Source organism: Somniosus microcephalus, chromosome 14, assembly GCF_052327205.1.
Source record: "Somniosus microcephalus isolate GS21.2 chromosome 14, FLI_Smic_1.0, whole genome shotgun sequence".
In the NCBI taxonomy this organism is placed as follows: domain Eukaryota; kingdom Metazoa; phylum Chordata; class Chondrichthyes; order Squaliformes; family Somniosidae; genus Somniosus; species Somniosus microcephalus.
Window position 1 is genome coordinate 28,882,251 of NC_141000.1, and position 144,179 is coordinate 29,026,429.

A 144,179-nucleotide genomic window follows, 5' to 3' on the forward strand; every position below is an offset into this window, starting at 1 on the left:
TCGTCAGCGTACATGTGGAAACTGACACTGTGTTTTCAGATGATGTCGCCAAGGGGCAGCATGTAGATGAGAAATAGGAGGGGGCCAAGGATAGATCCTTGTGGGACCCCAGAGGTAATGATGCGAGAGTGGGAAGAGAAGCGATTGCAGGTGATTTTCTGGCTACGAATAGATAGACAAGAATGGAACCAGGCGAGTGCAGTCCCACCCAACTGGACGACGGTGGCGAGGCGGTGGAGGAGGATAGGAGTGGTCAACTGTGTCAAAGGCTGCAGACAAGTTGAGAAGGATGAGGAGGGATAGTTTACCCGTAACAGTATATATGATTGATAGTTATAGATGTGATTAATGTTGGTATAAAAAGCCAACAAATCTTAGATTTGCTTAACAGAAGCAGATCACAACAGAATTTTCTCCTGTAGTGATTGCACAACAAAACTTAGCCATCAAAACTAAGCTCTTGTAAGTTGCGTGACATTACAATGAAAGCATACAAGATCTTTAATGTGTTGACTAATTGACTTGCATTTAGATAGCGCCTTTCACAGCCTCAGGATGTCCCAAAGCGCTTTACAGCCAATGAAGTACTTTTGAAGTGTAGTCACTGTTGTAATTTTTTTTTTTTTTTTTTTAATTCATTGATGGGATGTGGGCGTCGCTGGCTGGCTGGGCCTGCATTTAGTGCCCATCCCTAATTGCCCATGAGAAGATGGTGGTGAGCCCCCTTCTTGAACCGCTGCAGTCCATATGGTGTAGGTACACCCACAATGCTGTTAGGGAGTTCCAGGATTTTGGCCCAGCGACAGTGAAGGAACGGCGATACAGGTCCAAGTCAGGATGGTGTGTGGCTTGGAGGGGAACTTGTAGGTGGTGATGTTCCCATGTGTCTGCTGCCCTTGTCCTTCTAAGTGGTAGAGGTCGCGAGTTTGGAAGGTGCTGTTGAAGGAGCTTTGGAGAGTTGCTGCAGGAAATGATGTGTGTAATCTAATTGGGTAAAGTTCCATCTTGTTTTGATGGCAACAAGAAATTTGATCTGCCCGTTTGTTTATTTAATGTGTTGCTACGAGTGTCTCAATAATTAAAAATGAAGTTGCTGGTTGCTATGCTGCAGTCTAATCTCTGCACCTGGCAAATGTTACACATCAAGTCTTACTGCTTTCCTCTGAAGAATCTGGCTTTTGTTTTCTCCAGAAATTAATACAGGTGGGTGATTGATTTCAAGATGGAAGAAATAAAAATTGCACTAAATGCAGAAAAGCATACTACAAATGGAGAATGAATAAAAGGCCTTTTTCATCAATTTAAATTCCTTGTTTCAGGGATATCAAGCCTGCCCTGGTAATCTGGACTGCAAAGTCCAGGCAACTCGGTCCTATTCCCTTATACTGCTTTGGTTTGTCCTGTATAATTTTGCAGGTTTGGAAAGGATTGTTTTTAGTGCTAGTGCCTCACTGGTGGATAAATCTTAAATTAAATCACCGAGATCTGTTAGCATCAGCAACTTGAGATATAAACAGATTAATTGGAATGAGGATTTAATCTTTATACGGCTCCATGGTACATGTCTATGTGGCTCACAAAGACAAAAGATTGGATGCCTCTGTCTTAAATCTGAACAATTTGCTCACCAGGCCATGTGGTCACTTGGAATCAACAACAGCTTTACTTTCTGGCTGTTACAGAATTGGTGCTAATCTTTATCATCTGTCCTGTTGAAGAAACAAAGTTTCATGGCAACATAAGAATGGAACAAACATTACCAAAGTAGATTATCTGGTCATTTATCTCATTTGTTTGTGGGACCTCTGTGTGTGCAAATTGGCCGCTGCGTTTCCTACAACAGTGACTACACTTCAAACAGAACGTAATTGGCTGTAAAGCGCTTTGGGACATCCTGAGGTAGTGAAAGATGCTGCAGCACTGCAATTCTTTTCTTTTATTATCTCACATATCATTCAAATAAAAAATTATTAATGTAGTTTGATAATGTTAAATGGATTTGTTAGCCCCCCCTTTGGTTTTTGGAATGTTGAGTTGTACTTGAATTAACCAGTATTGCACGAGAGAAATTTAAGATTTTTTTTTGGAGCAGGAGAAAGCTATTTGTCTCAACAAGTCCATCTGTTTTCGATTGACCTACAGCTTTTAAAAAGTTCAGTTGCCATACAGAAAATAGTTTCTTGACACATGACTGATGAGAATGAGAGTTTGGCCTTCTATTTAATTGTTTCATTATAACCTCTTTAAATTGCAGATTATAGCTTTGGTAAAAATGTTCTATCATCACATAAATCGCCACTAAGATAATCAATGCCATCTATCCATATATTAACATAAATCTTGTGGCTGCAACTTATTTCCAGTCTAACTTCTTGTTGTCATGATTTTTGGTTGTGTTTTTAAATCAACGTTTAACACTGAGATTGCTAATGTAATCATTTAGAATGGAAATCCTGCCTGCAACGCTGTAGTTGCAGGGCCTGGCCAGTCAGTGGTGCTGTGGAGCAAGGCATTGAAGTCTTTTCCAACTTGGTCACAAAATCATCAACTGCCCGTGAGCAATTCACTGGTAATTTGAATACCTCCAGCAGTACTTACCATGAATTAGACTTGCCCTTATAGACAACTCGTTAAATAGATTCTGTAGTCTGATACTTTATTGTAGATTTTAACAATTGGGCAGCTGGCTGGTCCATTTTGATATACCTCCAGCTCTGGGCCAGTGTAATATCGGGTGGCCCAGGGGCCAAGCCGGCTGGAAGGTCGGTCGTAGCCCACATCATTCCTGTGGAGCCCTGAGGAACGTCCTGCCTTACAAAGGATTGACCGAGCAGAGCGTCCACGGCGTGCAGTCCACCCAGTAGTCCGTTAAAATCACATCAGGATCCTATGTATGTCATAGGATCTCGCTTTGCATAGATTAAAAGGCTCCTGCCCGATTCAGGCTGGTGCCTGGGCCACCCAGAGGAAGGCCCCAGGAAAGATGGTGATGGAGCGGGGCGGTACGTCGACCACCTCGAATCTAACTCTGCCACCAGCCCGTTTCCGCTGGGCAGAGGTAGTTAAAATTTCTCTTATATACCTTGGCATTTAAAAGCCCCAGAATATCTGCATTCCCAGTTTGCTATCGTACTGCTTATTGCTAATGCACTAAAGCTCGCAACTTCCAATAACAAATACAGCTTCCAGTATGGAACAGGATAGGATGGTGGTAAACTTGGAGCAATCATTTCTGTCTGTGAGATTTCTGATTCAGTGATCCGGCTATCTTTCTCATTTCCTCAACAAGACTCTCCCTTCTTTGCAAAGATAATTTTTCTTCTTCAAGATGTTGCAGGTTTTGATGTAGTTCTGTTAAAGGAGAAAAAAAACAGGAGTGAGGCTTTTGTTAAAGAAGAAAAGAAAGATGTATTTATATAGCACCTTTAATTACCTTGGGACTCCCCAAAGTGCTTTACAACCAATAAAATACTTTTGAAGTGTAGTCACTGTTGGAATGTAGAAAATGCGGCAACTAATTATGCACAGCAAGCTCCCACAAACAGCAATGTGATAATGACCAGACCATCTGTTTTTAGATGTTGGTTGAAAGATAAATATTGGCCTACTAATTCTGTTTCTCTCTCCACATTTGTTGCCTGACCTGCTTAGTGTTTCCATCATTTTCTGTTTTAATTTCAGATTCCCAGCAGCCACAGTATTTTGCTTTTGTACAAAGTAATCCTTACCAGATTGGAATTCTGACATGATGTCTTGAAATGAATCCATAGTTAGAAGTATTGCCCACGCAGTGTCATAGTCTGAAAGAAAAGTGTTACAACAAAGTAAAAATAAAATCAAGTGATGGATTTAAACTTCCTGAACTGCAGCTTAAAGATCCAGATAATCCTGCTGTGTTGTCGACTTTGAATCACGTAACAGGCAATTACTTGCACTGTACTGGTTAGTGAAAATTGCAACACTTATTTAGTTTTACCCCCGCTCTCCACCCTGGATTCGTTTCAATTTAACTTCAATTTAAAAAAAAATACGCAGCAAATTAAATGCGCTGCTGGATGTGGTACTGGGCCATTCGGACTAAAGGTCCCAGGGTCAACCCCTGACCTGTGCTCAATCAGCGGGCCTGAAGGTCCCGGGGTCAATCCCTGACCTGTGCTCAGTCAGAGGGCTAAAGGTTCCGGGGTCAATCCCCTGCCTGTGCTCAGTCAGCGGGCAAAAGGTCCCGGGGTCAATCCCTGACCTGTGCTCAGTCAGCAGGCTAAAGGTCCCGGGGTCAATCCTTGGCCTGTGCTCAGTCAGCGGGCCTGAAGGTCCTGGGGTCAACCCCTGACCTGTGCTCAGTTAGCTAATCTCAGCCAGGTAGCAGTTGGTGCGCTAGAATTAATTTCAGTGCTCCGAGTTAGAGAGTGGGGAACGGCCAGGTGCTTGCCTCCAGATCATCATCAATTGACTGGTACTGGGTGGGGACAGATCAGATTTGGCTGTGATGTTCTCCGTGATAAAATAGCCCGCTGGCAATCACTATCTAGGTTTGGAGCTGCAAAAAAAGTGCAGCATAAACGTTTACGAATATTAAAGTTGCTTATTTCACTGTAGACATGTCATAACTATAGTTCATTATAAATACATCCTGTATATATTGTAATGTGACATAAAGAGAGAGAAGAAAAAAAGGACTTGCATTTCCATAGTGCCTTTCCCGACCTCAGGACCTCTCAAAGAGCTTTACAGTCAATTAGATACTTTTGAAGTGGAGTCACTGTTGTAATGTAGGAAACGTGACAGGCAATTTGCACACAGCAAGGTCCCACAAACAGCAATGAAATAAATGATCAGATCATCCATTCTAGGCACTGGTTGAGGGATAAATGTTGGCCAGGACATCAGGAGAAATTTCCTGCTCAAGGGCAGACTGCGGATCAGTTTAACATCTCATGGCACCTCTGACAGGACGGCACCTCCGACAGGGCAGCACTCCCTCAGTACTGCACTGGAGCATCACCCTACATAATGTGCTCAAGCCTCTGGCGAGGGAGTTGAACCCTCAACCTTCGGATTCAGAGGCAAGAGTTCTACCACTGAGCCATGGCTGACACCTGGAGATGTGTTGGACCTAATGGCCTTCTACTGTTTTTTGTAGCAAATCGAATTGTTACAGTTTGGGTTTCTCCCCAATACTTTTGTCTCGTGTTCGTGGTAAAGGCAGTTTCCATGAGCAGATTGCATCTGCATGAACCAAAACCACTGTGCATGTGTTAATGTGTCCAGGGTTCAATTAACCCCTATTTTTATATCTATCGCTGGACAATGCTTGCTACGTTTACCAGGTTCTCCTGCCAGACCACTGTGTAAGTCTAGGTTGTCAGACTTACTGACAATTGAGTAATACACAGAAGCCAAAACATACAGATAGATACAGAAGCAGCAACATGATATTTTTAAAACAAGAAAACTGGAACCAGTCCACAAGGGGTTAATATATTCTTTTCAAATGTGTTTCTTTCAGGATCTGATAATGTAACAGAATTTTTGAACGTGACATATTTTTCTCTTGGTGGGCTTTCAAGCTTTACACGGACGGCATGCATTCCAGCTGATCCATGGAGTTTGGCTCTCTTCCCAGAACTAAAAACTACAGGAGAATCCCAAAGCTTTAATTTAGATTTATGGATATCTGAAGACACTACTGTCAATCACCTGATCAAAAACACAGTAAGTAGGAACTACTGCATAGAATATTAATGAAGAATTTATCACATATTATTCAAGTCTTAAATAGCTGAAGTCTTGACAATGTACAATTTTCTTTTGCACATAAGACGCAGTGTTTCAATCTTTAATTTCCAGATTAACCAATTTTGCACAGTTGCTGTGGACATCCCATCTCCGATCCTCCACTTTGAAACCTAGTCAGAGGCCAGTTTCTATTTTAACTATTTAACTAGCTATTTTAAAATGCTGCATGAAATAAAGACAGAAATTTCCCTATTGTCGCATGCATGAACACATGCACTCCTGGCCGCCCTCCCACGTTCTACCCTACGTAAACTTGAGGTCATCCAAAACTCGGCTGCCCGTGTCCTAACTTGCACCAAGTCCCGTTCACCCATCACCCGTGCTCGCTGACCTGCATTGGCTCCTGGTTAAGCAACGCCTCGATTCCAAAATTCTCATCCTTATTTTCAAATCCCTCCATGGTCTCACCCCTCCCTATCTCTGTAATCTCCTCCAGCTTCACAACTCCCCGAGATATCTGCGCTCCTCTAATTCTGCCCTCTTGAGCATCTCTGATTATAATCACTCAACCATCGGTGGTCGTGCCTTCTGTTGCCTTGGCCCGAAGCTCTGGAATTCCCTGCCTAAACCTCTCCGCCTCGCTACCTCTCTTTCCTCCTTTAAGACGCTCCTGAAAACCTACCTCTTTGATCAAGCTTTTGGTCACCTGCCCTAATTTCTCCTTATGTGTCTCGGTGTCAAATTCTTTGTCTTATGCTTCCGTGAAGCACCTTGGGACGTTTTACTGCATTAAAGGCGCTATATAAATACAAGTTGTTGTTGTTGTATGCACCTGCTGCAAAGATCAGATACATTCTGGACTGGAACAATCCACAATGACTGCAGACTTTCACAAAAAAATAAGTCTGTGGGCCTCACTTAATTTAATGGCAGATTTCTGTGTTGGTGACAAAATGGATGATTCCGCTGTGGAAGACAGCTGGACAGAGCCACGTACCACGTACTATCATTTGTAAGGTTAGATTAACATCATGCAGTTTCATTTGATTAACATTTGGGGCTGGGGAGAATTTTCTTGGGATTTTTTCCCCGATAGTTCTGTGCACGGGTTGGGTGGAGGCGGTGGTAGGGTAACTTGTTCACGCTTTGTAAAGGGAATGGGTTTGATGGGCTGAATGGTCTTTTCTTGCTGCAAGCTTATTATAGCTAAAATAATGAATTCCAAAGTTCACTCCCTCCCGTCCCTTCCCCCAGCACCCCTCCCCTCCCCACCCCACCCCATGACGTGTGCTTGCTCTTTCTGGCCCCTTCCTCCAAAGGCACTTCTTGTCATGGTGTGGAGATGCCGGAGTTGGACTGGGGTGGACAAATGTAAGAAATCACACAACACCAGGTTATAGTCCAACAGCTTTATTTGAAATCACAAGCTTTCGGAGCGCTGCTCCTTCTTCAGGTGAAGTGGAGAAATGCATAAAGACACAGCTTATATAGTCAGAGAATCATGTCAGATGTTTACAGGTAACCTTTCCAACCGCCATTTATCACACCTCGGCAGAGAGATAATCACAGCAGTCAAAGGTGTGAATGGTGTCCAAACAGGTCAGTCAGGGAAACATTACATCAAAGAACAATGAGGTGGGGTCACAAGGGGTCAAATATTGCAGATGCTGGGGTCTGTATGAAAAACAAAAAAAGACAAAAAACATTTTTGTGTAGATGCGGCCGGACCTGCTGTGATTTCCAGCCAAAAAAAATGTTTTTTGTCTGTTTTTTTGTTTTTCATACAGACCCCAGCATCTGCAATATTTGACCCCTTGTGACCCCACCTCATTGTTCTTTGATGTAATGTTTCCCTGACTGACCTGTTTGGACACCATTCACACCTTTGACTGCTGTGATTATCTCTCTGCCGAGGTGTGATAAATGGCGGTTGGAAAGGTTACCTGTAAACATCTGACATGATTCTCTGACTATATAAGCTGTGTCTTTATGCATTTCTCCACTTCACCTGAAGAATGAGCAGCGCTCCGAAAGCTTGTGATTTCAAATAAAGCTGTTGGACTATAACCTGGTGTTGTGTGATTTCTTACTTCTTGTCAGACCTATTTGTTTAGCCAATTTTAAGCTGTACTTTCTGGTTTTTGTTATAAGCTGAGTAATTGGGAGGACTGAAAGAAAATCCTGAGTATATGTTGGGGAAATAAGAACCAGTGTCTGGTGTTGGGCTGCGGCAGCTGATTGGCATGGGGAAGTGGGAACTGGTTGCAGTAGAGGGGTCCTGGGGAGAACAAGTGTTGCTGTCTGGAGATGATGTTCAGGAATGATACTCAATGCTTTAAATAACTAGCTCCCTTTCATTCCAAACTGTTAAATTAGTTTATGGGACTTTCAGCAAAAACTTAAGTCTGACCTGGGTACATTTTAGCTTGTCAAGTAATTAGCATTCCCACCCGGAATGGACAACGGAGAGGAATTGCCCCTCCGGAATTACAGCAGTGCTGACATACTGACAGCGACATACTGATGAAGGATGTTGACCCTGTCATTATGTGCCATTGACTAAACCAGCATAATGTGAATCTTGCTATGGTATGGGTGCCAATTAGTGCTACTACCTATAAGTACAGGTTGAAATGTTGTGTGGTGTCTAGGAATTGAATTAACAGCCATCTGGAAATAGCAGAGATCCTGGAGATTTGAAGAAGGCTGTTGTTCTAGAAAAAGAGGTTAATGTAGTTACTAAAAACTAACTTTGTAAGCCTGTAGATAGGAGGAAGTGGGAGATCATGGTCTCTTTCTTACACTTTTCTGTGATGTTCTGTATCTGTCACCAACGTTCCCGCTAATGTGGGTGGCCGCGCAGTGGTCTGGAGGACCCGCGCAGGCCGCTCACTGGCTTTTACATGGAAAAACCGCGCATGCACAAAAATTTGAATGGGTCGCGCAGCCAGTTAAAGGGACTGTGCACAAATAAAAAAATTAGAGGGAACATTGCCTATCACCATGCACAAGAGCACTTACTATAGCACAGTGCTAATATAGAGTAATTAGTTATTATAGCACAGTGCTATAAAAAACATGGTGTCATCTGTTTAAACAAAAAATGCAACTAAAATAACCTCTTGCACATTTCACTGTATTTTTTTCTTTACAAACATCAGTTTAAGAGCGTTTATTCAGATTTAGTAGAAAAAGAAGTCCACATCCAACTGGAGCCACTACTCAGTCAATGTAAACATACCTTTATTTGTGGCATCATCATTAACTATATTTTGCTGTATGGAATTCAGATCTTTCTGGATTTTCTTAAAGATCTTCTCCACACATTGAGCTTCCTTACATTTCTTCCAGAATGTCTTTGCTTGTCCTGTAGCTGTTCAAACACAATTGGGAACGAATGTTAACTGCACAGTAAACTCCATATTCGAGCAGTTCAAGCCATGTATCTGGCTCCCTGCAAAGCACCTTCTTACCAAGAGTCTTAATTCCTACTTCTGTGACTTGTTCCCAACACTAAGACATGTGTATCGGATAGTGGAAGTGGGAAAAGGCACGAAAGGGTTATGACAGAGAGAGAAGTTGGAAGCTGAAGTTAAGACAAAGGTCAACTAACAAAGAACAAGCATTTTTGTGTATTCTGGCCAGTGCCCAAATCTTGAACAGACTTGAGCTTTATACAAAGTTAAGAGTTGCTGAAAAGAAACCTACCAGTTTTAGTTTCTCTAGTTCTATTTAAAATCAGAGGAGATAAGCCAAGGATCTTAATAGATTCAGACTATAGGGCAAGGTAGCTGAGCGTTTATGGCACTGAACTAGCAACTCAGAGGTCACCAGGGAAAGCCAGATAAACACATGAGGGAGAAAGGAATAGAAGGTTATGCTAATTAGAGTTTGATGAAGAGGGGTGTGAGGAAGCTTGTGTGGAGCATAAACACGGGCATAGACCAGATGGGCCGAATGGTCTGTTTTTGTAAATTCTACGCAGTTCAAATCCCACTATAATAAATTGTGAAAATGAATTCAATAAAGCTGGTAAATTTGTGGGCCGGCAGCAGAAATTACCATGCCAGCTTGTAATTAAAAACCCAACTGGTTTACTCAGGGAAGGAAACCTGCCACCTCTACCCGATCTGGCCTACTTTATGTGGTTGACTCAACACCCTCAGGGCAACTAGGAACGCCAGTGCCGCACACACCCCAAAATTAAATAAAAGCCACATCCAAGAACAAACAAAAAGAGTGGAGCCATGAAATTAGGAGCACTGGTTGCTGTTGGATCGACCCACCTTAGTTTCAGAAAGACCTTGTCACATCCAATTGTTTCTTAAATGATTTCAGGGTTTTCACCTCTGCTATTCTATCTGGATGTCTATTCCATGTACTGATCACTTTTTTTTTTGAAGAAGAGGAGAATTTCTGGTTATCAGTCCTAAATGCCGCAATCAGGGATGTTGTCATATCTCAAACAGTTATTGTGAGTTGCAGTGTGTTCGGCACATGTATGAGATGGAAATCTCACATCTACCAAATTCCACTGGAAGGCAACATTACCTGAATCATCACAGCTTACACTTGTCATCAGACAAGGATGTGACAGTACACTGATATGGGATTAATAATACGAAAGTTGGCAAAAGTGTATTCCGAAACCAGAACACCCGATTGAGACGATAGCAAAATACTACGGATGCTGGAAATCCGAAATAACAACAGAAGACGCTGTAAAAACTCAGCAGGCCAGGCAACATCCATGGAGAGAGAAATAGAGTCCACGTTTCAGGTCAAAACCCTTCTTCAGAACTGAGAAAAAGAGGCAGGACATGAAACAGATTAAAAGGCAGTTTGGGGGCTGGGAAATGAGGGAGGGGATGAAAGAAGAAACAGCTCACCTTGAATATTTCTTAATGTCTCTTCTTTCGTCCCCTCCCCCATTTCCCAGCCCCCAAACTACCTTTTAATCTGTTTCATTTCCTGCCTTTTTCTCTCAGTTCTGAAGAAGGGTTTCGGCCTGAAATGTTGACTCTATTTCTCTCTCTCCACGGATGTTGCCTGGCCTGCTGAGTTTTCCCAGCATCTGCTGTTACTACACCCTATTGAGAGTTGCTTATCATGATAACAGTGAGGATCTTTACAATACTTGGAGGAAACTCTTTGAACAGCACAACTTCCTTCCTACAGATTTATCAGCATATAACTAGCACCAAGCAGCAACCATGGAGTTTGAATATTAAAACAACACGCAATACTTATATCAAGACAAAAAATAGCAGGAGCAGTTCCTCAAGTAGTTGTGCCACCTGACTGAATTAAGAACTGAGTAGAGCAACTTGATTTCTTGAATATAGAGCAGTTTGTTTTTTATTACTTGATGGTTCATGCGGTTCACTGCTTGTGGTTGGGGTCTCTTCTATAGTCTGCATTTCGACTTCCTGTTGTATGTCTTCAATCTCCTCTTGGACTTCCTGCTGTAAAAAAACAACACAATTCTAAGTAAATGGATTCTTGGCTCCACAGGTCTATGTCAATTCTGCTAATAATATACTGTGTCCCAAATAACATTTTGGGATACAGTACATGAGTAATTTGAGACATCTTACAGAGTAAGTGTAGCGTGCTTGGGACTTTGGACCTATGGTTCCCAAAGCTCTCCACCACTGGGGGTATTCCTCGCCTCATGTCTGGGTCTGTTGTAGACTAACTGATAGAGATTGATTGCTCTGAGCAGTCAACAACTCCATTATTGTTGTATCATGTGACTACCAGGATGGTAGAAGGTGAACGAGATGGACTTTGGTCTTTTTCATCTAGCGGTTCTTAGGTTCCCATGAGTGCTTGGCTGGCTCTGGAGCTCACTCACTGATCTCCCCTATTTTCCTATGGAGTAGTGTCTGGCCTCTACCAAGGGATATTGTTAACTCAGACAGGATCAGCACTTTCAAAGGTTGCCTGAACATGCCACATGTTGCCTAGGTACCAATATCAGCCAACAAGTTGTGACGCACTTGTCCCTTTATCAGAGATTTGTGAAAAATTCTGGTTACAAACCATACTAACCTGCAAAACCAGAACTGCATTGCCATTAACCCCATTTTCTCCCTTTTTCAACTTCGGAAGGCATTGATTCCGCAGGTGTTAGGTGATTTCTGGCTCTCCTAGCCAAGTGGCCATTCTTCATTTGCAAGTGTAGATAGCGATAGCAAGCTATTTGGTCATTGTGGCATCACATTCAAGCCTGATCCTATCCTCGCTCAACATTTACACATCCACATACTTCGGCATGAGTCACTAGATAGTAATTAGGAGTGGGCTCGCTGGCTGACTTTCCTGCTTCTAGATTCCAAGACCAATTGTACTACCCCTGCTGTCACTTCAGCTGAGATCAGCTAGCTCGACACAGAGCAGCAGTCAGAGTAGGGGGCATGATTAAGAAGTTTGCAGATGATACAAAAATTGGGCGTGTGGTTGATAGTGAGGAAGAAAGCTGTAGACTACAGGAAGATATCAATGGACTGGTCAGGTGGGCAGAAAAGTAGCAAATGGAATTCAATCTAGAGAAGTGTGAGGAAATGCATTTGGGGAGGGTTAACAAGGCAAGGGAATACACAATAAATGGTAGGATACTGCGAAATGTAGGGGAACAGAGGGACCTTATTGTGCATGTCCACAGTTTCCTGAAGATAGCAGGACAGGTAGATAAGGTGGTTAAGAAGGCATACGGGATGCTTTCCTTTATTAGCCGAAGCACAGAATATAAGAGCAGGGAGATTATGTTAGAACTGTATAAAGCACTAGTTAGACCACAGCTAGAGTACTGTGTACCATTCTGGTCACCACATTATAGGAAGGATGTGATTGCACTAGAGGGGGTACAGAGGAGATTTACGAGGATGTTGCCAGGATTGGAGAATTTTATCTACAGTATGAGGAAAGATTGGATAGGCTGGGCGATAGCAAAATACAGCGGATGCTGAAAATCCGAAATAACAACAGAAAACGCTGGAAAAACTCAGCAGGCCAGGCAGCATCCGTGGAGTGAGAAACAGAGTTACCGTTTCAGGTCGAAGTCCCTTCGTCAGAACTGGAAAAAAGCAGGAAATGGAAAGCAAGTTTAGGGGCTGGGAAAAGGGGGAGGGGATGAAAGAACAAAAGGGAAGGTCAGTGATAGGATAGAAATCAGGATATAAATCAGGAGAGATTAAGAGACATTGAGAGATATTCAAGGCAAGAGGAGGTGGTAATGGGACAGGTTAAGGAACAAAGGATGGCTCTAGATGAGGTGTGAATTGCGCTGGCAGAATGAAGGATCATAACCTCGGCCCCTATCACATTTTTATCCACACTTTTTGTTTGGCCCTTTTTTTCTTCCCTCCCACATGGCAGCTGTCCTTCATTCTGCCAGCGCAATTCACACCTCATCTAGAGCCATCCTTTGTTCCTTAACCTGTCCCATTACCACCTCCTCTTGCCTTGACTATCTCTTAATGTCTCTTAATCTCTCCTGCTTTCTATCCTATCACTGCCCTTCCCTTTTGTTCTTTCATCCCCTCCCCCTTTTCCCAGCCCCTAAACTTGCTTTCTATTTCCTGCTTTTTTCCAGTTCTGACAAAAGGTCTTCGACCTGAAACGTTAACTCTGTTTCTCTCTCCACGGATGCTGCCTGGCCTGCTGAGTTTTTTCAGTGTTTTCTGTTGTTATTTTGGATAGGCTGGGGTTGTTTTCTTTGGAACAGAGGCCGAGATGAGATTTGATTGAGGTCTATAAAATTATATGAGGGGCCTAGACAGAGTGGATATTTCCCTTAACAGAGAGGTCAATAACCAGGGGGCATAAATTTAAAGTAATTGGTAGAAGGATTTAGAGGGGATTTGAGGAGAAATGTTTTCATCCAGAGGGTGGTGGGGGTCTGGAACTCACTGCCTGAAAGGGTGGTAGAGGCAGAAACCCTCATCACATTTTAAAAGTACTTGGATATGCACCTGCAGGGCCATAACCTACAGGGCTACAGACCAAGTGTTGGAAAGTGGGATTAGGCCGGATTCCTATTTTTCGGCCAGCACAGACACGATGGGCTGAATGGCCTCCTTCTGTGCTGTAAATTTCTATGATTATATGATTCAAACCAGGGCCTTCCGGCTCTGTGGCTCAGTGGTGTGGTGCCTTACCAACAGAGCTACTGAGGATGCCCTATCCATTAAACCTTTAACAGTAGATGGGTGTGTAAAGTGTAATCTCCTGATTCACCTGAAAACCATCAATTTGTGGTTGCGTTTGGTACGTTAAAATGCAAAATTCTTCCAAAAAAAAACGCAGAAACTTGCATTATATCCTTCTTAGGCAGTCCCTCGGAACCGAGGATGACTTGCTTCCACATTAAAAATGAGTTCGCAGGTGACTGATGAGTCCAATGCGGGACCTACAGTCTCTGTCACAGGTGGGGCAGACGGTGGTTGAAGGGGCGGGTGGGTGGGGTGCTTGGGTTGACGTGCGCTCCTTGCGCTTAGCTTCCGCTTGCTCCCGGCGAAGAGACTCGAGGTGTTCGGCGCCTTCCCGGATGCTTCTCCTCCACTTTGTGCGGTCTTGGGCCAGGGATTCCCAGATGTCGGTGGGGATGTTACACTTTTTCAAGGAGGCTTTGAGGGTGTCCTTGAAGCGTTTCCTCTGCCCACCTGGGGCTCTCTTGCCGTGCCGGAGCTCCAAGTAGAGCACTTGTTTTGGGAGTCTCGTATCGGGCATGCGGACAGTGTGACCCGTCCATCAGAGCTGATTGAGCGTGGTCAGAACTTCGATGCTGGGGATGTTGACCTGAGCAAGAACACTGACGTTGGTGCGCCTATCCTGCCAATGGATTTGCAGGATCTTGCGGAGGCAGCGTTGGTGGTACCTCTCCAGTGCTTTGAGGTGCCTGCTGTACATGGTCCATGTCTCTGAGGCATACAGCAGGGCAGGTATCACTGCTGCCCTGTAGACCATGAGCTTAGTGCCGGGTTTGAGGTCCTGGTCTTCAAACACTCTCTTTCTCAGGCGACCGAAGGCTGCACTGGCACAATGAAGGCGGTGTTGGACTTCGTCATCGACATCTGCTTTTGTTGACAGTAGGCTCCCGAGGTATGGAAAGTGGTCCACGTTGTCCAAGGCCTTGTCGTGGATTTTGATAATTGGGGGGGCAGCACTGTGTGGCGGGGGCAGGTTGGTAGAGGATTCTTGTCTTACGGATGTTTAGTGTAAGGCCCATGCTCTCGTATGCTTCGGTGAAGGTGTTTACGATGGTTTGGAGTTCGACCTCCGAGTGAGCGCAGACGCAAGCATTGTCTGCATACTGTAATTCGATGACAGAGGATGGGACAACCTTGGATCGGGACTGGAGGCGACGGAGGTTGAACAGTTTCCCGTTTGTTCTGTAAATTAGCTCCACTCCAGTGGGGAGCTTACTGAGGGTGAGATGGAGCATTGCAGCAAGGAAGATTGAGAAGAGTGTTGGTGCGATGACACAGCCTTGCTTGACCCCGGTTTGTACGTGAATTGGGTCTGTGGTAGAACCGCTGGTCAGGATCACGGCTTGCATGTCGTCGTGAAGCAGGCGGAGGATAGTGACAAACTTTTGAGGGCAGCCGAACTTGAGGAGGACACTCCATAATCCCTCATGGTTGACAAGTGTCAAAGGCCTTTGTGAGATCAAAGAAGGCCATGTACAGTGGTTGGTGCTGTTCCCTGCATTTCTCTTGTAATTGACGTGCGGTGAAGATCATGTCCATTGTGCCCCTTAGTGGGCGGAATCCGCATTGCGACTCTGGGAGGAGCTCTTCGGCCACTGGGAGAAGGCGATTGAGGAGGATTCTTGCGATGACTTTCCCTGTGGCAGATAGCAGGGAAACTCCTCTGTAATTACCGCAATCGGACATGTCACCTTTCTTGAAGATGGTCACAACTACGGCGTCTGAGATCCCCTGGCATGCTCTCCTCCTTCCAGATAAGAGAAATAAGTTCATGAATTCGCGCCAGTACTGCTTCTCCGCCATGCTTTAGTGCCTCGGCGGGGATTCCATCTGCTCCTGAGGCCTTGTTGTTCTTCAGTTGTCGGATGGCCTTTTCAACCTCATGCTGGGCTGGGGTTGTGCTGAGATGGTGGCGGGTAGCATGCTGTGGGATAGAGTTCAGGACACTCGTGTCGAAGACAGAGTCATGGTTAAGGAGATCTTCGAAGTGCTCCTACCAGCGGGCACTGACTGCTTCCCTGTCCTTGATGAGTACCTCTCCGTTCTTGGCCCGCAGTGGGGAAGGGCTTTGGGTGCTTGGGCCGTAGATGGTCTTGACTGCGCTAAAGAATCCACGCACGTCGTGGTTGTCGGCTAGCTGCTGGATCTCCTGCGCTTTCGCCACCCACCATCTGTTCTTTAGGTCGCGAGTTTTTTGTTGGACCTCGGCCTTCAGGCGCCTGTAGAGCTGCTTTCTTGCTCTCGAGTTGTGTTGTTTCCAGATCAGGAATGCCTTGCGCTTGTGGCTTATTAGCTCCTGGATCTCCTGGTCGTTCTCGTCGAACCAGTCTTGGTGTTTCCTGGTCGAGTGACCGAGCGTCTCTTCACAGGTGCTGATTATGGAGGCCTTGAGTGCAGACCAGACGCTGTGGGAACTCTGTGTCTCTGAATCACTGGGAGTCGTCAGGTTGTTTGAGAGGCGCAGGCTGAATAGGGCTTTCTTAACGGGGTCTTTTGAGTGCTCCAGCGTTAATTTTCCTGCGGCATTGTTTCTGTTTTGGGGCTACATTGATGGAGATGACAGAGGGGAATAGGTGGTGGTCTGTCCAGCAGTCGTCAGCTCCTGTCATGGCGTGGGTGATGCGGACGTCCTTGCGGTCCCTCATTCGGACGATGCCGTAGTCCAGCAGATGTCAGTGCTTGGAACGAGGGTGTTGCCATGAAGCCTTGTACTTGTCTCTCTGACGGAGCAAGGTGTTGGTTATGACGAGGCCATGTTCTAAGCATTTCGACAGGAGGAGGGTACCGTTGGAGTTGGCTTTCCCTACCCCCTCTCTGCCGATCACACCTCCCCAGAGGTCTGTGTCCTTTCCAACTCTGGTGTTGAAGTCGCCAGGGCGGATCAGCTTGTCGCCCGTTGGGACTCGGGACAGGGACTGTTCGAGGCTGGAGTAGAATTCCTCTTTGGTCTCGTCTGTGGCTTCCAGTGTTGGGGCGTACGCACTGATGACCGTAGCGCACTGGTTTCGGGCTAGGGTGAGTCGAAGAGTCATGAGGCGCTCGTTTATACCACTAGGGGAGTCTCTGCATTATATAGCACCTTTACCATAGTCTACATCCCAAGTCACTTCACAGAGACATGAGAAAAACAAATGCCGAATCAGAGGAGGAGATACTAGGAGGGGTGACCAAAAGCTTGGTCAAAGAGCATGGTTTTAAGGAGGGTGGTAAAGGAGGCATGTGTGGTGGAGAGAGATGGGGGTTTAGGGAGGGAATTCAGAGAGTGGGATGTAAGCAGCTGAAGGCATGAACACCAATGGTGGGATGGAGGTGGGAGGTTGGTATACAAGAGGCTGGAATCAGAGGAATAAAGAGTTCAGGCAGGGGTAAAGTGTTGGAGATTACAGAGATCAGGAAGGACAAGGGTAAGGAATTAAACACAAGAATAAGATTTTTAAATTTGAAAAGTTTGGGAACAAATGTAAAACAACAAAAAATTAACTTTTGATAGAAAAAGTTCAAATGTTTTACCAGAAGATGGATCCACAATTTTTTTTGTCACAATAAATATTGACATGGTTAATTCCATTTGGTTAGGCAACTAGAGTAGAGGAATACTTGAATTCAGAACTCCTGGTTAGGAGTCAAGTCTGAGAGCTGCTCATTATTTACCTATTCCAGTTACTGCATAGACCAGTTAGAGTCAATGAGCAAAGCAATTCAAAAGAACTCTTGGCTGTTTTCTGCAGATGTATTGGATGAGTTCTCACTTTTAGAACACCAGATGGAGTACCCCTATGAGAGTGAGGTGTTCCATCTTTGAGGGTGAAAAAACATTCACCTCTCATCACTGAACTGAGCTTCTTACCACTCGAGCAGAGTAGCAATGTTGATTCTTTTGGAAAGAGCCAGACCATAGACATGGAGAAAATGTTTCCGCTTGTGGGGGAATCCAAAACTAGAGGTCATAAATATAGGATAGTCGCTAATAAACCCAATAAGGAATTCAGGAGAAACTTATTTTCCCTGAGAGTGGTTAGAACGTGGAGCTTGCTACCACCAGGAGTAGTTGAGGCGAATAGCATAGATAGATTTAAGGGGAAGCTCGATAAACACGAGGGAGAAAGGAACAGAAAGATATTCTGATAGGATTAGATGAAGGTGGGTGGGAGGAGGCTCGTGTGGAGCATTAACACCGGCAAAAGCCAGTTGGGCCAAATGGCCTGTTTCTGTGCTGTAATTTCTATGTAATTCTATGTAATCCTGATTTCTCATGTGGAGGAAGAAGCACAGTGACAAGAGGCCTTAAATACGGTAATGATGTCTGCCCAAACCATGCTTAGCTTGAAGTATTTATGAGAATATGTGATGGAATAAGCTCCACTTTAGAACTGAAAAAGTTAAACTAATTAAAACACTTGGCCACCGTTGTATCCTTTAATCATCCAGGTACCTATTAGCATTGTAGCTCAATGTGGAAATCATAATTCTAGTTTCATTCAGCTCTAGTATCTTGTAGGTTTATATTTAAATAATTGTAACCGGTGAACTACAGGCTGCTCTGTAACGGCACACATTAGAGATACCAGAAACCCAAGATCAAATCCCTGATTGTCGCATTCGGGGCTTCCACACACAATGAGGTGTTGATCTCAGTTGGGTTCTCAGGTGCAACACCAAGAGGAAGGAAGTGGGATTCCACCTCAAGTTGTGTCCCAGCCCCCCACCATCTGGTATGGTAGGAATGTGGGAGATCACGATTTCAATATAATTACAAAATATTTAACCTTATCAAACGTACTTGGTCTATGTTCGTGCTTGTATCACTGCAGTTTCCATTGTTTGCCTCAGTATCCTCTGTAGAAAGAAGTATCAATTTGTGTGAGGCTCTTGAACGTTCAATAATTCGTTCTTTGAATTTTACACAACAGTTCAGAAATTATTTTTTTTATTCATGAGACCTCCGCGAATCAAACGATCTTTCTAAAAGCCTGCTATATAAACAACTGTGAACACCACCATACTGACCATGACACACCGTAAAGATTAAGAGGCGGGGATAGTTGTTTAGTGGAAGTTGTATGGTTTTAGATGGAAATATCTTCAGGATATTTCCTTCATGATTTCATCTGTTAATTTCCCTGACATATCTTTGATATGTTAAGGATAAGGAATGACAAAAGAATGTTGCTATCAATGAAGATTTATTCTGGTACTATTAAAAATGTTTTAAAATAACAGGCTGGCCTAGTCTCACTCCAGCTCCTAACAGTGGTTTGCAGATTCAAGCTTATACTTACATAGCAGTGATTTTCCCAAAATAGTCAGGTGAATGTCTCACCAGGTCCTCATCTCAGAGGAAGGGGTAAAACTGACCTAATCAGCTCATCCTGCAGCAAAGCACAGCTCCTTACTGACTGATCTCTAAGGGACATTGCTAGTGCTGTCTGTCGCCTAGACTACCCCATCTCTCAATTGAAGGATGCAGTAGAATGGTTTCTGTGGATGAAACATGGGGTGAAGTAACACAATGTAGCACCATAATAGAAAATTAATTTTTATCTAGCATTAAACAAACCACATTAGTGAGAATCCTGTCTCCAATGTAAGATCAAGGAGAGTTTTATTTGTGTATTTTGAGGCTATATTACCCACCAAGACCATGTATCCTCTCTTTACCCTGTTTTTCTCCCCATATAGGTGAAAAAAGACAACAGATGAGAGGGCAGGGCGGCCTGCTTGCACCCAATCCCTCCTGCCAGCGTTGCTCCCAGCCAATAGCCAGAATGCATGTGCCTGCCGCATTACGGAGATGCCCCTTTCAATTCTCCCTGCCCCTGGCACAGTGAAACACGTGGCTCATGCTTGGGCCTTCTCCATACTGAAACCGGGAGCTCAGCAGACTGAGATCAGAATACACTGTCATGGCACAACAGATCTCCAACATGGGCTGTCATCTCACTGGCCAAGTCATCACTTTACCTAAACAAGTATTTAATTGAGTGAACAGATAAATAAATAGGAACATTGGCATTGCTGACTTTGGACCCATGGTTCACAAAACTCTCCACCACTGGGGTTTTCCTCGAGTCTGTTGTAGACTAATTGATGGAGATGGATTGTTATGATTAGGAAACAACTCCATTTTCATTGCATCATGCGACTACCAGGATGGTAGAAAGCGAACTAGATGGACGTTGGTCGATTTCCGTCTAGTAATTCCTGTTCTATGCCACCTTTTCCATTCACATTACAAAAAACACATAGTGGCTGAGGTTTTCTGCCCTCCCCTGCGGTCCGAAGTTTACCAGTTACATTGAACAATCACTGCTGGATCTTGCAATGGGCAATGAGCCAGAACAGATAGGAGAAGTAAGAGTAGGGGAGCATCTTGGTAGTAGTGATCACAACATTGTAAGGTTCAAGATTAGGATGAAGAGTGACATAAGTAGAACAAAGACTAGTTGGGCCGAATGGTCTGTTCCTGTGCTATATATTTGATGTAATTCCATGTAATCCAATAGGAAGAAGGATGTGCCACACTATTCACAACTGAATGATTAATTGCCAAGACACTGAAGCTCATATTGATGCCGCGTTTGGATTTACTATTTGCATTTCAGCTCAGCTAATACAAAATAAAATGATCATACCTGGAATGGGAGGAGAATCTGGACCTACATTCTCGGTATTAACAACAGCCTGTAAAGAAAAAAGTGTTGCTTTTAAGTTTGAGCAGAAAAACGTGTAGATTAACATATTACCTCGACACAAAATCTACTTAATTACACTACAATGGTAATTAAATTAAATTAGATAAAATCTACTTAATTACTGGTTGGTAACCAGCGGACACAGATTTAAGGTAGCTGGCAAAAGAACCAGAAGGAAGCATTTATTTTACACAGTGAGTTGTTATGATCTGGAATGCACTGCCTGAAAGGGCAGTGGAAGCAGATTCAATAGTAACTTTCAAAAAGGAAATTGGATATATACTTGAAAAGGAAAAATTGGCAAGGCTATGGGGAAAGAGCAGGGGAGTGGGATTAATTGGATAGCTCTACCAAAGAGCCAGCACAGGCACAATGGGTTGAATGGCCCTCTTCTGTGCTGGATTCTCAGTTCGAACTCTGGGAATCATCCAGCACCAGATGCAGAGAGACTGAACCCCAGCAGGTGATTCCTTGGCCAAAGTGGCAGAATCACCTTACCTAAGGAAGGATATACTTGCCATAGGGGGAGTGCAACGAAGGTTCACCAGACTGATTCCTGGGATGGGGGGATTGTCCTATGAGGACAGATTGGGTAGACTCGGCCTATATTCTCTAGATTTTAGAAGAATGAGAGGTGATCTCATTGAAACATACAAAGTTCTTACAGGGCTAGACAGGGTAGATGCCGGGAGGATGGTCCCCCTGGCTGGGGAGTCCAGAACCAGGGGTCACAGTCTCAGAATAAGGGGTCGGCCATTTAGGACTGAGATGAGGAGAAATTTCTTCACTCAGAGGGTGGTGAATCTTTGGAATTCTCTACCCCAGAGGGCTGTGGAGGCTCAGTCATTGAGTATATTCAAGACAGAGGTCAATAGATTTTTGAATATTAAGGGAATCAAAGGATATGGGGATAGTTCAGGAAAGTGTAGATGAGGTAGAAGATTAGCCATGATCTTATTGAATGGCGGAGCAGGCTTGAAGGGCCAAATGACCTACTCCTGCTCCTATATCTTATGTTCCTTATGTTCTTATCATGTGGAAATAAAGCTGTGTTTATGCGCTCAGCATCGAACAGAAACTACCTGCCAGTGAAGCCCACAGGTGTGATGGAATCGGAGTGCTGGTTGACATCTTTCTTGGGTGCAAAACGGGAACAAGCAGGTTGTTGCCTGGGCTTGTTTTACACTTTTTAAAGAAATAAGTGGATTCTAATTCCCGCGCTCTGGGGGGAGTCGCACTGACTATCGGGCAGATACCTGGAGCACGGGAATATTAAATCTATCGATTTAACTGGAGTGCAAAAGCAGATCAGGCTGACAACAAGTCTGCCCTCTTCCTGAGGAAGACGAAGGCACCTTCTCAGGGGGAAGTAGTAAGAACTACCATGATGCTCCCCACTAGTCTGCAGTAATTATGTTTTGATTGCTTTTTATTTTTATATGCATGAGCATTGGGTACGATAGTGTGGTGGTTATGTTACTGGACCAGTAAACCAGGGAATGAGAGTTCAAATCCCACCATGACAGTTTCAGAATTTGAATTCAGTTTTTTTTTTTAATCTTGAAATTAAAAAACTGCCATCAGTAAAAGTGACCGTAAAGCTGTCGGACAGGTGTAAAAACTCAACTGGTTCTCCAATGCCTTTCCTCCAGTCCCATAGTACAGGAAACTCTTATTTTATCCGGCACCAACGGGACCGGCGTGGTGCCGGTTGATCAAAAAGTCCGAATTACAGAGAGGTATACTTACTAAGGTACGAGAGCCCCGTACACGGCCATAGGTGCAGGAGCCCCGGTTACACGGCACTTGTGCAGGTGTTCCGGTTACACGGCCACAGATCCAGGAGTCCCTGTTGCACAGCAACAGGTGCAGGAACCCCGGTTACACGGCCACAGATCCAGGAACCCCGGTTACACAGCCACAAATCCAGGAGCCCCTGTTGCACGGCAACAGGTGCAGGAACCCCAGTTACACGGCCACAGATCCAGGAACCCCGGTTACACGGCCACTAATATAAAGTAAAACTTACCTGAACCTACTCCTGAATTTTGCCGGTTAAGAGAGGTTTCTGGTTATTTAGGTGCCGGTTAAAAGAGAGTTTCCTGTATGTGGTTGACCCTTACAGCCCTGAAGGTTTGAATGGATGGGCAACACATACTGCCTTGCCAGTGCTGACCACAACCCAAGAACAAAAAACAAAACGACTAGTAGATCTCCCGGGTCATCGCTCGTGGCAAGGCAGAGGTTATGCTGTTCAAAACAAGTTTAGTGTCTTTTAAAACCTTTTTGCAGGTCATTTATTCCATTAACTGCCTCATTGTGACAAGAGTCTGTATTCCTGAACTCTTAGCATTCTCTCCCCCACCCTCATTGATTTTGTTCAGCCCCAGTTTCCAGTTCTGGTAAAGGGTCCGCACTCAAATGTCAATCTGTCTTCTCTTTGCAGCTACTGTTTGTTAAGGAGAGGGGCATTACACCAGTTATTACAGAATGCATTACCCTGCTGGTAAGGTAGGACTGCGTCCCTTTAGGTCCTAAAGGTCTCAGGTGACACACAGGTGAATCACCTGCTCCAGAAACACTACCAAGTGTTACAATTAGGGACAATGCAACCTACAGGTGGATTTAAGCATCAAACACTTGGATTCAATTTACAGAGAGGTGTTTGCCGTTAAATACTTTTAACGATACAAAAGTCACAACGCAAACCCTCCTCAGACAGTGCTCTGCCTCATGCTACCCCCTTGTTGCTGTCAGACTGTCCAACTTGCAGAGATCGCCGTGGATGGCATGTCTGCCTCTACTTGGTCAATCATTCAAGGAGTAATAAGTGAGGGCATCCTTCCTCACACTGATTTTGCTCCCTCCTCAGTGATACTCAAACGCACCTCTTTCAACTGGGCTTCAACTTGACTGTCTCGAAGAGTGTTTCCACTGAGCAAGGAGGGTGACCATTCTGCTTACAGGAAAGAGAGAAAGAATAATTAAAAATGAAGAGCATACAAATAAGATTCTCCGTATAATCAAACTTAAGAATGTCACATGGGAATTGCAAAAACAAAAATCACTAAATAGCCATTTACCTCTCAGAGAATGGTTTAAAACTAGAAATAAAAGAACATTTCAAACCAGAGGCAGTTTTAATATCCAACAGGTTGACAGCATTGGCTCAGTGGTAGCACTCTCGCCTCTGAATCAGAAGGTCGTGGGTTCAAGTTCCACTCCCGAGACTTGAGCACGTAATCAAGACTGGCACTTCAGTGCAGTGCTGAGGGAGTGCTGAACTGTAGGAGGTGCCGTCCTTCAGCTGAAAGAGTTCTCATCTGCCTTCTCAGATGGGTGTAATAGATTCCATGGCACTATTCGAAGAAGAGCAGGGGAGTTTCTCCCAGTGTCCTGGGAATTTATTCCTCAACTAGCATTACCAAAAGAACAGTGATCTGGTTATTATCACATTGCTGTTCGTGGAACCTTGCTGTGCGCAAATTGGCTGCCATGTTTCCTACATTACAACAGTGACTACACTTCAAAAGTACTTAATTGGCGGTGAAGCACTTTGGATGTTCTGAGGTCCTGAAAGGTGCTGTTTAACGCCAAGTTCATTCTTAACATTCAAAATTGTTAGGGTAGCAGAACTGTATTTACATGGTTAAAAAGTAGAAAGGTGGAAATGAACACAGAAAAAGCTAAAGTGTTTGTGGGGCTTGAACAGCCCAATCTAACTCGAAGGGTAGTTGGCAAGGGAAATGTTCTTGCCACCCTGGGGTACTTTTGTTGGATTAGAGGTGGACACATTCTTGGAACAGTGTAGAAGGAGCTCTGAACTGAACCCATGAATCTGGCTAAGAGTGGACGAAGTCCTGACGAAGGGTTTCGACCTGAAATGTTGACTATTTCTCTCTCCACCGATGTTGCCTGGCCTGCTGAGTTTTTCCAGCATTTTCTGTTGTTATTTAAGAGTGCACAATGCTGTTTGTAGGTGTAAATGAGCAAAGTAATCCATTGCCCAGCGCGCCCCTACTTGATGACGAGCACATGAAGGATTTCACAAAATGACTTGTACTAAGGTACACTATGGTGAAAGAACATAAGAATTAGGAGCAGGAGTAGGCCATACGTCCCCTGAGCCTGTTCCACCATTCAATAAGATCATAGAATGGTTACAGCACAGAAGGAGGCCATTCAGCCCATCAAGCCTGTGCCAGATCATGGCTGATCTTTGACCTCAACTCCACTTCCCTACCTAATCCCCATATCCCTTGTTTACCTAGAGTCCAAAAATCTATCTATCTCAGCCTTGGATATACTCAACAAAGTAAACATTTCTGCTCCTGATCAGCTAACTGAAACAGTAACACGACCCATTAAATGAGCACAGAATGTTTTACCAACTACCATGGACACCGAAGCAAAACAAAAGCTGGCCCCAGCTCAAACAGAAGGGCTGTTTGGCTTTCAGCCTGGGTCAACAGTTCCCACAGCAACCTGTCATTTTCGCTGATTTGACTTGCGTTTCATCAGATCTTAGTCAAGTTACTACTTGGCACATCTGTTGTAGTTGATGCCTACCCATCATTTAAAGAAGAAAACAAAGTTAACCTCCTTGAACTCTCTGATCTGCAGCGCACAGATTTTCTACCCGCACGTGGCACCAAGCCTCAATATCAGCCCTCCATTTTTCCAGACATATCATGTGATATAACATCCTTAAGCTGGACTCCTCCAAAACCAACAGGAACATTGCTTGGGGGAGAAGGAAACCCTCAGCCAAAGTAGAATGGTCCAGTCCTGGAAAGACCTATGTCTAAATGACTGTGGCAAGTCAACTCAAGTGGCAGGTAGCGCCAGTGACGATCTGCTTCGGAGGCACTGAATGCATCTACAAGGCTGCCTGACTGCAACAAGTGCCAAGTATAATTGCTGTGACAATGTATCGCTTACGATCATAAAATGAACAAGCTTTTATCTGTACTGCCATTACCTCTGAATTTCTTTCAGTTCATTCAATAACTGTATCACCCGTGTAATTAAGACCTTGTGTCGTTTTCATTTAAACCTATGACAGTTAAACGTACCCTCTGAAGAGCCGGTCATATTTTCTGCAAAATGATTGGAGCTGGAAGTACAGAATTCCTGAAATAAAAAAATACACACGTTGATGTGGAGAGCAAAGTAGGGAGTGGGCAATGAGTGACGTTACTCTGCTCAGACCAGGCGGTTATGTAGGTAAACATGGCAGCTAATCAGCACCTGTAATGCCCTAAAAGCAGCCAAGAGATGAATGCCCAGCGAATTATTTATTTGGTGGTACTGGTCAAGGTAGGAATTTTTTTATGCCAGTTAAGACTCAATCATTGCTAAATTGGAACTTTCACAATTCCCATTATCCATTACAAAACAACTATGGAGCAAAGTCAACAAATTCAAAGATTAAACTACTTGACTTGAGGTAAAGTTTGCATGGTTATGTTACCTACCTTGCTGTGCTTTCCATCATCATCATTTTCAAGCTTCCTTTGTTTTGATTCCTGTTCTGTATGTAATGCAATGCAAACAGTGACAGTTAGCCGTTACATTTCTTGATGAATTTAATTGTGCCAACACCATTTTATTTAAAAGTTTCTGCTTCCACATATCCTACTGAATTTGCCATTATGCAAACTCACTGTAATGTTTTAAATACAATCTGAATTTCCTAAACAAACAGAACTATTCACTTGTTGAAGGGTCATTAAAAGAGAGCGCTTTTGGGAAACCATATTCCAGCAACAGCTTGTTGTGAATGCAGGCTGGAGAGTACATAGAACACATGCTAATGACCAGATTTGTGTGTATGTTGTTGGTACTGGGGCTAGTAGTGGCAGCCCCAGCTGCACAAAACAAAGGTGCTATGAATTTGAATCAGAAGTTAATGCTGTCAAAGAAACAAAAAATTCCACATTAATTTAAATGTATTGTTGATGTACAGGAAACTTAAGTGACATTTCACATTCTATGTATGGTAAACAATGGCATCATATCTATGGTGACCATACTGCCAATACTACGCCAAAGCTTCATGGAACCAAAATTTGAATAATGTTGGTAGCACATCAGGCATAAGAAAGAACAAATAAACGCATTTATATGCAGGAAACTCTCGTTTAAACGGCACTTAAATATCTGGAATTCTCTATTAACCGGAAAAACTCATACTCCAAAAACAACACCTCAATAACCAGAAATGTTGCCGAGTCCGAGTCTCCCGCGGTGGCCGAGTTAGTCAGTGGGGGTAGTTCTCCAAACTGCCACTACTCGGCTTCTTGGCGCTGTCGGAAGTCCAAACACCTCAATAACAGGAGTCTGACTCTCCCGCGCTGTATAAGTTTTGTTTTACTGTTAAGTAATTAAAGAGTTATGGATTACCCTCAACTGGCAGTACTGTACTTAATCAAGCATCTTCCACCATCCATTTAACACAACATTCTGTAGGTGAGTATCCAATTACTGCATACTGCACATTTCTTGATTTTTTTATTTTTGTTTGTTAAAAATAGCCTCGGTAGATAGCCCTCTCCGTCATCCGGAATTTTTAATCAACCGGCACCATCCCCGTCCCGTCGGTGCCGGATACCAAAGAGTTTCCTGTAAGTGCTTTTCATGTCTTCAGGATATCCCAAGCACTTCACAGCCTATTAAATCGTTTTGAAGTGTAGTCATATGGCAGCCAATCTGCACACGGCAAGATCCCGCAAGCAGCAATGAGATAAATGGCATAATAATCCGTTTTAATGATGTTGGTTGAAGGGCAAATGTTTGAAAGTTTGATGGCAAATCAAATGCTGGCTCCACAGTGGAGCCAGAGTTCAATTTACCATCAAACTTTCAAACATGGCTGTCAAAGTCGAGCAAAAGCTCCATTGCTAGGTACAACCAGATCATGTGATTCTACTAGCATTGACCAATACTGTGAGGTCACAGTAACACTTCCCTTCCTTGTGTGAGCAGCAAGTCTGCACAAAAATTTTATGAACAAATGTTAATGCAAATCATATGTTACTCACGAGATTTAACGGTGGTTTGTATACAGGTGCCAGTAAATATTGGCAAGTCGTCACTTTCATCTGTGTCAGAACTGTTTGCCCTTAAGTAAGAAAGCATATTTTAATTATGAGTGCAGTGTTACAACAGTAACATTGGGGTAGATTTTGACTTTGTGAGATAGTGTAAAACGAGTGACATCGAGTCGGCAGTCCGTTTTACATCTCTCCCGATTGAAGTCAATGGAAAGAAAAATCGGGAGCGATGTAAAACGGACTGCCGACTTGCTATCACCCATTTACACTATCACACAAGGTCAAAACCTACCCATTGAGATGACAGATTACCCATCTTCCACATTCTTTGAAAGAGGTTTAATCTCTAAATATAACAACAACAACAACTTGTATTTATATAGCGCCTTTAACGTAGTTCAACATCCCAAGGTGCTTCACAGGATACAATAAAAAATTGCCATTAATCCATAGGGTGAAACATTCACTGCCTAAAAGAGGCAGCGGTGAGGTCGAAGGAACCAGCATGGCCACTGAAGCATTACAGCAAACAATAAAATTAGCAATGAGAACTGCTTACACTCAGGACAGTGAAATGGCTCTGTAAGCAATGCCACTTGCGAAAAGATGAAGCAGCCGGCTGGAAGGGAGTAAAAGTTCAACTTCTTTCAAAGCATAACAAAGATTCTGGCCTTGAATTTCCATGGAGTTTGCCCCAATCTCCCGCTGTAACTTTGGTGGGGGATTGGCGAAAACTCTGGAGAAACAGCATGAAACAGCTGATTGCCTGCTGAAGTTACAAGAGAAATCCTGCAGAAATTCAGGGCCCCTATCTACTGTTCAGCATCCACCATTCTAACTCGTTCAGTCTACATTCAATAAGGAGACTACACAGTAGGAGAAAAACTGATGGACGGCTGCTGAGGACCGAAATGGACATTCATACCACTGTGTCAGCCAATAAGTTGGAAGCGGGGTGGAATATGTGGTTTTAATTTACTCATAAACTACAACAGAGTCTATTTACTCAGCAAACAGAGCCTCTACAGCAAATTCATGAACTACAGATATTCATTCTCGGGATCTGGGCGTCACTGGCAAGGCCAGCATTTATTGTCCATCTCTAGTTTCCCGGAGAAGGTGGTGGTGGGTCTTCTTCTTAAACCGCTGTAGTCCTTTTTTGTAGCAGCTTGATAAAAGAGTGGCTTGCTGGGCCACTTCAGAGGGCAATTAAGAGTCCACCACGTTGGTGTGAGACTGGAGTCACATATAGGGCAGACTGGCTAAGGACAGCGAGTTTCCTTCCCTAAAAAGGACATTAGTGAACTAGTTGGGTTTTTACTAAATCCTACAGCTCTAACACAGAGATATCTCCTTGAGGAAAATTATAGTGAGCCAGATGGGATTGCACTGGGTGAGATGCAGAGCACAAGCATGCAAGGGGAGCTGGACGTGGAACCTAAGGAGGAAGACACTTCTGGCTGTAGGGTCAAGTAGCTTCTCCCTTGGCTTGTCAAGAGCCAATGAATTCAGATCTCTCAGGGTCTGCTTTTAAAGAGACTTTTGTTTACACGTCATCAAACGTATAAGCAGCCACTAAAGATGGCAAATGACAGCGCCGCAGAAAGTGCGTTATTTGGAGGAGTCCGGTGCCTCTACTGTAACATAATGGATGACTTCACAGCACTGCTGTCCACCGTGGAGTGTGTGACAGCTCCAGGGACATCTGAAGCGGATCCCAACACCAGAGGCTCCAAGGGTAGTCTGCATTGCGTCCATGGTCTAGACTGATGTCGTGAAGACATGAGATGCCAGGTTGGAGAGAGTTATGTCTTCTGACCGCCAAACAATTGGGGTAAGCTACAGGCAAGTTTCTCACAGGGCTTCACTGAACTCCTTGGTATCATTGGGTCTGGAGATCAGTAGGCATGCAGAGCCAGATGCCTGGTACTTGTGCCATGGTAGGAACGCATTCAAATGATGGCTCATTCTCACACATTCATGCCCTGCCACCTCACCCTCTGAGGCCTACATACATGGCAGAACAGAAGGAAGTCCAGGTTGCCCAGCCAGCAACAGAAGCGATGCAGCCTGCAGCAAGTCAGGACTTGGCTGCTATGAGTTAAGGGCCAATTCACTTCCAGTGACGCACAGCAGCGAGCCACCTCACGCCATCCTGCCACTCAGATAGCATCTATGAGGAGCGTTAAATTAGGGTCAAGAGTTGACACTTCACACACTGGCACCAAGGAGAAGCACTGAGGTAAGAAGCACCAGACATGCATACACTATGGGTTTTCATTTTAAAAACAATCTGCACATTGCAGTTGTTGTGTCTGCAGATATAGTCTTTGGCATGGTTTGGGTTGACTTTCATAGATGGCATGGTTTGGGTTGACTTTCATAGATGGTATAAAAGGGAGCTATGTGAGTTGTGTGCACAAAGAAGGGTCTGTAGATGATGACATATCTGTGGAGATATGGAAGTCATGAGAATGCATCTTTATTTATGCTGAAGCAAAAAAATAAAATACTTCCATCCAAATAACACCTTTTACAGTAAAACTGGTTTTGTGAATGAATTGCTTTTTACCACGTGGAAGTGCAATGATTGCTGTAGAAAACTGTGGTAACCATTCTGCACCAACCATGTACTATGGTGGTTAGATGAAAGACCAGTTAATCTGTTTTAATGTTTGATGGAGGAACATTGGCTAGGACACAAGGAGAACTACCTGCTCCGAGAATAGTGGCAGAGAATTTTCCATATCCATCTGAACCATCAGAACAGTCCTGGTTTAGCGTCTCTTCCAAACGATGGCACCGCCAAAATGCATGATTTTGTCCCTCAATACTGGTCTGGAGTATTTGCCTAATCTTCTCCAGCCCTGGTACGTTAAACCCACAACACTCAGACGACAGCATTACCAAACAAGCCAAGCTAACACTTGTAAAGAATTATTTTTAAAAGACAATTTATCGTGAAGTAACATCACTTACCTCTTTCTTGTGGTACTTGCTCTCTGATTAACACTTTCCTTGTAGAATTGGAAACAAAAAAATTAAAATTGGACAATGCCATGAAAATCAAGGTTATAAAAGATAAGCAAACTAACTGTATTGCTTTCTGCATCTTAAATGGAAAAAGTAATATTAAATTATACATAACATAACAACATAAGAAGTAGGAGCAGGAGTAGGCCATACGGCCCCTCGGGCCTACTCCACCATTCAATAGGATCATGGCTGATCCGAACCTAGACTCACGTCCACATCCCTGCCCGCTCCCCATATCAGCTAGGAAACTGTCTATCTCCGTTTTAAATTTATTTAATGTTGCAGCTTCCACAGCTCTCTGAGGTAGCAAATTCCATAGATTTACTACCCTCTGAGTGAAGAAGTTTCTCCTCATCTCAGTTTTGAAACGGCAGCCCCTTATTCTAAGATTATGCCCCCTAGTTCTAGTTGATGTGCCTCAATAATTCCGAGACTCGATGTTAGCGAAACAAAACAAGGCGTTTATTAACTTAGAAAGTAACACGTAAGAGAGAGAGGTATCTTCCTTCTGGAGACTGAGGCCAGACTGAGCTAGCTTACAAAAGGGGCCAGGTATGGGCGGAGCCCTACACACACAGCACATTCCAGCACATTCCAATAAACAATACAATGAGGACTGGGGGAAGGGAAATGACACTGAAACCGACCACAGTCACAGGCAGTGATGAATGGAATATTTCATCACATTCACCCCTTCTATAGATTTAGTCTGTTCGGGGGTTTGATAGTCCTCTGCGACCGACGTGGCTGTTGTGGTGCCGCGGGTGTCGGCTGGGTGCCCCCGGTAGTCTCCTGGGTCTCTGCCGGGGGTGCCGCCAGGGTTGTTGAAGGGGTAGTTGGTGGGGGTGCCGTTGGTCGATGTTCTTCCGGGGGTGATGAAAGAGTAGTGGGTGGGTAAGAGTTGCTGTGATCGTTGTTGCTGCTATTGCCGTGGTTGTCGATGCCGGCTGGGGCGACGTCTTTTGTGGACACGGTGTCCTCCCTTCCGTCGGCGTGCCGGACATATGCGTATTGGGGGTTGGCGTGGAGTAGGTGTACTGGCTCCACGAGAGGGTCCGTCTTGTGGCCCCTCACATGCCTTCGCACGAGTACCGGACCTGGGGTGGAGAGCCATGACGGCATGGATACGCCCGAGGTGGATTTCCGGGGAAAGACAAACATTCGTTCATGAGGCGTGGCATTAGTGGCCGTACACAATAGCGACCGTATCGAATGGAGCACATCCGAGAGGACTTCCTGCCAGCGGGAGATAGGGAGGCCCTTGGTCCTTAGAGCTAGAGTGACTGCTTTCCATACTGTCCCGTTCTCTCGCTCCACTTGGCCGTTACCCCGGGGGTTGTAGCTGGTGGTACGGCTCGTGGCGATCCCCTTGGACAGCATGTACTGGCGTAGCTCTTCACTCATGAAGGACGCCCCCCTATCCGTATGGATGTAGCTCGGCATACCGAACAGGCAGAACAGGCTGTTGAGGCATTTAATGACCGTGGCGCTGGTCATGTCTGGGCAGGGGAAGGCGAATGGGAACCGGGAGTATTCGTCCACAATGTTCAGGAAGTAAACATTGCGGTCGACGGACGGGAGGGGGCCCTTGAAATCTAAGCTGAGCCGCTCAAAGGGCCGTGTAGCTTTGATTAAGTGGGCTCTATCTGGGCGGTAGAACCGAGGCTTGCACTCAGCGCAAGTGCGGCAGTTCCTGGTCAGAGACCGAACTTCCTCAATCGAGTAGGGTAAGTTACGGGACTTTATGAAGTGGAACACCCACGTGACCCCTGGGTGGCAGAGGTCGTTGTGGAGGGTCTGTAGCCGATCCCCGGTGGCGCTGGCACACATCCCTCGTGAGAGGGCGTCAGGGGATTCGTTAAGGGCCCCTGGCCGGTAAATGATGTCGTACTCGAAGGTGGAGAGCTCGATCCGCCACCTAAGAATCTTATCATTTTTAATCTTCCCCCTCTGTTTATTACTGAACATAAACGCTACCGACCGCTGGTCGGTAAGTAGGGTGAAGCGTTTGCCGGCTAGGTAGTGGCGCCAGTGGCGCACTGCCTCCACGATGGCTTGGGCCTCCTTTTCCACGGAGGAGTGTCTGATCTCGGGCCCTTGGAGGGTCCTCGAGAAGAAAGCTACGGGCCGCCCCGCCTGGTTGAGGGTGGCCGCCAAGGCGAAGTCAGACGCATCACTTTCCACTTGAAATGGAGTGTTCTCGTCCACTGCCTGTAGCGTGGCCCGCTCAATATCCTGCTTAATGCTTTTGAAGGCGGCGTGGGCCTCAGCAGAGAGCGGAAAAGAGGATGCTTTCAAGAGGGGGCGGGCTTTGTCGGAGTAGTTGGGGACCCATTGGGAATAATAAGAAAATAACCCCAGGCACCTTTTCAGGGCTTTGGGAGTGTTGGGCAGGGGCAGCTCCCGTAGGGGGCGCAATCGGTCGGGGTCTGGTCCGATTTCCCCATTCTCCACCACGCTGCCTAGTATGCAGAGGCACGTGGTGTTGAAAACGCACTTGTCCTCGTTGTAGGTGAGGTTGAGTTTTTGTGCGGTTTCCAGGAACCTCTCGAGGTTCGAGTCGTGATCCTGCTGATTGTGGCCGCAGATGGTGACGTTGTCGAGGTAGGGGAAGGTTGCCTGCAAGTGGTGGTCATCGACCATGCGGTCCATCTCCCTCTGAAAAACCGAGACCCCATTCGTCACCCCAAAGGGGACTCTGAGGAATTGGTAGAGGCGTCCGTTCGCCTCGAAGGCGGTGTACGGGCGGTCCTCTGGTCTGATAGGGAGCTGGTGGTACGCTGACTTGAGGTCGATGGTGGAGAACACCCGGTATTGGGCGATTTGGTTCACCATTTCTGATATGCGGGGTAGCGGGTAGGCGTCTAGTTGGGTGTACCTGTTGATCGTTTGACTATAGTCGATCACCATCCGTTTCTTCTCGCTACCCCTTACCACTACCACTTGGGCGCGCCACGGGCTGTTGCTGCGTTCAATAATGCGCTCTTTCAGGAGCCTGTCTACCTCGGTCGCGATAAATCGCCTGTCCTCCCAGCTGTACCTCCTGCTTTTGGTCGCTAATGGCCAGCAGTTAGGGGTAAGGTTCGCGAATAGCGAAGGCGGCTTTACCTTCAGGGTAGCCAGACCGCACACTGTGAGGGGCGGCTGGGACCCACCGTACTTGAGTGTGATGCTTTGGTGGTTGCACTGGAAATCCAGGCCCAAGATCACACTCGCACATAGGTTCTTCATGATTAATACTTTAAAATTATCGTATACAGTCCCGTTAACGCCCAATTGTACCGTGCAGTAACCCAGAATGGTCGATGTCTGGGTTTTATCAGCCATAGAGATGGTACCCTGAGCAGGGACCACCTTTAGGGAGAGTTGCTGTGCCAGTTCAGGGTGGATAAAACTCCCCGTGCTTCCACTGTCAATTAAACATTTAACCCGGCACCCGTTTACCTCGATGTCCACCATTGATTTGGATAGCGGGTGCGGCCTGGTCTGGTCCACTGTGACCGATGCCACTATAGGGCCCTGATCGATACAAGATGGCGTCCACGCTGTCTGCTCATAAGATGGCGGACCCCACGAGGTCGGGCAAGATGGCGTCCAAGATGGCCGCTCCCACGGCGCACACGCGGCGGTGGCGGGTTTTCCGGCGGTTGGTTTTCCGGCGGGGTTCCCTCTGCACACCTTCCCGAAGTGCCCCTTCTTACCGCACTTAAAGCAGGTGGTGCCTTTCGCCGGGCACAGGTTTCTGGTGTGTTTTGGCTGCCCGCAGAAGTAGCAGTTGGGTCCCTGACGCGTCGCGGCTGTCGTAGGGCTTCTGGGGGGAGAGCGGGGCCCCGCCGGTGTCGGGCTGCCAGGCGGGGAAGGTGCCTTCCAAGATGGCGGCGCCCTCGGTGCACACGTGGCTGCGTGGACGGCGCGGGCTGAAGAGTAGGCGTCTGAGTTTCTCTGGGCCACATCCAGGGATCGCGCGGTGTCCGCAGCCTGTTTCAGGTCCAACCCCGTTTTTTCCAGCAGTCTTTGCCGGATGTAAGTGGAGCTGAGGCCTGTGATAAAGGCATCGCGAACAAGCTCGTCAGTGTACACTGCGGCTTTTACATCTCGGCACTTGCAGTCTTTGCCAAGCATTTTCAGGGAGCTTAGGAACTCCTCCACCGATTCCCCAGGTCGCTGTGCGCGAGTAGCGAGCAGATGCCTAGCATACACCTCATTCGTAGGCTGCTGGTAATGTGCCTTTAAGATGTCGCAGGCGGCCAGGTACGTATCGGCGTCTTGGATGAGGGGGTAAACCCGGTGGCTTACCCAATTCCGCAGAATTCCGAGTCTCATCCTCGCAGCGTCCGTAGCGTCTTTGACGGCTGCGGAATTGTCCAGGAAGAATTCCATACACTCAAACCAGTGTCCGAAGCGTGCTGATGCGTCCGGAGCATGTTGATCCAAATCCAAACGTTCGGGTTTCAGGAGTTGATCCATAGTGTTGAAAAATAAGTTAATAAAATTGATGTGCCTCAATAATTCCGAGACTCGATGTTAGCGAAACAAAACTAGGCTTTTATTAACTTAGAAAGTAACACGTAAGAGAGAGAGGTATCTTCCTTCTGGAGACTGAGGCCAGACTGAGCTAGCTTACAAAAGGGGCCAGGTATGGGCGGAGCCCTACACACAGCACATTCCAGCACATTCCAATAAACAATACAATGAGGACTGGGGGAAGGGAAATGACACTGAAACCGACCACAGTCACAGGCAGTGATGAATGGAATATTTCATCACACTAGTCTCACCCATCAGTGGAAACATCCTCCCCGCATCCACCCGATCAAGCCCTCTCACAATCTTATATGTTTCGTAAGATCGCCTCTCATTCTTCTGAATTCCAATGAGTAGAGGCCCAACCTACTCAACCTTTCCTCATAAGTCAACCCCCTCAACTCCAGAATCAACTGAGTGAACCTTCTCTGAACCGCCTCGAGAGCAAGTATATCTTTTCTTAAATATGGAAACCAAAACTGTATGCAATATTCCAGGTGTGGCCTCACCAGTACCCTGTATAACTGAAGCAAGACTTCCCTGCTTTTATACTCCATCCCCCTTGCAATAAAAGCCAAGATTCCATTGGCCTTCCTGATCACCTGCTGTACCTGCATACCAACCTTCTGTGTTTCATGCACCAGTACCCCCAGATCCCTTTGTACTGTAGCACTTTGCAGTTTCTTTCCATTTAGATAATAACTTGCTCTTTGATTTTTTCTGCCAAAGTGCATAACCTCACACTTTCCAACATTATATTCCATCTGCCAAATTTCTGCCCACTCACTTAGCCTGTCTATGTCCTTTTGCAGGTTTTTTTATGTCGTCCTCACTCACTGCTTTCCCTCCCATCTTTGTATCGTCGGCAAACTTGGATACGTTGCACTTGGTCCCCTCCTCCAAATCGTTAATATAGATTGTAAAGAGTTGGGGTCCCAGCACTGACCCCTGACCAGTTACTGATTGCCAACCCGAGAATGAACCATTTATCTCAACTCTCTGTTTTCTGTTAGATAGCCAATCTTCCACCCATGCCAGTATATTACCCCCAATCCCGTGATTTTTTATCTTGTGCAGTAATCTTTTGTGTGGCACCTTGTCAAATGCCTTTTGGAAGTCCAAATACACTACATCCACTGGTTCCCCTTTATCCACCCTGTTTGTTACGTCCTCAAAGAATTCGAGCAAATTTGTCAAGCATGATTTCCCCTTCATAAAACCATGCTGACTCTGTCCGATTAAATTATGCTTATCCAAATGTCCTGTTACTGCTTCCTTAATAATAGACTCCAACATTTTACCAACCACAGATGTTAGGCTAACTGGTCTATAGTTTCCAGCCTTTTGTCTACCTCCCTTTTTAAATAAGGGCGTTACATTAGCAGTTTTCCAATCTGCTGGGACCTTTCCTGAATCCAGGGAGTTTTGGAAAATTACCACCAATGCATCCACAATCCCTACCGCTACTTCTCTCAAGACCCTAGGACGTAAGCCATCAGGTCCAGGGGATTTATCCGCCTTAAGTCCCATTATCTTACCGAGTACCATCTCCTTAATGATTTTAATCGTGTTTAGCTCCTCCCCCCCATAGCCCCCTGTTTGTCCAGTGTTGGGATATTTTTAGTGTCCTCTACTGTAAAGACTGATACAAAATATTTGTTCAGTGTATTTGCCATCTCCATGTTCCCCACCACTAATTTCCCGGTCTCGTCCTCTAAGGGACCAACATTCACTTTAGCCACCCTTTTTCTTTTTATATAACTGTAGGAACTCTTGCTATCTGTTTTTATATTTTTTGCTAGTTTACTTTCATAATAATCTATCTTCCCTTTCTTAATTAATCTTTTAGTTATTCTTTGCTGGCTTTTAAATGCTTCCCAATCTTCTATCCTCCCACTAGATTTGGCTACTTTATATGCCCTTGTTTTCAGTCGGATACTATCCTTTATTACTTTACTTAGCCACGGATGGCTGTCTTTTCTTTTACGCCCCTTTTTTCCTCAGTGGAATATATTTTTCTTGAAAGTTGTGAAATATCTCCTTGAATGTACACCACTGCTCCTGTACCGTCTTACACCTTAATCTATTTTCCCAGTCCACTTTAGTCAACTCTGCTCTCATACCTTCATAGTCTCCTTTATTTAAGCTTAGTACGCTGGTTTGAGATCCAACTCTCTCACCCTCCAACTGAATCTGGAATTCAACCATGTTATGGTCACTCATACCAAGGGGATCCTTTACTAGGACATTTTTTATTAATCCTTGCCATTATCTCATACATTGAGAATTGTAATTCAAATCTTAAGAAACAAATATGCTGAAAAATGACAGATTTTTAAATACTCAGATCTTTATAAACTTGAGTACTCATGAGAAGTGCAACGTCAGATTGCAGGAAGGTGCTAAGTGGAGAGCACTGGGGGTCAGTGTTTGGATCCCTGTTGTTTCTAATCTAAATACATGACCTGGAGAGCTGTTCAATGCAGTAGTGGATGTCACAGTGACTGACTGACCCCTGTGATACTCTCTGCAGGTGCCTGGAAGGTCCATGTGGCATTAAAGTTGAAGGCAATTGTAATCTTCAATGCCACTGGTGGTGCAGGGTTGTCCCTGTAGATCTTCATGGACCAGGCAGGACACCCCAGACACAGCCTCCAGGTTCACTCTAAATCTCATCATGCTACTGCTCCTCCACCATGTCCAGGTAGCTGGGTCTGGAACTTGGTGTTTGTTCTACAAATTGTGCACCGCCTTTGTGCTCCTGGGCTGCCCTCTCCAGCTCCCGCTGCACTAGCAGATAGCAGGCAATGACCACAAAAACTGTTCTGTGGGGTTGAAAAATTCTCTGTGCTATTAACTACCAGCAGTGTTGTGCTGATATTCCAAATACTGTCCTTCCTTCATAGAAGTTTACAGCACAGCCCTGGCTCTTCACTACAGCAATCCAAAACTAATTCCACCACCCCGCTCTGTCCCCATAACATTGTATCTACCTCTTCTTCCAATATTGATCCAACTTTCGCTTAAAAGATGCAATGATCTCGGTTTCAACCACTCCTGTAACAAAGCGTTTCATGCTTCAACAACGCTCTATGTAAATAAATTTCCCCTAGCCTCCTTGCTCATTCTCTTAGTGACAATTTTAAATTGATGACCTCTCCCATTAGGAATGGGAGTTCATTTTTATCTCCCCCTGCGCAATTCTGCATGCGTTTCTCAGGATGGTGCTTTAATAAGGTCTTTACAATCCTTAACAAGCAAAATATTGTTTTTTGGTTAACTTTCTTAGTCATTTTCAGCTCAGAGCAACAGTAATAATAAGCGGCGTTCTATCAATCTTACGTAGCAATTTACTAACATTTGCCTTTTCATTCAAATCAACTCACAAGGAAAAGTACTAATTACTGTGCTTAATAAACTCAGAATTTTTACCAGTTCACAGAGGACGAATACAAGAAGGCGTAAATATTGTATGTCTACTTACTGAAGGTTTTGATTGAGATCTCTTGGGATGGGAGACTTCAGGATGATTATCATTCTCCTCTACCTCCGCAGTGCCATCACCTGTATGACTGCCAGCATTTTTGCCTTGTAAGTGTGATCAGGTTGGTTAGAAAGGGTCAGAATTCAGTCTACTCCTGATAATTCAAAGTCACGATCCAGTAACTCAAATTACCCATGTAATTAAAATGAATGCCAAAAAATTTGATTTATCCGGTATTTCAAATTAACCAACTTTGAATTAAGAGTAGACTGTGATGTAATAAAACTCACTACGCACTTGGTTCGAGTATAAAGCAAGGCTTCAATCAACTTGTTTCAAAACATGGAGGTCTAGTTATCTTTCACTAGTTCCTGTTTACACAATGTCCTGGGAAAGTTGGGCCCACGCCTAAGTATTTATACTCCTTGGATGGCGCCACCAGCTGGCCATCCAGTGTTATTTCATGAGTCTTTTTTCATGGATCATAAGATTCATAACAGACTGTACCTTCGAATTAAGAGTAGATATTAGCCTTGGTAGCACTATTGCCTCTGAGTCAGAAGGTTGTGGGTTCAAGCCTCACTTGAAAGACTTGAACACAAAATCTAGACTGACATTTCAGAGCAGTACCGAGGGAGTGCTGCACTGTTGGAGGTGCCATCCTTCAGATGAGACGTTAAACTGAGGCCCTGTCTGCCCTCCCAGGTGGACGTAAACAATCTCATGGCACTTTTCCAAAGAGCAGTGGAGTTCTCCCCAGTGTCCTGGACAATATTTATCCCTCAACCAACATCACTAAAACAGATTATCTGGTCGTTATCACATTGCTGTTTGTGGGAGTTTGCTGTGTGCAAATTGGCTGCAGGGTTTCCTACATTACAACAGTGACTACACTTCAAAAATACTTCATTGGCTTTAAAGCAATTTGGGACATCCTGAGGTCGTGAAAGGCGCTATATAAATGCAAGTTCTTTCTTTACTTGGGTAGTAATGAACTATGTACTTATCATGGATTTTAACACACCACTCCCTCCTTTGACATGAGGTGCATTACCAAAGCAAACACTAATGTGCTAAAATCTACATAAAATGCGTACCTTTATGTTGAATTTTTTTAGGCTATAATTTTACCCAGTATACATTGCATTTTCACATTTACTTCAGTATTTTTATTTACTTTTTTTCCCGAGTTTAATTACATTCAATAAAGGAAGAACAAAATATAAATGGCGAAAAGTGGGCCCAGAATCAAAACGCGCAGCATCAAATTGTAAATTTAACAAAAGGCAAACTTCAGACTGATGTCAGAAAGCGCTTCACATAAAGTGATCAACACATGTAGGCAAGTGGAGGCAAAACCCCGGAACCAGTTCATAAACTGCTAGATGCTGAAATGGAGAGATACGCCACACTTTGAAGGTGGCAGCACCATTTAATAAAGCTGTTAAAAGAGCAAATTTATTCAATGATTTTATAAACAGAGGCAGAGAGTACAAAAGCAAGGAAGTTATGCTAAACATTTATAAATCACTAGCTAAACATCAGATGAAGTGTTGCATAAAATTCTCCACACTTTAGGAAAGATAGTAAGGCCTTAGAGAGGGTGCAGAGGAGATTTACTAGAATGATAACAGAGATGAGGGACTTCCATTATGTGGAGACACTAGGGAAGCTGGGATTGTTCTCCTTAGAGCAGAGAAGGTTAAGGGGAGATTTAATAGAGGTGTTCAAAATTATGTAGTGTTTTGATAGAGCAAGTAAGGAGAAACTGTTGGTAACCAGAGGACACAGATTTAAGATAATTGGCAAAAGAACCAAGGGGAGATGAGGAGAAATTATTTTATGCAGCGAGTTATGATGATCTGGAATGCACTGCCTGAAAGGACAGAGGAAGCAGATTCAATAGTAGCTTTCAAAAGGCTATTGGATATATACTTGAAATGGAAAAAATTGTAAGGTTATGGTATGGGGAAAGAGCAGGGGAGTGGGACTAATTGGATAGCTCTTTCAAAGAGCCGGCACAGACACGATGGGCTGAAGTACCTTCTTCTGTGCTGTAAGATTCTATGATTCGATGAAATAAAATGGGCCAAATGCCTTCCTCATCAATAATTATCTTGCCATCTTGTAAAATACGAGGATACAGATTCTTATGCAAAGTTATACACGCTAAATGTCACCTGCAACATGTATCTGATTAGATTCTGAATAAGTATTTTATAATGATTTGATATTTCTTTCTTAATGATTTAATGTTTCTTTTCCTTCTCCTCTGCCTTTAGAAGGAGACATCTGGTGCCCTTATTCTTAGGACAGGGGAAATCATCCACCCTAGGTGAGAGGGGAGGGAGAACAGGCCAATAGAGGCTGAAATGTTATCCATTCCAGCAGCTTCCTCAGACATCACTTCAGGACCTAGGTATGCTTTTCATGAATACAACTGCTTCTCATATGACGGTCCAACCACACAGACATTTCATCCAAAGGTCTTACAGGGAATGTCATGTATTTCACTGAATGCGGAGAACATGATTATGCCATTCACGTTTTGGGTTCCTCTCTGAAACGCAGGGCAGTGAATTTACAAGACAGTCCGAGGTTTATTTACTTGCCATATACCTTTGGTAATCAAGTATTTCCAGGGTTTTAATTGCCAAATCAAGTATTTCCAGGGTTTTAATTGCCAAATCCTATGAGGCATGCTATAAGAATTATTTGTGAAAATCTGTCCCAGCATGAACCAGTCTCTAAAGGGTCCCTCAGGTGTCAATGTTTCCTCAGACTCCTGGACAGTAAGTGTTAACAGCCTAGCATGGTCTTGTCCTCACCCAGCATTTGTACATGTGCACTTCCAGTGTGGACTGCAGGATAGCGACCAAGGAGGGGGAATCCTGGCTGATTTTCCCCTTTTTAGCCAAGGTGATTTTTGTTAACCAAAGGTATTCAGGGACTGCAGCGAGGATGAGCAAACTGACCACAGCACCATGGTTCAGGGGGCCATTCAAGTTGGGGGAGCAAAAAGAAATGTAGTAGTGGTAGGGGACAGTAAAGTTAGGGTGATGGATACTGTTCCCTGCAGCCAAGAGCGCGAGTCCCGAAGGCTGTGTTGCCAGGGTTAAGGACATCTCCTCGGGGCTGGAGAGAAACTTGAAGTGGGAGGGGGAGGAGCCAATTGTCGTGGTCCATGTAGGAACCAATGACATAGGTAGGACTAAGAAAGAGGTTCTGCTGAGTGAGTTTGAGGAGCTAGGATCCAAATTGAAAAGCAGAACTACAAAGGTAATAATCTCTGGATTACTAACTGAGCCACGAGCAAATTGGCGTAGGGTCAATAAGATGAGAGAGTTGAATGCATGGCTCAAAGACTGGTGTGGGAGAAATGGGTTTTGATTCATGGGGCACTGGCACCAGTACTGGGGAAAGAGGGAGCTGTTCCGTTGGGACAGCCTTCACTTGAACCATGCTGGGACCAGTGCCTGGCGAATCGAATAACTAGGGTTGTAGATAGGGCTTTAAACTAAATAGTGGGGGGGGAGGGTTCAGGTGAAGGGGAATTTAGAAAGTCAAAGAGAAAGGAGAAGGCAATAGTGCAGGGTAGCGATAGGGGTAATGAGAACCAGAGTGTGACAGGAAGAGACAGAGCGTACAAACTTAACAGTGCACCAGCAAACAGAGTCAGAGTAGAGAAAAATGGTAAAAAGACAAAATTAAAGGCTCTTTACCTGAATGCACGCAGCATTCGTAACAAGATAGATGAGTTGATGGCACAAATAGAAATAAATGGGTATGATCTGATTGCCATTACAGAGATGTGGTTGCAAGGTGACCAAGGTTGAGAACTGAATATTCAGGGGTATTTGACATTTCGGAAAGATAGGCAGAAAGGAAAAGGAGGTGGGGTAGCTCTGTTAACAAAGGATGAGGTCCATGCAGTGGTGAGAAATGATATTGGCTCAGAAGATCAAGATGTAGAATCAGTTTGGGTGGAGATAAGAAATAGTATGGGAAAGAAGTCACTGGTGGGAGTAGTCTATAGACCCCCTAACAGTAGCTACACTGTAGGACAGAGTATAAATCAAGAAATAATGGTGGCTTGTAAGAAAGGTACTGCAATAATCATGGGCGATTTTAATCTTCATATACATTGGACAAATCAAATTGGCAAGGGTAGCCTTGAGGACGAGTTCCTAGAATGTATTCGGGATGGTTTCTTAGAACAATACATTGTGGAACCAACCAGGGAGCAGGCTATTTTAGATCTGGTAATGAGGCAGGATTAATTAATGATCTCATTGTAAAGGATCCTCTAGGGAGGAGGGATCATAGCATGATTGAATTTCAAATTCAGTTTGAGGGTGAGAAATTTTTAGAAACCAGCAAAGGATGACTAAAAAAATAATAAAGAGGGAGAAGATAGATTATGAGAGTAAACTAGCAAAAAATATCAAAACAGACAGTAAGAGCTTCTACAAGTATATAAAAAGGAAGAGAGTAGCTAAAGTAAATGTTGGTCCCTTAGAGGATGAGACTGTGGAATTTTTTAAAATTCATTTATGAGATCAGGGCGTTGCTGGCAATGCCAGCATTTATTGCCCATCCCTAGTTGCTCTTGAGAAGGTGGTGGTGAGCTGCCGCCTTGAACCGCTGCAGTCCGTGTGGTGATGATACTCCCACAGTACTGTTAGGTAGGGAGTTCCAGGATTTTGACCCAGCGACGACGACGGATCGGCGATATACTTCTAAGTCAGGACGGTGTGTGACTTGGAGGTGGTGGTGTTCCCATGCGCCTGCTGCCCTTGTCCTTCTAGGTGGAAGAGGTCGCGGGTTTCAGAGGTGCTGCCGGAGAAGCCTTGGCGAGTTGCTGCAGTGTATCTTGTAGATGGTACACACTGCAGCCACGGTACGCCGGTGGTGGAGGGAGTGAATGTTTAAGGTGGTGGATGGGGTGCCAATCAAGCGGGCTGCTTTGTCCTGGATGGTGTCGAGCTTCGAGTGTTGTTGGAGCTGCACTCATCCATGCAAGTGGAGAGTATTCCATCACACTCCTTACTTGTGCCTTGTAGGTGGTGGAAAGACTTTGGGGAGTCAGGAGGTGAGACACTCGCCGCAGAATACCTAGCCTCTGACCTGCTCTTGTTGCCACAGTATTTATGTGGCTGGTCCAGTTAAGTTTTTGGTTAATGGTGACCCCCAGGAAGTTGATAGTGGGGAATCGGCGATGGTAATGCCATTGAATGTCAAGGGGAGGTGGTTAGACTCTTGCTTGTTGGAGATAGTCATTGCCTGGCACTGCTGTGGCGCGAATGTTACCTGCCACTTACAGCCCAAGCCTGAACGTCGTCCAGGTCTTGTTGCATGCGGGCATGGACTGCTTCATTATCTGTGGAGTTGCGAATGGCGCTGAACACTGTGCAGTCATCAGTGAACATCCCCATTTCTGACCTTATGTTGGAGGGAAGGTCATTGATGAAGCAGCTGAAGATGGATGGGCCTAGCACACTGCCCTGAGGAACTCCTGCAGCGATGTCCTGGGGCTGTGATGATTCACCTTCAACCACCACATTAATAATAGGAAACAGGGAAACGGCAGAGACTTTGAACAAATATTCTGTATCGGTCTTCACGGTAGAAGACACTAAAAGTATCCCAGTAATAATGGATAATCAAGGGGCTATCGGGAGAGAGGAACTTAAAACAATCACTATCACTAGAGAAAAAGTACTAGGCAAACTAATGGGACTAAAGGCTGACAAGTCCCCATGACCCGATGACCTGCATCATAGAAACATAGAAAAATAGGAGCAGTCGGCCATTCGGCCCTTGGAGCCTGCTCCGCCATTTAATATGATCATGGCTGATCCTCTATCTCAATACCATATTCCTGTTCTCTCCCCATACCCCTTGATGCCTTTTATGTCTAGAAATCTATCTATCTCCTTCTTAAATTTATTCAGTGACTTAGCCTCCACAGCCTTCTGTGGTAGAGAATTCCACAGGTTCACCACCCTCGGTGAAGAAATTTCTCATCACAGTCCTAAATGTCCTACCCCATATCCTGAGACTGTGACCCCTCGTTCTAGACCCTCTAACCAGGGGAAATATCCTCCCTGCATCCAGTCTGTCTAGCCCTGTCAGAATTTTACACATTTCAATGAGATCCCCTCTCATTCTTCTGAACTCTAGTGAGTGCAGGCCTAGTTGACCCAATCTCTCCTCATACGACAGTCCTGCCATCCCAGGAATCAGTCTGGTGAACCTTCGCTACACTCCCTCTGTGGCAAGTATATCCTTTCTTAGGTAAGGAGACCAAGACTGCACACAGTACTCCAGGTGTGGTCTCACCAAGACCCTGTATAACTGTAGTAAGACATCCTTGCTCCTGTACTCATCCTCTTGCAATGAAGGCCAACATTCCATTTGCCTTCCTAACTGCTTGCTGCACTTGCATGTTTGCTTTCAGTGACTGGTGTACAGGGACACCCAGGTCCCTTTGCACATCAACATTTCCCAATCTATCACCATTTAAATAATACTCTGCCTTTCTGTTTTTCCTACCGAAGTGGATAACTTCACATTTATCCACGTTATACTGCATCTGCCATGTATTTGCCCACTCACTCAACTTGTATAAATCGCCTTGAAGCCTCTTTGCATCCTCCTCACAACTCACAATCCCACCTAGTTTCGTGTCGTCAGCAAACTTGGAAATATTACATTTGGTTCCTTCATCCAAATCATTGATATATATTGTGAATAGCTGGGGCCCAAGCACTGATCCCTGCAGTACCCCACTAGTCTCCGCCTGCCACCCCAAAAAAGACCCATTTATTCCTACTCTCTGTTTCCTGTCTGTTAACCAATTTTCAATCCATGCCAGTATATTACCCGCCAATCCCATGTGCTTTAATTTTGCACACGAACCTCTTATGTGGGACTTTAAAAGGCCTTCTGAAAATCCAAATACACCACATCCACTGGTTCTCCCTGATCTATTCTACCAGTTACATGCTCAAAAAACTCCAGTAGGTTTGTCAAACACGATTTCCCTTTCATAAATCCATGTTGACTTTGTCTAATCCCGTTGATATTTTCTAAGTGTCCTGTTATCACAATCTTTATAATAGACTCTAGCATTTTCCCTACAACTGATGTTAGGCTAACCGGTCTGTAGTTCCCCGTTTTCTCTCTCCCTCCTTTTTTAAATAGTGGGGTTACATTTGCCACCCTCCAATCTGCAGGAACTGTTCCATAATCTATAGAATTTTGGAAGATGACAACCAATGCATCCACTATTTCCATGGCTACCTCTTTTAGTACTCTGGGATGCAGATTATCAGGCCCTGGGGATTTATCAGCTTTCAGTCCCATTCATTTCTCCAGCGCTATTTCTTTTACTATACTAACTTCCTTTAATTCCTCCTTCTCACTGGACCCTTGGTTCCCTAGCATTTCTGGGAAGTCATTTGTGTCTGATGCGCCATCAATTACTCAAAAGACTGAGGTTAAGCAAGTAACAACCAGGCTTTTATTAACTAAAGAATGAAGGTCTTGTCTCGAGTGGTCGACCCGTCCAGAATACTAAGGGACTGGGAGGTAGTCACTTATATCCCTGGAATAGTGGGAGGAGTCAGCCGAGGCATGTCCAGACCTGTACCTAGTGGAATACACATACAGATACAGACAGGTATACAGTGGTTTACCACAGTGTCCTCTTCCATGAAGACAGAACCAAAGTATTTGTTTAATTGCTTGCCATTTCCTTGTTCCCCATTATAAATTATCCCATTTCTGACTGTAAGGGACCTACATTTGTCTTTACTAATCTTTTTCTTTTTATATACTTGTAGAAGCTTTTGCAGTCCACTTTTATGTTCCTTGCAAGTTTACTCTCATACTCTATTTTTACTCTCGGTCCTTTTTTTGCTGAACTCTAAAATGCTCCCAATCCTCAGGCTTGCTACTTTTTCTGGCAACTTTATATGACTCCTCTTTCGATCTAATACTATCCTTAATTTCTTTTGTTAGCCATGGTTGGGCCGCTTTTCCTTTTGTGTTTTTGCGTCAGAAAGGAATGTATAACTGTTGCAAATTCATGCATTAGTTCCTTAAATGTTAGCCATTGCCTATCTACCTTCATGCCTTTTAATGAAGCTCCCCAATCTATCATAGCCAACTCACTCCTCATACCATCGTAGTTTCCTTTGTTTAGATTTAGGACCCTAGTTTCCGATTGGACATCTTCACTTTCCATCTTAATGAAGAATTTTATCATGTTATGGTCACTCTTCCCTAAAGGACCCCGCACAAGATTATTACTCCTTCTCATTGCACAATACCCAATCTAGGATAGCCTGTTCCCTAGTTGGCTCCTCAACGTACTGGTCTAAAAAACCATCTCATACACACTCCAGGAATTCATCCTCCACAGTATTATTGCTAATTTGGTTTGGCCAGTCTTTTTGTAGATTAAAGTCACCCATGATTACTGTAGTACCCTTGTTACATGCATCTCTAATTTCCTGTTTGATGCCATCCCCTACATTACTACTACTGTTTGGAGGCCTATAGACAACTCCCACCAATGTTTTCTGCCCTTTGGTTCTTCTTAGCTCCACCCAAACCGATTCTACATCTTTATTTTCTGAGCCAATATCCTTTCTCACTATTGCTCTCATTTCATCCTTTACTAACAATGCCACCCCACCTCCTTTTCCTTTTTGCCTGTCCTTCCTAAATATCGAATATCCTTGGATATTCAGCTCCCAACCTTGGTCACCCTGCAGCCATGTCTCCGTAATCGCAATTACATCGTATCTGTTTACATCTATTTATATCTGTTAATTAGTCTACCTTATTACGAATGCTTCGTACATTCAGATATAGTGCCTTCAGATTTGTCTTTTTAACATTTTTAGACATCGTAACATTTTTTACTATGGCCCTATTTGTCTTATTACCTCGGGTTTTAAAAGAAGTGGCTGCAGAGCTAGTGGATGCGTTGGTTGTAATCTACCAAAATTCCCTGGATTCTGGAGAGGTCCCAGCGGACTGGAAAACCGCAAACGTAACTCCCCTATTTAAGAAAGGAGGGAGACAGAAAGCAGGAAACTATAGGCCAGTTAGCCTAACATCTGTCATTGGGAAAATGCTGGAATCCATTATTAAGGAAGTAGCAGCAGGACATTTAGAAAATCATAATAAAACCATGTTGACTCTGCTTGATTGTATGAAAGGGAAATCGTGTTTGACAAATGTACTAGAGTTCTTTGAGGATGTAACAAGCAGGGTGGATAAATGGGAACCAGTAGATGTCGTGTATTTGGATTTCCAGAAGGCATTCGATAAGGTGCTGCATAAAAGGTTACAGCACACTTTAAGAGCTCACGGTGTTGAGGGTAATATATTAGCATGGATAGAGGATTGGCTAACTAACAGAAAACAGAGAGTTGGAATAAATGGGTCATTTTCAGGTTGGCAAACTGTAACTAGTGGGGTGCCACAGGGATCAGTGCTGGGGCCTCAACTATTTACAATCTATAAAAATTACTTGGATGAAGGGACGGAGTGTACTGTTGCAAATTTGCTGACTGTACAAAGATAGGTGGAAAAGCAAGTTGTGGGGAGCACACAAAGAGTCTGCAAAGGGATATAGGTTAAGTGAGTGTGCAAAAAATTGGCAGATGGAGTATAATGTGGGAAAATGTGAGGTTATCCACTTTGGTAGGAAGAATGAAAAAGCAAAATATTATTTAAATGGAGAAAGACCACAGAATGCTGCGGTACAGAGGTATCTGGGTGTCCTCATACATGAAATGCAAAAAGTTAACATGCAGGTACAGCAAGTAATTAGGAAGGCAAATGGAATGTTGGCGTTTATTGCAAAGGGAATGGAGTATTAAAGTAGGGAAGTCTTGCTACAACTGTACAGTTTTGGTCTCCTTATTTAAGGAAGGATATACTTGCATTGGAGGCAGTTCAGAGAAGATTCATGAGGTTGATTCCTGAGTTGAAGGGGTTATCTTATGAAGAAAGGTTGAGCAGGTTGGGCCTATACTCATTGGAGTTTAGAAGAATGAGAGGTGATCTTATTGAAACATATAAGATTCTGAGGGGGCTTGACAGGGTCGATGCAGGGAGGATGTTTCCCCTCGTGGGGGAATCTAGAACTAGGGGGCACAGTTTCAGAATAAGGGGTTGCCCATTTAAAACGGAGATGAGGAGGAATTTCTTCTCTCAGAGGGTCGTGAATCTTTGGAATTCTCTACCCCAGACAGCTGTGGAGGCTGGGTCATTGAATATATTCAAAGCGGAGATAGACAGATATTTGAGCTACAAGGGAGTCAAGGGTTATGGGGAGCGGGCAGGAAAGTGCAGTTGAGGCCAAGATTAGATCAGCCATGATCTTATTGAATGGCGGAACAAGTTCGAGGGGCCAAATGGCCTACTCCTGCTCCTATTTCTTATGTTCTTATGGGGCAAAGGCGGGTACATGGAGTTAGGTCGCAGATCAGCCATGATCTCATTGAATGGCGGAACAGGTTCAAGGGGCGCAATCCTGTTCCTATGTTTCTATGCTTATAGAGGCCAATTATAGCATTCTTATCACCACCCTGGCTGAGATCAGCTAACTCACCACAGATCAGGGTTAGAACCTGGGACCTTTCTGGTGAATGACTCAGCTATCCACTGTCTTAAGAAGCTGAGCCATTAGGAAGCATGTCATTGTGATTCCTTTAGGTAAGATAAGATTTACAAAAAGCTAGGCAGTCATTTGATTCTTTTGATGTCAATACATAAGGACATGCCATCAATAAACAAGTTACAAAATTGGGTGGTGTAGTATATAATCTTGTGGTATTCTCAGTCATGGTAAGATGTACCAGATGGAGTTCACATGACTTAGAGTGATAATCTCTTGGACCAATGTGACGACCTCTCTGAATCATCTGCAAGGCAGCGATTTGGATTGGCATGGATTTTTTCACCAAGTACTACCACCTTAATTCAGCAGCTCAGGACAATCAGCTGCTTAGCACCACAGTGTTTAATCTGGCCTGAAATCCAAGCCCAACCCACGAACCAAGCCCACCCCACGACCCGAGCCCACCCAGAGACCCGAGCCCATCCACACCGACCCCCGATCTTCTTGATTGCCAGGGTACCGTCTCCAGCGGTCCCCGGCTGCTGCCTTGTGCCACAGGCTTTCCTGCTCAGCAGCCAGCCAGCTTTCAATCTAACTGGCTACCGGGCAGGAAATGGAGTAAGTGAGGGCCTGCTGTTAAATTCGGCAAGACCTCCGCGTTCCCAGCCGCTCCATCCCTGCAAATATCTGGTCTAAAAGTCTAAATGGAGTAGAAGTGCAAAGAGATCTTGGGGTACAGATACACAAATCATTAAAAGCAGCAATACAGGTTAATAAGGCCACAAAAAGTGCAAAAAAGCACTGGGGTTCATTTCTAGAGGGATAGAATTCAAAAACAGGGACGTTATGTTAAACTTATATAGAACCTTGGTTAGACCACACGTGGAGTACTGTGTACAGATCTGGTATCCATATTACAAAAAGGATATAGAGGCACTGGAGAAGACACAAAAAAGATTTCCAAGGATGATACTAGAACTGAGAGGGTACAACGTTGAAGAAAGACTGAACAGGCTGGGTTACTTTTCTCTAAGAAAGAGAAGACTGAGAGGTGACCTGATAGTGGTATTTTAAATTATGAAAGGGTTAAATAGGGTAAACAGAGGATGTTTCCACTTGTGAGGGAGTCCAAAACTAGGGGCCATAAATATAAGATAGTCACTAATAAATCCAATAAGGAATTCAGGAGAAACTTCTTTGCTCAGAGAATGGTGAGAATGTGGAACTCGCTACCACCTTGAGAAATTTGAGGCAAATAGCATAGAAGCATTTAAGGGGAAGCTGGATAAGCACATGATGGAGCAAGGAATAGAAGGATATATCAATCGGGTGAGATGAAGTAAATAGAGTAGGAGACTCGTGTGGAGTATAAACACCAGGATATACTGAAATAACAACAGGAAGTGCTGGAAACACTCAGCATCGAGGAGAGGAGATGCTGCCTGACCTGCTGAGTGTTTCTGTTGTCATTTCAGATTTCCAGCATTCGCAGTATTTTGCTATTGTACCAGGATATACTGGTTGGGCCAAATAGCCTGTTTTTATGCTGTAAATTCTATGCAATTCTATGGTTCACCAGGGACTACACATTCTGTGGATCATTATGGTTGCTACCTAAAGGAGATTAAGCAAGAAGAATATGCGACAGGACTTGGGTTTTACCGGCTCAATGCCGCTTCACGATCAGCTGAAAGGAAGTCTAATTCAAGTTTATCCTTTCTGGAGATATATACTGTACCAAGGAATAGGAGTGAATACTAACCACATCGAACCAGCTGCATTGGCAAGTAGCAGGGAAGCAAACACTGTATATACTGGTACAAAGCTGTCTTGATACTTTTAAAAGTTCTGCCTCTTCACCGAGAGTGAAAAAGGGGGATGCTACTGAAAGTAAATATGTAACACATCGACTTACTGTGGGATGTTTCGTTGGGTGTTGGCTTTTCACCATCATTTTTATGGATTTTGCAAAAAACTCTAAACCAAAAACAGACAAAGAACATAACAGGAGTCATGGTGAAAGAAAATTGGAAGAAGTAGCAACCAGGTTAATAAACTACAGAGCAACTGAATCTTAATTCTCAACAGTAAATCGTCATGCATGATTAACAAAGAGCTCTATTAGTGTGGGGTTGGGGCTCCAGTGTATTGGGCCACAGAGTCGGTGAACCGATTGGTCATTTCCAATCTCAACCAGGCTATCAGTGAGGGAGAGGGAAGTCCTAAACAGAGGCAAACCTCTCCTGCACAGGAGAGGATATCATCCCAAGCCAGCTTTGTAGGCCTCCTAATGGCTATTTAGAGCAGGGGCCATGGCGGCAAAGGGTAGACAATCTAATAAGGTGCAGAGATGAAAGAGACCAACCCAGGTCTCATTTCCAGGTCTTGGTCGACATGGAAGTAAAATATGATGGGCAGGGTCGAGACATGTTTGTGGGTAGATGAGAGTCTTAGGTTGTGGAGTTCTGGAGATGGGAGTGATGGCATTTGGTGGAACTTTGGGAGTACGGCTGTGAAGCAGGAAGTTACATTCTACAGTGGGGAAAATGGAGAGTGAATGCTGCAAGATAGGATCAAGTTAAAACTCCTATGTTTGAGGATTCTTATAAACACAGGAACTGATTATGTTTTAAGGTGTTGCCATGGAAAAGCCAGGCTAGGATAAACAAGTGAAGGAGGAAACAATAATAAAAAACAACTTAGGTTTGGGATTGTTTAGGACATTGGATCATTCCCCCTTGGCAACATTCCTGACTGATAAACATTTAAACTGGGTCAAATACTGGGGGAGGCTTTCGACCACAATTAGCCAAAGCAGAAACCTTCCACACCCCATATCTTGGGTACAATCCCTGCATCTGAATGGTGTGGTCCGAGAGGCACCTGACATTGGGCCTCCGGCTTCATTTCCAACAAGCCGGCGAGCTGTGGAGAGTAAGATGCCGCTTGCCGGCGAAGCGCGTTTGAAGATCAAGCCGCTGCAACGCTAGCAGCGGTCCTCAGGTTAGTGATGAAGGGGGGCGACCAGGTCGGGAGGTAGTGGTTGCCGGGGGGCGTGGCGGTCCATGTTCTTTTAATGTGGGATCGGTTGGCGCACTCCTGCTCTTACGTTCAGGTAAGTATCATTTTAAAACCTTGCTTGTTGGTTGCGGCTTGATTTTCCTGAAGGCAGCTGGTACCAGCTTCCTCAGGGCAAACCAATCTTGCTTTGGTGGCCTCAAGCAGCATTAGGACCCTTATTTGCATATGCAAAGTGCCCAACACCTGCACGCTGATTTTTGGGCCTTTATCAATATGACGGACGGTGCACCTCTGGCTCGTAATGAGTGTGCGCTTCCTGCCCACCTTATTGTAGGCTTAAGAGTTTGTTTAGCACGGGTGCTGCGTAGCAAAACTTCTAGGCCCTTAAGGATGATCTCAGTAGTCAATACAGGTTATCCTGATCCAAACCATTAGTACGGAGATTCTCCATTACAACAAGATAAATCAAAACTGAAACCATTGGCAAAAGAGATGAGGAAGGAAGTTCTCCAAACTTGATGAAGAAGTGATTGACATGTCAAATCACCTGAACGTTGCTTATATTGGTGATACAAGAAAGACCGTTTTTCTTTATTCTATCAAAGTAAGAGAGGCAGATCGGTTTCATGAGAGAGGAGAAAGGAAATGGGTGTTAGTTTGGAAAAATTTAAAGAGAATTCAGTTCAGTTCAGAGATAAGTTTAGCAGTTACGACCAGTTAACTCAATAACAAAGTTTTCAAAGTACAAGCAACAGAAAGGTAAATTTGCCAATCCTGCCCTTGCCATAGGAAGCTGCGCTCGAAGGGGGTTTGGGTTGGAGAATTGGTGCTATAGTGTTGGAGCCCTGACTTTGACTCACACTCCTCTGAGCTCAGGATTGCTGGGTATATCCTATAGAGTAACAGTTAACTATAACAGAGAAGACAACCTGATGAACTAGAAATTAAGGACAGTTGTGAAGAATTCACAAAAACAAGTCCTAAATGCTACAACAATGTCAAAATGTGAAAGGGAGAGGGAGAGAATGAGAATGAGATAGAGATAAAGAGAATGAATGCGAGAGAATGTGAGAGAAATAGAATGAGAACCAGAAGAGTGGCAACTTGGATACAACATTGCAACTACCTCCTGGGTACCGAGGCTGCAAGCTTATTTTTTACTAAATCCATACTTAAATAGAAAGCATACAACACTACCTCTCTGCAGCTATACAACTGATAGATTACACATTGTGTAATTCTTAAAACCAAATGCTGAAATAAGATTATGTTAAACTGAAACCAGCTAAGGCTTTACTAATGTAAGGAGAAAGGTGTCAGCCTTGCCTCAGTGGTAGCACTCTTGGCTCTGAGTCAGAAGGTTGTGGGTTCAAGTCCCACTCCATAGAGTTGAGCACAAAATCCAGGCTGACACTTCAGCGCAGTATGGAGGGTGTCTTGCACTGCCCGAGGTGCTGTCTTTTGGATGAGACATTAAACCAAGGGCTCGAATGCCCTCTCATGTGGATGCAAAAGAACCTGTGGCACTATTTCTAAGAAGAATAGGAGCGTTCTCCCCGGTGTCCTGGCCAATATTTATCCCTCAACCAACATCATTAAAACAGAGTATCTGGTTATTATCTCAGTGCTGCTTGTGCACAAATTGGCTACCATGTTTCCTACATTCCAAAAGTGACTGCACTTTAAAAAAAAAGTACTTCATTGGCTGTAAAGGTTTTGGGGACGTCCTGAGGTCGTGAAAGGTGCTATATAAATGCAAGTTCTTTCTTTCTTTAACTGAGTTACGTCACATCAAATTGAACCCAATCACTCCTGTAGAGAAGATGTTTCCACTTGTGGGGGAGACCGGAAGCAGGGGCCATAAATACAAGATAGTCACTAATAAATCCAATAGGGAATTCAGGAGAAACTTCTTTACCCAGAGAGTGGTTAGAATGTGGAACTCGCTACCACAGGGAGCAGTTGAGGCGAATAGCGTAGATACATTTAAGGGGAGCTAGATAAACACATGAGGGAGCAAAGAATAGGATATGTTGGTGAGGTTAGATGAAGTGTGAGGGGAGGGGAGGCTCGTGTGGAGCATAAACACCAGCATACAGCTGTTGGGCCAAATGGCCTTTTCCTGTCCTGTAAATACTAAATAATACTAAATAATACTAAATAATACCATGTAATACTCTGTAATACTAAATAATACCATGTAATACTAAATAATACCATGTAATACTCTGTAATACTAAATAATACCATGTAATACTAAATAATACTATGTAATGATGTGAATCTCAGCAAGGTTACTGTAACTGTCATGATTAATTTGACAATCATGTTTTCTTTGCATGTGTCCTAGTAGTGAATGAAGTAATATTGGAGCTACAACTCTGTGTTAGCATCAATATCGCTAGTAAGCCAATAAGTAAATGGCTTCAGCTTCATTCAGGTTATTGGAAGAATATCTCAAAAGGTGTTATTTGGGTTAGTTTGATGTCCAACAACTTGAATTGAGCTAAATATGCCATCATATATCAATCTCGAGGTAAAATGCAGTTGATGTATTTGCTGCATTAATTGTGGACATTGTTTTCCAGTTTATCATCCCCATGTTGGTGGCTGCTTGACTCCAGGATCTGAATTTCCCAGTCTTAGTGCTGGCTTGGCTCCAAGATACACATTAATCATGGATGTACTATCCTAAGTGAAAGCTTTTTCAGAGTTATATAGAGTACTTCTGTGTTTGTGCAATGTTGCAGAACATGAATAGTTGCTTGTTGCTGTGTTGTGTTGCGACTGAATAATGCCTTTGTCTGAAGTTTATTTCCTCCATGTGGACAAGTTTGTCCAGCCTGGCGCCCAAGCTTCTATTGAAAGAGACAGGTCTATAGAACATGCAGAAGGTGGCATCCTTGATCTTCTGTATTGGCTTCAACACATTTACTTCAAAATCCACAACCTAATCGACAAATGCTACATGGCCTACATGCAAATAATAGGGTAATAGTAATGGGGGATTTCAACTTCCCCAATATTAACTGGGATAGTCAGAGTGTGAAAGGCACAGAGGGTGTAGAATTCTTAAAGTGCATCCAGGAGAGCTTTTTGAGCCAGCATGTAGAAGGTCCTACAAGAGAGGGGGCGGTACTGGACCTAATTCTAGGGGATGTGGCCGGCCAAGTGGAAGAAGTGCTAGTAGGTGAGCACTTTGGTGACAGTGACCATAATATGGTGAGATTTAAGATGGTCATGGAAAAGGACAGGGATGGGCCGGAAATAAAGGTTCTAAATTGGGGGAAGGCCGATTTTAATAGGATAAGGCAGGATCTGGCCAAAATGGACTGGGATCAGCTACTTGTAGGAAAATCCGCATCGGAGCAATGGGAGGCTTTCAGAAGGGAGATTGAGATCATACAATGGCAACATGTTCCCGTAAAGGTCAAGGGTGGTTCCAAAAACCACAGGGAACCTTGGATGTCAGGGGATATACGAGAATGGATTAAAAAAAAGTGGGCTTTTGGCAGATACAAAAGGCTAAAGACGGAGGAAGCCCTAGAGGAGTACAAAAAGTGCAGGGGGATACTTAAAGAAATTAGGAGATCAAGGAGGGGCCATGAAATAACACTGGCGAGCAAAATAAAGGAAAATCCTAAGATGTTTTATAAGTATATTAAGGGTAAGAGGATAACTAGGGAAAAAATAGGGCCCATTAGGGACAAAAGTGGAAATCTGTGTGTGGAGCCGGAAGATGTAGGAGGGGTTCTAAATGAATTTTTTGCATCTGTTTTCACTATGGAGAGGGACGATGTAGACATAGAAATAGGGTGGGGGGACTGTGATATGCTCGAACATATTAACATCGAGAGGGAGGAGGTATTGGCGGTTTTAGCAGGCCTAAAAATGGATAAATCCCCAGGCCCGGACGAAATGTATCCCAGGCTGCTGTGTGAGGCAAAGGAAGAGATTGCGGGGGCTCTAACACACATATTCAGAACCTCTCTGGCCACAGGGGATGTGCCAGAGGACCGGAGAACCGCTAATGTAGTTCCATTATTCAAGAAGGGGAGTAGGGAAAAACCGGGGAACTACAGGCCAGTGTGCCTAACATCAGTGGTGGGAAAATTATTGGAAAAAATTCTGAGGGACAAAATTAGTCTCCACTTGGAGAGGCAAGGATTAATCAGGGATAGTCAACATGGCTTTGTCAAGGGAAGATCATGTCTGACTAATTTGATTGAATTTTTTGAGGGGGTGACTAGGTGTGTGGATGAGGGTATACATGGATTTCAGTGAGGCCTTCGATAAAGTCCCACACAGGAGATTGGTCAAGAAGGTAAGAGCCCATGGAATCCAGGGTGCCTTGGCACATTGGATACAAAACTGGCTTAGTGGCAGAAGGTGATGGTCAAAGGTTGTTTTTGTGACTGGAAGCCTGTGGCCAGTGGGGTACCACAGGGATCGGTGCTGGGTCCCTTGCTGTTTGTGGTCTACATTAATGACTTGGATATGAATGTAAAAGGTATGGTCAGTAAGTTCGCGGATGATACAAAAATTGGTAGGGTGGTAAATAGCGAGGAGGGTAGTCTCAGTCTGCAGGACGATATAGATGGGTTGGTCAGATGGGCGGAACAGTGGCAAATGGAATTTAACCCGGAAAAGTGCGAGGTGATGCACTTTGGGGGGACTAACAAGGCAAGGGAATACACAATGAATGGTAAGACCCTAGGCAAGACGGAGGGTCAGAGGGATCTGGGTGTGCAAGTACACAGATCCCTGAAGGCGGCGGAACAGGTGGATAAGGTGGTAAAAAAGGCATATGGGATACTTGCCTTCATTAGCCGAGGCATAGAATATAAGAGCAAGGAGGTTATGATGGAGCTGTATAAAACACTGGTTAGGCCACAGCTGGAATACTGTGTGCAGTTCTGGTCGCCACACTACAGGAAGGATGTGATAGCTTTGGAGGGGGTGCAGAGGAGATTCACCAGGATGCTACCAGGGCTGGAGCGCTTCAGCTATGAAGAGAGACTGGGCAGATTGGGCTGGTTTTCCTTGGAGCAGAGGAGGCTGAGGGGGGACATGATTGAGGTGTACAAAATTATGAGGGGCATAGATAGGATGGATACTAAGGAGCTTTTTCCCTTAGTAGAAGGGTCAATAACTAGGGGGCATAGATTCAAGGTGAAGGGCGGGAGGTTTAGAGGGGATTTGAGAAAGAACTTTTTCACCCAGAGGGTGGTTGAAGTCTGGAACTCACTGCCTGAAAGGGTTGTGGAGGCTGGAACCCTCAACATTTAAGAAGCATTTGGATGAGCACTTGAAATGCCATAGCATACAAGGCTACGGACCAAATGCTGGAATATGGGATTAGACAGGGCGTGATGGCCGGCGCGGACACGATGGGCCGAAGGGCCTCTATCCGTGCTGTATAACTCTATGACTCTATGGCGTACTCCACGATACCTTTACAACTTCCTCTGGACCCATGTTGCAGCTCACAGCCTCTGCTCGTCTCACTCTGGTATACCATGTGTTCACCCCCATCCCCTTTCCATCCCACCATTGGTTCCACAGCCTTCAGCCATCATGGCCCTGCTGGCTGCAATTCTCTGCCAAAACCCCTCGGTCTTGCTTCATCTGTCCTCACCTTTTGAAGACTCAAGAACCTAATTCTTTGTCTTTGCCTTCTATCACCTCCCCCAATCCTTTTCCCAATCTCTGTTCATTGTTTTGAATTCCTTCTTACCCTGTGAATTGGCTTGGGATGTTTTTCTTCGTTAAATGTGCTTTATAAATGCAAGTTGTTTCGGCAGCATTGGTGTGATGCTAACTTTACGCAAAGTTACTTCTCAGTCACAGCACAACACCAAGCAACTATTCACCTTCAGCCACAGTGATTAAATCTGGTAGTACAGCTTTGGAGAACTCAGCAGGAATCCATCTGGTGCTCAGCTTTCCTGCATTACTTGACATTTGGATTTGGCCGTGTCTAACGCCGACAACGTTGTCAATAGTGGTTTCCGCTGTTGACAACAGGATAGCACTGGCAGATCAGCTATTGACAACACATGGGCACCGAGTGCTCAGTTACTGACACTGTATTGTGCGTCTCTGCCCCGGAATCACAAAATGTCAATATTGTGATGCAGGGCTGGCTGTGGTGTCAACAGCCATTGTGACACCATTGATGATGTAGGTCAACCACGCTGTCAATATCAGTCCTCCCTCTGAAAGCTTTAATGCATCTGTTCTCTCCAAAGATACTGAATGACCTGCTGAGTGTTTGCAAGTTAAGAAAGACCACGGTTTATACAAGTCTTCTGAGAGAGAACACTGGGGTTTGGACAAGGTTATTACAGATATTATTTTATTTCCCATTGGGGTAGAGAAAAGTCAGGGATAGCAAGGTTTTTAAAGAGAGGAGTAAAAGCGTGCACATTCTTTTACTGAGTTTGGCAGGGTCAGGGGAGAACTTATCCTCCACTTACGTAATCAATATCACTGTTTTACGAGGTAATGGTGCAAAGTGTGCAGGAGGTGTCTTGTATCCTATGTCTGTGGGTAAAATTACTGACTCATTACAGGACTTCAGTAATGCAATTGGACCAATGAGAGTTTAGAAATTTAGAAAGCAAGTTGCTATGGGATACTGCACTATTGCAATTTAACATTTTATAACAACGCTTGGCTCAAGGACCGATCTGAAAACAAACTGATTTGCATCTCACTGATTTCTGGTCCAATTCATGTTCCCTTAAAGAATAGTAACACCATTTTCCGATGTTACTAAAAAAAAATTGAGGAATAGCAACCTGTAAATACCCCTGACTTCATTTTCAATCGTTCCTGCATTGTCCTCTATGGCACATGGATAGTGATAGCACCTTCTGCAGCTTTTCACTTCACATCCAACAGTAGCCCTCTTCTTCCTACATAAAGAGCATTTCTGAAAGAATAGAAATAAAACAGAAATTGGAGTTTGATGAGTAATGATCAAAGCAAAAGAAAGAACTTGCATTTATATAGCGCATTTCAAGACTTCAGTCCATTCCAAAGCACTTTACAGCCAATGAAGTACTTCTGAAGCGCAGTCAGTTATAATGTAGGAAACATGGCAGCCAATTTACACACAGCAAGGCATCACAATGAGCAATGTGACAATAACCAGATAATCTGTTTTAATGATGTTGATTGAGGGATAAATTTTGGCCAGGTAAAGTACTTTGGACATGTTGAGATGCAAAATAGTGCAATTTGTTTTTCCTTCTTGCCCTCACAGTAAAGTAGCCCTGGGCCTTCACTCCACTCCAGTGCAGTTCTGAGGGAGTGCTGGTCCGTCGGAGGTGCCATCTTTTGGATGAAATGCTAAACCGAGGCCCAGTCTGCTCGCTCAGGTAAACGTAAAAGATCCTGTGACACAATTTCGAAGAGGAGCAGGGGAGTTTTCCACAGTGTCCCGGCCAATATTTATCCCCCAACCAATATCAGTAAAAAACAGATTGTCTAGTCATTATCACATTGCTGTTTGTGGGACCTTGCTGTGCGCAAATTGGCTGTCGCAGTTCCTACACTACAACAGTGACTACACTTCAAAAGTACTTCACTGGCTGTAAAGTGCTTTGGGACAAGAGGTGTGTACAAGAGAGTCCTGTATTGCACAAATCCTTGGAAAACAAGCAGAAAGCGAAAGCATTACTGCAGAAACAGTGGAAATGGAAAGTCAAAGGCAGCAAAATCCAACTTTCAGAAAAACAGTCAGTGGCAGCTTTAAGACTGGGTGTTTGAGGAAAAACAGCATGAAAGCTGGCAAGACACCTGTTTTAAACAGGTGAGCAGCACTGAAGGAATCTGGGACTGATTTAAACATTGAAGGAATCTGGGATTGAGTTAATCAGTAAGGAGGCTAACAGGCCTAACCACAGATGGTTATCATACAACAGAACGGACGGTTATCAGACAATAACTGCGTTCACAAGAGAGAACCTTTTTTTTTATTCGTTCCTGGGATGTGGGCGTCGCTGGCAAGGCCAGCATTTATTGCCCATCCCTAATTGAGAGAAGGTGGTGGTGAGCTGCTTTCTTGAGCCGCTGCAGTCCATGTGGTGAAGGTACTCCCACAGTGCTGTTAGGTAGGGAGTTCCAGGAATTTGACCCAGCAACAATGAAGGAACGGCGATATATTTCCAAGTCAGGATGGTGTGTGACTTGGAGGGGAACTTGCAGGTGATGGTGCCCTTGCTGCCCTTGTCCTTCTAGGTGGTGGAGTGTCGTGGGTTTGGGAGGTGCTGCAGTGCATCTTGTAGATGGTACACACTGCAGCCACGGTACGCCGGTGGTGGAGGGAGTGAATGCTTAAGGTGGTGGATGGGGTGCCAATCAAGCGGACTGCTTTGTCCTGGATGGTGTCGAGCTTCTTGAGTGTTGTTGGAGCTGCACTCATCCAGGCAAGTGGAGAGTATTCCATCACACTCCTGACTTGTGCTTTGTAGATGGTGGAAAGGCTTTGGGGAGGCAGGAGGTGACACTTGTTGAGAACTGAGTGAGCAGAGTAAAGGCTGTGGTGGAACAAGCAACTGGCAGTTAGCTCAACTTCAGCAGATTGGACAGGACAATTATCCACAAAGTTCTGGCCTACCCTCTTTGAACTAGGGGTCGTGCTGCACACATGAAAAGATTTTCAGACGATCCCTTTCTAACTAAGGTGTGTGGTATACAAGTGAAAGGGAGATAAGGATTACTAAGGATCGGGTGCAATCGAGGATAGAGAGAGTGACGAACGATGCGTCGACCACCTCCCAAGACGAGGACCTAATCACCCCGAGGTTTTGAGCTCTACTCCCCGGACGAGGTTGTATGAATGCACTGCTGGTAAATGTTCATTGACATGCACAAATAAAGTCAGTTTGATAATAATCTCACTTGTCTATGACTTATTACTAACCATCGGGTCGAATCAAAGATATAGCTGTAAGATCCTACAACACACAAAGAGTGAAGAGCGTAGAATACATGGGGAATCTGTCATGGGACCAACTTTAATCAAGTTACATTAAATTCGGGGCGATACGGAGGCCCAAGCACACTGGCTACTCACGACGTTCACCATCGCTGATTATACAGCACTGCTCCACTGGCACCTAGGCTTATCTACCCAATTCCGTGACATCCACGGGCTGGGTCTGCTCCCTATGTTTCAAAAGGAAAAGAGCCCAACATTTATCCCTTCCACTGGTGACTTTCTCTGTCCTAATATGAAGCATTACTGAATGAAGAGACTAAACACAATGTTTTAAATGCTTGCGTAGCAATGAATATAAAAGCCTTCCTTTTCACTCAAGATACTCTCTACTCCTTTTCTATTTTCAGATTTCAAAGATCAGATCATGACTATCACCACAGATCACAAGTTCTGAAATATACCAGTAATGCATTTATCACAGATGGCTTTGGGGTTCCAATATAATAGTTTCATTTATAAAAGCATGTATAACTACTGAAATCTTACCAACTTGCTTCCTCTTCTAATTTCTCTTTCGATATCTTTGATAAGAAATCCACCAAAATCATCAAAATCTTGGGAATTCTGATTGACAAGATTTGAAGAAAAAAGCTGAAAAAGGAGAAAAAGGTCAAAATCTCAGATACTCTAGCTTTTGCCTCAGTTTTCTCATCTCTTCTAAAGCTGGAGTATAGTTCCATGGTGCCGGTTACTCTCTGGCACCTCACTCCAGTGGTCATTCTTCATCGGCAAATAAAGACGGTGAATGTCTGTAGGCTATTCAACCATGCAGTGCAATACAGTGAAGCCCGATCCTGTCATTACCAACAGCCACACATGCAGGAATCAGTGGATAGCAACCGGGGGTAAGAACCTGGGACGATTTCACCCTCCATCACTCAGGAGAGCTGAGGCCATTGGTAGTGACCCCATTGCTGTCCTGCTGAAATCAGCTAACAACATAGATTGGGCAGCAAACTTAGAATAAAAAAAGGAAGGGATGAAAAATGTGCAGCAATCCGATGTAAACACATTCCTTTTGAATGTGTGTATGACGTTTCAATACATAGCAGTCAGTCTAACATTTCCTCGCCATAGGGAGTTAAAGCAAGGCCTTCTAAACAGCATGAGAATTATTTTGAAAGCTATTTGTTTGAATAGATGGAGGAAATTTCAGAAACAAATGCTATCTGGGAAAAATTATGTTTTTAAATTGGTGCTCGAAATAGAGGTACAATTCACAGGCCAGTAACAAAATCTTTTATCAATCTGACAGACATTTGAACTAAGCAAAAAGCTATGCTTACTAAAGGTAATGAACCCATTGCAGACATTCTGAATGCATTCAGAGGTAATTGTGCAGGGGCGGGGGGGAGACAAGTAGAGGTGGATCCACGTGTGGAAGATCATCCAGAGGTGGAGCACAGGGAAGAGGCAATGCAAAAGGATGGAATGGTTGATGAAGACCAGCAGCAATAATGTGCCACTGCTGCAGGCAGACAGGAACTCATTAGCGACTATTACTGAGTGGATCAGGGTGATGCACCTGGGGCTGTGCAGATTGTAGGGATTTGAAAAGGGAGCACTGAAAGAAGCACTGAGCTGGATTGCAACAACACGTTCAAGGACCTCAGAGGAAAGGGAGATAAGAAATGGGGTGATGGTTGAAATAGATGGAGGGGTCAATGTTTTTTTTTGCAAAGTGGCCCAATGACTGTAGTTTTGAAGGCGAGGGGAGTGGTGCACGAGCAAATGGAGCCACTTATGATCTCAGCAAATATTGGAGTGAGGAGCGTTACAAGTATTGGAGTGAGGAGAATTAGCTGAGTATTCAGAAGTTGGGTGGGGAGGTGATTCAGGGAGCAGGAAGTGACCCTAGCAAGGTGTGTGTGTGTGTGTGTGTGTGTGTGTGTGTGTGTGTGTGTGTGTGTGGGGGGGGCGCGGGGGGGAAAAGAGAATTTGCATATCAATACTGGATGGGGAGAGGCTGGATGGAAAGTGGAGATTGCCTTAATCTTTGAGACCATCTTCCTGGTCACCCCAGCCCTCCGGCCTTACCTGACATTCTGACCTCGTCTACTACTGCTTTGGAGGTGACCTCTAGAAGGAAACCCCAATCACACTGTGGAACTCGTAGGATGGAAACAGAGACCTTGCAAACTATAACTCCAGTGTAATCATTGAGGGTCCTTGAGGGGAGAGAGACACTCAACTGGCCACGATTTTAGTGCCGGCCCTGACAGAAACAAAATCAAGTTATTTAGAATAGAATATTAAAAGGTGACTGTTTATGTATACAGGATCTCTACAAGTGGGGTTGGGTGTATAAGAGAGAGAAAGGTTGAGAGCTTTATCAGAGAATTTTCTGCAGCATGGCATGTTTTGTGTGTGTGTATATATACATGCGTGTGTGTTCATAACATGCTGGTGTCAACGCTTTGGTGTCTCCACTGAATTTAAGCTGCCACTCTCAAAATGCATCAAACTGGCTTTGCCAATCAACAAATGCAAAATCTACTCACAAAATAAACAGGATTAAGGAGTAGGGTTGAGGTGTTAACTTCATTCTATATTTAAGAAGGGAGATAGAACATGTCCAGGGAACTATAGACCAGGCAGCTTAACATCAGTGGCTGAAAAATAATGGAATCCCTACTAAAGGAGAAAACAGAACATCGAGAAGCCAAAAATATAATAATGAATAGTCAGCATGGATTTCAAAAGGGAAAGTCTTGCTTGCCTAACCTCATTGAATTTTTTGAAGAGGTAACAGAGAGAGTAGACAAGGGTAATGCAGTAGATGTAATGTATCTACATTTTCAAAAGGCCTTCAATAAGGTACCACATAATAGACTAAGAACATAAGAAATAGGAGCAGGAGTAGGCCATTTGGCCCTTCGAGCCTGTTCCACCATTCAATTAGATCATGGCTGATCTGATCTTGGCCTCAGCTCCACTTTCCTGCCCGCTCCCCATAACCCTCGATTCCCTTGTTTTTCAAAAATTTATGTCCGCCTTGAATATATTCAACGACTCCACCTCCACAACTCTCTGGGGTAGAGAATTCCAAAGATTCACGACCCTCAGAAAAGAAATTCCTCCTCATCTCCATTTTAAATGGGCGACCCCTTATTCTGAAACTATGCAGAGTTGTGCAGAGGACTCAAAGAATCTGCAAAGGGATATAGACAGGCTAAGTGAGTGAGCAAACATTTGGCAGATGGAGTATAATGTGGGAAAGTGCGAGGTTATCCACTTTGGCAGGAAAAATAAAAAAGCAAATTATTATTTAAATGGAAAGATTACAAAATGCTACAGTTCAGAGGGACCTGGGGGTCCTTGTGCATGAAACACAAAAAGTTAGCATGCAGGTACAGTAAGTAATCAAAAAGGCAAATGGAATGTTGGCCTTTATTTCAAGGAGGTTGGAGTATTAAAGCAGGGAAGTCCTGCTACAACTGTACAGGGTATTGGTGAGACCAGACCTTGAGTACTGCGTACAGTTTTGGTCTCCTTATTTAAGGAAGGATATACTTGCATTGGAGGCAGTTCAGAGACGATTCACTAGGTTAATTCCAGAGATGAGGTGGTTGACTTATGAGGAAAGTTTGAGTAGGTTGGGCCAATACTCATTGGAATTTAGAAGAATGAGAGGTGATCTTATTGAAACATGTAAGATACTGAGGGAGCTCGACAAGGTAGATGCAGAGAGGATGTTTCCCCTCGTGGGGAAATCTAGAACTTGGTGGCATAGTTTCAGAATAAAGGGTCGCCCTTTTAGAACTGAGATGAGAAGAAATTTCTTCTGAGGGTCGTAAATCTGTGGTATTCTCTGTCGCAGAGAGCTGTGGAGGCTGGGTCATTAAATACATTTAAGGTGGAGATAGATAGATTTTTGCAAGGTAAGGGAGTGAAGGGTTACAGGGAACGGGCAGGGAAGTGGCTTTGAGCCCAAGATCAGCCATGATCTTATTGAATGGCGGAGCAGGCTCGAGGGGCCAAGTGGCCTATTCCTGCTCCTATTTCTTATGTTCTTATGTAATCCATTTTGTAACATAACAGAAACAGATTATCTGGTCATTATCACATTGCTGTTTGCGAGAGCTTGCTGTGCGCAAATCAGCTACTGTGTTTCCTAAATTACATCAGTGACTACACTTCAAAAATACTCATTCACTGTGAAACGCCCGAGGTCGTGAAAGGCAATATAAATGCAAGTCTTTCTTTAAGTGTCTAACTATGTATAACTGTATAGAACCCTCACAGTGTGTGTGACCCTATTTTTCAGGAGCTGAGAAAGCAGATCTTGTAGAGCTTAGAGACCAAGTTAAAATAAAGTTATGAGAAAAATAAATTGGTTGGAAGACGAAGAAAAAATCGCGGACACAAAAAATCCCTTACTGAGCAAAATACAGCGCAGACAAATTAAGTTCTTTCACAAGAAAAGCATGCAAGAATGCCCGTTGTTGTTGTCCGAAATGTCGCTACCTACCAGGCAGTTCTGATGTACAGCCAGTCTGCTATTGCTGAATAGTTTCCCAGTCTCTTTGGTTTCTCCTGACGTTAGACACAGCCCACATTCGCTCATATTCGCCCAACTCCTGTCGATCCGACACTGGACACCCACTCCAGGCGGCACCCCTGCAAGAAAATGGTTGCCTTCCACTGGCATCAAATCTCTCTCGGTGTGACTCATTTTGTTTTTTTTTAATGAGAATGCAGAGAAACCCCACCCCCTCCCGGGGGATGTTTCCTTTTTGAACGGGACAGTTTCGGTTTCACCAGAGGAAGATCTGTGCGGAGAAAAGGAGGAAACAAATATACTTCGGCACTCATTGTCTCACTTGTCTTGCTGGACAAACAAAATCAACGTTGTTCAACCAGCAATGTTGACGTTCAGTCGGTTAAAGGAAAACAATATTCCTTGCCCTATTTGCATTACATTACCACTTCCTCTTGCTGCTCTCTCATTCTGCACATTCGACCTTTAAAAAACAAACACATCCCCCCACCTACCACCTTTACACTGCTGGAAATTTTTATCCGTATGCAACAAGACCTGGACGTTCAGGCTTGGGCTGATAAGTGGCAGGTAACATTCACGCCACAGAAGTGCCAGGCAATGACTATATCCAACAAGCGAGAGTCTAACCACCACCCCTTGACATTCAATGGCATTACCATCGCCGAATCCCCCAACATCAACATCCTGGGGGTCACCACTGACCAGAAACTTAACTGGACCAGCCACATAAATACTGTGGCAACAAGAGCAGGTCAGAGGCTAGGTATTCTGCAGCGACTGTCTCACTTCCCGACTCCCCAAAGCCTTTCCACCATCTACAAGGCACAAGTAAGGAGTGTGGTGTATGTAACCTGTTCCACCTTAAGAGAACTTAAGCCTGTTCCACCTTAAGAGATGTACTACTTTCTCTGGCTGCTGTATACGTAATACCGGTGGTGACCACACCGGTATGTAAGCACTGTGTAGTAATATTGTATTCAGTATAGTCCCTACCTCCAACCAGTAAAGACCTGTTGAATTTACTCTTGTAGTCTGTGTAGTAATTATCACTATAACACACAGACTTAACAAGGAGTGTGATGGAATACTCTCCACTTGCCTGGACGAGTGCAGCTCCAACATCAGTCGAAGCTCGACACCATCCAGGACAAAGCAGCCCGCTTGATTGGCACCCCATCCACCACCTTAAACATTCACTCCCTCCGCCACTGGCGTACCATGGCTACAGTGTGTACCATCTATAAGATGCACTGCAGCAGACAGCAGGGAAACTCCTCTGTAATTACCGGAATCGGACTTGTCATCTTTCTTGAAGATAGTCACCTGGCATGCTCTTCTTCCAGATAAGAGAAATGAGTTCATGAATTCACGGCAGTAGTGCTTCTCCGCTATGCTTTAGTGCCTCAGCAGGGATTACATCTTCTCCTGAGGCCTTGTTGTACTTCATTTGTCAGATGGCCTTTTCAACCTCTTGCTGGGCTGGGGTTGTGCTGAGGTGGTGGCGGGTAGAATACTGCGGGATGGAGTTGAGGACACTTGCATCAAAGACAGAGTCTCGGTTAAGGAGATCTTCGAAGTGTTCCTTCCAGTGGGCACTGACTGCCTCCTCGTCATCGCAAGAATCCTCCTCAACTAGCCTTCTCCCAGTGGCTGAAGAGCTCCTCCCAGAGTCGCAATGTGGATTCCGCCCACTAAGGGGCACAATGGACATGATCTTGACTGCGCGTCATTTACAAGAGAAATGCAGGGAACAGCACCAACCGTTGTACATGGCCTTCTTTGACCTCACAAAGGGCTTCAACACTGTCAACTGAGGGATTATGGAGTGTCCTCCCCAAATTCGGCTGCCCTCAAAAGTTTGTCACCATCCTCCGCCTGCTTCACGACAACATGCAAGCCGTGATCCTGACCAACGGATCCACCACAGACCCAATTCACGTACGGACCAAGGTCAAGCAAGGCTGTGTCATCGCACCAACGCTCTTCTCGATCTTCCTTGCTACAATGCTTCATCTCACCCTCAGTAAGTTCCCCGCTGGAGTGGAGCTGATTTACAAAACAAACGGGAAACTGTTCAACCTCTGGCACCTCCAGTCCAGATCCAAGGTCGTCTCATCCTCTGTCGTCAAAGTCCAAACCATCGTCAACACCTTCACCGAAGCGTACAAGAGTATGGGCCTTACATTAAACATCTGTAAGACAATGGTCCTCTACCAACCTGCCTCCACCACACAGTACTGCCCCCCGATTATCAAAATTCACGACAAGGCCTTGGACAATGTGGATCACTTTCCATACCTCGGAAGCCTACTGTCAACAAGGGCAAACGTCGATCACAAAGTCCAACACTGCCTTCAGTGTGCCAGTGCAGCCTTCGGTCGCCTGAGGAAGAGAGTGTTTGAAGACCAGGACCTCAAACCTGGCACCAAGCTCATGGTCTACAGAGCAGTAGTGATACCCGCCTTCCTGTATGCCTCAGAGACATGGACCATGTACAGCAGGCACCTCAAAGCACTGGAGAGGTACCACCAACACTACCTCCGTAAGATCCTGCAAATCCATTAGCAGGATAGGCGCACCAACATCAGTGTTCTCGCTCAGGCCAGCATCTAAGCTTTGACCACGCTCGATCAGCTCCGATGGACGGGTCACATCGTCTGCATACTCGATACGAGACTCCCTAAACAAGCGCTCTACTCGGAGCTCCAACACGACAAGAGAGCCCCAGGTGGGCAGAGGAAACGCTTCAAGGACACCTTCAAAGCCTCCTTGAAAAAATGCAACATCCCCACCGACAGCTGGGAATCCCTGGCCCAAGACCGCACAAAGTGGAGGAGAAGCATCCGGGAAGGCGCCAAACGCCTCGAGTCTGTTTGCCGGGGGCAAGCGGAAGCCAAGCACAAGCAGCGCACGTCAACCCAAGCACCCCACCCGCCCGCTCCTTCAACCACCGTCTGCCGCACCTGTGACAGAGACTGTAGGTCCCGCATTGGACTCATCAGTCACCTGAGGACTCATTTTAATGTGGAAGCAAGTCATCATCAGTTCTGAGGGACTGCCTAAGAAAAACAAGAAGCACTGCAGCGACTCGCCAACGCTTCTTCGGCAGTACCTCTCAAACCCGCGACCTCTTCCACCTAGAAGGACAAAGGCAGCAGGCACATGGGAGCACCACCACCTTCAAGTTCCCCTCCAAGTCACACACCATACCAACTTAGAAGTATATTGCCGATCCTTCATCGTTACTGGGCCAAAACCCTGGAACTCCCTACCTAACAGCACTGTGGGAGTACCTTCATCACAGGGACTGCAGCAGTTCAAGAAGGCGGCTTACCACCACCTTCTCAAGAGCAATTATGGATGGGCAAAAATGCTGGCCTTGCCAGCGACGCCCACATCCCATAAACAAATAAAAAAACCTGCAAGTTTAGCATTGATGTAAAGCAGTTTGGACTTGCTTGGCTCTAATTCCACTTCACTGCAAAAAGATTAAAACCAGACTCCAGATTCAGGTTGCACTTACATCACAAATGCAGCGTCAGTCAAACAACAACAACTACTTGCATTTATATATAGAATCATTAACGTAGTAAAATGTCCCAAGGCGCTTCATCAGAGAGTTATCAAACAAAATTTGACACCAAGACACATAAGGAGATATATGGGCAGATGACCAAATGTTTGATCAAAGAGATAGGTTTTAAGGAGCATCTTAAAGGAGAATAGAGAGGCGGAGAGGTTTAGGAAGGGAATTCCAGAGCTTAGGACCGAGGCAGCTGAAGGTATGGCCACCAATGGTGGAGCATTTAAAATTGGGGATGCGCAAGAGGCCGGAACTGACGGAGCCCTGAGATCTCAGGGGGTTGTAATGCTTGAGGAGATTACAGAGATAGGGAGGGGTGAGGCCATGAGGGATTTGAAAACAAAGATGAGAATGTTAAAATCGAAACGTTGCTTAACCGGGAGCCAATGTGGATCAATGAGTACAGGGGAACATGGGTGAGCGTGTCTTGGTGCGAGCTAGGACATGGGCAGCAAAGTTTTGGATGTCCTCAAGTTTATGGAATGTGGAACATGGGAGGCCGGCCAGGACTGCATTGGAATAGTCAAGTCTAGAAGTAACAAAGGCATTGATGAGGGTTTCAGCAGCAGATAAGCTGAAGCAAGGGCAGAGACGGGCGATGTTATGGAGTTGGAAATAGGCGGTCTTAGTGATGGCGTGGATATGTGGTCGGAAGCACATCTCGGGGATCAAATATAACACCAAGGTTGCTAACGGTCTGGTTCAGCCTCAGACAGTTGCCAGGGAGAGGGATGGAGTCAATGGCTAGGGAACAGAGTTTTTGGCGGGGATCGAAGACAATGGCTTCAGTCTTCCCCATATTTAGCTGGAGGAAATTTCTGCTCATCCAGTACTGGATGTCGGACAAGCAATCTGACAGTTTAGAGACAGTGGAGGGGTCGAGAGAGGTGGAAGTGAGATAGAACTGGGTATCGTCAGCGTACATGTGGAAACTGACGCTGTGTTGTCGCATGATGTCGCTGAGGGACAGCATGTAGATGAGAAATAGAAGGGGCCAAGGATAGATCCTTGGAGGACACCTGAGATAATAGTGTGGGAGTGGGAAGGGAAGCCATTGCAGGTGATTCTCTGGCTATGACTGTATAGATAAGAATGGAACCAGGCGAGTGCAGTCCCACCCAGCCGGACAGCGGTGGTGAGGCGTTGGAGCAGAATTGTGTGGTCAACTGTGTCAAAGGCTGCAGACAGGTCGAGAAGGATGAGGAGGGATAGTTTATCTTTGTCACAGTCAACTAAAATGTAATTTGTGACTTTGGTAAGAGCCATTTCGGTACTGTGGCCGGGGCGGAAACCTGATTGGAAGGATTCAAACATGGAGTTCCAGGAAAGATAGGCACAGATTTGGGAGGTGGCAACACATTCAAGGACTTGAAAGGAAAGGGAGGTTGGAGATGGGGTGGTAGTTTGCAAGGATGGAGAGGTCAAGTGTCAGGTTTTTTTTTTTTGAGAGGGGTAATAATGGCAGATTTGAAGGAGAGGGGGACAGTACCTGAGGAGAGAGTCCACAGTGAAAACTACTTCACACCAATGTAGGATTTTTTTGACCAATTTTTCCGCAGAAAGGATTTGGATGAAGTTACTTGTAATGTTGAGGTTTTTTTTGTTATAAAGCATAGTGTATTTACACAAGTTTTTTTTAATAAAAGCTGAGACAATAGGTAAAGATCTAGTGTTGATGTGGTTTCATTAGCTGTAAATAATAAACAATTTATTGTACTGTCTCAGCAATTGAAAAATACCTTACACTGTACATTGTACTCAATTATTATTTTTCCTGTTTTCCTTGTTCCTGGTGGTGCAACATCTGAACAAGAATGTCCATGGTGGCATAGTAACAGGAGATAGCAATTGGACCCTCACATGTAATGCATTAGGTGGAATAGGCAATTGCATCCTTATTAATATTTTTCCCTTGAGCAATGCATGGGGAAGCAAAACACACTACAAGTAGATACACCAAGAAGTTGAAATGCGGCTTTGCACCTGCACTCTACCATATTGCTAATCTCAGCTGCACTGCTATAGGGAGACCCTACCTGGAGCCCAGGGGTTCTTCCACCGGGATAAGGTAAAATTGAAGGGTCGATGGTCACTAGTTATTATATTTGTAGAATTGTCACTGATTTACCACCCAAATACCCTTGATGCCCAACTGGACAATTGCATTCACTATCTTAAGCAGACCAGTGGGTCGGATGAGGACAGCTTGCTTCACACCAAAGCTCACGCTCTACAGTAACAGAGAGTTTTAGACAGGTCAGACAAGATTTCAACCATCGTAACAAAAAGAGTTGCTAGCATTTAAGCTAGTCTTCCATGTGTGTGTTGGGAACACAATGGGTTGCAACTGTATACAAATCCAAAAATTCTGCATGGAGTAACCGGAGTGAAAATTCACATGCTTCTATCTGTGGAATTCTCCTACACAGTGTCCTTTTGTGGAATGTTATGCCCTGTATTGCAGAAGTTCAAGTGCAGAGTTAATAATCACTTGCTGGATGAGGGATGTTAGACTATGCATTAGCCTTTGTGAAATCAAGAATTCTTTGTACCCTAATATATCTCCACTGCATTTTCAGCAGTGACAATATATTGTGTTAATTGTATTCAAGTGGTGTATAGCAATTGGGTGTTAATTATATTCTGGTGGTGGGTATTAACTGGGGACTCTCTTGTGCACATATATGGGAGTAGGCTGGGGAAGGGCTGCAAGCCTATCTTGGGGGTGCACAGTATGTAATGTGTGCCTCTGTAAATAAAGGCTTGTAAGTAACAAAAGACGAGGCTCTAGTCTTCTATCCTTCACCAACTGGCTGTCCAGCTTTTACATATTTCAGCTAATTAGTTATCATTGGTAAATTATAATCACTACTAAATTCTGCTTTATAAAACTGTGGTTGTCAGATCATCAAATCAATTCCATTAACTCAATACTCATCTCTCCAATTCCTTTTTTATATCAATGACCCCCTCCATTTATCTAACCCTATCAATCTTTGCCGATTTCACTCTACATTCATCAACTTCCTTCATTATAAACCCAGTGCGCACAACCTCCACTGCTCTTACAGTGTGACAGAAGTGTCAACTACATTTTCATCTCCTTGGTGTCCATCAATGAGCCAATGCAAACCCGTTATTTTTCAATTCTTCAAAAACAATTTATTGATGTCTCAAGTGTACCCAACAGCTATCACCTCTTAATTCTCATGACTTCAGCCTTAGTCTTCATTTATCAATATTCTTGGCTTCTCCATCTCCTCACACAAATTGAATTCCCACATCTCCACCACCTCTAAAACTGCCTCAAGGACGCTCAGTTTCCTCTTATTCTTTGAACAATTTTCAACTCTGCCTGAAGCAAGTCCACCCAACACACGAATACTGTCCTGTCCCTCGCTGTATCTAGGGAGATGTTGCTAATACCTTTCCCATACTCCTTGTGGTAAACCACTGTTGTTAGTATTGTTGTTCACCACTGTTGTTAGTACTGTTGTTCACTGTTAGTACTGTTGTTCACTCTTGCATATTGTTGTACTTGTCTGTGCATGCCTCAGCTGACTCCGCCCCTGGCTCCACCCTCATGGCTGGGTATAAAGGTCGCTGCTCGGCAGCCTCTGGCCCTTTTGGATACCAGGCAACCACAAGAGGCATGCTCTGTTCTTTGGTAATAAAAGCCTGTTTATTACTTTCTCAATCTCCAGTCTTTTGTAGCAATTGATAGTGCATCACTCCTCTACAAGATACAAGCTTGTTGCCCGATCAGCCATCCCTCTCTCATCGCTAGCCTTAAACTTCTTTTTCCATCACCTTTCTTCTGTCTTGCTTTTTAATTTGAAACTACTACAAGTCAGTACTACTCCAAACATAATAGCAAAATACTGCGGATGCTGGAAATCTGAAATAACAACAGAAAATGCTGGAAATACTCAGCAGGCCAGGCAGCATCTGTGGAGAGAGAAACAGGGTTAACGTTTCAGGTCTGGGACCTGTAACATTTGCATATTGAATTATCATTGGCCCGCAGGCATCTGTAAGGAATACCTATTATATTCACGTGATCACATGCTGAGTTGTCATTGGCCTGCAGGCATCTGTAAGGACTTCTATTGTTTTGAAGACCCAGGCTAGGGGTCCTAACTCCATCTTTTCCCCATGGAGCTGTTTGAGTAAGATCATTCAGACCTAATGCTTATTAAAAGAGTTAAATTGTAATACTCCGTTGTCCTGCAATTTATTAGTTTTATACAAAGTGTGTAAAACAAGACAGGACCCTTCATCAGAACTGGAAAAAGCTGGAAATGTAACAGATATTAGGCAGGTGCAGAGACGGGGGGGGGTGGTTTAGGAGGGGAGGAAGGAATTGAAAGAACATGCTGTGAAAATGTTGCAAATGGGAATGGCAAAATCATACTGCATGAAAAATGGGGACAGGGATTATTATCTGAAATTGTTGAACTCTATGTTGAGTCCGGCAGGCTGTAAAGTGCCTAATCGAAAGATGAGGTGCTGTTCCTCGAGCTTACGTTGAGCTTCATTAGAACAATGTAATAGGCCGAGGACAGAGAGATCAGAGTGGGAGTGAAGTGGAGAATTAAAGTGACAGGCGACCGGAAGCGCAGGGTCACCCTTACGGACTGAATGGAGGTGGTCCGCAAAGCGGTCGCCCAATCTACGTTTGGTCTCCCCAATGTAGAGGAGACCGCATCGTGAGCAGCGAATATATATTAAATTGCAAGAAGTACAAGTAAATTGCTGTTTCACCTGGAAGGGGTGTTTGGGGCCCTGGACAGTGGGAAGGGAGGAGGTAAAAGGGCATGTGTTGCATTTCCTGCGCTTGCACGGGAAGGTGCCAGGTGAAGGAGAAGGGCTGTTGGGGGTGATTGAGGAGTGGACCAGGGTGTCGTGGAGGGAGCGGTCCCTTCGGAATGCTGAAAGGGGAGGTGAGGGGAAGATGTGTTTAGTGGTGGGATCACGTTGGAGGTGGCGGAAATGGCGGAGGATGATCCGTTGAATGTGGAGGCTGGTGAGGACAAGGGGAACCCTATTATGGTTCTGGGAGGGAGGGGAAGGGGTGAGAGCAGAAGTGCGGGAAATAGAACGGACACGGTCAAGGGCCGTGTCAACTACAGTAGAGGGGAATCCTCGGTTGAGGAAAAAGGAATACATGTCGAAAGCACTGGTATGGAAGGTGGCATCGTCAGAACAGACACGGCGGAGACGGGGAAACTGGGAGAATGGAATAGAGTCCTTACAGGAAGCGGGGTGGGAAGAAGTGTAGTCCAGGTAGCTGTGGGAGTCCGTGGGCTTGTAGTGGATGTTTGTCGAAAGCCGATCGCCAGAAATGGAGACGGAGAAGTCAAGGAAGGGAAGAGTCGGAGATGGACCTTGTGAAGGTGAGGGAAGGGTGGAAATTGGAAGTAAAGTGAATGAACTTATCTAGTTCAGGGCGAGAGCAGAAAATGGCACCGATACAGTCATCGATGTACCGGAAAAAGAGGTGAGGGAGGGGACCTGAGTAGGACTGGAACAAAGAATGTTCCACATATCCCATGAACAGGCAGGCATAGCTAGGGCCCATGCGGGTTCCCATAGCAACACCTTTAATTTGGAGGAAGTGAGTGGAGTCAAAGAAGAAGTTGTTCAATGTGAGAACAAGTTCAGCCAGGCGGAGGAGGGTGGTGGTGGATGGGGACTGGTTGGGCCTCTGTTCAAGGAAGAAACGGAGCGCTCGAAGGCCGTCCTGGTGGGGGATGGAGGTGTAGAGGGATTGGACATCTATAGTGAAAAGGAGACGGTTGGGGCCAGGAAACTGTTAAAGTGATGGAGGGCGTCGGAAGAGTCGCGAATGTAGGTGGGAAGAGACTGGACAAGGGGAGAAAAAAAAGTGTCGAGATAAGTTCCGTGGGGCAAGAACAGGCTGAAACGATGGGTCTACCAGGGCAGTCCTGTTTGTAGATCTTGGGAAGGAGGTAGAAGCGGGCTGTGCGGGGTTGGGGGACTATGAGGTTGGCGGCCATGAAGGGAAGATCTCCAGAGGAGATGAGGTCAGTGACACACTTGGAAACAATGGCTTGATGTTTGCTAGTGGGGTCATGGTCCAGGCGGAGGTAGGAGGAGGTGTTGGAGAGTTGGCGTTCAGCTTCCGCACGGTAGAGGTCGGTTCGCCAAACAACAACAGCACCACCCTTATCAACAGGTTTAATGATAATGTTAGGGTTGGATCGGAGAGAACGGAGTGCTGCAAGTTCAGAGGGAGGTAGGTTGGAGTGAGAGAGGGGAGCAGAGAAATGGAGACGGCCGATGTCACGTCGGCAGTTAGCAATGAAAAGATCTAGAGAGGGCAAGAGGCCAGAGAGAGGAGTCCAAGTAGAACGAGAATTTAGAAAGCGGGAGAAAGGATCAGCAGTGCGGGGGGGAAGACTCCTGGCCAGAGAAGTGGGCACGAAGACGAAGGCGGCGGAAGAAGAGCTCAGCATCGTGCCGAGCTCGAAATTCATTCAGATGGGGGCGTAAGGGGATGAAGCTCAGGCCTTTGCTGAGGACTGATCGTTCGGGGTCATAAGAAGCAAATATGCAACCATACGTGCTTTTCCTACTTATTACATCCTCACTGCGTTGAAATCTATTATTTTCAAGGATCTCAAAACTGGAGCACAACCTTCCTCCTAGAATCTTAAAGCTTTAAAAATCTAAGCTTGGTGTCACTATCACAAATTGCTGTCTTACCCCATCTTACAACAAGACGAGTCAGGGAAGAGAAAAAACCATTCAGCCTACTGAAAGTCATCTCCCTAGTATATTAACTTGCCCGGTTATAAATTTACTCTTCACTAACTTATGTTCTCTGTTCCTACTTTTTTGGTGTACATCACATTTCTGACTATGCTTATATGGGAGGATCTTTCTATAATTTATGTTAAGAAATGCTACTATTAAGCTAAATGTAGCTCTCAATGGGTTAAATTCACAGAACAGCAGAGGTGGGAATTATGGTTCAGGATTTAGATGAAGTGTCATTTTCCGATACAACAACGGTGACTACACTTCAAAAGTACTTAATTGTCGGTAAAGTGTTTTGGGACATCGGAGGTCGTAAAAGGCACTTTTGTAAATTCAAATTCTATTCTACTTTTCAACATAAACATTCCCTACAAAGTACTGATTCAAAAAAAATGAAACTGAAAATATAAAGATTAAAATTAACACTAAAAAGGCACTGAAATAATAAAAATGTAACAGAAATACTACACACAGGAGGGGTTAAGTCCAATGGTTATAATATAGCTCACCTTTCACTTCTCCACAGTTTACTGAATATACTAGCATCCTCAGAACAGAAAGCGCAATAGAAAATAGTCGATAAAATTAGTAACTTCAAGGAATAAGTATTAATGTACACAGTGCTGTAACTTCCAGAAAGATTGCAGTAACCATGTTTTGGACAGTATGGCAATCGAGTTTCATTGTGAACTCAGAAATTATAATTTACCAGGTTTAAAAAGACTTACATTTATATAGCACCTGTCACGACCTCAGAACCTTCCAAAGCACTTTACCACCAATACAGTACTTTTTTTTTTTTTTTTTAAGTGTAGTCACTGCTGTAATGTAGGAAAGATATACTAATGGTAAATCTGGGCCAGCGACAGGTGGCGAGAGAATCAACACGAGGGAAAAACCTACTTGACCTCGTCCTCACCAATCTACCTGTCGCAGATTTGTTCATGACAGTATTGGTAACAGTGACCACCGCACAGACATTGTGGAGATGAAGTTCAGTCTTCACACTGAAGACACCCTCCATCGTGTTGTGTGGCACTACCACCGTGCTAAATGGGATAGATTCACAACAGATCTAGCAGCTCAAAAACTGGGCATCCATGAGGCACTGTGGGCCATCAGCAGCAGCAGAATTGTATTCCACCACAATCTGTAACCTCATGAACCCGGCATATCCCTCACGCTACCATTACCATCAAGCCAGGGGATCAACCCTGGTTCAATAAGGAGTGTAGAAGAGCATGCCAGGAGCAGCACCAGGTGTACCTAAAAATCAGGTGCCAACCTGGGGAAGCTGCAACACAGGACAACATGCATGCTAAAAAGCACAAGCAGTATGCTATAGACAGGGCTAAGCGATCCCACAATCAACGGATCAGATCAAAGCTCTGCAGTCCTGCCACATCCAGTCGTGAATGATGGTGGACCATTAAACAATTAACAGGAGGAGGCGGCTCCATGAATATCCCCATCCTCAATGATGGTGGAGCACAGCACGTGAGTGCAAAAGACAAGGTTGAAGCATTTGCAACCGTCTTCAGCCAGAAGTGCCGAGTGGATCATCCATATCGTCCTACTCCCGAGGTCCCCACCATCACAGAAGCCAGTCTTCAGCCAATTCGATTCACTCCACGTGATATCAAGAAACGGCTGAGCGCACTGGATACAGCAAAGGCTATGGGCCCCGAAAACATTCCGGCTATCGTGCTGAAGACTTGTGCTCCAGAACTAGTTGCGCCTCTAGCCAAGCTGTTCCAGTACAGCTACAACACTGGCATCTGTCCGACAATGTGTAAAACTGCCCAGGTATGTCCTGGCCACAAAAAGCAGGACCAATCCAATCCGGCCAATTACCGTCCCATCAGTCTACTCTCAATCATCAGCAAAATGATGAAAGGTGTCATCGACAGTGCAATCAAGCGGCACTTGCTCACCATTAACCTGCTCACGGATGCCCAGTTTGGGTTCTGCCAAGACCACTCAGCTCCTGACCTCATTACAGCCTTGGTCCAAACATGGACAAAGGAGCTGAATTTCAAAGGTGAGGTGAGAGTAGACATCAAGGCAGCATTTGACCGAGTGTGGCATTAAGGAGCCAGAGTAAAACTGAAGTCAATGGGAATCGGGGTGCGGCGGAACTCTCCACTGGCTGGAGCACAAAGGAAGATGGCTGTGGTGGTTGAAGGTCAATCATCACAGCCCCAGGACATCACTGCAGGAGTTCCTCAGGGCAGTGTCCTAGGCCCAACCATCTTCAGCTGCTTCATCAATGACCTTCCCTCCAACATAAGGTCAGAAATGGGGATGTTCGCTGATGACTGCACAGTGTTCAGCGCCTTTCACAACTCCTCAGATAATGAAGCAGTCCATGCCCGCATGCAACAAGACCTGGACGATGTTCAGGCTTGGGCTGATAAGTGGCAGGTAACATCGCGCCACAGAAGTGCCAAGCAATGACTATCTCCAACAAGCGAGAGTCTAACCACTCTCCCTTGACATTCAACGGCATTACCATCACCAAATCCCCCACCATCAACACCCTGGGGGGTCACCATTGACCAGAAAATTAACCGGACCAGCCACATAAATACTGTGGCAACAAGAGCCGGTTAGAGGCGAGATATTCTGCGGCGAGTGTCTCATCTCCTGACTCCCCAAAGCCTTTCCACCATCTACAAGGCACAAGTAAGGAGTGTGATGGAATACTCTCCACTTGCCTGGATGAGTGCAGCTCCAACAACACTCAAGAAGCTCGACACCATCCAGGACAAAGCAGCCCGCTTGATTGGCACCCCATCCATCACATTAAACATTCACTCCCCCCATCACTAGTGTACCGTGGCTGCAGTGTAACAAGATGCACTGCAGCAACTCGCCAAGGCTTCTTCGGCAGCACTTCCCAAACCCGCGACCTCTTCCACCTAGAAGGACAAGGGCAGCAGTCACATGGGAACACCACCACCTCCAAGCTCCCTTCCAAGTCACACACCATCCTGACTTAGAAGTATATCGCCGATCCTTCATCGTCGCTGGGTCAAAATCCTGGAACTCCCTCCCTAACAGCCCTGTGGGAGTACCTTCACCACACAGACTGCAGCGGTTCAAGAAGGTGGCTCACCACCACCTTCTCGAGGGCAATTAGGGATGGGCAATAAACGCTGGCCTTGCCAGCGATGCCCACATCCCATAAAATTCATTTTTAAAAATGTGTAATGCTTGCAAGCAGAAGTTCTAATACAAAAAACTGTACACCCATAACACACCATAACTGGGATCTTTTTTTTTTTTTTAAGATGTTATATTACAAACCGACACTTAATTTGCACTCCAAAAACAAGAATTAGCAAACAATTTTGAAATAAAATAGAAACTTATTTATATAAATCAAATGCAAAGTATCAAATAAAAAAATAGAAACACAATTAGACGTATCTTTAAGAATCAACCTGTAGACATTATAACTGAAGTGAAATACAACTGTACATTTTATACCAAGTGCTTAGTAAAACAAGATATCCTGGTTGATCTGGTTAATGAAAACTAGCAGCAGAAATGAGCCTTCTACGAACTTTACAGTTACATGTTTACATTTTTAATTGGTGAGGCCTTCTTTGATGAGTTTACATATAGAACGCTCAAAAAGACATATTGCAATTATGTAGATACACATTTCAACTGTCATTTAGACTGGTCTCAGTCCATGACCAGAATCTTGGCCAAATGCATACCAGTAGTTTAATTGATTTTACACAATCAATACTGAAGCAATTAGTCCCCACAATCATGGCAATCACCATTTCCAAGCCTCCGTTACTTCAAGACTGGGCTTTGTAGATTTTTCTCCTTTTTGTTTTGCAGGCTGCCGACTCAAAACCAAAAGGAAGTGGTAAACAAACGGAAAATAGTGCAGCGGCAGTGTAACAGCAGTGACACCACCAAAGCAACTGCAGAAGACAATTGTTGATGTTGGACGGACGAGAACAGTGTTTCTCTGGAACCTGCAACCTCCATGGATGGTGCGTTACAGCATTGTGCCAGCAGTGCAAGGTAAAACACAGTTTGGATTTGATTTCGTGTTATTACATTTCTTCATCTACCCATCTTCTCTCCTCCTCGCCTGAATGGTTGGGTACTGATCCACGTGTACGAGAAGCATTCTCGTAACTCACCCAAATGGCTTTGAAAATCGAGACAGTGATTGTCGCTAGGTTATTCGACTGTAGGCCGGGGGGGGGGGGGGGGGGGGGGGGAGGCGGGGTGGGTGGGAGAGAATGATCCTGTCCTCATCCCACCTTCACACACATGCACTTTCCAACATGGGTCATTAATTAACACTCAGGAGTGGAAACACCGCCTGAGTTTTTCTCTCCCCAGCCTAGGAGGTAAAGGTCAATTGTGATGCCCCAACAGCTGAGATCAGGTAGCTTGTCACAAACCAGGAACCAGACCTGGGACCTTCTGCTGTGGACGGCTTAGTACAACAACCCAGCAGTGCCTTTAGTCCCACATAAAAATTCTAATTTTCTGTGCACTACCTTTAAAGTCAGAAATCTCTCATGGTAATGACAGATCTGTTAATTCAATTAATTTCAACATTAAAATTGCAAAAAAAAATGTTCCTGGTGCAAGGTAATAAAGTTTATAACTTGGTAAAAAAAAAAGTACAGAACTGTTATTTTTTGTCCAACAAAACTTTAAGAAGCTCAAAATGTGGGGTTTGCAGAACTATATTAATTTAGACCTGACATAGGAGCATCTATTCTCATTTTGGTTCCCAGTAAGTGCAGATACCTTTGCTGGTGGGATTTAGAGCATCACATCTGCACTTCTCAACCCTACAACGATGATTTTTGAAACCTGATAAAAGTATCACACTATACTGTCCCTGCAATTGACAGACCCACAAAGACATGGAATTTCTTCTTCAGGCATGCTTCCTGTTGAATATCTGTAGTCCCACGTCAACTCTGATCCTGCTTTGATATACCTAATAAAAGCAAACACACACACAATGAGTCTCTCAATTAAGGAACAGCTTGGACTTCCTTGTTAAGGCAGGCTTCAATCCATTGTGAATTTACATAACATTATATATTGAGGTGATCGAACACATGGTTAAATATGGTACAAATACCTCTTTGCATTATCCTTACTAAACTTGTCCAGTTCACTATCAAGAAGGTATCCTAGTTAATGAATTAGGCTGTATTCCAGTATTCTCTAAGGTAAATAATCAACCCACTTGTATATTTAAAGGCGTGGTTCTCGGCTAGTCTCTTTTAATGTCTGATGGGGGTGGGGGGGGGGGCGGGGGACGGAACAACTTAATGTGCAATATTGCAACAGTATATGTGCAATATCACACATGAAACACACTTAGGGTTAGACAGTAAGTGCTAGTATATGCAAAATTTTTAATATATGACCAGTAGATTTCCCTTGGCATTGCTCACAGTAAGTTGGAGAATATGCTGTTTTATCTATCTATCTATATCGGTGCGTGTGTGGGCGGGCCTTATCCTTCTGAACCGAGGTGAGTGGCCGCCATCTTGATTTTTCACAATTTTTTCCCCCACACTTTCTCTGTGTTAGGGAACTAAGGTAAATATTTTAATGATGTGTTAGGGAATTAAATAACAATTTAATGGGGGGGGGGGGGGGAGAGCCTCGGGAAATCGCGGGGGGGGGGGGGGAGCCTCGGGAAATCGCGGGGGGGGGGTGGGGGGAGAGCCTCGGGAAATCGCGGGGGGGGGGGGGAGCCTCGGGAAATCGCGGGGGCGCGCGAGCCTCTGGAAATCGCGGGGCGCTCGCGCCGGCCGCACTGACCGCGCATGCGCCGGCCGCACTGACCGGGCATGCGCCGGCCGCCGCTCAGCATTCCCGCTCTGGCAACGGCACCGGACCTCAGGTAGGCAGGGGGAGGGGCCGGAGAGAGGGACAGAGGGGAGCGGGGGAGGGAGGGACACAGACAGGGGAGGGGGTGGGGGTGGGCGACGGGAGGGGAGGAGGGGAGCGGGGGGAGGGAGGGGAGCGGGGGTGGGGAGGGGAGCGGGTGGGCGACGGGAGGGAGGGAGGGCGACAGGGGAGGGAGGGATAGGACAGGGAGAGGACATGACAGGGAGAGGGGGGACACACAGGGGCAGGGAGACCAAGCGCCCCAAAATTGCCCTCGCGCCCCAAAATTGCCCTCGCAACGCGGGGCTCCCCAGCTAGTATATATATAAAAGGATACTTCTGTCTGTCATTCTGTCTGTCTGTCTGTCTGGAATAAACTCGAAAGTTATAGAGCGTACCTACACGTGCGTTACGTCGAAAGAAAGCTGACGATTCCAGAACCATCATAAGCGTATTTACTTTTCGGTCGGACTAAAATTGTTCGCGCGTTATGCAAAAAACCTTCAAAATTAAACTCATTATCTGCTAATAGCATTGATTGACTGACGTCAAGGTCGACCAATCCTGTGCCGTCACGATTGACCAATCCTACAGTTCAGTCGCCTGATGGTTGGCCAATCACTGCGTCTGTGGGTGGGACTAATGCTTTTCAACTCCGGCATCGGGCAGCCATTGCTTCACTACTTCCAGCTCAAAATCTGCTAATCCAGCTTCGAAAAAGTTAGTATCTCTTTTAAAAATAACATCACATTTACCAAAAATGTTTTATAAGTACTTTCACTTTCATCTTTGAAGCGATTAAAAAAGGTAGAAATGTTGCCCGGCAGCAGATTCACACAGGGACAGACAGACAGGCCCCAAAGCCTGGGACTCGATTTAAAATGTTGCCCGGCAGCAGATTCACACAGGGACAGACAGACAGGCCCCAAAGCCTGGGACTCGATTTAAACCGCCCGGCCCAAAACAGCCCTGGCAAAGCCGGGCTCCCCCAGCTAGTAACAATATAGGAGTATTTATGCATTATCATGGTCACTGATTTACAGTGACTGAATAAGTCAAATTCTATTTTTATTACATGGCATTGTGGGACTTTTAAACAGTGCTTAGAGAATCAAATTCCATGACTGGGCATCATTTTGTGAGAACCATAAACGAGTGGCCTTTGTTTTATATATAATTTTTTTACCTGTATATTTAATTTTTATCCGTTACCATTTTTAAAATGGAGGATCAACATGCAAAATGGTATGCAAGATGTACTTGTTGCAGATAGGTATCTTGTATTTAGCAATACTGTGGAGTGGGGGTCAAGTTTAACTGCACTGGTGATGCTCCCAGATATTGATACCACTGGGGGTGATCCAGGTCTTTAAGTAGCTCTGTCGGATGGTCCTGGGGTTTGGCACAACTGGAGTATTGTGAGGTTTGATAGCACTGTGGTGGGGTGGGAAGGGGGGTTCTTTGGTCTGGCATCCCTGGAGGGGTAACTCGAGGTTTGGTAGAACTGGGGAGGGATGGAATTTGGGCAGGGCCAGGTGTGGTCTCCTAGTGGATTTCCAGTATCCTGTCAGCAGTGAGGAGAGGGGAAGGGCATAAGCTGGACTACAGCGGCCCCAAAGCCCATTTACCTTGTGCCCATTACCTGCAGTCAGTGATGCATCTACTGCCACTGTGAGCTGCAGGAGAGGCTACTGCCAAGGCAGCATAACATCACTGTGCTCCTGCGAGATTCAGAGCCAAAGGTTGATCGATCCTTAACAGTTGATAGGAGATTGATGTAAAGATCACCGACAGATTAGGGCAGATGAAGAAACTTTATAAACTGGCAAACTACGAAGATCGCAAAGATGGCTATCGTCATCAGACCAAGTGATCTGCAATCTACACAGAAATTAGGATCCAGCAGCCAAGGGAATATCAAATTGTAAACCACTGCGAACCAGACCAGAGGCAGAAAGACTTTTTGTTGGGTAGCTTGGAATAACTCCCAAAAACATTGCCTAGGTTGCAGCTATGATTAACTAAAAAGCTAAGTTCCTGGACTGTATTGATTATCCGCTGTACAGCTATTTCAGCCTGCCAAAGAGCCCTGACGAGCTAGTCGCCCAAGTACGGGCAGAGATGAAGTCACCACATCCTGGTTTGCGAGATAACAACAGCCAAGTACTTCGAAAAAAACCTTGGGTGCTGAAAAAAGGGTGAAGGGCAGTACTTATACCGATGGGTTCAACTTCATGGGGAAAAGTTGAAGAACTTATGGAGACAAAACCAAATGGCAATAGGGAAGGATTCATCTTTAAGGTCTCTGGCTGCTAAGCAGCTCCGTGAAAATACGCTTTGAATGACTGGAGTTAATATTACCAGTTTGACCCTTTCCATTTGATTAATTAGTTTAATAGTTTGAGATTCAATATGCATGGTCCTTTTGGAAACTACTGTAAGCAGAGAGGAGCTCTCTCCTACTGGGGGTGGACTCACTTGATCACTCCCAATGCGTGCAGCTGGTCAACCTCATTGGGCTATGTTACCACAACAGACTTTTATTAAATGGTCCAATTGGATTACAGCACAAAATACTGTGGGTTCATTCATCAAATGAAGAGTGTAATCATCACCTCAAATTCTGGCCTTTGCGCATCCCCAATTTCCTTCACTCCACCATTGGTGGCTGTGCCTTCAGCTGCCAAGTCCCTAAGCTCTGGAAATCCCTCCCTAAATCTCTCTGCCTCTCTCTCCTCCTTTAAGTCGCTCCTTAAAATCTACCTCTTTGGCCAAGTTTTTGGTCACCTGTCCTAATATCTCTTTGTGGCTCAGTGTCAATTTTTGTCTGAATTCGCTCCTGTGAAGCGCCTGGGAACATTTTACTGCGTTAAAAGCGGTATATAAATGCAAGTTATTGTTGTTGTCCAGGGCTCATAAATAGAAAGTAACTTTGTTCCCAGACTGCCACAGTTTGATTTAATTTTGACTGAAGGTAGAGAATTAAACAATCTAATTGGTGTTTGTTTCAATTGATCAGTGTTATTAAAAAAAAACTTTAGTACTGTAACTATATATAATGCAGACATTCAGATACATTATAAAAAAAAACTATTACTGTTTTCTGAACATGTTTCTTGAATTACAGCCAACATGTTCATTAAACAATCTGTAAATACTCACTTACCTGTTAGTGAAAAAAGCCACCCAGGGGAAATTCTCATCATGAGTATCTACAAAAACACTTTGCACAATGAGATTTGGATCACAGCTGTGCTGCAAGCAAACAGATAATAAAAATCAGATCAGTGTACAAAAACCAAGGCAAGTTGTGGGAAAATAGAGGTGCATGGAACAGGGGAACTATTTTCAATGAAAACTACTTGGATCCACTCCAGTCCAGGCAAGTAAAAAAAAAGATACACTGACCTAGAAATTCCGGCCCGCCCACGTTTGGGCGCAGGGGGTGGTGGGTGGGGGGCGTAGGGAACAATCGCTGTGCCTGATTGGTGAGGCCTGAGGCGCACCCAATATTGGGCTTTGGGCCTCATTATCATTGAGCCAGCGAGCTATGTACAGTAACAGGCAGCGCGCCGGTGAAGTGGGATTGTAGATCGGGCTGCTGTGATGGCAGCAGTAGCCTTCAGGTAAGTGATGAAGGGTAGGGGTGAGGGGGCGAGCGAGTGATCGGGTCAGGAAGGAAGCTTTGTCTGGGTTTTGGGGGGGGGGGGGGGGTGGCGCGGCGGGGGCGGTGAAGGTAGCAGTGGTTGTTGGGGAGGTAGCGTATCATGAGCCCGAGGGTCGCACAGCCGAATTTCTAGGCCATTATGTCTTGTAGGAACTTTAAACTTAAGAGTAGATTTTTGTCTGCACAAGGAGCTGCCGTTATCTCAGGTCTCCAGACTCACTGATGAGCTAGTCAACTGGCATCAGTCACAAGACAAATCAGCCATTCATAGAAAGCAATGCAGAGGAACATCCTTTCTGATCCTGCAGGGGGAAATGGGAGAGTTCGAAGAATTCAAATGTTCCCTTTATTACCACGACAGTAATATTATTGTTCAAACTATGCACAACTGGAAGAGGGTACTGGTGGATGTGCCAGGTAATGCATACAAGAGGGAGATATAGCATTCATGTGGATCTGCACAAATTACGTGGATGAGTTACAGAATGACAGATGGATTTTCAAGTAGATAAACAAGGTTATGTACATTGAAACAGCCGAGCTTGAAAGACATACACAATGAAGTGGTCCTCGTGGGCTAGTTATTATTGGGAATGGGTTGAACCCTCCAATCCACATGAAGACATCACCGATATGAATGATGAGAGACTGGGAAGTAGTCAGAAATAGCTGGTCCATGATCAAAATCTCAGAGGTGGTTAGGCCTCGTTATGGCTAGGTCATGGGTTGTCCATAAGTTTTATTGCCAAATAAGATGTACTAGATTAGAATTACACTGATTTTTTTTAAACCCTAAACTGTACAGTGATGCAAAATCTCCAAATATTCTGTTGCAGTGAAGTCTGCATTTAACCAGTGAGGGAATTTAAAAAAATATTTTTATTGAGAAATCAAGGTAAAGGGCCAAAGCCCTTTGGTGTGGGCAAAGGGGATTGTGGACATTATCATCAAGGTTGAAAGAGTAAAACAAAATGGTGAGATAGATCAGGAAGTGCATAGTTTTGAGGTCCTTGTAAAGAAGGAACAGAGTGTAGGAGGGAGGAGTTGGAAACCCGAGTTATACTGAGCACAGATGCAGAGAGAGGAAGAATTCAGGTATCATAATATATTGGAATATATGAAATTCTGAGACTATTTGGAAGGAACAAACAAATAGCACTATTTAAGTGAAGCAATATATTGAATATCACCAGAGCTTGTAGTCCATTCGTTTTTACCCTTTAGTCATAATGCATATCACCCACTTCTGGCAGTCAAGGGAAATTCAAGTAATTGTATAGAAAGATTTTTAGTTGATATAAATGTGCAACAGTTTTTACTTCTTGCAGCCTCTCGGGTCAGAGACAACACCTTTTTTGGTTACTTACGTTAATAAACCGCCCTATGTTTCCTTCTTCTGTAGCATCCAAAAAATAACAGCCATCCCCCTGCTCATCACCATTACACGTTCTGTGTAATTTTGAGGTCAGTTCTTTGTGATTCTTATCTTGAATCAATCTGTCTTGTGCATTTGCATTTGCATTTTTGTTGTTTGTTTTATTTTCCTGTTTATCTGTTTCTTGTTGTCTTTGTTTATAAAACACCGGACCCTCAAAAATGTTTTCACCCAAAGGAATGGAACGGTTTCTCCCATAACCAGTACTGCTCCTGTTTTCCAAGACTCCTATAAAAGTTACCAATTACAATTAGTAAGTCACACATTAACATACTAATGTTATCCTCATGCCAAGTAAACTATTACTCAGGAAGTGTTTGGTTGTGATAATGGGTTTGCATTGGTCAACTTCAATACCTGTGCAGCACCCACCTAAAAATCAACTCACAAAAGGTTTCAATGCACATCAAAAGGTGGCAAGTACACAAGAGTAAACACAGATGGAGGGTGTCCTCAGTGTGTAGACAGGACTTTGTCTCCACAAGGACTGTGCGGTGGTCACTCCTATCAATACTGTCATGGAGAGATACATCTATCACAGGTAGACTGTTGAGGATGAGGTCAAGTAGGTTTCTCCCTTGTGTTGGTTCTCTCACCACCTGCTGTAAGTCCAGTCAGGTAGCTATGTCCTTCAGGACTCAGCCAGCTCGGTCAGTGGTGGTACTACATTGAAGTTCCCCACCGAGAGTACATTCTGTGCCCTTGCTACCCTCAGTGTTTCTCCTAAGTGGTGTTCAACATGGAGGAGTAGTGATTCATCAACTTAGGGATGGCAGTCGATGGTAATCAGTAGAAGAGTTCCTTGCCCATATTTGCTGACAGATGCCATGAGGCGAGATAGGGTCCAGAGTCAATGTTGAGGACTCCCAGGGCCACTCCCTTCCAACTGTGTACCACTGTGCCACCATCTCTGGTGGGTCTGTCCTGTCATGGGATGGTGATGGAGGAGTCTGGGGCGTTGGCTGATATTCCTCTTTGCTGGACCTAGCAAGTTGAGCAGCAGCGCTGGTAAGGTGCTTCAAATCATATCAAAGCCAGCCTCACACCAATGATCTGCACTGCTGTTATAGGAGACCAGCAGCAATGCATTCAATTGTACCATTGCTTCAGTTGAGGCCTTCGCATCTTCACTGCAAACAGCAGCTTTATTTTAAAAGAAATCATGAAGTGGTGTCACTTCTTTCTTAAATTAATAGATTTGAAATTCTGTGCGTTTAAGTAAGTCACCTGAATGCAATGGCTTCTCTTCCTGCTCCAGCACCATTACCTCTAGAGGCCCCCCAAGAATCCTTGGCCTCCTCCTATTTCTCATCTACATGCTGCCCCTTGACGACATCATCCGAAAACAAAACATCAGGTTCCACATGTACACCAACAGCTCTACCGCACCACCACCTCTCCTGATCCCTCCACTGCCTCTGATTTGTCACGCTGCTTGTCCAACATCCAGTATTGGATGAGCAGAAATTTCCTATAATTAAATATTGAGAAGACCAAACCCACTGTCTTCAGTTCCCGCCACAAACTCAGTGCCCAAGCCACCAACTCAATCGCTCTCCCTGGCTGAACCAGTCTGTTCGCAATGATGGCATCCTATTTGACCCTGAGCTAAGTTTCCGACCCCATATCCTCTCCATTACCAAGAACACCTACTTTCACCTCCGTAATATTTCCCTTCTCCGCCCTGGCCTCAGCTCATCTGCTACTGAAGCCCTTATTCATGCCTTGGTTACCTTTAGACTTGACTATTCCAACACACTCCTGGCCAGCCTCCCATCTTCCACCCTCCGTAAACTTGAGCTCATCCAAAACCCTGCTGCCCGTATCCTAACTCGCACCGAGTTCCATTCACCCATCACCCGTGTTACACTGGCTCCTGGTCGGCAATGCCTCAATGTTTAAATTCTCATCCTCGTTTTCAAATCCTTGCCACTCCCAATCTCTGTAACCTCCTTCAGCCCTACAACCCTCCGAGATCTCTGCACTCCTCCAATTCTGGCCTCTTATGCATCCATGATTTTCATTGTTCCACTATTGGCGGCCGTGCCTTCAGCTACCTATGCTCTAAGCTCTGGAATTCTCTCCCTAAGCTCTGGAATTCCCTCCCTAACCTCTTGCTCCTCCTTTAAGAGACTCCTTAAAACCTACCTCCACCTGTCCCAATATCTCAAGTGGCTCGGTGTCAAACTATGCTTGATAATGCTCCTGTGAAGCACCCTGGGACGTGTTACTATGTTAAAGGCGCTATATAAATGCAAGTTGTTGTGGAAGTTTGTGCTATTCAGTTGAACTTGGATAGGAAGCTTTTTAACAAAGGATGCAGTGAGAAATTTCAAATATTTGAATATGTACTTCGGTTAATGTCCAAAACCATATTTCTTCCAAAACCTAGATCTCTACTGAAAATAGACATCGTCAAAAGAATGCTTTTAACATGACTACACACTGAATCCATGCACTCAGCTTGGCTACCACCAAAATCCTGCATGGGAGTTATAATTTACAGCATCCCATAGCAAAAATATTTAAACATAAAGCAGAAATTTCCCCTCCCCACAGTTTAAATTAAATGTTCTTCTTTCTGGATTTCGAGTGCCTCAGCTGAAGGAGTGAGCAAATGGCTTGAGCCAGTCAGTAGGTGGGCAAAAAGCAGCTCAGACCGTAGGTTCAAGTCCCATTATTTGAGCACATAACTTCAGTGCAGCACAGGGAGAATGCTGGATATCGGCGGTGCTGCCTTTTGGATGTGACGTTGAACTAAGCTGCTCAGTTGAATATAAAAGATCCCATGCAGGACAGTTCTCCCAGTGTCCTGACCAATATTCCCCTTTGAAGCAACACCAAACAAAAACCTGAATATTTAGTCATTTGTTCACATGCTATGATGAGAGAGACCAAGACCGAGGCCAAAAGAGAGCCAAGACCGAGCCCGAAAGAAAAAGAGAGAATGAAAGAATGAACTTGCATTTATTTAGCACCTTTCATGACCTCAGGAATCTCAAAGGAAATGCGGTAGCCAATTTGCAAACTGCAAGGTCCCACAAACAGCAATGTAATAATGATCAGATAATCTGTTTTAATGATGTTGGTTGAGGGATAAATTTTGGCCAGGTAAAGTATTTTGGACATGTTGAGGTGCAAAATAGATGCAAGTTCTTTTTTTCTTCTCACCATAGAGTAGCCCTGGGCCTTCACTTGTTGCTTCCCACTTATACAACAAGTGACTTTGAAAGCTCACTATAAGGGGAACTGTGTGCTACAATGCTGTGCTAGAGCACGGATGTGTTATGTCACTACTTTTCAAAATATTGGGCCAGAGCTTGCTGAAATTAATATGCATATCGGCCAGCAAGTTCAGAGGATCAAGAGGTACGCCATGAGTTGCAAATTTCCAGAACTTGCTGGTCGATTTACACCGCTACGTCATTTGCTTCACACAAACAGCATCTTGCCCTTAACCTCCCCATTATTTTTAAGAACTTGCTGGATTTGCACATTAATTGCCTATTAAACTCACCACAGAAAGTTAAGTCTAGTAATTAATAGCAGAAGTACCCTTTTGACAACGTGATAATTGTCAACCCCTCTGGCCCAGAAAATAAACAATTTAAACTGTGGACTCTTATTCCTGCATGTAGTAAATTGTTGTTGGAGAATCCAAACATGTCAAATTTTAATTTTTAAATTTTTTTTCTTACTTTTCCTTTGTGTCTTTCTCTCTTTCTTAATCCAATCTTTCTTTCCCTCTCTTTATTTGTCTTTCTGTACCAGATTTGACTCTCCTTCTCGGTCGTTCCTCTGTTAATTTCTCAATCCTTAAATCTCATTGGTTAAGAGAGATACACTGTTGGTCCCGCCGTTCACCAAGGTCCCAGATGCCCTGTTTCCCTCGCCATGCTGTTATCAGCTCGCAGTAAATTAGGGCGCAAAAATGTTTTGAGCTGAAGGAATAGTCTAACTAACGGCATGAGATGCCATAATAAATCCAACAGGGAATTCAGGAGAAACTTCTTCACCCAAAGAGTGGTAAGAATGTGGAGCTCGCTACCGCAAAGATTAGTTGAGCTGAATAGTATAGATGCATTTAAGGGGAAGCTAGATAAGCATATGAGGGAGAAAGGAATAACAACAACTACTTGCATTTATATAGCGCATTTAAAACAGTAAAACGTTCCAAGGTGCATCGCAGGAGCGTTGTAAAACAAAAATTTGGCACCAAGCCACATAATGAGATATTAGGGCAGAGTGGTTGGTTTTAAGAAGCATCTTAAAGGAGGAAAGCAAGGAAGAGAGGCAGAGAGGTTTAGGGAGGGTATTCCAGAGCTTACGGTCTTGGCAGCTGAAGGCACGGCCACCAATGGCGGAACGATTAAAATCGGGGATTTGCAAGAGGCCAGAATTGGAGGAATGCAGGTATCTCGGAGGGTTGTGGGGCTGGAGGAGATTAGAGATAGGGAGGGGCGAGGCCATGGAGGGATGTGAAAACAAGGATGAGAATTTTAAAATTGAGGCGTTTCTTAGCCAGAAGCCAATGTAGGTCCGCGAGCACAGGGGTGATAGGTGAACGGGACTTGGTGCGAGTTAGGACACAGGCAGCAGAGTTTTGGATTACCTCAAGTTTATGGAGGATAGAACGTGGAAGGTCGGCCAGGTGTGCGTTGGAATAGTCAAGTCTAGAGGTAACAAAGGCATGGATGAGGGTTCAGCAGCAGATGAGCTAAGGCAGGGGTGGAGTCAGGCGATGTTCCGGAGGTGGAAATAGGCAGTCTTAGTGATGGCACGGATATGTGGTCGGAAGCTCAGCTTAGGGTCAAATTCGACACCAAGGTTCTGAACAGTCTGGTTCAGCCTCAGACAGTTGCCAGGGAGAGGGATGGAGTCGTTGGCTAGAGAACGGAGTTTGTGGCAGGGACCGAATACAATGGCATCAGTCTTCTCAATATTTAGTTGGAGGAAATTTCTGCTCATTAAGTACTGGATGTCGGACAAGTAGTCTGATAATTTAGAGACAGTGGAGGGGTCGAATAGAAAGATATGCTGATAGGATTAGATGAAGAAGGGAGGAAGGAGGCTCATATGGAGCATAAACACCGGCATAGACCAGTTGGGCCAAATGGCCCGTTTCGGTGCTGTAAGTTCTATGTAATTCTATGTAATGCCCTGCTCCAGCAAGTTCCAGCCCATCTCAAAAACTTCAAAACAAAGTGGCAAACTACTTGGCATTCAACAAGCAGATTTCAGGGGAAATTATGATGACCAAATATCATACTATACTTGTTACATTATGGGATTTTGATATTACATTCAATTCAGCATCCATACACACACTTCTAGAAAAGGTCAACCAATAGCAGTCAACAGCAGGAACACTGGGTGATTTTGTTTTTAATCCCTCCTAGCATAAAGACCACTGGAGCACCCTTCTCTGCCCACCCAAGATTGGTCAGCTCAGTACAAACCGCTAGTGGAGCTGAGACATTAAAATGGAAAGCAGTATTACACTTCTATCAGTATCTCATGAACAGCTCCGCATTGCCTAAAGTACAGGCCCCACCGCTTATAGCGGGCACGTTGGTGTGAAACCAAAAAGCGAAGTAACCAACATACCTGTATTCAAAAAAAACAGGAAGTCTCCACTGAGTAACCGCCTCTCGTAATTGTTGCAGTTGCATCCAGAATCTCACCATTATGGTAATCGCACTTTGACCAGGTGCGAACAGCTGATTGAAACTGCTTGAAGACCCGACTTTGCCTCAAATCCACAGAGTTTTATATTGGCAAGTACTTACTGAACTGCCCAAAATACTCGCCGTGTTTGATACATTAGAAGTGCTGCCTAGGTAATTGACTTCTATGTTAACGGCAAATGGTTAGCGCCGTTTCCCAAATATAGGCAGCTGCCTGTGGTAAGTGTGGATCGTGCAAGTGGTGGGAACTGTAATTGAGCAAAATTGTTCAAAAACTAGTTCCACCAACACTGATAGCCCTCCAACATCCAGGTTTCAGGCCTTTAAACTATGAGCTGCTCTTTATGAAAATACCTTGGTCAATATTGATAGGTTGATTATCTGACAGAGTCTTGCGTTTCTTTAGTGAAAATGGCAGAAATGTTCTGGGGAGTTTTTTTGATCGCTGCCCTGATGATTCACTGTCCTCTTCCTCTGAACTACTGTACACGATCGAAATTTGTCCCTGGAATACAAAAAAAGTCAGAATTTTCTAGCCAGACCAGATCTCAGTGGTGATAAATTGTCGTGCACTTGCTGTTATGCAGAAAGAGCAAGAATAAAAACAGAATACTGAACACCGTTACAACACTTGGGAGGGCAGAATAATAATGTACACGTGGCTTAACTCAAAATAGTCTCAAAAACATTTGGTCCTACTGTATGAAGTCTCAAATTTGCCAGATTCTTGCAGGTACAGAATGTACAGAATATGAGCATTATTACTTTGTCTGGAGTGCATTACAAGGTTTTAAGACACTGAGCATTTGACTGATGATCTTTCACAGTTTATTTACTTTATCTCAACATCAAGACGCGTTATATTCTTGTAACATACTCCAGACCGTGCATTATCCTGGGGATTATAAATATAGTTATTTTTCACCCTTTACATGAGCTCAGCTTTCAAGGTGTCCTCTGTAGTAGACAGTGATGCACGGCCAAGCCCTGCTGAATACACCTTACATTAGGCCAGAAATTATATTGCGGTGCTGGATTAAATCAACAGTGGCAACAAAAAATATTTTACTGATTAATATCAGAAAATACCAGTAGTTTTATGTATTAATTATTTCTTCTCCTTAGGCAGTCCCTAGGAACCGAGGATGACTTGCTTCCATACTAAAAATGAATTTGCAGGTGACTGATGAGTCCAATGCGGGACCTACAGTCTCTGTCACAGGTGGGGCAGACGGTGGTTGAAGGGGCGGGTGTGGGGTGTGCTTGGGTTGATGTGCGCTCCTTCCGCTTGGCTTCCGCTTGCTCCTGGCGAAGAGACTCGAGGTGTTCGGCGCCTTCCCAGATGCTTCTCCTCCACTTTGAGCGATCTTGTGCCAGGGATTACCAGGTGTCGGTGGGGATGTTGCACTGCTTCAAGGAGGCTTTTGAGGGTGTCCTTGAAGCGTTTCCTCTGCCCACCTGGGGCTGTTCTGCCGTGTCGGAGCTCCGAGTACAGTGCTTGTTTTGGGAGTCTCGTATCGGGCATGCGGACGATGTGGCCCGTCCATCGGAGCTGATCGAGCGTGGTCAAAGCTTCGATGCTGGGGATGTTGCCCTGCGCGAGAACACTGATGTTGGTGCACCTATCCTGCCAACGGATTTGCAGGATCTTGCGGAGGCAGCACTGGTGATACCGCTCCAGTGCTTCGAGGTGCCGACTGTACATGGTCTATGTCTCTGAAGCATACAGGAGGGTGGGTATCACTACTGCTCTGCAGACCATGAGCTTGGTGCTGGGTTTGAGGTCCTGGTATTATTTACACCATGTTCACAAGCGATGAAAAGAATCGTGTACAGTAGTTTACATGTGTTTTTATATTACAAGTGAAATATGGGTGTTTTGTATCCAAACAATTTGGAAACTGAACTTTAGATGTAAAAATTCTCACTGTGCTCCCAGATTTGTCTTTCTCCTCCAGTTAGCCACAATTATTGTCCTAACGTTTGTTCAAAATATAGAAACTATTTTGTACAATAGTACAGAAAAAGTTAGTGGGAGCATCAATTCCTACATCATTTGCAGACAGCTACTACCCAAGTTTCTTTCTAATATTATAAAATACAAATTGACGTAGTTCTATCTGGCCAATATTTATCCCTCAACTGAAGTTACCTGGGCATTATCTCATTGCTGTATGTGGAACCTTGCTGTGCGCAAATTGGCTGCTACATTTCTTCCTTTCTATCTCTTATTCCTAATGGGAATGATGTGGAGATGCCGGTGTTGGACTGGGGTGGACAAATGTAGGAAGTCACACAACACCAGGTTATCGTCCAACAGCTTTATTTGAAATCACAAGCTTTCGGAGCGCTGCTCCTTCGTCAGGTGAAGTGAAGAGAAGCATACAGGCACAGCATATATAATCAGAGAAAACTGCCAGATGATTACAGGTAATCTTTCTAACTGCCCTTTATCACACCTCGGCAGAGAGATAATCACAGCAATCAAAGGTGTGAATGGTGTCCAAACAGGTCAGTCAGGAAAACATTACATCAAAGAACAATGAGGTGGGGTCACAAGGGGTCAAATGTTGCAGATGCTGGGGTCTGTATGAAAAACAGAAAAAAAACAAAAAAACTTTGCTGGAAATCACAGCAGGTCCGGCCGCATCTGTGCAGAGAGAACAAGCCAACGACGACTCGAGTCTGGATGACTCTACGTCAGGTGGAGTTACATGTAGCGTGACATGAACCCAAGATCCCGGTTGAGGTCGTCCTCGTGAGTGCGGAACTTAGCTATCAGTTTCTGCTCGACGATTTTGCGTTGTCGTGTGTCTCGAAGGCCGCCTTGGAGAATGCTTACCCGAAGATTGGAGGCTGAATGTCCTTGACTGCTGCAGTGTTCCCCGACTGGGAGGGAACACTCCTGCCTGGCGATTGTTGCGCGGTGCCTGTTCATCCGTTGTCGCAGTGTCTGCATGGTCTCGCTGATGTACCATGCTCCGGGGCATCCTTTCCTGCAACGTATGAGGTAGACAACGCTGGCCGAGTCACATGAGTATGTACCATGTACCTGGTGGGTGGTGTCCTCACGTGTGATGATGGTATCTGTGTTGATGATCTGGCATGTCTTGCAGAGGTTGCCGTGGCAGGGTTGTGTGGTGGCGTGGTCGCTGTTCTCCTGAAATCAGACGAAATTGAAGTTCTCAGCCGAGGGCTCAATTTCTGCCCCAGCACCAAAATGGACCCCATCGGCCTCGCGGCAGACACAGAGGAAATCATCAGGAGAATGAGGCTCCGGGAATTCTTCCACAAATCCCAAGATGTCAGCAGCGAACCCAATGAGACAATCAATGATCCGGAACAGCAGACAGAGGGATCCGCGGTGCAGCAACCGAAGAAGAAAGAGTCAAATTGGACCCCTCCGGAGGGCCGTTGCCCTAAGCTTGACATGTATGCTCAAGCTGTCAGGAGATGCATCAACGCCAGATTCATCAGCCGCACTCACAAGACAGTCCAGAATGTCACCCGAGCACAACGCAACGCCATCCACGCTCAAGACCAACCGCAACATCGTCATCAAACCAGCAGACAAAGGAGGAGCCATCGTCATACAGAACAGAACGGACTATTGCAAAGAAGCATACCGACAACTGGACAACCAGGAACACTACAGACAGTTACCCGCAGATCCGACCAAAGAACACACCCGTCAACTCAACAGACTGATCAAGACCTTCGATCCAGACCTTCAGAGCATCCTACGCGCTCTCATCCCAAGTACTCCTCGCGTGGGAGACTTCTACTGCCTCCCAAAGATACACAAAGCCAACACACCCGGACGTCCTATCGTATCAGGCAACGGAACCCTGTGTGAGAACCTCTCTGGATACATCGAGGGCATCCTGAAACCCATCGTACAGGGAACCCCCAGCTTCTGTCGCGACACTACAGACTTCTTACAGAAACTAAGCACCCACGGACCAGTTGAACCAGGAACACTCCTCGCCACGATGGACGTCTCGGCACTCTACACCAGTATCCCCCACGATGACGGCATCGCTGCGACAGCCTCAGTACTCAACACCAACAGCCAATCTCCAGACGCCATCCTACAACTCATCCGCTTCATCCTTGACCACAATGTCTTCACCTTCGACAACCAGTTCTTTACCCAAACACACGGAACAGCCATGGGGACCAAATTCGCACCCCAATACGCCAACATCTTCATGCACAAGTTCGAGCAAGACTTCTTCGCTGCACAGGACCTCCAACCAACGCTATATACCAGATACATCGACGGCATTTTCTTCCTATGGACCCACGGCGAAGAATCACTGAAAAGACTACACGATAACATCAACAAGTTCCATCCCACCATCAAACTCACCATGGACTACTCCTCAGAATCGGTTTCATTCTTGGACACACGAATCTCCATCAAAGACGGACACCTCAGCACTTCACTCTACCGCAAGCCCACAGACAACCTCACGATGCTCCACTTCTCCAGCTTCCACCCTAACCACGTTAAAGAAGCCATCCCCTATGGACAAGCCCTGCGAATACACAGGATCTGCTCAGACGAGGAGGAACGCGATGGACACCTACAGACGCTGAAAGACGCCCTTGTAAGAATGGGATATGACGCTCGACTCGTCGATCGACAGTTCCGACGGGCCACAGCGAAAAATCGCATAGACCTCCTCAGAAGACGAACACGGGACACAACCAACAGAGTACCCTTCGTCATCCAGTACTTCCCCGGAGCGGAGAAACTACGCCATGTTCTCCGCAGCCTTCAACATGTCATCGATGACGACGAACACCTCGCTAAGGCCATCGCCACGCCTCCACTACTCGCCTTCAAACAGCCGCCTAACCTCAAACAGACCATCGTTCGCAGCAAATTACCCAGCTTTCAGGAGAACAGCGACCACGCCACCACACAGCCCTGCCACGGCAACCTCTGCAAGACATGCCAGATCATCAACACAGATACCATCATCACACGTGAGGACACCACCCACCAGGTACATGGTACATACTCATGTGACTCGGCCAACGTTGTCTACCTCATACGTTGCAGGAAAGGATGCCCCGGAGCATGGTACATCGGCGAGACCATGCAGACACTGCGACAATGGATGAACGGACACCGCACAACAATCGCCAGGCAGGAGTATTCCCTCCCAGTCGGGGAACACTTCAGCAGTCAAGGACATTCAGCCTCCGATCTTCGGGTAAGCATTCTCCAAGGCGGCCTTCGAGACACACGACAACGCAAAATCGTCGCGTAGAAACTGATAGCCAAGTTCCGCACTCACGAGGACGGCCTCAACCGGGATCTTGGGTTCATGTCACGCGACATGTAACTCCACCTGACGTAGAGTCATCCAGACTCGAGTCATCGTTGGCTTGTTCTCTCTGCACAGATGCGGCCGGACCTGCTGTGATTACCAGCAAAGTTTTTGTTTTTTTTCTGTTTTTCATACAGACCCCAGCATCTGCAACATTTGACCCCTTGTGACCCCACCTCATTGTTCTTTGATGTAACGTTTTCCTGACTGACCTGTTTGGACACCATTCACACCTTTGATTGCTGTGATTATCTCTCTGCCGAGGTGTGATAAAGGGCAGTTAGAAAGATTACCTGTAATCATCTGGCAGTTTTCTCTGACTATATATGCTGTGCCTGTATGCTTCTCTTCACTTCACCTGATGAAGGAGCAGCGCTCCGAAAGCTTGTGATTTCAAATAAAGCTGTTGGACTATAACCTGGTGTTGTGTGACTTCCTACATTTGTCCTAATGGGAAGATCACACAAATGCTTTTCAGATCAGAGATTTGCTTCAATTAGTTTATTTCTTGCAGATTTAACATTATTACCTTATTTAATTAATTATTCTACCGTTTAAAAAAAAATGGATGTTGTTTTCCAAAACACTCAATAAAACAGGTGTTTTGCATAACAGGTCACCCTGCTGATATTCGAAAGCGAACGACCAGGAGATCCAGGAGCTAATAAGCCGCAAACGCAAGGCATTCCTGCTCTGGAAACAGCAAAAGAACTCCAGAGCAAGAAAGCAGCTCTACAGATACCTGAAGGCCGAGGTCCAACAAAAAACTCGCGACCTAAAGAACAGATGGTGGGTGGAGAAAGCGCAGGAGATCCAGCAGTTAGCCGACAACCAGGACTTGCGTGGATTCTTTAGCGCAGTCAAGACCACCTACGGCCCAAGCACCAAAGGTCCTACCCCACTGCGGGCCAAGAACGGAGAGGTACTCATCAAGGACAGAGAGGCAGTCAGTGCCCACTGGAAGGAGCACTTCGAAGATCTCCTTAACCAAGACTCTGTCTTCGCCGCGAGTATCCTCAACTCCATCCCGCTGCATGTTACCCGCCACCATCTCAGCACAACCCCAGCCCGGCATGAGTTTGAAAAGGCCATCCGACAACTGAACAACAACAAGGCCTCAGGAGTAGATGGAATCCCCGCCAAGGCGCTAAAGTATGGTGGAGAAACACTATTGGTGCGAATACATGAACTCATTTCTCTTATTTGGAAGGAGAGCATGCCAGGGGATCCCAGAGACGCCGTAATCGTGACCAGCTTCAAGAAAGGTGACAAGTCCAACTGCGGTAATTAGAGGAGTTTCCCTGCTGTCTGCCACAGGGAAAGTCATAGCAAGTATCCTCCTCAATCGCCATCTCCCAGTGGCTGAAGAGCTCCTCCCAGAAATGCGGATTCCACCCACCAAAATGCACACCGGACAGGATCTTAACTGTGCGTCAACTACAAGAGAAATGCAGGGAGCAGCAACAACCGCTGTACATGGCCTTCTTTGACCTCACAAAGGCCTTCGACACTGTCAACTGTAAGGGATTATGGAGTGTCCTCCTCAAATTCGGCAGCCCTCAAAAGTTTGTCAACATCCTCCGCCTGCTTCATGATGACATGCAAGCCATGATCCTGACCAACGGATCCACCACAGACCCAATTCATGTACGAACCGGGATCAAGCAAGGATGTGTCATCGCACCAACGCTCTTCTCGATCTTCCTTGCTGCAATGCTCCATCTCACCCTTAGTAAGCTCCCCACTGGAGTGGAGCTAATCTACAGAACAAATGGGAAACTGTTCAACCTCCGTTGCCTCCAGTCCCGATCCAAGGTCGTCCCATCCTCTGTCATCGAATTATAGTATGCAGACGACGCTTGCGTCTGCGCACACTCGAAGGTCGAACTCCAAACCATTGTCAACACCTTCAGCGAAGCGTACGAGAGCATGGGCCTTACACTAAACATCCGTAAGACAAAGGTCCTCTACCTAGCTGCCCCCGCCACACAGTACTGCCCCCCGATTATCAAAATCTACGACGAGGCCTTGGACAACGTGGACCACTTTCCATACCTCGGGAGCCTACTGTCAACAAGGGCAGACGTCGATGACGAAGTCCAACACCGCCTTCAGTGTGCCAGTGCAGCCTTCAGTCGCCTGAGGAAGAGAGTGTTTGAAGACCAGGACCTCAAACCCAGCACCAAGCTCATCGTTGACAGAGCAGTAGTGATTCCCGCCCTCCTGTATGCTTCAGAGGCACGGACCATGTACAGCAGGCACCTCAAAGCACTGGAGAGGTACCACCAACGCTGCCTCCGCAAGATCCTGCAAATCCATTGGCATGATAGGCGCACCAACATCAGTGTTCTCGCTCAGGCCAGCATCCCCAGCATCGAAGCATTGACCACGCTCGATCAGCTCCGATGGACGGGCCACATCGTCCGCATGCCCGATACGAGACTCCCAAAACAAGCGCTGCACTCGGAGTTCCGACATGGCAGGAGAGCCCCAGGTGGGCAGAGGAAATGTTTCAAGGACACCCTCAAAGCCTCCTTGAAAAAGTGCAACATCCCCTCCGACACCTGGGAATCCCTGGCACAAGACCGTTCAAAGTGGAGGAGAAGCATCCGGGAAGGCGCTGTACACCTAGAGTCTCTTCGCCGGGAGCAAGTGGAAACCAAGCACAAACAGCGGAAGGAGCGCACGTCAACCCAAGCGCCCCACCCACCCGCCCCTTTAACCACCTTCTGCCCCACCTGTGACAGAGACTGTAGGTTCCGCATTGGACTCATCAGTCACCTGAGAACTCATTTTTAGTGTGGAAGCAAGTCACCCTCGGTTCCGAGGGACTGCCTAAGAAGAGAAGAGATTCTCTCCTTTCAGGAGGAGGTGAAGTGCTCTGCCACAAGGCTCTCTGTTTTTCTCCAGTATCCAACATTTCACTGCAAGAGTCATGCTGTCAGCATTATTATTTGGCATAGTGAAATTTGTGCATGTACAGCTTTAGCATCCAAAATGTGTATAGAATGGGATTTGACCAGATATTCATCGGCAGTGATTATTTGTCTGTTTTTTGCATTATAAGTTAAACAGAAGCTCCGTCTGCTTGTTCAGGTGGATGTAAAAGACCCCATGGCACTATTCAAAATCAGCAAGATGTCCTCCCAGTGTCCTGGCCAACATTCATTCCTCAACCAACACTACTGAAACATATTAACTGGAAATGATTCATTTATTGTTTTTTTTTGCCAAGTTATTTGCTTGACAAAGCAAGTTAGGCGCTTATAGTAATCTGGGATGTAATGTTTAAGTTACCCACCAGATGGAGCCAAATATTAAGGGTTCACATTCACCAGTATTTAAGGTAATGGGTCACGTATTCAATGTCCTGGTACACCAGTTAATACGGTAATGTGGCATTGCATTATGGGTATGACTCAGAGGTTGATCCTCCATCTTGGCTCGTGCAGTAAGAATTATGTGCCTGGCTTCCAGCTTGTAAGAGCTATGTCTCTCTGTTACACCGTGTAAATAAACAGTTGGGTTTTGTTCCGAATATCTCGCTTCTCTCAGTTTCTGACCTTACCACTCGGATATCACAGCGCTTATATTTACACAAGTATTGCCCTTTCCCATCATCCTTTACCTGCTCCAGAAGCTTTCTCCGTCGTGCCTGAAGAAGGGCAGTCTTTGTTTTAGGCCTTTCAATTGGTGACATTTCAGAACCTGCAGGTTTTTTCCTGCCATTGAAAGAAGTTGTAAGGAAAAGTTGTATCAAATAAGAGAATTCAAAGTCAGATTCTTCTTCTTTAAATAATAAATTCATTGTAGTTTATTGTAAACATGGTGTTGAATGCAAATTTCTTGTAAAATGTTAGAATCTCAGCATAATTTATTTTCAAAATGAATGTGTGCAACTTTGCTGTATACGCTCGCTAGTGAATCTGCCTGCTATATTCAGGCATTACTGCTTCTACATAGAATTTTATGTTACTTCAGCCCCCACCCCCACTCAGTAAACAAAAATAGTAAAACAACAGCCACCAGTCTCTGAAGTTTATCAACATGGTAGGCCTCAGAACCAAAACTTTCAGCTGTTTGAAGGATGCAGTAAAAATGACACTACCAGCAGGTCTGACTGCTCCCACTGTTCTAGGGAATAAAATGGCAAGTTAGTTAACCTACATCAGGAGTCCAAGTGTGTTACTGGAGTATGACTGTTATTTCAGGGTTCACCAACCATTCAAAACTCAATAACTAGGTAAAATATTGCCTGAAAAACAGTATGCTAATATGCTCACTGATCCTCTCACTGCAACTCCAAGAATACGATTAAAGAAATAAAGAAACCTAGTCCATCAATATGACTTTTAAAATGCTTTGCTTCAAACTATTGACTTGAAATCTATATTGTCCTCTCATTCCCTTTCTCATAGTCCTGTGCCTTATTTCATCACCCACACATTTTGTTTTTCTTACATTCTCTGACAAAAATATAATCCTTCTCATGGAGGAGTTACCTGTTATGTGGAACCACATTCTCGATCTTGCCATCTTCCTTTCTCACATTCCCTTTCTCCCCATCCTCCATTCCATTTCCTATTACCTCTTGACATCTCTTTCAACCATCTTTTTCATTCCATCTCCATTGCTTTTTCCCCTTTCCCTCACTTCCTCTTTCATTTTCTCTTCTACCCTTCCCTTCACCGACTCTCTTATTTTCTCTCTCCTGCACTCTTATTCCTCATCGTTCACAAAATTACTGGCGGTTGCTCTTTATGGTGTCACCCCAAACAGCACCTTTTCTGGAAGTAGCACTTGACTTCTTTTCTGATGCAGGGCTGAAGGTTTTTGTTTGTGCTGGTAGCAGTGGTGTCACTCCCTACTTGCTCGTTTGGCATAAGGAATTGGTCTACTCTTGTTAGTGAGCCTAAGACTCCAAAAATACATCTAGACCAAGCAAGGTAAAAAGAGCCAACAATCTGACAACCCCAATCTTCAGCAGGTGAATCTGAAGAAGCAGAGTGGGACAATACAGTGTATACGCTAAGCCCCGTGGTGGGGTCATCCAGTAATACTTGGCTTCAGATCAAAGGAGAATGATAATAAAATCTTGAAGGGAACTCAGGAAAAAGAGAAAGATGTACTGTTTACCTCTATGCCTCCATCGTACCAGTTGTGACCCAGACGAACGTCAAAGTTTACTCAAACTAGTCGGTTAAAACATACATTATATTGAAAAAGGTGGAAGGTTCCAGAGTATCTGACAAGCAACCACCAGGGAATTGGTTACAAGTCTAGCATTCTCTGCTTATACGTTCCTACAACACTTAGCTGTTAAATCGGTTTGTTCATTTGGCAGGCATCTGATGCGTTACATATCAGAAACTGAGCTGGGGGGCGTGGGGAACGTAATGAGCCAGAGGGCCAGAGTTCTGAGAAGGGCAGGTGGAAATTAGGCAAAACCCAGGAGGTGCTGTGGAGAGGGGATGGGAAAGTTTCAGCTGCTGGCTTGTATCATGGTTACTGGTTTTTAAAATACACTCCTGTTCTATACACATACTCTGTTTGGGGAATTCTGTAGAAAAAGTTGAAGAGCTCATTATCCAGTACATACAAGGGACTTCATGGTATGAAACAGTTAACATGTGTATTGACCATTTTAAAGAGTGACGTAGTGGCAACTTTCAAAATGGGTATTCTGTACGTACAGGGGCTCTGTGGAGACATGCTTCTCCAGAAGATTTGGAGTCCTGACACTTCATTTAGTGCATTGTACAGTATAATATACTATGTTCTTTGCTGGCAATTGTGGAAGCAGATATACTGTTAAACAGACCAAATGCTGCACTATTTAAAAGTATGTGAGAAAGCTTGCTTGCAGAGAAGTGAACTGAACCCAAGCTGTTGAGAGTCTGCAGAGAACAGCAGCACCAAACAAAGGGCCCACATGGCCATGGCATGCAGGGGCCAGGAGGGAGCAGCCGTCCTCTCAGTTCTGAAGTCAGCGATCCCCAGCAACATACAGTCTAGAAAACTAGAAAAAGCTGACCAGTTGCTTCAAAAAGAGCTGACACCTCAAGAATGTTGCCAATTATAAGCCTATGACGTGTGATAACAAGTAGCTACATGGGCTCTGTAACATAAGCTGTAGGTATCCACAACATTCTGTCACTTACACTGGAGGAGGAAAAAACCCAAATTACATGAAAGTCTGAAGGAGCAAATGAAAACGTTGGAGGCACAAAATTGGTGATGCATTTTTAGAAGCTCCAGGGCCATGCTTCCCCCCAGGAAATTTTAAATATTTGTATTAAAAATGATGCATACTGGTTCTATTCAAGAACTTTTATACTTCAAAATCGATAGACTTTTAATCTTAAAAAAAAGGAAAAACAAAGTGTCATTTGGATTTTCAAGAGATCAACCAGACCATCGCTTCCCCAAACGTTACCCTAACAGTCTCTCTCTCACACCCAACACCCACTCTGCCCAGTCCACAGAAGTACTGTACCCTATCCAATTCCTATACCTTTCCAAAGAGACACATTTGCCTCCCCCAATCGCTCGTAGTTCACACTGGTACTCTTATTCTTCGCCCCCTCAATTCAGACTGGCACCCTTCTCTTCCAAACCAATTTATGGTAGTGGTCTTCTTTCCCTTCCCTCATTTAAGGTGGCACAATTCTTTCCTCCCATTTAAGCTGGCATTCTTTTCCCCAACTGCTCGAGTTAGCACTCTTTTGCCCCATCAGTTAATGCTAACACCTTCCCTCTTACTCCAATCAGTTAATGCTGACATCTCCCTCCCCACTCTGTTAATGCTGACACTCCCCCTCACTCAATGCTGAAACTCTCCTTCCTCCCCCACAAAGCACCACTGCCAGCTTCTCCCCTCTTCCCTCTCCTAAAGCAGCATTCCCCACTTCTGTCCGTTTCCTCCTTCCCTTCATTGCCCATCCATTCCATCACTGACACCTATTCGCCTTTTAACTGCGAACCATTCCCCTCCTTTCAAGTGCCACTCCTACCCGATTGCTGCCACTAACAGACTGGACCTGTCTCTCCTCAGCGTCAGTCCCCAAATGATGCCACTAATGGAAGGGATCCCTGCTCCTGTATACTGTAGGCATAAACTCCTGTCCTCACGAGAGTTCTGCCTAAAGTATGCACGCACATACACGCATATGTATCCAACTACATAGGAATAGGCCATTCAGCCTCTCGCACCTGTTCTGCGATTCAATTAGATCATGGCTAATCTGTATTTAATTTACCCGCACTGGTTCCATAACCCTCAACAGCTTTGCCTAACAAATATCTATCAATCTCAGGCTTGAAATTTTAATTGACCTAGCTTCAACAGCTTTTCTGATCTCTAATCTTAAGCTTACCCAGATAATGCTGTATTTCCTTTGCGAGTTAATAAGGATGATATTTTAATGAATGGAGTTGCTTCTTCCCCTTTCACATCTGTTTTCGTCTCTTCCATTGCATCTATTAGTTCAACATCAGAGTCCAAACTGGATCCTTTTCTCTCTCCCTTGATGGCAAGCATTTCTGTTTTGCTGTTTCCCACGCCAATATCATCACAATTAACAGTCTTATCATTTCTCTGGTTCTCCACTCCATTTACAATGCTTAGTACTCGACCTGAAACAAAACCAAAATGAAGCCGATATTTTCACTTATGTTTTTAGCAAGGCCTGCATTAACAAGTACAATTTATGCATGCAATATGTAAGCATAAAAATTAAAAACCAAGACAAAATATAGGTCTTTGTCCCTAATGTTTCAGCGGGGAAAGGCACCATAAGGTACAGCACTAAGCCATACGACCAAGAAGGTCCCAGGTTCAGTCCTAATTCTGTACCGGGCTAACTAATCTATGAAAAACAGTGACAGTCGGGGTACTATATTTTTTACATAGGACTACATATAACATACACCACAGAAACAGTTCCTTCGCTCCAACCAGTCCATGCCGGCGTTTATGCTCCACTCGAGCCTCCTCCTGTCTTTCCTCATCTAACTCTATCAGCATAACCCTCTATTCCCTTCTCCCTCATATGCTTATCTAGCCTCCCCTTAAATACATCTATACTATTTGCTTCAACCACTCCCTGTGGTAGCGGGTTCCACATTCTCACCACTCCCTGGGTAAAGAAGTTCCTTCTAAATTCCCGATTTGATTTCTTGATGACTTATATTTTTGCTCTTCCCCACAAATGGAAACACTCTCTCTGTATCTACTCTCGCAAAACCTTTCATAATTTTAAAGATCTCTATTAGGTCACCCCTCAGCATTCTCTTTTCAAGGGAAAAGAGACCCAGCCTGTTCATCCTTTTCTGATAGTGATAACCTTTCATTTCTGGTATCATCCTTGTAATCTTTTTTGCAACTCTCCAGTGCCTCTATTTTGGCCTCAGTTTCCTCAGCAAGGGAAGGAGGAAAGAAAAATCAGCCCGATTCTCATTCACCACTTTTCAGCAGCTGCTGAAAAGTGTATTCATGTACAGGTAAAGAAGGGATTGAAGTCAGCTGTAATGGTGCCAGTAGTTAAATTGCCCACTGACATTCACCGATATAGTGTGCACACAAACAGCGGTCATTTGTGAGCGAACTAGCACTGCCTGAAGAACCATACCTGATCATGAGTCCTCGTCTTCAGGAAAGTGAAGTTAAATGGACAAAGTCAAAAGACAAATGAGAGGAAATACACTTTGGTCAACAGAATTTAAATAAGCTAGAGTACTGCACAACATTTTGTTAAGTTTAGTAATAGCAGGTACACTCCAGAGGAAGTGGCTTGTCCTGTCTCTCAGGCTGGGTACAGGAGCTAAGCTAATCTCAAGGATACCATTGTGGGTACATGCTAAGTAGAAGCCAAGTGCTTGCCCACAGGGAAAAAGTCTCTAACAAAGGTGGGGAAGGCGCTGAGAGACAAACAGACTAACCGGTAGAAATCAAAGCAAATTTTACATTATCTTGAGAAAATATAAACAAATATGGAAAAATTACAGGTCAAAAAAATTATTTAATGTTTATGTCCTTTTCCTGGGTTTATAGCTTTACTTTAAAAAAAATATATATAAACATTTTAACATGTCCAGGAAACTGAGGGGAAAAAAGACAAACGAAAGCTCGAATTAACCCACATTAGTGCGTTCTTGTTATGAGCACTCTGTAGCTTTGTTTTGTTCCAACTCACTTTTTTAATTCAACATATTCAGAAAAGTAAGTACTGTAAAAGGTTAAAAAAATTCCAGAACTACCGATGTGCTTGAAGATTTTGTGGTGCCAAAAATCACCTTTTTGCACAAATTGGCTGCCACATTTCCTACATTACACTTTAAAAGTACTTTGGCTGTAAAGTGCTTTTGTATGTCCTGAGGTTGTGAAAGGCACTATATTACTGCAAGCTCTTTCTTTTAATGTGGTATATTGACAAAGATCTAGTTTTGTGTTTTTTGACATTAAATGATGCATGCAGTTGGCTTACCTGAAGTAAAACCAAATTCAGAACCTTTTTTTTTTTTTAAAACATGGACGATGCTGACAAAATGGCATTTTTGCCCAGTAACTGTTTCCACAACTCAGGGGCTTGCTGGGACACTTGAGAGCATGAAGAGTCAAACACGTATTGTTGACGAGAGTCGCATGTCGGCCAGATTAGTTAGAGATGGTGGGTAAACTAGTTAGGATTTTCAGAAAATCCAGCAGTTTTCATAGTAATTTTTTCTGGTGCTAACCCACATATTAGCAGATTGCACAACTCGGCATGGTGAGATTTGAACACACGATCACTGGGTTGCTAACCCAATACTATAAAGTCTGTCAATATTTGTAATTGAGAATTATGGATAAAATTGTGCTCGCAAATGAATTTTAAACTTTCGCAGATTATTTTGATTAAGCTTACATCCTTTGCATAGCATTTACATATCTTCCAGAATAACAACAGCACACATAATTCCATGGTGATTAAGAGCAAACACCATAAGTATGTGATTCCTGCCAACACCTTTGAACATGGAAGTTACAAACACCACTTGCCAGCTTGGAAAGCGAAGGTGTTTGAAATTTTACACAACACAACAGGAGGGAAGACCCGATGACTCAAATGGTTTGGGACTTGGGCATTTGGAAAATATCGCAATTACAGCAACATTATGAGTCATTTGCAAACATTCTGTAAGTAACTTTGTAAAAAAAAAAAAATCATAAATCCTTTTGAAATCTGCCTGATAGACAGATAAAAATCAGAATTTATTGTAGATTTACCTGCATAACAACACACAAAGGTTCCTTTGTCGACATCATCAATGCAACGAACTCCCCAGCCTTTCTTTTCGGTTTTAAACAACTGCAGTCGAGCTTTAAGGCCATGCTGTACAACTCTATTTTCACACATTCTTTCATTGCATTTGCACCATTTGTTACATTCATAAAGTCTGAAAAATAAATAACAAATCACACTAATTAAAATATCCCACTCAACAGTCACTTGCAGTTAGTATGTAATATCGTGAGGCAGGTACTCAATGCTGGCATTCAATCTATCTCTAGATCAAATACTGCCAATGCACTTGACTGTTGTTTCAAAGCATACTTTGTACTGGTTGTACTGATTACAGAAAAAGCTCCCATCAGATAATACAATCATTGCAAACAATAACTGCAAGCGGCAAGTATCGGAAATCATTTAGCATTGCCATTAAGTATGAAGAGCAATGTCAGTTTTACTTTAAAGCAGTGACCAAAGTATGTAGTTCTTTTGTGTCATTTGTAACTTTCATGTTCAAAGGTGTTGGCAGGGACAACATACTTAGTGTTTGTTCTTAATCACCATGTAATTATGTGTGATGTGGTTATTCTGGAAGATATGTAAATGCTATGAAAAGAATTTGTACTGCTAACCCCTACAGGAGGTCTTGTATCATCTCTCTCTCTCTAATTTCACAAAACAGTCCAAAATAGATCTGCCTTATATCCGAGGGGGTGTGGATAGAAGATTAATCTATTCTTATAAACAGATCTCAAAAAGGAAGGCAGTGCCGTTGGCACTTAACTCACCCAGAAGGTGCACATTGCAGAAGTCGTTTATATTCGTACCCGCATGCTTTGCTAAATCTTTTGTTGACACTGGCTGTCAGTTGCTGGCAGGCACACCTAGATCTTGCAAGCACACCACATTTTAATACATCTACAGCATACTTAAACATCCATCTTACAAGTGATGGCTGAAATCTTTCTGCTTTTCATTTCTCTAGTACACCAGTTTGGATGGATATGATACAATAAAGGTAAATTCCTATGATAGATATCAGTGAGCTACAAAATTGTTCCCTACCAGAAATACGCAACTTAAATATGAATTTTGGTTGCAGACTTCCATATATACTTTTAAATTATAAAGGAGATTTTCAAAATGGTAGGTTTCCTACAGTTACTACTTCAAAGGTTGCAGGAGCCCTCATTTCAAAATAAAGTATGTGGCAGTACTCTTAATTGCAAGATTGTCCTTAAATATGTATATTTCTCAAAGGAGGTATGTTCCAAAATTCTAACCCCTCATATTTATATTCAAATGCAAATCAAGCGTGTCATCTGGTCTTACGTGGTAGTTGTTGTGGACCACAGAAAGAGGAAAAACACAAAAAAGTAGCAGTCAGAATTCAACAATTTGCCTTTAACATAGGAAAACGTCCCGTGGTGCCTTCACAGAGGCGTAAGGATAATAATGAACGCCGAGCCAAAGAAGGAGTTTTTGGGAGGGGTGATTGAAAGCTTGGTCAAAGAGGTAGGTTTTAAGCAAGCCTTAAAAGGTGAGAGAGCATAAGAGGTTCAGGAAAGGAATTTCAGAGGGCGGGGCCCAGGCAGCTGTAGGCATCATAGTGTGGTGATGGGAGGGGGGGGATGCATATGAGGCCCGAATCAGAGGAACGGAGGGGGTTATAACACGTTAGAAGCAGTTATAATTCTAAAATGAGATAATCCCTTTTAGTGATTAGGCTCAGCTGTAATCCCAAGTGTGGGAACTCTTGTAATATTATTTACCCATCAAGAACATTTACAAAAAAAAAGCATGATACTAACTTGTCACTGCAGCCATCTGTGCAGTTGCATTTCTGTAGGAACATCTCTGCTGAACTGCTAATAAGATATCCATGAGGCAGCCGTGCTTTTCTGTATTTAAAATACTGCGGTGTGGAGACATCAATCGCATTGTACAGAGGGACTGGTACAGGTTCTATACCATGGCTTATGTCGGCTTCGTAAACAACTGGGTTCTTGCAAGCAACTGTCCTTGAAAGCTGAACGTACGTGTTGAAAGAGAAGAAGTCCAATAGTAAAAAGTCACACTGGGTTTCAAAAATGTAATCGCGCACCTCCTTGAAATTCCGCAAACCTCTCCCACAAGGAGCTTTGTAAGAGACATGTGGAGGCTCCAGGACCTCCGTGTCCCAGTGCAATTTTGCGTGTCGTCTTTGAAACTGGCAGAGTATAGGAATTTTCAGTGGATTTTCCCCTTTGAAATGATCAGGGGTTGGAGGTGCCACTCTTGCGATGCACATCCTGCTGCACTTGTGCGGATGAAAGGTCAGCTGATCAGGAAGGCTCGGGGGGCTAAATTCCTCTGCAGGGGATGGACAGGAGGCTGAGGGAGCCAGGCTTTTAATCACAGATGCTCGCCTTGAGAAACAAAAAAAAAGTTCTGCTTAATTATCCTATTATACTGGGAAACAATCGTACTGTAACTCTGGCAACGATGGAACTTGCTGTACTTTGCACAGTGCTCAGTGCACGTGACTGTTGAAAGAGTTAGATTTTCAAGTGGTGGTTATAAATGAACCATTTACAAGTTAGATCACAGTTTGGCGAATGTTACCAAACTCCAGTTGGAACGGCTTCCAACACTTAGTCATCAGGGTGTTCACATGAAGGGCCAAAATTTGCAGTCGAGGCATACCGCAGGAGTACGCCTCCGACCCGAAAAAAAATCCGAAAGTACCTGCTGGCTCCCAGGCTTCGGAATCTTCGGGTCCTAGGCCTCCAGGCGTATGCCTGCGTAAAGCCGCACGGATCCCAGGGAGGCAGCCAGTTCAGAAGCGTCCCTGGGATCACGTGGGCCAGGTCAACCAATTAGAAAGGGGGATTCCTCATAGCTTTATGGAGATTCCATTTACAAACGGAATCCCCAAATAAATAATTAACAATTCTAAGAAAAATAAATATTCCCATGTTCAAAATTAATTAAAAGTCCTTTTTTCACAAAGGGGAGGGACGATACAGAAATTGCAATCAGGGAGGAGGAGTGCGAAATATTAGATGAAATAAGCATAGGTGAAAGAGGAAGTATTAAGGGGTTTGGCATCTTTAAAAGTGGATAAATCCCCAGGCCCAGATGAAATGTATCCCAGACTGTCAAGAGAAGTAAGAGAGAAAATAGCAGAGGCTCTGACCATCATTTTCCAATCCTCTCTGACTATAGGTGTGGTGCCGAAGGACTAGAGAACTGCTAACATGGTACCGTTGTTTAAAAAGGGAGAAAGGGATAGACTGAGTAATTACAGGCCAGTCAGCCTAACCTCGGTGCTGGGAAAATTATTGGAAAAAATTCTGAGGGACAGGATAAATCTTCATTTAGAAAGATTTGTTAAGAGGTCATGTCTGGCTAACCTGATTGAATTTTTTGAGGAGGTAGCAAGGAGGGTCGATGAGGGTAGTGCGTTTGGTGTAGTCTATATGGATTTTAGCAAGGCTTTTGAGAAGGTCCCGCATGGCAGACTGGTCACGAAAGTAAAAGCCCATGGGATCCAAGGCAAAGTGGCAAGTTGGATCCAAAACTGTCTCAGAGGCAGGAAACAAAGGGTAATGGTCGAAGGGTGTTTTTATGACTGGAAGGCTGTTTGCAGTGAGGTTCTGCAGGGCTCAGCACTGGGTCCTTTGCTTTTTGTGGTATATATCAATGATTTGGACTTGAATGTAGGAAGTATGATTAAGAAGTTTGCAGATGATACAAACATTGGCCATGTGGTTGATAATGAAGAAGAAAGCTGTAGACTGCAGGAAGATATCAATGGACTGGTCAGGTGGGCAGAACAGTGGCAACTGAAATTCAATCCAGAGAAGTGTGAGGTAATGCATTTGGGGAGAGCCAACATGGCAAGGGAATACACAATAAATGGTAGGACACTGAGACGTGCAGAGGATCAGAGGGACCTTGGAGTGCATGTCCACAGATCCCTGAAGGTAGCAGGACAAGTAGATAAGGTGGTTAAGAAGGCATACGGGAAACTTGCCTTTGTTAGCCGAGGCATAGAATATAAGAGCAGGGAGGTTATGCTTGAACTGTATAAAACACGAGTTAGGATGCAACTAGAATACTGCATGCAGTTCTGGTCATCACATTGCAGGAAGGATGTGATTGCACTAGAGAGGGTGCAAAGGAGATTTACGAGGATGTTGCCTGGGCTGGGGAATTTTAGCTATGAGGAAAGATTGGATATGTTGGGGTTGTTTTCTTTGGAACAGAGGAGGCTGAGGAGAGACCTAATTGAGGTGTATAAAATTATGAGGGGCCTGGATAGAGCGGATAGGAAGGACCTATTTCCCTTAGCAGAGGCATCGATAACTAGGGGCCATAGATTTAAAGTAATTGGTATGAGGTTTAGAGGAGATTTGAGGAGAGATTTTTTCACCCAGAGGGTGGTGGGGATCTGGAACTCACTGCCTGAAAGGGTGGTAGAGGCAAAAGCCCTCATCACATTTAAAAAGTACTTGGATATGCACTTGAAGTGCTGTAACGTACCAAGTGCTGGAAAGTGTGATTAGGGTGGATAGCTTTTTAATCGGGCGGCATGGACAAGATGGGCCGAATGGCCTCCTTCTGTGCTGTAAATTTCTATGATTCTATGGTTCTTTTAATTAAGCATTTAAAATAAAAATTTAATTTTTTGAAAAATAATTTTAAACATTTTAATCTGGGCCAAAATTTACATGAACTAATTTTTAAAATGTTTTAATTATTTTTTTAAAATTTACGTAACATTTATTTTAACCCTTATGCTGGTAAAAGCAGGCCCTACGTCTGCTTTTACCAGGCGTAAGGGTTTCATGGGCATTTGCTGGGCAGTAGTTGGGCAAATAGCCCAACTCGGTGCCAGCGAAAGTGTTTTTGGGGCGCATGCAGTCGATCTGTTAAGGCGAACCTTGACTGATCGCAAGTTCCGGGTTTTCGCGTATGTGGAAACCCAGAACTTGCGGGGTCATTCTGAGGGCGTATGTCGTCATCGGCCCCGCAAGTTCTGGGCCGAAGTGTTAAAAGGAGACTCCAGATGTCAAAGCGGATAAAATATGCTGCTGTTTAGAATATATGGAAACACAAGAGCATTCTAAAATTCTATCCTTCTGAATTTATAATGAAATATATAAAAATGTCTAAATCTATAATAGAAACTGCCTATGTAAACTTGTCACACTGTAACTGCACCCTCCTGCCAATAGTGGAGCTGTAGTGCCACCACTGGCAGGAGGGTGTAGTTACAGTGCGGCAAGTTCACATCGGTAATTTCCATTATAAACATGGAAAAGTTGACTGGAAGTGCGTGCAGATGTAACATTTTATGATATATCATAGTATAGTATACATAATGTCTACTTAATACAGAATATGTTGTCATTTTCAAAAGAAAGTTTGTAAGTTAATGAAATTAGTTGCAACTACATGCAAACTGAAGCCAACTTCTCTCTTTTTTGAAGCTATGCATCTTTCTGTACAATATCACTCATCTCAACAGGCAGTTTCTTTAATACTGCATCTCAGATGTTAAACTAGCTGCTGTTTTACACCTCTGCTCTTTCAGTTGTAATTTTAGAAGTTAAAATGTTTTGCCCTCATCAACTTCAGAAAGAGAACTGATAAATATTTGAAGGAGGGTTGGTAATCCTTTTGTGTCAATTTTTAGTCATCAAGGTGAAAACTGTTAATGCTGGGAAATGGAAGAAAGATCACAAATAGGTGGTGGAGGCCATTCAACCCATTTGGTATTAGCCATGGCTCGGTGGTAACACTCTTGCCGCCGAGTCAGAAGATTGTGGGTTCAAGTCCCACTCCAGCGACTGCCTTGGCCAATATTTATCCATCAACCAACATCACTAAAAAACATTATCTGATCATTATCACATTGCTGTTTGTGGGATCTTGCTGTGTGAAAATTGGTTGCTGCGTTTCCTACATTTCAAAAGACTTTAATTGGCTGTAAAGCGCTTTGGGAGGTCCTGAAAGGCACTCTATAAATGCAAGTCTTCGTTATTTCTGCCTTTTAACCCATCCTTCCATGCTAACCGACAGTCCCTGTACCACAGCATCCAACTGCCTCTTGAATAACTCCAGAGATTTTGCATCTCCTACCCTATCGGAAAATCATTCTGGATGGTATTCAGTCTGAATGAACAAGTGTTTCCTAACATCAGTCCTGTACTTGCCTTTTACTAGCTTGTACCTAAATCTCCTGTCCAACAGTGATGTTTTAACTTTAAAATGGTACTCCAGATTAAACTATTCTATTGTTTAGTATTTTATACATCTCTCTGCAGTTCGCTCTCATTCATCTCCCATCAACACTGAATATTTTTATAAGCTTTCCTTTTGGGCTATTTATAGTTTTAAAACTTGATTAGCTTTCAATATGGGCCATTTGCCATGGCATTCAATTTTTGTTTAATAGGACACGTGTGGGACTATTGGAATGGTTTGTCATTCATGGACTAGTTTTCAGCCAGTGACCCTATTGCTAACGCTGTAGGTAAGCATCCCTCTCTTAGCCAATAATCAATAGCTACTGAACAGAGCTATCAACTCACCATCTCATTCGTATGTTAAAATATAGTACTGTACCATCTTTACTTATGACATACTCTCTACATCTACCAATCTCATTTTCCCTCTCTTATTCTTATCTTGGCTCCTTCCTGCTAGCATCTTTCTAAAGAGCCTCCTTCTCTATCAGCTTGCATCTCTCTTTCTTGCTCACTCCTCAATTTTCAACTGTGCTTCCCTCTAGTTGTGTATTTTTTTCTCAATCCTCCCTGTTCATTCACCGTAAAACTGTGGTTTCAAACTACGTAACTCTATACTACACTTTTACTACACATTATTCTATGATCAGAGCACTGAGGTGATCCAGACCAACGGTAACATTGATTGTGAAATGGATGATGGTTACTTGATACCAGAGTTAAAAACAAACTTCTTCACTGATAAAGCTCCAGGCTTTTAAATCCCAATTGATTTTTTACTGGCTTTGAGGCACAAACAGAATTGTCAACTTGCGCAACTTCCTGAAATTCCCTCCTCCCCCTGCCAAGTCTGGAAAGATTTGGCTCTGCACATCTTTCAGCTGGAGATGAAGATAAGTCTTGTGTGGCCTGTGATTTGTTCTCCAGTCTCCACCTCTAGTACATCAAAGGGTACGTTACATAAATTAACAAATATATACTGATCACATCTCTCTGTTGTGTGAGAGAGAGATGGCCAGCACATTCCTGATTCCCATTTTGTCTGCAGTCCTTCCTCGCTCTCCTCAGTCATTCTACAATTCATCTGCAAACCCCCCACCCCCGCTGTACTAGGACAGTCGATAATTGAATAGGTCATTTCAATTCTAGTCCCTTACCTACATTGGCAAGGATGCGTTTATCTTTAAACAACTAACATTAAATTAGAAGGAAAAAATTCTAAATGTACCATACAAATAAAAGACTAAGTTAATAAGCATCTCCCCTTGACATTCAATGGCATTACCATCGCTGAATCCCCCACTATCAACATCCTGGGGGTTACCATTGATCAGAAACTGAACTGGACCAGCCACATAAATACTGTGGCTACAAGAGCAGGCCAGAGGCTGGGAATTCTGCGGCGAGTGTCTCACCTCCTGACTCCCCAAAGTCCTTCCACCATCTACAAGGCACAAGTCAGGAGTGTGATGGAATACTCTCCACTTGCCTGGATGAGTGCAGCTCCAACAACACTCAAGAAGCTCAACACCATTCAGGATAAAGCAGCCCACCACCTTCAACATTCACTCCCTCCACCACCGGCGCACTGTGGCTGCAGTGTGTACCATCTACAAGATGCACTGCAGCAACTCGCCAAAGCTCCTTCAACAGCACCTTCCAAACCCGCGACCTCTGCCACTTAGAAGGACAAGGGCAGCAGACGCATGGGAACATCACCACCTACAAGTTCCCCTCCAAGCCACACACCATCCTGACTTGGACCTGTATCGCCGTTCCTTCACTGTCGCTGGGCCAAAATCCTGGAACTCCCTAACAGCATTGTGGGTGTACCTGCACCATATGGACTGCAGCGGTTCAAGAAGGCGGCTCACCACCATCTTCTCGAGGGCAATTAGGGATGGGTACTAAATGCAGGCCGAGCCAGCCAGCGACGCCCACATCCCATCAATGAATTAAAAAAAAGATTTTGCTGAGATTTATCTTTTATTTTGTTAAGAATAAATTCTCCCACTTGATTTGCACTCAGGAAATGCAGCAATCAATTTTTCCCTTCCTGTTTTTAACCTGACTGGGGTGTATCCATCACACTCCATAATCTCAAAAGTATATTAATAAAGAGGAAAAAATTCAGTCATTTTATACTTTTTTTTTCTGACCTGCCACCAGTATTTCACAAGCAACTGCCAATCAGCAAAGTTCCCTCACCATATCATGACTAATCTGTAACTGACCTCATTACATGCCCATTTAGAACAATTAAGACTGTGTGGTCTTAAAAGGACCAGGCTAGCTGAAACACAACTCCATTTTAGCAGAATAATGATTTATGCATTACATGGTATAATGAGTCTCTCGGTAGGAAACTGCATATTATTCAACTCACTGGGAGAGGCAGCTGCTAGTTCATTTAGAGAATATGTAGGAAGAAAATCCATGGAAGTTAAAACGTAAAAAAGATGGCGTAAGATGCTGTAATTGTGGCCATCTTCAAGAAAGGTGACAAGTCCAATTGCGGTAATTACAGAGGAGTTTCCCTGCTGTCTGCTACAGGGAAAGTCATCGCAAGAATCCTTCTCAATCGCCTTCTCCCAGTGGCCGAAGAGCTCCGCCCAGAGTCGCAATGCGGATTCCGCCCACTAAGGGGCACAATGGACATGATCGTCACCGCACGTCAATTACAAGAGAAATGCAGGGAACAGCACCAACCGCTGTACATGGCCTTCTTTGATCTCACAAAGGCCTTCGACACGGTCAACCGTGAGGGATTATGGAGTGTCCTCCTCAAATTCGGCTGCTCTCAAAAGTTTGTCACCATCCTCCGCCTGCTTCACGACGACATGCAAGCCGTGATCCTGACTAACGGTTCCACCACAGACCCAATTCACGTACGAACTGGGGTCAAGCAAGGCTGTGTCATCGCACCAACGCTCTTCTCTTTCTTCCTTGCTGCAATGCTCCATCTCACCCTCAATAAGCTCCCCGCTGGAGTGGAGCTAACTTACAGAGCAAACGGGAAACTGTTCAACCTCCGTCGCCTCCAGTCCAGATCCAAGGTCATCCCATCCTCTGTCGTTGAATTACAGTATGCAGACGACGCTTGCGTCTGCGCTCACTCGGAGGTCGAACTCCAGGCCATTGTCAACACCTTCACCGAAGCGTATGAGAGCATGGGCCTTACACTAAACATCCTTAAGACAAAGGTCCTCTACCAACCTGCCCCCGCCACACAGTACTGCCCCCCGATTATCAAAATCCACGACAAGGCCTTGGACAACGTGGACCACTTTCCATACCGCGGGAGCCTACTGTCAACAAGGGCAGATGTCGACGACGAAGTCCAACACCGCCTTCAGTGTGCCAGTGCAGCCTTCGGTCACCTGAGGAAGAGAGTGTTTGAAGACCAGGACCTCAAACCCGGCACTAAGCTCATGGTCTACAGAGCAGCAGTGATACCCGCCCTGCTGTATGCCTCAGAGACATGGACCATGTACAGCAGGCACCTCAAAGCACTGGAGAGGTACCACCAACGCTGCCTCCGCAAGATCCTGCAAATCCATTGGCAGGATAGGCGCACCAACGTCAGTGTTCTCGCTCAGGCCAACATCCCCAGCATCGAAGCTTTGACCACGCTCAATCAGCTCCAATGGACGGGTCACATTGTCCCCATGACCGAAACGAGACTCCCAAAACAAGCGCTCTACTCGGAGCTCCGACACGGCAAGAGAGCCCCAGGTGGGCAGAGGAGACACTTCAAGGACACCCTCAAAGACTCCTTGAAAAAGTGCAACATCCCCACCGACACCGGGGAATCCCTGGCCCAAGACCGCACAAAGATTGTGAAGGGGCTTGATCGGGTGGATGCGGTGAGGATGTTCCCAATGATGGGTGAAACTAGAACTAGGGGGCATAATCTTAAAATAAGGGGCTGCTCATTCAAAACTGAGATGAGGAGAAACTTCTTCACTCAGAGGGTGGTAGGTTTGTGGAATTTGCTGCCCCAGAAAGCTGTGGAAGCTACATCATTAAATAAATTTAAAACAGAAATAGATAGTTTCCTAGAAGTAAAGGGAATTAAGGGTTACGGGGAGCGGGCAGGAAATTGGACATGAGTCTAGGTTCGGAATGGTCATGGCCCTGTGGGTAGTGGAGTGGGCCCAGGGGCCGTGTAGCCTTGTTCTGCTCCTACTGTGTTCTAATTCTGTTAGATTTCAGGAGATGGTTTTATTCCTGTTCCTGGCTGGGGTGGAGATCGCCTTTACAGAAGGTAAGTACTGTAGAAAATATAGGGACAGAGTGATCTCCTGGAAGAATTTCGATCGCCTAGATGGGTCGGAGAGGAATTTCCCAGATTTTTTTCTCCCAAATTGGCCATTGGGTCTTTATCTGGTTTTTCGCCTCTCCCGGGAGATCACATGGGTTCGGGTGGATGCAGAGTGATAGAAGATTTGAGGTTAGGATCAGATCAGCCATGATCTTATTGAATGGTGGAGCAGGCTCGAGGGGCCGATTGGCCTACTCCTGCTCCTGTTTCTTATGTTCTTATAAGTGGAGGAGAAGCATCCGGGAACGTGCCGAACACCTCGAGTCTCTTCGCCGGGAGCAAGCGGAAGCCAAGCGCAGGCAGCGCACGTCAACCCAAGCACCCCACCCACCTGCCCCTTCAACCACCGTCTGCCCCACCTGTGACAGAGACTGTAGGTCCCGCATTGGACTCATCAGTCACCTGCGAACTCATTTTTAATGTGGAAGCAAGTCATCCTCGGTTCCGAGGGGCTGCCTAAGAAGAAGAAGAAGAATGAGTCTCTCGGTAGGAAACTGCATATTATTCAACTCACTGGAAGAGGCAGCTGCTAGTTCATTTAGAGAAAATGTAGAAAGAAAATCCACAGAAGTTAAAATGTAAAAAAGGTTAAAAATCGGATATACAACATCAAAATATTGGCATTAGACTTTGAGTCAATTCATCCTATGTACTCTGGAGATATGCAGAAAAAAAACAATTCCAAGAAGCAAGATAAGACCAGGATAACAGAATGAAAGGGGGAGAACTACAAGTTTTTCAAATATTGTCCTAATTTCAAACAACAGTATAAATCACACAAACCAGTTTATATCACACAATCCAAACCAAGGTGAGCAGCAGTCACAACGCAATAACTCAAAAAAAGTCCTGACTTTTGAAATAAATACTGCATACTCACAGAAACTGGGAGCTGTTTGATGCTTCCATTTCTTCAGAAATCATGACCTTCTCTGAAATCTTCTCTTCATTGTCATGCTGAAATCTCTCTTCATTTTCTATGTCTATAAAGGCATAATAATTAGGGATACCGAGCCAAAAATCTTAAGATCTGTGTACAGTTTAAAGGAATTTGTGAAACATCTTTTACATCTCACAGTCAAGAGACTTACTGTAATGTTAACATGGGGCTTTTTTGATTGGACTAACTTTGAGGTTTCACATTTATTGTATCATATTTTTGTGTGTCTGTGTATGCATGCACACACAGGTAGAGGTTATTAAGCCTTAGCTCAGTGGCAGCACTCTGAATCAGAGGGTTGTGGGTTCAAATCTCACTCCAGAGACTTCAGAACATAATCTAGACTGACACTTCAGTATAATATTGAGGGAGTGTTGCACTGTTGGAAGTGTTGTCTTTCGGATGAGACGTTAAACAGAGGACCACATCTGCCCTCTCAGGTGGATGTAAAAAATCCCATGGCACTATTTCGATGAAGAGCAGAGGAGTTCTCCCCAGTGTCCTGGCCAATATTTATTCCTCAACCAATATCACTATAAAGACAGATTATTTGGTCATTTGTCTCATTGCTGTTTGTGGAACCTTATTGTGCGCAAATTGGCTGCCGCATTTCCTGCATTACAACAGTGGCTACACTTCAAAAAGTACTTCATTGCCTGTAAAGTGCCTTGGACAGAACTTTGCAGATTGACAGATTGTCCTGGTCTGAAAAGCGTATATAAATGCAAGACTTTCTTTCTTAGACATGCACATATACTATTTGGGATGTACATTTCCCCCATAAAGTTAATTAGCATAAAGAGTAAAACAGCAAAATACTGGAAATCTAAAATGAAGTGCTCTGATAATCACAGTGCCCCCTGCTCTCGCGCAACATGATACTGGGCCTTTACTGCTACCCTCAATCTAACTATAAGAGATGAAAGGACTTTAGTGTTTGGCCTCTACCTGGTGTATCAAATGAGAGTGAGGAGTCCTGGATTCCTGCATTGGTGAGCAAAATCAAAGCCTTCAAATATTCTGTAAAAAAAAAATGTTTCTTCTTGAACAGAATTGTGGAGAAAGATAACCAGAAGAATCTCTTCAATATATTCACTGAACAATAGATATTCATGCATCAACCGCCGATGTGTAACAATTATTCAAGTGAAGCTGCCTCAAGTGATGGACCCATGGAGAAATTGAAGTCCTTGTGTCAAAGAGGAAGCTATTTAAGAAATTATAATGAAGTTTTACAAGAGCAGGAATGACAAAATCTGAAACACAATTGAACTTTAAGGTCCATTTTAATTTGCTACATTACAGAATTTGTAGGAAAAAGTTCTTGAAACAAAGGATTCAATGCTTTTCAAACCAATTTTTCCCCTCAAAACCCCACTGCTACACTACTCACGGCCACGCTTTCAGTTGTGAGACCTGCAGGGACTGGTCCATGAATAGACATTGAAGTTGCTCGGTAATTAGTTATCAGGAAGTGATACAATCTTGCTAACTTTTATACTTCCTAAAAACAAGGGTTTCACACTTGCAACAGCAGCACAGTTCAAGATTCCCGAATAAACTGAAATTATGTTTATCTAGCTAGATGTTTTTGAACAAGAACAATTAGTTGTTCAGTCTGAAATACAGGAAATAAATGCAACAGCATATACTTAAAGAACAAAGTGTGGCACTGGGGCCCCATGTTGAAAACAGAGGAGTGGGGCTTGGCATACAGCACTTCCATGACATTGTGATTGCACCGAACCATGAGACGTTTACAGCACAGAAAAATGTGATTTGGTCCATTGTGTTTGTACCACAGCTAACCTCAGTGCACTGCTCTCTCCCCATAACCCTGCATCTTCCTCTACTTCAAACGTTTATCCATTTTTCCCTTAGAAGACACAAATAATCTCTGCCTCAACTACTCCCCGTGACAAAGCATTCCATGCTCCAACAGTCCTTGCGTAAAGAAATTTCTCCTAACCTCTCTCCTCTGATAGCCTCTCAACACCGACTCTTCAACCAATGGGAATCGCCTCTCCTCATTCACCCTGTCAAATAACTTCATAATTTTAAAAACCTCAATTAAATCTCCTCTTAGCCTCCGCTACTCCAGTGGAAATAGTCAGTCCTCATAACTATAGCTTCTTATCACTGATATCATCCTGGTGAATCGACGCTTGTATATAATGCTATGTAATTGTATATGCATGTGCTCGATAGCTTTAACCCTATTACTTTGTTCTTTAAATGCACATTGCTGGAGGTGAAAAAAGCAATGAGCAGCTCAGAGAAACATGAAATGCAAGACTGCTGAGAATATCTGAAGTACCAATGGCTGTCCAATATATATATATATAGTAAACAAAGGCTAAAAGAAAGGATTCATCCATTAAAAATATTTGAGTTATTAATTAGTTACTTCATATTCATGTTTATTCAGGAAAAAGAGGGAAATTATCTGGTCAGATTTCTGAGAACAGCAGAAGAAGATGTTGTAAACGATATACAAGTAACCAAAGTTATTTAAACATATATTAGACGCCAATAGACAAAGTACCTGGCTCAGGTAACTGCACCCACAATTCTTTAAAAAAATGTCAGAGACTAAAGTTATTAAAGTTGTAAGTGACATTTGGGCAAGTTTGTTAAATTTAGGACCGATGAGGATCGGAAAGTGGACAGTATAATCCAATTATTTAAAAAAGGGTCAAGGGACACACTTGGAAACCATAGAAATAGCTTAATATTTATTGGAGGGGAAGTCTTTGAAATGACTTGAGATACCTAGTCGGTAAACACTTGGAAAAGTAGAACAGTCAGCATGGATTTAGGAAAGAAACTAAGCTGAAGGAGTAAAACATATTACTGACATGGACAGGGGGATGCAGCTCTGATTACAGCAATACGGAACCAGAGGCAAATGATAAGAACCAGTTTCAACAGATTCAGAAAAATTTGAAGAAGTCAGGTTTTTGGGCTGAAACATAGCAGATGCAGATTAATAGGTGATGAAATTTGCTAAGATAAAGTGTATATGCGCTCGGTGGGAACATATTGGACGTATTCTAGGTGATAAAGAAAGCAAACAAAGGATGCAACTTAATCATGTGACCTCAGCAAGACCACATCTGGAGTATCGGTTTTAATCCCACGACTTCATGAGGAATCTTTTTAGTGAGGATCAGTGGACGGCTATAAGATTAAGTTAAGACTTTTGAGTTATAAAAAACAGGCACAGTAGTGTAGTGGTTATATTACTGGACTAGTAATCCAGGGAACACAAGTTCAAATACCACCATGGCAGTCTGAGAATTTGAATTCAGTGTGAAAAATGACCATGAAGCTGTTGAATTGTTTGTAAAAAGCCAAGAGGTTGTGGCAATGGACTGCTAATCCATGGTACTCTGTATTGCATTTAAACTTTGTGTGTTGTTTCTTTCACCCAACTAGTTTGCTAATGTCCTTTAGGGAAGGAAACCAACCAGCCTTACCCGGTCTGGCCTACATGTGACTCCAATCCCACACCAATGTGGTTCTCTCTTAACTGCCTCTGAAGCAGCCTAGCAAGCCACTCAGTTGTATCACACCGGCAGGGGTACAAGAAGGTGGCAGCCCACCACTTTCTCACAGCATCTAGGGATGGACAATAAATGCCAGCGTTGCCCACATCCCAAGAATGATTTTTTTAAATAAATAAATTGCACACCTTGTTCCTTTATCAACTAATATGAGACTTTAGATAAGTATTTTTGCCATTATATGAGGGGTTTGAGAGTTGTAAACACAAGGCTTTCTCCAGTTTACAAACTTTCAGAGCTATTCAGTATACACTTGAGCTAAAGAAAACAAAATAAGCAATACAGACAAATTATCTTTATCAGAAGGATGATCAAGGTATGGTATAAACTGTCAGTGCAGGTGGTGAACAGGAAACCTTAAGGGGTTTCAAAAGGAAACATCTTACTGGATTCCTGGTTATTACATCTTACAAGTTGCATACAAGGCTAGAGACTGCTCTCTGCACTAAATATGCGTAAACGATGTACTTCGTGAGCTTAAACCTGCAAGTCTTTGCTCACGCCGCTATGGGGTCCGCACATTTCCTCTGTCTTTGTTCTGAATGACTTAGCCGAACGTGTGCGAAGCCTGATATACCCAGAGAGCCCAGCACCACCTCCAGTCCTCAAAAAACAATCCTGCTGCATTTTGAAAAGAAAACATTGCAGCCTTATGTTAAAACTATTGAAAAGATCACTGCTTGCTAGCAAATCTTAGGATCAGCTCCGATTATACATATTCCCCAGCTCCTGCAACAAGACAGCAAGTCATGTTGTGACAGATGCTGTATGTTAACAGTGGAAGTTTTAACACTGTAATGCAGAAAAAATGAAATTCAATTGCACCTCCAAGATTGAGGATGTCTTAAAAGCTTGAGTAAATATTCATGATCTCTTAAAAATGTTCACTGTTTTCCCATGAAGGCAATGAGTGATAATGTATACAAATATCACAGTATTTGATTGAGACCTACAGTGCAAAAGGAAAAATCTCGATTTGGCTGTCTCTTCCCCCAAATTTTCTGTAGTCATGTGAAACGACTATACAACCGAGAACGAAAAGCAATAAAATTGATCCAGTTTTGCAGTTTCCCACCTTGCATTATAACCTGTGGGCCATTATTCTGCAAAGCCTTTCACTGATCTGTACCCGAGTATCACTAGATAGCTACCATCTGAAGAATTGTAAAAAGCCAAGAATATTCTTATTTAAGACCTTGATCGCAAGGATAACACAATTCATCAACAGATGTTATGCCGACCAATAGGCCTGCCATATTCTTCCACGAAATCTGAAACAGCCCAGATACGGGGCTCACACCAATGATTTCAGAGTTTTCTCATTTCTGTTTTAAGAAAGGAACCTGCGATTGACATCACATATACTACCCTCGAGTTATCTAGAATGTGACCAGAGTAGAACTGAATTATTTACTGCGAGCCAATAATTCAAAAAACTGACTGTAAACACTGCTGCATTGCTGGTAGATGATCACTCACAGCCCTTCAATAGTTGCATGCCTGGTTCACAGAATGCAAGCACATGCATGAAGGTACAACTTGTGCACTGATCTGCCAGCAATTCAATTACCAGGGGACACTGTTTAGCAGAATCAAAATTATGCTCAACTGAGCACAGCTTCATTAGGTCTGCTACATCATTTGAACATCAAAGAGGTGGCTTCTGAAACAAATAAAAAGTGTTTTGGGATGTCCGGAGGATGTGAAAGGCCCTGCATAAATGCAAGTTCTTTCTTTCTTAGAGGGCAACAACTGCTTTACCATATTAAAGCTGCACATTACTACAGGTGCACTATCCCTTATCCGAAACCCTTGGGACCAGATGTTTTTCGGAATTCGGAATTTTTCGGATTTCAGAATGGTATTCAGAATCAGTATGTAACACCCGAGCAGGGGTCTGGGCAGCACCCGGTAAGCAAACACATTAATATTTCTGCAGCGAACCTTATGAATATTCACACTGAGTGGGATAAATAAAGACTATAAATACTCTAGTTACGCTCCACGAAAAAACTTTCGGTTTTCAGAAGTGCGGATAAGGGATAGTCTACCTGTATTCACAAACCAATGGCAGCTTAACAGAACACTTTGCCTATAGAGATGCAAACGGATTGAAAATTTGAAAAGCATATTTGGGGAAAAATAACTCACTGGGCCAAAAAATTTCTTACCTTGATCATTCGCTGAGCCATCCGTGATTTTCTGTTTCAGGCAGTTCAACACATCATCGAGATGCTCAAAGGCACGCTCCACACTTCCAGTGCTTTGCATTTTGGTCCAAAATGATTTTGCTTTTTCTGAGGAAGGGGTGGGGAAGAAGAGATCATCAATATTGGGCTTCTATGTACCCAGACGTTAAACAACTTCAGTTTTCTTTTAAATCAGGAATTCTTAAAAAGTACATAAATACCAAGGTTGTGGCTGTCCATGCAGGATGAGCCCTTCTTGCTCTGAGCTACTTTGGCAGGATCTTCTTTCAACTAGGAATGAAAAATGGACATGAATGTAATTTAAATAAATGTTAAAACTAACTGAAAGAGTAAATGAAAGTTTAATATTAAAAACAATAGTGATCCAGGGGGCAGATTCTGAACTGCAGCTACAATCATTCTTCAGTTGCAAGTCATAGTTGCACTAAATAGGGAATTTTTTTTTTGCTTGTCAATTTTATTCTTTAACTTTTTGGTTCCAAATAATAATATCTTGCATAACTAGATGGTTCAATTATTGGTAATTAATAAGTTAAAAAAATACCTCAACACAGTTCAGAATTAGGAAATTAAAATCCCTGTGAGAAACCAATCACAAAAAATGCCAATCACTTCGGACAGCTTTTTCATAATCTCACCTCCCAGCTACTGGAAAAGATGAACCTTGTAAAAGACTTGGTCAGAATCCTGTTCATTACAATGCATTTGTACCGCAGCTATGGGTCTGAGATCAGTAGTTACCATCAGGCAGGACCTCTTTCCGATTGACTGAGTCCAACTGTAACAGTCTTGCCCAAGAGAGATGTGCGCTGCCTGGATACAAATGTGGACAGAACACTCTTCCAACAGTAAAAAATGTCAGTAAGGAAAGCGGAGAATCCCTACTCCATAAACACTTCAATAGAGGGTAGATGGGTTTACAAAGTACCCAGGGGAGCCAACAGATCCCCAGAGCATGTTTTAAACCTACTTTGGTACTGCACTGATTTATACTCGAGGCGGTGTCAAACCTAGGTTGAACACGGACAGAGCTATGATTCCCCAGACCACTAATTTTAAATAACCACAACGACGTATATTTATGTAGCGCATTTAACGTATTGGAACGACCCAAGGTGTTTCATAGGAGTGTAATCAGGCAAAAAAATGGACACCGAGCCAAACAAGGAGACATTGCGTCAGGTGACCAAAAGCTTGGTCAAAGAGGTAGGTTTCAAGGAACGTGTTATAGGAGAGAGAGGTAGAGAGCTGGAGAGGTTCATGGAGGAAATTCCAGAGCTTAGGGCCGAGACAGCTATAGGCACATCCGCCAATGGTAGGGCGATGGATATCGGGGATGCAGAAGGCCAGAATTGGCACAGGAAAAAGCATCCTTTCTATCCTAAAAACATTATATGCAAACTGTTACCAAGACCGCTCAGGCACTTTTAAATGCATCGGACAGAATTACACAGCAGCCTGTTCAGATTCAAACTGTTTCAGATTGAAACTGCATCCTGGTGGAGTTTCACACACTTCGTTTTTATGCACTTAGCCATCAGAACGTGAACCCAACAACCAAGTTACATTGCCATTTTCATGTCAATGTGCACACAAAACCATTTTGCTTACAAGTGGAAGTATAGCAGCAGCCTAAAAATAGCCAATACCCCCACCCTTCTCTATAGATTCACAGAGCATTTTCAGTTAAACCAAGGGAAAGGATGCAATATCAGCTATAACTTTTAAGAAGTTCTTTCTCTACACCTCCAATCAAGGGGCTGATTCCGAAAGTCATTCAAATATTGCACGATATTCTGTTTCCGCTGGGCTACAAGGTCCGATGCCTGTGTTTCTTCTGTTTGATCACAGGCAAAGGCGCTCTCAAGTTTGGCCTTGTTTTAAAGTAGGAATAAGGCTGCCCATTTTGGTGAAGAGTTCTCAGCGCTACCATTGACAAGTTAGGACTGTGATGTCGTTGCTCTAGCAACTATTGCATCTCTGAGTTGCTTGTCTTTGGTCCAGATGCTATTGCCTGGTGCTTGTATTGTTTCTAGATTGTGTGGGAGATCTGGTCTTAATACTAAATTTTATGTTTCAATTCTTCTGTGTTTGTCTTTCATAATTTATTAATCTGGCTACTTGGGATCTTATTGGAGTGCGGTGTGGGTAGACTGGCAATGCTGTTCAGTTTCCTATCCTTAGGACTGTATTAATTTATAGTGATGTAGCTCTGGATACCAGAAAATTAACTAGGGGGTCACCTGCCTTGCACAACAGATTTTGGCATCTCGCATTGCTTGTAATATGAATAATTCCACAGCCATTTGCAAACCCAACATCGCAGGTTAATGGAAATGAGGTCCATTATCCAGTAAGACTTGTTTAGTAATGCACTGTTGAACAAAGATAGACCTCAATCACATCAGATGTAGCCTTACGTCAAGCTTTGCGATTTCCACACATCTCAGAAAATAGTCCCAAGTAATTAAAATCTCTCTGTTTGAACGCATCTGTTGCTACTTGCTGCCATGGTCGATCTGGCATCGCTGAGGTATCATGGGTTTTATATGCTTTTGGTGAAAAGGAAACACAGTTCCTGACAAGGTAACCTAACTCTGTCAGCTGCGGCTCAATTGGTAACACACTCGCCTCTGAGTCAGAAGGTTGTGTGAGCACATAAATCTAGGCTGACACTCCAATGCAGTACTGAGTGAGTGCTGCACTATCAGAGTGTGCTGTCTTTCAGATGAGACATTAAACCGAGGCCCCATTTACTCTCTCAGGTGTGTAATGATCAATAACATGTCATTCTATAGTGGACACTAGGTGGAGCCATAGAGCTGTGTAGAGCTGTATACAGCTGTATGTATATTAAGACTACATTACCCACGAGGCAATAGGCTACCCACAAGGCAACAGTCAAGATGGAAGCCTCTACAGATACTGTACCTAGTCCACATGTGTTCAATAAAAGTGTCGAGCAAAAGCTAGCTGTGTTCATAATAAGAATGTCTATTTATTAATGAACATAAGATGGTACTAGGATGGTGAAGATCTGCTGAAAATTGTGAAAAGCGACATGGAGAATTTGAAGCCACCAGAGCGTTTGAAACTCACAGGAAAAATCGACAACAATTGGCAGACTTTTAAACAACAATTCGAACTCTACATTGCAGCCATCGGATTCGGTACGAAGCCAGACGCAAGGAAGATAGCGTTGCTGCTTACGGTTGCAAGCCCACAGGCGATAGAGGTATTTAATACATTTGTATTTAATCCAGGAGAACAGAGAAAAATTAGAATATGTGCTAAAAAAATTTGATGCACATTGCTCTCCCAAAAAGAATGAGACCTATGAAAGATACATGCTCTGTTCAAGGACACAGCAACAAAATGAGACTTTTGATAGCTTTATAACTGATCTGAAACTGAAAGCACAGACATGTAATTTCTCTGAGCTCAAAGCATCCATGATTCGTGACCAGATTGTGTTTGGTATTCATGATAAAAAAGTCAGGGAACGTCTGTTGAGAGAAACCGAACTAAATTTGGAAAATGCAGTGAAAATATGCCAAGCCAGCGAGCTAGCTCGAAAGCACGCGAAGACTTTCACTGAAATCAATAATGATGCGATTGTAATGAGTAATAATGCTGCTGTCGGTGCTGTGTCCTACAAGGGGAAGAAACGTGGGCAGAACAGAAATGAAAAGCAATCGGAGGATGAAATTTTTAATTGTAAACGCTGTGGTTACAAACACCAGTTAAGACAATGCCCAGCGTTTGGAAAAATGTGCACAAAGTGTAATGGAAAGAATCACTTTGCCAAACAATGCTTTTCAAAAGTAAAAACAACGAAAGGGCAACAAGTTAATGTGATTGAGGACACTGATTTAAGTGAGACATTTTTTGTAGGAATGGTGTCATGTGACGATATCAAAAAAGATACAGAAAATGTGCAGCCCTCAGAAATAGACAATGCTGAACATAAAGTTAATGCAGTAAAAGAGGACAAATGGATGATCCCACTGCAGATAAATGGAGCATTAGTTACATTGAAACTGGACACTGGGGCAAAAGCAAACTTAATCAGTATGAGTGACATTAACAATATGAAAGAAAAGCCCAAAATACAGAAAAAGTCAGTACTACTGAAGGACTATAATGGACAGAAAATAGATAGCTTAGGTGTATGCAGACTTAAAGTGACAGTCAAAGACAAAGTGCATCATCTCATGTTTTCTGTTGTGGCTGAAAGACTTGATTCGATACTAGGTGACAAAGCTTGTGAAGACTTAGAACTGGTCAAGGGAGTCTACCGTATAAACTGTGCCATAAGCAGACCAGATGACTCAGGTGATGAAGCAGAGAGCCCATCAAGGATGAAAAGGCCAAAGGGTATCCATGTCTTCAAAAAGCCTAGTTTCTCCAAGAAGAAAGAAAAAGACTTCAAGGTCAAAGAGAGGCCAAAGGAAGAAAAGCACAAAGAGGAAAAACACAAGGAGAAAAAGTCCAAAGATATAACCGCAGCAGATGTTGTTAAGCAGTGGAAAGAGAAAAAGAAAAAGAAGAAGCCTGCACCAGAGCAGGAAGCAGTTCCGGTGGATACTCCTTCTTCCCTCAGGCCAATCTTTGGTGTTCCATTAGCCAAGGCTGCTGAGAGGACTATGCTGTATGATGGGATCCAGCTGCCAGCAGTTTTTCGAGAGTGCATTGACTACATTGAGTTATGGCATGAAGAGTGAAGGAAACACTGAAACCTTCTCCAAGCAAAGATCGCAAGGAGACCTCGATCTATACAAGAGCAGATTGATGACAATGCCGCAACTGCATCTTGTCATTCACCGCCAGAACAATCTCATGAAGACACATCAGACTTACCCGTGTTGAGAAGATCCACACGTGAAGTAAAAGAGCCTGATAGACTTAATCTTTGAGTACAATGTAAAGCTTTGAAAATGTGTTGACTGTTTTGAAAATGTTTATGTTTATAGAGCACTAACAAAAGTGTTACTGATATTATCTTTATTGTTTTCTTGAAAGTTGATTGATATTGATTTTGTTAAACCTCAAAGAAAGGGGGATGTAATGATCAATAACGTCATTCTATAGTGGACACTAGGTGGAGCCGTATACAGCTGTATGTATATTAAGACTACATTACCCATGAGGCAATAGGCTACCCACAAGGCAACAGTCAAGATGGAAGCCTCTACAGATACTGTACCTAGTCCACATGTGTTCAATAAAAGTGTCTAGCAAAAGCTAGCTGTGTTCATAATAAGAATGTCTATTTATTAATGAACATAAGAAGGTGGACGTAAAAGATCCCATGGCACTATTTCAAAGAAAAGCAGGGGAGTTATTCCCGGTGTCCTGGCTAATATTTATCCCTCAACCAACATAATAAAAACAGATTATCTGGTCATTATCACATTGCTGTTTGTGGGAGCTTGCTATGCGCAAATTGGCTGCTGTGTTTCCCACATTACAACAGTGACTCCACTTCAAAAAGTACTTCATTGGCTGCAAAGCGCTTCGAGATGTCCGGTGGTCATGAAAGGCACTATATAAATGCAAGTCTTTCTTTCTTTGTGATGAGATTTGGCATTGGCTTTCTTCTGACAGTTCCTGATGATCTTCGTGCAGTTTATCAAAGATCTCAAATCTCAAGGAACACAGAGTCATGGATCTTTGTCCTTTAAGAAGCAATCTTTGATACACCGTTAGTTCCCCTGATATTTCCTCACTGGCTCTCTAGCCGTACTTTTGCAATATTAATCTATGGTTATTTTGCACGCTTCATGTTTCTACAGGTAGTTAATTATTTCCTTGAAGACATTGCTCTGTAGCTGGCAAACTCTGAATCACAACATATTGATTCACCATATTGGTCACTTTCTAAAATGCGTTTTCATTTGATTTCAGTTTCTTTTTTAGTTGGATTAGAGGAAACACATTTGCAATAATCAATTTGCCCAGTATGGGCAAGATGGAATATTTATATCTCATCAATCTCAACTGTTTGATTCAAAGAATTTCTCCCAAGAATCCAACAATGACATCAAAAGTCTACGATAAATTTTAATATGGAAAGCTCTACCCACAAGGTAGTCAGAAAATTGCTCATGTCCTGATTGCCATCACCATTCTATGTATAGTTTGATAAATTGTAGCTCTACTTAACACCAAACACACAGCAATTTTTTTCTCACAGGTCAAAATATTCACAAAGCCAAATCTAGACATTTTTCACCAAGGTAAATACACAGTATATTCAGAAATCTGCTACCTTATTCAATTTCTTGCTCCCTCCTCTGCTGTAGAATCAGAGAATCTTAAAGCACACAAGGAGACCATTTGGCCCATCGTGCCTACGCGGTTCTTCGAAAGAGCTATCGAATTAGTCTCGCTCCCCTGTTCTTTCCCCATAGACATGCAATATTTTTCCTTTGCCAAGTATAAATCCAATTCCTTTTTGAAAGTTACGATTGAATCTGCTTCCACCGCCCTTTCAGGCAGTGCATGCCAGATCAAGACAACTCACTGTGTAAATACTCACTGTAAAAGCATCCATCCCTGCCTCTTTTTCATTTACATTCTTTTTCCCTTTATGTTGGACAGAAGAACAGCTCACTGGCATCTTTGGACAAGTGTCAGTTCTGACACGATGTAGAGAATCCTATTCTCTAGCTAAACAGACCATTCCAGAGAAGTCCCCAACAAATTAATATCTAACCCAATACCTGCACTACAGAATACACACACTTCTATCTTCTGAATTTGCAGGGAGAGGGGAGGTCATCGTTAATCATAGAATAGTACAGCACAGAAGTAACTGTAATCCCTCATCCCTGGAACCATTCTAGTAAATCTCTTCTGTACCCTCTCCAAAGCCTTCACGTCCTTCCTAAAGTGTGGCGGCCAGAATTAGACACAATATTCCAGCTGGTATCATAAAGTGACAGCTAATACTACAAGTCCAACCACAAGTAGCTACAGCCCAACACCTCAAAAGGACCCAAGCTACAACAACCTGATTCTCTATTTCCCTCAGAAGTGCAGAAACTCAGACTATAGGTTTTCAAAGCGAGTTTCCCAGACTGTGGAGGTTTCACCAGGGTGTTTCAGCCAGCAGGCATTAGGTGGCTGATTATTCTCTATTTGTTGACTCACTAACACATTATTTCTGTTACTGCACACCAATAAACTAGGGTTTCTGTAATATTAGTATCAGTTTCCTTTGGGTAGCTGTGATTATTTATGTATGAAATAGCATCAGTTTGATGTGAAAAGTGGGTGTTCTGTATCAGTGTGGTAAACCACTGCTAACTCTGTACATGTCTGTGTGGTAAACCACTGTTAACTCTGTACAGGTCCGGGCATGTCTCCGCCCCTGGCTCCACCCCTAAGCCCGGGTATAAAGGTGACTCACCACCCTTCCCCCGGGAGCTCTTAGGATGGATCCACTAGCAGAAGCATGCTCCAGTTCTTAGTCAATAAAAGCCTACTTCGTATAATTTCAACTCGTAGTCTTTGGTGTTGTTGATAGTGCATCAATTTTATTGACTAAATTTTCGACATGGAGCAAATCTTGAAGCCGGAACGTTTAGACCTGGATCCTCAAGCAGCAGATGCAGCCAATAACTTTGAACACTGGCTGAGCTGTTTCGAAGCCTTCCTGGAGGCCTCCAGCACTACCGTCACTACAGATGACGCGAAACGGCTTGTCTTGAACTCACGGGTGAGCCACCGAGTCTACTCGATCATCCGAGACGCCACAACTTACGCGGCCGCCATCGCGACGCTAAAGGAACAATACGTGAGGCCTGTTAACGAGGTCTACGCCAGACACCTCCTGGCTACCCGAAAACAGCGCCCCGGGGAATCGGGCGCTGAATATTTACTGGCACTGAGAGTCCTCGGCCGGGCCTGTAATTGCAAAGCGTGACGGCCAAGGAATGCACGGAAGACCTGATCCGAGACGCCTACGTAGCCGGCATCAGCTCCAACTATACTCGGCAGAGGCTGCTGGAACAGAGGGGGCTCGACCTGCAGAAGACGGTGGCCCTCGCTAACTCGTTAGACGTGGCCCTCCAGAACATGGACGCCTACCCCCCTGACCGGATGGCCACGTGGATGTCACGGGAGCAGCCATCTTGGGACCCGGTAAGGCCACAAGCCGCCAGCAGCCCAACTACAGCTGCAATGACCAGAGGCCAGAAATGCTACTTCTGCGGCCAGGCCAAGCACCCCAGACAGCAATGCCCAGCAAAGGACGCGACCTGCTCCAAATGCGGCAAGGCCACTACGCGAGAGTGTGCAGGGCAAAATCAACCCCCAATTCCAGCAGCGCCGCGTGTGAACCGTGCAGGCCGCCATTTTGGACCCCACCAACCACGTGTGAGCCGTGCGGGCCGCCATTTTGGGCACCACCAGCCGCGGGGGAGCCGCCATCTTGGACACCATTTCGAGACCAGGCCCCCGGCGCGGGCGAATACTACAGCGACCCACCGACCTCGACGATGGCCTCCATCACCCTGGACCAATCTAGGCCCCATCAACTAGCCAGGTCCATGATGAACGTAAAGGTAAATGGCCATGCCACAAATTGCCTTTTCGACTGCGGAAGCACAGAGAGCTTCATCCACCCCGACACGGTGCGACGCTACTCCCTATCGGTTATGCCCACACGCCACCAGGTCTTTATGGCCTCAAAGTCCCATACAGCGGACGTCGGCGGCTACTGTGTAGCGACTCTGACAGTGAACGGCGTGGAGTACAGAGATTTTAAATTCCTCGTCCTGCCACAGCTCTGCGCTCCCGTACTGCTAGGATTAGACTTCCAGTGCCATCTGGAGAGCGTCACGATGGCATATGGCGGGCCCCTGCCCCTGCTTACAGTCTGCAGCCAGCAGAATTTAAACACGGCGCCGCACAAAGTATGCAGCCTGTCCACCCTGAAGGTCAAACCCCCCCCCGTTGTTCGCTAACCTCGCCAAAGACTGCAAGCCAATTGCTACTAAAAGCAGGCGGTACAGTGCCGGGGATAGGAGCTTTATTAAATCAGAAGTAGAAAGACTCCTGAGGGAAGGGATTATCGAGGGCAGCACCAGCCCATGGCGAGCCCAAGTGGTAGTAGTGAAGACCGGCGAAAAACAGCGCCTGGTTATTGATTACAGCCAGACGATCAATCGATACACGCAATTAGATGCATACCCACTTCCCCGCATATCTGACACGGTCAACCAGATAGCACAATACCGGGTATTCTCGACGATTGATCTGAAGTCGGCATACCACCAGCTCCCCATCAGGCCTGAGGACCGCCAGTACACGGCCTTCGAGGCTGACGGTCGCCTCTACCACTTCCTCCGAGTCCCCTTCGGCGTCACCAACGGGGTCTCGGTCTTCCAAAGGGAGATAGACCGGATGGTTGACCAGAACGCGCTGCAGGCCACCTTCCCCTATCTAGACAACGTCACCATCTGCGGCCATGACCGGCATGACCACGACGCCAACCTAGAAAAATTCCTCCGTACGGCCCAATGGCTGAATCTGACATACAACAGAGAAAAATGTATGTTCCGCACCACGCGCCTCGCTATTCTTGGCTGTGTGGTGGAAAACGGAGTCATCGGCCCTGACCCCGACCGAATGCGGCCCCTCCTGGAACTACCCCTCCCCCACTGCCTAAAAGCCCTGAAGAGATGCCTAGGGTTCTTCTCTTACTATGCCCAGTGGGTGCCCAACTATGCGGACAAAGCCCGGCCCCTCATCAAGTCAACCTCCTTCCCCCTGACGGCAGAGGCCCGCGCGGCCTTCACCCTCATAAAAGAGGACATTGCGAAGGCCACAATGCACGCAGTGGATGAGTCCATCCCTTTCCAAGTGGAGAGCGATGCATCCGACTTCGCCCTAGCCGCAACCCTTAACCAGGCGGGGAGACCCGTGGCCTTCTTTTCACGGACCCTCCAGGGCCCCGAAATTCGACACTCCTCAGTCGAGAAGGAGGCCCAGGCAATAGTGGAGGCTGTACGGCACTGGAGGAATTACCTGGCCGGTAAACGTTTCACCCTGCTCACTGACCAACGGTCAGTAGCATTTATGTTTAACAACAGACAAAGGGGGAAAATCAAAAATGATAAGATATTGCGGTGGAGGATCGAGTTATCCACCTACAACTACGATATCTTATACCGGCCCGGGAAACTTAATGAGCCCCCAGACGCCCTATCCCGTGGGACATGTGCCAACGCACAAGTCGATAGGCTACGGACCCTCCACAATGATCTCTGCCACCCGGGGGTCACCAGGTTCTTCCATTTTATTAAAGCTCGCAACCTGCCTTACTCCATCGAGGAGGTCAGGACCATGACCAGGAACTGCCAGGTCTGCGCCGAATGCAAACCGCATTTTTATAGGCCAGACAGGGCACACCTGATTAAAGCCACCCGCCCCTTCGAACGTCTCAGCGTCGATTTCAAGGGGCCCCTTCCCTCCTCTGACCGCAACACGTACTTCCTCAATATTATTGACGAGTACTCCAGTGTCCCCTTCGCCATCCCCTGCCCGGACATGACCAGCGCCACAGTCATCAGGTGCCTCAACGACCTGTTCGCCATATTTGGCTTCCCCAATTACATCCACAGCGACAGGGGCTCGTCGTTCATGAGCGACGAGCTGCGCCAGTACCTGCTCGAGAAGGGCATAGCCACGAGCAGGACTACCAGTTACAACCCCCAGGGTAACGGACAGGTAGAGAGGGAGAACGCAACGGTGTGGAAGACCGCCATGCTCGCCCTAAAATCCAAGGGCCTCCCAATCTCCCGCTGGCAAGATGCGCTCCACTCCATACGATCACTGCTCTGTACTGCCACAAACGCCACCCCTCACGAGAAGATGTTCGTCTTCCCCAGGAAATCCACCTCGGGGACATCACTACCGCCATGGCTGACGTCTCCGGGACCCGTCCTGCTCAGGAAACACGTGAGGAGCCATAAGACGGACCCCCTGGTCGAAAAGGTTCACCTCCTCCACGCCAACCCACAGTACGCCTACGTGGCGTATCCTGACGGGGCGGGAGGACACAGTCTCAATTCGAGACCTCGCACCCTCAGGTACCACCCGAAACACCATCGATCACCATCCACTACCTCCACCCACCACCACTACCCGCGACGCACCACCGGGGTGTCTACCACGAACTGACGACATGCCGGTGCCATCCCTATCCCGAGAGGACGACACGCCAGTGCTCCGTCCCACGCGAGAAGCGGCCGCGGGCAAAGAACCGCCGCAACCAGCACCACGAAGATCATTACGGCAGACAAGACCCCCGGAGAGACTTTCGTATACGAACTTTTGAAACACTTCACCCCGCTGGACTCTTTTTTAAACGAGGGGTGAATGTGGTAAACCACTGCTAACTCTGTACATGTCTGTATGGTAAACCACTGTTAACTCTGTACAGGTCCGGGCATGTCTCCGCCCCTGGCTCCACCCCTAAGCCCGGGTATAAAGGTGACTCACCACCCTTCCCCCGGGAGCTCTTAGGATGGATCCACTAGCAGAGGCATGCTCCAGTTCTTAGTCAATAAAAGCCTACTTCGTATAAGTTCAACTCGTAGTCTTTGGTGTTGTTGATAGTGCATCAATCAGGTGGACTAAAGGTGGGGGGGCGGTTGGAGAAAGAACCTCCCCAAGAAGGTGCAACATCCAGCAACAACAACTTGCATTTATATAGTGCCTTTAACAAACTAAAACAGCCCCAAGGTGCTTCAAAGGAGCATAATCAGACAAAAATTGACACTGAGCCAAAGAAGGAGATATTAGTACAGGTGACCAAACGCTTGGTATAAGAAGTAGGTTTTAAGTAGCTTCTTACAGGAGAGACGCAAGCGTCGTCTGCATACTGTAATTCGATGACAGAGGATGGGACGACCTTGGATCTGGACTGGAGGCGACGGAGGTTGAACAGTTTCCCGTTTGTTCTGTAGATTAGCTCCACTCCAGCGGGGAGCTTATTGAGGGTGAGATGGAGCACTGCAGCCAGGAAGATCAAGAAGAGCATTGGTGCGATGACACAGCCTTGCTTGACCCCGGTCCGTACGTGAATTGGGCCTGCTGTCATCAAATTACAGTATGCAGATGACGCTTGCGTCTGCGCACACTCTGAGGCCGAACTCCAAACCATTGTTAACACCTTCACCAAAGCGTACGAGAGCATGGGCCTTACACTAAACATCCTGAGACAAAGGTCCTCTACCAAACTGCTCCCACCACACAGAACTGCTTCCCGATTATCAAAATCCATGACGAGGCCTTGGACAACGTGGACCACTTTCCATACCTCGGGAGCCTACTATCAACAAGGGCAGACGTCGACGACGAAGTCCAACACCGCCTTCAGTGTGCCAGTGCAGCCTTCGGTCGCCTGAGGAAGAGTGTGTTTGAAGACCAGGACCTCAAACCCAGCACCAAGCTCATGGTCTACAGAACAGTAGTGATACCCGCCCTCCTGTATGCTTCAGAAACATGGACCATGTACAGCAGGCACCTCAAAGCACTGGAGAGGTACCACCAACGCTGCCTCTGCAAGATCCTGCAAATCCATTGGTAGGATAGGCACACCAACGTCCGTGTTCTCGCTCAGGCCAACATCCCCAGCATCGAAGCTTTGACCACGCTTGATCAGCTCCGATGGGCGGGCCACATCGTCCACATGCCCAATACGAGACTCCCAAAACAAGCGCTCTACTCGGAGCTCCGACATGGCAAGAGAGCCTCAGGTGGGCAGAGGACACCCTCAAAGCCTCCTTGAAAAAGTGCAACAGCCCCACTGACACCTGGGAATCCCTGGCCCAAGACCGCACAAAGTGGAGGAGAAGCATCTGGGAAGGTGGCAAACACCGAGAGTCTCTTCGCCGAGAGCAAGCGGAAGCCAAGCGCAAACAGCGCAAGGAGCACACGTCAACCCAAGCACCCCACCCACCTGCCCCTTCAACCACCGTCTGCCCCACCTGTGACGGAAATTGTAGGTTCCGCATTGGACTCATCAGTCACCGGAGAACTCATTTTTACTGTGGAAGCAAGTCATCCTCGGTTCCGAGGGACTGCCTAAGAAGAGAACAGGAGAGAGCGATGGAGAGGCGAAGTAGTTTGGGGAGGGAATTCCAGAGCTTAGGGTCTAGACGGCTGAAGGCACCGCCGCCAATGGCGTGATGAAGGAAGTGGAGGATGTACAGGAAGCCTGAGTTGGAGGAACGTAGAGTACTTGGAGGGCTGTAGGGCTGGAGGAGGTTACAGAGTTAGGGAAGGGCGAGACCATGGAGGATTTGAACAAAAAGATGAGCATTTTAAAATTGCTGGACTGGGAGCCAATGCAGGTCATCAAGCAGAGGGTTGATGGGTGAACGGAACTTGGGGCGAGTTAGGATACGGGCAGCAAAGTTTTTGATGAGGTCAAGTTTCTGGAGGGTGGAAAATGGGAGGCCAGCCAGGAGAGTGCTGGAACAGTCGAGTCTGGAGGTAACAAAAGCACAGATGAGGGTTTCAGCAGCTGATGGGCTGAGGCTGAGGCAGAGGTGGTGATGGGCAATATTAAGGAGGTTGAAGTAGGCGGTTTTGGTGAGAGAGGATATGGGGTCGGAAGCTCAGCTCCAGGTGAAATATAATGCTGAGGTCGCGAGCAGTCTGGTTCAGCCTGAGACAGTGGCCACATAGGGGCATAGAATCAGTGGCTCGGGAACGGAGTTTGTGGCAGGGGCCAAAGACAATGGCTTCAGTCTTCCCAATGTTTAATTGAAGGAAATCTACCCTTAAAACACTCTTACTAAAGCAGATCAAAACATGGGATCAGACCTCCAACCTGAATGTGCGTTCGCTGTTATTACCCCTTTGAAACTGACCACGCCAGGATTTAGCGCATCCTAACGCAGAAATCCTGAAGTTGCAATCAGTCATTCACTGTTCCGACACTGGCTGCGCTGTGCCCCCTCCCCCCTCCCCACCAGCCGGGATTCAGTGTAAATCAGGGAAATCAGTGAAACTGACGAAAACTTTGACTTTTCCGTGGTAATATTGCAGTTAAATACCCCATTAAAAGTTAGACCCTTTGAATTAGGTGTAACTGGGGTTTTAACAGCGTATTGACAGCAAAACAAATGTTACAGCCCTGAAAAACTAATTTTAATTTTGTGGAGTGTCAAATTTATCCATTTACAATTTTTAAGAAAATTTAATTTTTTTTAATTTTTTTTTTTAAAGTTGCTTCATCTTTAATTCAAGTTTACCTTTTCTCCATGTGAGAGTCACCAATCTTTTCTGTGCTCTAACATTTTTAAAAAGTTGGAATAAAAGGAGCTTATTCACTTCCTGGTTCCCAGTCTGAGAATATTCTGGATTGTGACTGGTTGTTTCGACAGCTTGTTGACGTCACAGCAGCTCGCGTTGGGGATTCCCCATTATCTTACCCTGGTCGCAACTGCATGTCGGAAAAGCTGAATTGCTCACTACAGAGATCGCGAGATCTTTGTGGGAAGCTTACTTCGGAGCCAGTGGCAAACGCCTTTGCTTCGCTGCTGGCCGCAAATTATTTAGTTTGAAAGCAAAAGGAAACAGTAGCACTGCACCCCAAACCATTCTGTTTAGATTGGGGTGAAGGAAAGAGGAGGGGGTGAAGGAAAGAGGAGGGGAAGGAGAGAAGGGCTGTACACGTGGATGAGTTATTGACAGATCATTCGAATTGGGCTTTCTGTATCCTTTAGCAGAAATTTATGAACATTTATAAAACAAAATAATTCCATGATAAGGATTATCAGTTAAATTTAAAAAAAAGCGTGAAACAATAAATGGATGGGTATAACAATGAAACCCATGCCAAAATAATGAGACTAGACAGGTTTGGCATTTTACTTCAGCATCATGAAGCCAGGCTGATTGTCGCACATTACCTGCAGCAGTTCTTCTGTGATCTCTTTGGATCTCTCAGTGTCAATACCTCTACGTTCCATATATTCTTTATCAGGGATACTAGGCATTTCATTGGAGGAATTCCCGTTGCTGCAACCTGACAAAGATTAAAAAAAGGAAAATTGTAAATGTTAGAAATCTGAAATAAAAACACAAACTGCTGGGAAATACACAGCAAGTGCTTTCCTCTCAGCATCTGAATGAGAAAGATCGGTGCAGATCAAAGATCCCTACCAAAACGTTAATTGGTCCTTCTCTTTCAGATGCTGACCTGACCCGCTGTGTATTACCAGCATTTTTTGCAGAAATATTTTTGTCTTTTCCCTCAGCCCTTAAGGAACCACAGCCATTTTGGTGAAAAATGCCTGCCCTATGAAGTCAAACTACCTGCAGAAGATTGTCTTTTGGTGAGAATGAGAGAGTTAAAATGTTTTGATTTCATTCTTCACAATGTATTCAAAGGGTCATATTCTCATGCAAAGTAAAATATGTAAGGTGCAATAGCAGGCACAGTGCTTCAAACAGCCACCCATTACTTAAAAAAGCTTCTTGCACCCAGTTAATGAATCAAAGCCAAATGGCACACTTCACTCCAAAGTTCCAGTGCCTTCCTAGGATTGCTGCAGACTGGTTTACAATAGTTTTGAAAACACAAACTCTTATCAATAACCACCTTTTGGACAGACGACAGAACCCAATCTGCCATCATTAATGAAGCAATGAGTAGTCGCTGTGGATAATGGCCATCACCTTCAAAATCAGCTGAATTTTCTAAATACAGGTATACTGAATTCAAGGACCTAAAAATTCGGTTGCTTTGCGTCTCTCGTTAACGCCCAAAGAGGCGCAAAGCAACTAGCGCCAACGCCTCCCGTGAAATTCAGCGGGAGGTTAGCGGCAGCGGTAACCATTAGCGCCCCACGGTGCTGCGCCGCCAGTGATGACATTATCGCCATGCGCAGCGCCCAGCTCGCGATCTTCGGTAGCGCCCACTGACTTACCGCCGGACGCTATGTTCGACGGGATCAGGGGGGTCTATCTGCGGCCGGGGCGGCGCAAATTAAAGGGGAGGTGCTGGGCGGCCATTTTTGTTCCTGGCCGCCTGCCAGCACCTGCCCCCCTGCCTCCTCTGCAGCCTCCCCCCCACCCCCCCCGCCCCCGCGGAGTGCCGGCTGCACCCAGTGAGCCCGACACTTCTCAGGAGTGCTGGGCTCTTTTGCCGGCATTCCGATCCCTGGTGGCCCAGCTGGGCCCCGGATCACACTGCGACAGTCCCCTCCCCTTTAAGAAGGGGAGGAAGGCCTGCAGAACCACGGCGTGACATGCTGCAGCGCCATGATATTCACTCGCAGCGCCCCAAGAGGGAGGCGGGGCACTTCTAGTAGCGTCCGGTGAATTTCGGCTGTGGGGGCACTAATTTTTTTGGGGCGCTAAAATAGCGCCCCCGCGGGTTTTTAAAGAGTTTTTTTGGTGAATATATAAATTGTACCTAGTTTGGCTTTGAGATGGCATGACTGGTAGTGTAAAGGTTATGTTACTAGACGAGTAATTCAGGGACCTGGGCTAATAATCTCAGAGAAAGTGAGTTCAAATCCCACCATGGCATGTTGAGAGTTTCAATTCCCACTTCCCACAATTATGCCTAGCTGGCACTCCATTACAGGAGAGGGAAAAAGGTAGAATATGTACAACTAATCCTGAACATGCACCCAACTCTTGGTGATCTGATGATAAGAATGGTCGGCAGCTTTGTGGTATTGAGACACAACTCAAAACAGAGGCAGATTTCAAACTCATAATTCAAATTAGTTGATGCACAAATTTTATTTCAGGCTTTTAGCCAAAATGAAACTTAACCTTGACCAAAGTGGAGTGCAAAGACCTCCTGTCTATACTTGCCATGTATAGAACCTTGGTTAGACCACATCCGGAGCACTGTTCTGGTCTCCATATTATAAAAAGGATATAGAGGCACTGGAGAAGGTGCAAAAAAGATTTATGAGGCTGATACCAGAACTGAGAGGTTATACCCGGCAGGAAAGATTGAACAGGCTGGGGCTTTTTTCTCTAGAAAAGAGAAGGCTGAGGGGTAACCTGATAGGCGGTCATTAAAATGATGAAAGGGCTTGATAGAGTAGACGTAGAGATGATGTTCCCACTTGTGGGGGAGTCCAAAACTAAGGGCCATATATATAACACTAGCTGGAGTGCCCGGCGGTGCCGAGGGTTTTTTGAGGGCATGTTGTTATGAAAAAAGTAGAAATAATATATAAAAAAGAGTTTGTCTGTCTGTGTGGGAAGGAGAGAGCGAGAGAGACTGGGGGAGGAGCGAGCGAGAGAGACTGGGGGAGGAGCGAGCGAGAGAGACTGGGGGAGGAGCGCGAGAGAGACTGGGGGAGGAGCGCGAGAGAGACTGGGGGAGGAGCGCGAGAGAGACTGGGGGAGGAGCGCGAGAGAGACTGGGGGAGGAGCGCGAGAGAGACGGGGGAGGAGCGCGAGAGAGACTGGGGGAGGAGCGCGAGAGAGACTGGGGGAGGAGCGCGAGAGAGACTGGGGGAGGAGCGCGAGAGAGACTGGGGGAGGAGCGCGAGAGAGACTGGGGGAGGAGCGCGAGAGAGACTGGGGGAGGAGCGCGAGAGAGACTGGGGGAGGAGCGCGAGAGAGACTGGGGGAGGAGCGCGAGAGAGACTGGGGGAGGAGCGCGAGAGAGACTGGGGGAGGAGCGCGAGAGAGACTGGGGGAGGAGCGCGAGAGAGACTGGGGGAGGAGCGCGAGAGAGAGAGAGACTGGGGGGAGGAGACACGGCCCGAGCGGCGGCTGGGATAGAAAGCCCGGGAAAGGCCTGAGGAGCCAGGCCCAGAGACCTCTGAGGAGGAGGGGAGCAGCCCGAAGGCACCGGGCAAACCAATACAGTGAGTACAGGGCCCAGGGAAGGAACCTGAAGCCAGGGAAAGGCCCGAGGAGCCAGGCCGAGACAGAGGGCAGAGACCTCTGAGGGGGAGGGGAACAGCCCGGAGGCACCGGGAATCAGCGGCTCACAGACTCAGACCAGGACAGTGAGTACGGGGCCTGGGAAGGGTGAACCCGGGAGCCGCCCAGGGACCACGGGTCGGAGAGGGGGAGCAGCCCGGAGGCACTGCGAAACAACCTGGAGAGCGAGCGAGTCCGGGGCCTGGGAAAGTCCGCAAGCCGAGAGAGGGAAACACCAAACCCGGGGCCCCAGAAAAGTTTACTCTAAGGTCAGCAAGAATCTTTACTATTCCTGCTAAAAATGAACGCGTCAGAGGAGCCGCAGCAGCTCCCGTGGCACACTGAGAGCAGCTCCTTCCAGCTTCCCCCCAACGTAAAAAAAAATGGGGAAAAAAATCGCT

At 44.8% G+C, this 144,179-nt stretch overlaps 2 protein-coding genes and 2 long non-coding RNA genes across 18 annotated transcripts in view; 2 read left to right on the forward strand and 2 right to left on the reverse strand.

Moving 5' to 3' along the window:
• Positions 1–2,065: 2,065 nt before the first annotated feature.
• phf11 (PHD finger protein 11) lies at positions 2,066–68,226 on the reverse strand. Of its 7 annotated transcripts, XM_086006427.1 has the most exons (16): positions 65,885–68,226; positions 61,900–62,004; positions 59,207–59,340; positions 51,298–51,359; positions 38,741–38,844; positions 30,676–30,713; positions 27,685–27,764; positions 26,119–26,174; positions 25,717–25,774; positions 23,530–23,597; positions 20,582–20,630; positions 18,730–18,785; positions 11,102–11,201; positions 8,978–9,109; positions 3,729–3,800; positions 2,193–3,351 (listed from the first exon to the last, which is right to left on the reverse strand). In XM_086006427.1, the coding sequence occupies exons 1-16, from the start codon at positions 66,086–66,088 to the stop codon at positions 3,227–3,229; spliced, it is 1,443 nt and encodes a 480-aa protein (XP_085862553.1). In that variant the 5' UTR covers positions 66,089–68,226; the 3' UTR covers positions 2,193–3,226. The 7 variants fall into 7 exon arrangements, 6 of the variants coding, with proteins under 6 accessions (XP_085862551.1, XP_085862550.1, XP_085862553.1 ...); XM_086006428.1 differs by lacking the exon at positions 38,741–38,844 and having other exon boundaries at positions 59,217–59,340; positions 65,885–67,934; XM_086006429.1 differs by lacking the exon at positions 38,741–38,844 and having other exon boundaries at positions 65,885–67,051.
• LOC147107408 (uncharacterized) lies at positions 4,713–27,052 on the forward strand. Its single transcript, XR_015080791.1, has 2 exons — positions 4,713–5,712; positions 19,629–27,052. It is a non-coding gene; the product is annotated as an uncharacterized LOC147107408 (long non-coding RNA).
• Positions 38,760–51,431, forward strand: LOC147107409 (uncharacterized). The gene is made up of 3 exons (XR_015080792.1): positions 38,760–38,847; positions 41,023–41,159; positions 50,962–51,431. It is a non-coding gene; the product is annotated as an uncharacterized LOC147107409 (long non-coding RNA).
• An 11,416-nt stretch (positions 68,227–79,642) lies between the features above and the next one.
• LOC147107410 (histone-lysine N-methyltransferase SETDB2-like) overlaps positions 79,643–144,179 on the reverse strand; it is a 120,479-nt gene continuing 55,942 nt past the window's right edge. For 5 of the 9 annotated variants that reach the window (XM_086006433.1, XM_086006430.1, XM_086006438.1 and 2 more), the window contains 14 exons: positions 140,790–140,905; positions 126,057–126,126; positions 125,818–125,943; positions 121,029–121,100; positions 120,021–120,123; positions 110,392–110,988; positions 109,369–109,470; positions 108,577–108,746; positions 105,686–105,944; positions 101,938–102,031; positions 93,322–93,472; positions 87,213–87,508; positions 85,345–85,433; positions 79,643–81,270 (listed from right to left, as the gene is read on the reverse strand). In XM_086006433.1, the coding sequence (XP_085862559.1) occupies positions 81,153–81,270; positions 85,345–85,433; positions 87,213–87,508; positions 93,322–93,472; positions 101,938–102,031; positions 105,686–105,944; positions 108,577–108,746; positions 109,369–109,470; positions 110,392–110,988; positions 120,021–120,123; positions 121,029–121,100; positions 125,818–125,943; positions 126,057–126,126; positions 140,790–140,905 (2,363 nt within the window). In that variant the 3' untranslated portion in view covers positions 79,643–81,152. Of the gene's footprint in view, positions 81,271–85,344; positions 85,434–87,212; positions 87,509–93,321; positions 93,473–101,937; positions 102,032–105,685; positions 105,945–108,576; positions 108,747–109,368; positions 109,471–110,391; positions 110,989–120,020; positions 120,124–121,028; positions 121,101–125,817; positions 125,944–126,056; positions 126,127–140,789; positions 140,906–144,179 lie in introns of those variants that run through there. The other 4 variants (XM_086006431.1, XM_086006432.1, XM_086006434.1 and 1 more) reach the window with 4 other exon arrangements.

Excerpts from the sequence above, each read along its gene's own strand:
- phf11 (XM_086006424.1), bottom strand. The coding sequence starts at position 35,199 with ATGGATCAACTCCTGAAACCCGAACGTTTGGATTTGGATCAACATGCT. Across the intron at positions 30,714-34,176 it reads AATCAATGGTGGACATCGAG|GAAAGTGTTAATCAGAGAGC; the intron begins GTAAACGGGTGC and ends CAATTCTACAAG. Across the intron at positions 9,110-11,101 it reads TGAACCGCATGAACCATCAA|CTACAGGACAAGCAAAGACA; the intron begins GTAATAAAAAAC and ends GTGTTTGAACAG.